This window comes from Paralichthys olivaceus, chromosome 8, assembly GCF_024713975.1.
Source record: "Paralichthys olivaceus isolate ysfri-2021 chromosome 8, ASM2471397v2, whole genome shotgun sequence".
Lineage (NCBI taxonomy): Eukaryota > Metazoa > Chordata > Actinopteri > Pleuronectiformes > Paralichthyidae > Paralichthys > Paralichthys olivaceus.
This window is the reverse complement of record NC_091100.1, coordinates 17,378,984-17,488,399: the sequence shown is the minus strand read 5'-3', so window position 1 is coordinate 17,488,399 and position 109,416 is coordinate 17,378,984. Positions and strand designations below refer to the sequence as shown.

The following is a 109,416-nucleotide window of genomic DNA, read 5'->3' as shown; positions in this document are numbered from 1 at the left end:
ATAATCCAGTGTTCATCAGTCCGAGAACCAAACATCTCCACTTTCATGCCACCAAATTACTTTATTAGCCCCCCTCATGCTTAACTGCGTCATTGGGTGAAACAATGAATAATTAACCTGTTAGAGTAGGAACCACAAGTAATTGGTCCTGTTTAACAGCCCTATCCAGCAGCATCTGACAACTAAGCACCTGAATTACTTAATTAAGCAGTTGTTTCCTAATAAAACATGAAATTGTTTGACTGACTTGAAACTAGTATTTATTGTGACCAGTGATGGTTGGCTTCTTGACAGCTCTCAGGTGCAAAGAACAGTTTACATCTCATCAAGTAAAGGCAAAACGTTTGGCTGATGATTCAGCTTGACTGAATCCTGATGTGGAGCCCGCTCCTTCATTTCCTATCCGACAAAGCCGGCCCTCACGCAGCGGGGGCCTCTCGTCACCCAGCTGGTTTGGGTTTAAATCCTAGTGATCGTGTACCCCTTCCCTCTAACTCATCTCCATAGTGTTGTGCAAAAGAAAGGGGAGATGAGAGTCAGCCCTGTGGAGTGCACTGACTCACGGACATTCATCTGATACAGGTACACGCACAGATAAATCTACACAAGTACATTTACCTCTCCTCCCCTGGTGTTTGGGCCAGTGTATTTAGCTTCGGACCCCTCACCCCTAACCCAAAAGACATTTCTGTAACAGCATGCAGGCGAGTGAACTGTGTCAGAAGGTGTTAGTGAGTTTGAAAGCAGATCTGTCCTTCAAGGTCAGCGCGAGTGAGCTGGGAAGTACATTCCCCTTAGCTGGCACCAGAAATGAAAACTTTTTCACATGCATGTGCAGGGGGGCAATACTCTCATGCATCAATGAAACCACTTAGACAGTTCATAAAGTGCACAGGCCAAGTGGCGGCAGGACAAGCTATGAGAGAAAACAATATCACGCTTTCTTATTAAGATGCGTGGTTCTTCTGTCACATTTGTTTCTCAGCTCCGATGATGATCCAGTCCATCTCTGAGCGAGTCCAGGCTCTGTGCTCTTCAGATGCGACGGCTGATGAATTCGGACTTTGTGGGAGTCCAGGGGTGAGCCGGTGTCCGCCTTCCATCAACAGTGTGTGAATTGCCCGCTGTAGCGAGGCCCTCTGACAAACAAACACATCATTTGGGGGAGGCAAGCGCGCTGTGGAACCCAATCCCTGTGAGATGTGTCGACAGCGGCACAAAGACCTGTGGCTATAGGCCTCAGTGAGATGGACACTTTGCTGACATGACATGAGCGCAGAGAAGGTAGGGACAAGTGTAGTATTCTCAGTAACATCCCCACATGTCGCTCTCACTTTGCTTTCCCTTAAATCAGCAAAGAGAGGCTTGAAACCTCTGGAAAAGTAGCTGAAGACTTCCACATTTCTGCAGGAAATTCTTGAATCAGTCAAATAACCAACTAAATATGTATTATTTAAATTTCCTACTTCTGTCAACACCTTTAGTCATTCACCTTTCCTCCCATAAGGTGACTGGCACTCTCCATTTAACAGCAGTTTAAATAGGAGCTCTTTGGGTCGCTGCAGCGCTGTGGAAAAATATCTTTGACCTTTCATTTGACTTAACAAGTTGATCCAATCCACATCAGACTGGCTTCAATCCTGCACTTAAACACTGGTTTGACATTTTCTGCCAAAGCCACTTCCTCTTGTGGCATCAGAGTGCTCAGTATTTGAACGCCGGGTAATGAGGGAAATATTCCTGCCACGCTGAAGTGAATTGCCTTCATCATGGCTTCTCCTTTGGATCGTGTAAAAAAGCAATCAGAGGACGGAGTGTCCTGCGGCCTTACAGCTGCTGTTTTTTTTATAGCTCAAACCTAAACACAACAAGAGTTATTTCATTTGTCTGTGGTGGTTGAATTTGCATTTCAGACTGAAATCAATGATTGCTAATACACTGGTGGCCACTAAAAAAAAAAAGAAGCATCTTCAACACTGTTGCCCTCTTAAAGCGTTTTCAAAAACAGATGTTCCTCCAGAACTCTGCTTGCCAACAGAAATCGTTCAGAGGAAAAAACCACGAGAGGTGACAATGCAATTGGCAATCCCGTCTGGCTCGCCGTCGGCCATAGAAATCCACATTCTTGAGGAAAGTCTAGAGACAATGCGAGTGGGCGAGTTAGGGTTGAGGGCTGGGGATGAGGAACTTTGTGTGGCTACTCTGTGGTCTCATTCACAAACCGAAGAATGTCGCCGCAATCTCATACGCTCTTTGCAGCCAAAGCCCTGATACAGTGTACTTGAGAAGAAAAAAAAGAAGAAAACCCAACACAGCAGCATCAATTTTCATTTTTTTTACTGCTGGCTTCAAATCCCAGCAATATAAATTACAACAATTTGCTAGGCATTATATGAAATCTGTGCTTTTTACACATCATAAAAATATATTAAGTGGTATTTAAACTATGTGAGGAAAAATAGAGAATTTCTTGCAGCCAGTATTCTTATTTTGTCTTTTTTAATCAACATCTTTAATTAGACAATAACTGAGATGATCATAGACTCTTTATCGTTAAATGCAGGCATATTTAAAGTACTCACATTATCGGATTCCACTGAGTGACTCATACACTATTGATTTTAAGATTTTTGAAAATACACAAAAACAATAATCATCAGCATGAAAATGACAAAAAAAACTAGTTCCACATGATAGACTTGTATTACAAGACTAAATCCTGATCTCACACGCACATTTAAATGAATGACAGTCAGAATAGTTTTCTTTTTCTTTCGAGAATTGGTTCCAGCTACAAAGGACGTCTGAAAAATCCAATCAAGTGATGTTATGTGTTACAGGACTCCCATTTCTGGAGTACATTTAGTTTAAATTTGCTCAGACCACAACTTCCTTTAATTATTTTTATGTCAACAAATATAAGTCATTAGTGTCAGGCCTCATTTCTTTGTCTAACTCATCACATACATCTCACAAGTGGATGAAAGCACTGTATTGACCCAAACTGGCAGTGCTTGTCCCATAGCAATAATGTTATTGCATGCACCAGAGGTCAGAACAAATGTGCGTGTTTGAATGTCCTGAGATTACAATTTCAAAGTTCTCCCCATGAAAGGTCGAACAATGGAAAGGGTGGGAAGTTAAAAAAGCGGGGTCTCTTTCAAATAAACAAGCATGGGTCGATCCTGAATAGGGCTGCGACCAAGCAGCCGGATTGGTTCTCAGAAGAGTGAGTGCAGGGACTGTGCAGGCTCTCCTCCTCCTCCACCTCCTCCTCCACCGGCTCCCAAACAAACTAATGTAGTAAACACAGACAACCTGATAGAGCCTCACAACTGTAATTTAGCACTTTGCTCCATTTCACTATCCCACCTTTTATCTCCTCTGGTGCTCGCCTTTCTCTCCCGCTGAACAGAGTGTGGACGGGAAAGTAGATGGGGGGTAAGAGCTCTCTTTTCTGTGCCATTGCTTAATGAGCCTGAAAATACAATTGCAGTGTTCTGACTGTGAAGGTAGCCTGCAGGCTATAGTGTAAATTAGCAGCGCAAGGAAGCCCAGAGGGTTGAGTCTTGCTGAGCGGCCAGAATGGAGGGATGCCGTGAGAGGGGGAAAATCCTGTTAGGGCAGTGCATGTGGAGGAAGCGCGGTGCGTTTTAGAGCCGACCGGAGCCGACAGGGCCACTTGTTGCGGCGGTGGACCTGCAGATCCATGGCAATCTCACTGCTGATGTGTCTGCACCACAGCCACGAGCATTGGCACCCATTATGTGACATGTCAGTTGTTTGTCACATTTCAAAGCCATAATTCCAGTTAGCTTCACACAATGGCCCTTTTGAGCCGCTACTACAATCATCATTCAATTTAATTTTCTATTCTTCTGTAGGTGGCGAGGCGAGGCTGCGGCGGCGTGAGTCTCCCACATTGCATATGTCCTCTCACGAGCTTGAGGTGCTCTTTTGACCGCTCCGCTAGGCATCTGCTGCCCATAGCCTGCCCATATCTGCATTCTAATGCACATATCCTGCTGGGATGTTAACTTTAGGCCCTCAGTAATTGATGGCTTCCACACTTCAGCCGAGTCCCCCCCTTCTCCCTTCTCCCTGCCGATTGTTGGTATATCTCTGTGGTTTGGGGGTCTTTCAGTCACCTATTGTTCTTTTATGGAGGAATTATAATAGACTAAAGGAGAAGGAGAAAAGAGAAAGAGAGGAGGGGGCACAAGAAGGGAGGGGGAAGAGTCGCTGCTGATATTTAGTGAACTCCGAAGGGGGAGTTTTCATTCTCATTCTGCAAGTTTGGCACATGCCTTCTGTTACTAAGTGGCAGTGCACTGAAAGAGCGCCTTGCATTTCCCATTCTGCTGCTCCACTAGGTGCCTAGACTTACAACCCTGGCAGCTGTTGGGCCTTCTATGCAGCTATAGACTCCTCTCCACAGGTGAGCTCCCCTACCAAACTCCCAGTCTCCACTTCACTCAATAGGGCCTTTTTCAAGTCTTTTATCAGTGGGGAGAGGCTGACTTAATGTGTGTGCCACTCACAGAAGTGCAATTCATGCTCCTCAAGATTGCAAATAACGTTATTCATTGTGTCACACACGCAGTTCAATTTGGCATCAGCGTGATTTATATCTTGTTTGGGCAACGTTGTCTCGAGCTCATTTGGATGCAAGATGTTCATATATTTAGTTTTTTTTAAATTTGTGTATACAGTTATTACAATATCCACAAACAAACACAAGCCTCACAGAAACAAACTATTTCTGTGGCAGGACAGACGGGACTTTTTCTGAGGCGTATCTCCAATAAACAAAAGCAAATTTGTTGAAAAACAGAAGCACAATTAAATACACACTTTTTGTAATTTCTTTGAAATTTGTCATGCTATATTGTTGTATACAGTTTGTGTTCATGTGATAGGCTTGTCAAACTAGCCAGTGGTTGAGTGTGTATTTCTATAAGGCCACAATTACTTTGAAAACTATGGGCTTGGATCGGTAAACCGCTCTGAATGCTGTTGTTGTTTTGGTTTGGGCATGTTTTAGCACCTTTCTTCCTCTGAAATCAGTGGCAGAATACTCTCTTGTTTATTTTCTTCTTCTCTCTTTTTTTCTCTCTGTGATGTGAGCTGTTACATATTACTCCTGAGGTGTGGTGCCTCTTCCCTCAAAGGCCTCCACTGTTTCCCCCAAACTGCTGCCAAGCTGGGCTATCTATTCATTTGGTTACTTAAGTGTAATTGCTCCCCTTTGAAGCCTCAGAGAGGCAAATCATTTGCTTTGGCCCCGGGGCAGTAATGGTCACCGAGCCAGCGACCCCCTCCCGGTCCGAGAGCGTCGGAGGGACCGCGAGAGGCCAGCTCCCATACGGAGAAGAAATAATATGGCCAGGGCCGCTCAATTTCACCTCCCTTTTCATCCCATTCTTTGAAAACTTTTTATTAACAACAGCTTTCTCTCTCATACCGGGGCGCCAGGAGAGGGGAGGAGAGGAGGCAGAGAGGTGGGGGAGGGAGGGTGTGATGGTGATGGTGGCATGAGAGGATATCGGCAGCAGGGGAGGGAAGGAGGGCGGAGGGGGTGGCTCTCCCCGTGTAGATGTCTGCTGGATTCTCACACACTCATGTGCACACACAGACACACACACACACACACACACACACACACACACACACACACACACACACACGTGCACACATACACACATCATCAATAGTGACAGGTCAAGGAGGCATAGAGAAAACAGCCTCCCCCTTCTCTCTCCCCCATGGTTCACACTGCTAAACAGGGACTCATGTTTCATATGCCACAGGCCTCAGTGCTATCTCTCTCTCTCTCTCACACACACACACGCAGGGATGATTCCTACTTCATTGCAGCATGTCATATGAAAACTCCACCTTGACATGTGCATATATATATATATATATATATACTGCTGTGTGTATACACAAGTACATATACCCGCTTATCCTGTCATACATATGAGAATGTATCTGACACGTTGCCAGGACGCCCTCTTTCAACCTATGACAGGCCACGGAAATAAACAGCAACATGGTACACAAAGAGCCCATTTAATGCCGAAAATTACTCCACCACTTACTGTAATTGTCACAATTCTGAGCACATTGACATAGTAATCTCATAATAAGGTAATGGAGGCTGAAACTGTGTAAAGGAGTGCGATTAGAAGAGTGAAGGAAAGTGAAAAAAGGGGGTTAAAATGTCAGGGGATAACATTTTCCTGTCAGACAGACGGATGTTGCACATTGTATGTTTGTGTTCTTGGAAGGTTGCACCGATGAAACCAACCAGATGTACTTAACACCAATACCAGACCTTTGCTTTCTACTTTATCTCTGTGACTGAAAGGCTGGAAGTCACTTTTTAGAGCAAGAATAGCACATTCCATAAAGAACGTATATATAAGATTGGATTTGGACTCATAGTGTGCAGAAAGAAAAAAGATTGCTCCTAAACGTTGTCTTCAAGACACCGTGGAGCCAAATCGATGTGGACAGGCGTCCATAAAAAGCCAACCTGCTTATGAATGCCGCGTTTTCCTTGTATCATTTTGACTTTGAGGTTTTTAAGAGAGTAGCATTCCCTGCAGTCAAACCAGATGGTAACAATTCTTAGACATATTACGAGCTGCTCTCTGCCAAAAAGCATACCTTTGGGCTATGTTTTCAGTGGGCTATAAAAGCCAATAATGTAATTTTGATCTATTTTATCAGATATCACCCCGGCCCTGCTACGTTTATATAAGACAAAGTTTAAAACAGGACAAGAATTCTCTCTGTTTTGCTTTTCACTCTGTAAGTGCACCGTTTTCAATATCTGACCCGCTGCGTGGCTTTGCTTGTTTGACTTCTGCATCGGACTGAAATGCGCAGCGGGCCAAAACTGTGAGGTTAGCCTCCATGTAGTCAGGCATATGGCACTGCGGCTTGTGTAAAAATACACTTTACTATAGGTGCGTGGTTGTCCACAAAATGACTCGTGCAGCCCAGCACAGAGAGAATAGGGGATTCTTTGTGCAGGCAGTTACAAAGCTGCAGCCTTGACATCGCTTAATGTAACGATGACACAGTAGCAAACTATCTGCACCACACTCCCCAGCAGTCTCCCATCAGCTGCATGACTCAACAATGACCTTGAAATAACTTTCCAGCACTCCTCCAGACCCATTTAGCAAATCTTAAGGGACTGTCACACGTTTCAGTGTTCCATATGAGCTCCTATAACGCTAAACACACCTGAAATTCTGCATGAGCCTACACACACACACACACACACACACACTCCACATAGCAACAGAGCCAAGGGATTATAACCCATCTGCGGGCATTTCTCTCCCATAATGTCTCAAGAATGTAATTGCCCCAGAAAACAACCACAACAAGGTGGGACAATCAAGGACATTAGCTCAGGTTTTCCATGGTGAAGCCTGTTGTTTTCCTCTCGTCCGATCACATGCACAACTGGAGGCCTGCTGTGGGGAATTATTCGCGCTAATGGCGCTACACACTTTTGTTGCAGGAAATCGGACAGCCGCACTGTAACTGCTAAAACGGTGATTAAAAAACCCAAATTGCATCATGATGTTGGGCAATTTAGCAGAGAGTGAGTAAAAAAAAAAAGCTTTCCAAATGAAGCGAAGGGGATTATTGACCAGTTATGGGGATGTGTAAACTTGTCTCATGTAGCTACAGCCCTGCCTATTGGATTTCTGTTGGAAAAATATAAGACTTTAAAATAACTTTTCCAAATCTAAGGGCAGGCAGTAAAGTCTAATTAAAGATCGCAGTATTAACTCTGTAATTTGCTCGTCTGTGGGGTCATTAAGTGTCTCCCTGGCTCATTTTAATTGGATACAAACTGCAGTTAATGAGACAAATAGTTAGCTGTAGTTACGCCTGGCTGGCTGTTGGCTGTCCACATATGCGAGACAACGCCGAGTCAATTTGAGATTTCTTTGTACTCTGAAGGTGAGAACCAGCGGCAGAATCATGTGTGTTATGAGTGTTTTATATTGCTGTATTTCATGATAATTGAAGATGGATTATGAATACCAAAGTGATGAGGTAAAAGAGATGACACGCTTGATAAAAAAAAGAGAGAATAGCCGATGTTGCATCAGTTAGGTGCCAGGGGTAAAAACAGAGGAAAACAGTTTGTGAGCTGCAGCAGCTTTTAATCATATCTGACCTTTTTGTGAAAACATGGCCTTAATTTAGAATCAGAGAGGGAAAAGTACAGCAGTTTTATCTCCTTACAGTCATATCCCCTTGTTGCTTGCGGTGCTTGTTAAAAGCCATTGTCGATAACAAATATAATTTTCCCGTGATAAACTGAGTAAGACGGGTGGGGGGGAGCCTTGTTGAGTAGACTGCACAGAACTGTCTTTGTCTCTCATCTTAAGCGGCCAGTTACAAAGCCAAGCTTTCCCCCCGACGGCTGAAGTCGGAGTTAACTAAACATTTTTTTCCTCTTTTATCCCCTTTTTCTCTCTCTGTGAATTTGTGGTTGTGTGCAATCCTTTAACGAGCTCCATCTTTGACCTGGGTTGTATGTTTCCAGAGATGTCATGTCTTGTAAGTCAGGGAAAGACTTTAATGTCCACATGATTTAACATTAAAGCGAGGGATTCCAAAAGCGGGGCACCGTGCCAGGGAGGTAATAATATCCCCATAAATGAGAAATTGCAAATGCTAAATACATCCTACAGATCATGGGAACCGACTGGGAGCAGGGATATGAATCCACATCCAGGAGGCTTCTGTGTTCTTTACATATAAAACCAGAATAACAGCATTGATTCCACATTTCTGAGTCTTTCTTTTCTTACTTTCCTTCTGTCACGTGATTTCTAAATGTGGATCTAAACAAGAAAAACATGATGTAATTGCCCAACAGGGATTTCAGTAACTTTATCCAAAATTAAAGCCACTATATTCAGCTTTTTTGTTTATATCAGGATTTTTCCTCCATGCAGCCCAGCTCTTTTTTTCTTTTACTGTAAATTTGTTCTGCGTGTTTCCTGTTAAAACACATGACTTAAGTCTTTATTCGTAACTTCAGATCATAAGGATGAAAAGAAATAGAAGAGAAAGAACGAAAGAAAAAAAAAGACTCTTAGAGACGGACTTTGGCTTGGGACCATAAGTGACATGCCTGCCACGGCATTGTTTGAGGTTTTTGTAGACCTGTAATCAAATTTGGGAAGGTTTGGAAACCTATCGTCATGGTGTGCTCTCCAAGACAAAATGATGTCCAGTAAAAAAAAAGAAGGGAGGAGAAGAAATTGTTTTGTATACATGTGCTTGTCCTGGAGAAAAGCTCCTTTTTAAAAAGAAATACGCTTCACAAAAAAGCAATTTCCATGCACCATGAAAAACGTTCCTATTACAAATACAGTTGTTATGTCCTTAAATCTGTTTGTTTTGTCGTAATGCTCCGGGGCTGTTTCTCTTTCAGGAACCCTGCTTCAATTAAGTGTGATGGAACACATGTGTCCCTTATCGGGGGCCAACATCTTCTACCGTTGGCCTTTGAAACGACACCGGCTCTGTGGGATAATTGGGTTTTAAAGGGGAGATTCTCCCGGGGTGCCGCTTCTCGTGCCTGTTGGCGAGGATCAGCTGACACCCGCAGTGTCTATAGATTTGTTATAAGTGATCATAAGTGGTTGTGCATGTAGTGGTATAGCTGCAGGGATGATAGCGTTCCCGCAGACCATGCAGCTCTCTTTTATTTGAGGCCCCTGGCACACAGTCAGACACAGGCGGGGCCCCTCGTAGGTGTGTGAGTCTGATCAAATTATACGGTTGTGACTAAGTGCAGGTTCATCGCTGAAGGTTTACACTTTGTGCAGAATGGATGTGTGTGATGGTTGTGACTGAGTTTTTATCAAAATGTTGTCCCTAATGTTAAAAAATGCACCGTAACATATAAGTGTTAATTTTTTAGTAAACTTTAATTTAGATTTGATTTTGATGATTAAATTAAAAAAATACAGAACAAGAACTCAATGCCTACTTGTACAATATACTCTTACACACACACACACACACACACATACACACACACACATATGACTCAGCTGCTGCCCTTCACAAAGACATCTCCAAACCTCTGTCGACATCCCACAATAGACCAGTGTTTACTGTTCTGCTCCGTTTGAGTCACGTCAGAAAAACAACAATTTGCAGCCGTACTTGAACAAAAGACTTCATAATAAAAGCTTGTGACAGCGGGCAAACTTTTTTTACTTTGGCTTGTCAGGAAAAAGATAAAATTTTATCCTCCTCAACGCAGAAGAGCCCATTGTGACAAGGCAGGCAGAGTAGAGTGGAAAACCGATTCCCTGCAATCATCTCCTGTCGTCTTTTGTCTGCGCTCGGCACCACCTTGGCCCACACCCCAATCATCTCTGCGTGGATTGCTCCTTTGAACAGACAAACTCATTTTAACCCTTTTTGATTTTGTTTATTTTCTTTCATATGCTGTGTTTATCTTTTTGCATATGCTTTACGGCAACTTAAAAGCTCTAAATTAGAAACCCAATCACTGCTCTGTACCGAATAACCCGTGTGCAAGCCACTCACAAATACACGTGTTTTGACTTTTTTTCAAAGTCATTTCAGCTAACTATGGAAACATCCTAAAGCGCTCTCATAATAGCACAAGACTTAGAATAAGGTTTTACACCAGCAGAGCGAGGAGCTGCCCGGGGCTCAGAATAACTGCGTGAGCCATCAACAGGAAGAGGCTGCTTCTTGACTACAGGCCCACAGCTTTAATTGGCCGTCTGCAGGAATTTCTGCTGTGGCAAAGTAATTGACCCACAGCTCCCTGGTGCTTTATCAACGCGGGATAATGCCACTGGGCCGATAACCAACCAGTCTTGTAAACCAATCTATAACCAATGGCCAATTTGAAACACGTGTTATTGGCTATTTTACAACAGGTCCCGTCATCGACCTGACTGAGACGTTTTGGTGTGTACAGACCTTCTCAGGTTCACACGGCAACACTCTCTGATTGACAGTCAGTACAAGTACAGACATGATGTAAGCCAGTGTAAGATAAAATGCAACAAATCATTAATGTGTGCATGTGGAGATAGTTTGTCTTTCCTGTGCCACTGGTGTTTGGTCTTGTGTTTGCTGATCCCAATAAAATAGAGATGGACACAACTATGACAAAATAATTCTCTTAAAGTTCTAAGTGTTTTTATTTCTTTCCAGAAACCGTCTCCTCATTTCACTGGATAATCCACAGAACTCACTGTCAACTATTTTCATGGGGACTATTCCTTTTATAGAGTAGCAGTAGTATTGTTGTTGGGGTTAGCAGTAATTAAAACACACAATTCAACGATAAAATAGGTTTTTTTTCTTTTTTGTAAAGGGTTTGGACCAAGACAAATTTCAAAGAGAATGATTATTGTGTCTATTATTAATGTGTTTTTGATACAGTCAACAAATATTTTGATAATGTCAATGTCAACAATGTGTCCGTCTCTTGAAACTTTGTCTACTGCTGAGAGGTCTTGAGTCTGTTTTATATTTGCCATTGGAGAGTGTTCGCCAGGTACATGGAACTATAAATGTATTGAGTATTTTAGGTTTTCATTATCGGATGTTGTGTTGTTGAGTGGAGCTAAAAAATACTGAGCAGCACGCAACATAAACAAACTGATTAACTTATCGGGTTCACTTGGCATGTGAATGATGGGATTTACTAGAGGAATAAGGTACATGTGTTGACATGTGGCAGTTAGTTAGAGCAGTTGATTGTTGTTGCTTTTTTTCTTGAATTTCTTACAATAAAATACATTTCACCAGACTTGTCACATGATATTCAATTGGTTGATTTCCCTTTTTACTTTTTATGTGAATAATTAAAGATAATACAAAAGTCAATTGAAAAAATATATTGACACACACATTAAGTCAACAGAAGCTGTAAATGACCTGAACCTGACTCACTGATCCGTGTCACCTTCGCGTCAACAGCAACACGTTGGGCCGACACGTGCTGCTAACACGACGCAATGAAAAGTCACGACTGAGATGTCCGGTCCGCTCTCACAGACCAGCTATTCACTGAGCTTTCCCAGTTTGACTGCAAAAAATGATGCCATAAAATCTCTCAGTGTGTGTGACAGGTCGAGATCAAAACCAGCTGCCAATTAACTTAATGACGGGATCTATCACATTCAATTAGAGGGAGTCTATGAGTTGTCAATCCAGCTCGTTAAACAAAAACACAGGCAGAGAATGATCACTTTAAGAGGCATGTCTCTGTCTCTGTGATCCTTATCTGACGGGCCCTGCATCCTATTTGAGGCAGTCGGCCCTGACAGGTCCCACGGATAAACTGCTGTATGAAAGGGGTCACCTCAACCTCTGGAATCCATCGTCAACTTTCTGTCTCGCGCAACTGACAAATGGCCTCAAACAGCTTTAGAAAGGTATTCCCTGACGTGCGTCTGCAGATAGAACAAGGGAGAGAAACAAAGAGATGGGGCGAGAGAGGGAGAGAGAGAAAAAATGAGATAGAAGAGAAAGATGTTTAAGTGAGATAAGTGAACCAAAACAAAAAAAAAGAATGGGAACCACTTTCCCTCAATTGGCTCCTTACTTTGGCAAAGGGCCTACTGTAATCCCCCAGAGGAGCTGCTATCTGGCAGGAGTTTGCTCCATGGTCAGTGTCTTTAACCCCAGATGATAACACTTAGCCCAGCCATAAAGAATAGGCCCTTTAACTGATCCATTAGCGTCCGATCCCCGAGAGTGAACCCACTGGTGTCTACTGAAACTTACCAGGAAGCCTTGAAGGAAAACAGCATGGCAGACATGCAGGGAGATCAAAGGCAAACCTCCCTCTTCTCCTCCCCCCGATCCAGCTCTCTCTCTCTCTCTCTGCCTACATCCTCCAAGAGTTTATCCACTTAAAAATGCATATTTTTCATCCCTCCATCCACTAACTGATGTTTTTCTAACTTAAGAATTAAGCATTTAATATAATTGTCTCGCCAATGTGCATGAATTAGGAAACACAAGCATCACATTTTAATGTGTGGACATGGGAAACAAGAGCCGGCTGCACCAGACGTATAATAGTTATAACATAAGTTATTGCTAAGTGGAGATTCATGCATCACAAGCTGCACTATACAAACTAGCTAATATGTAGAAATTAGCTGTTACAAAATAATGAAACACAGTATAAGCACCAGCACTAAAAGGTATGTAGATAATTCAGCTGAAATATTCTCAATACACAACCCATTTGAAGTGAAAGGGTAATATGGCAAATGTAAAATGACAATTAATCACATTTATTTATACACTGTGCCTCCAATTACAAGTCATTATGCCAATAACAATTAAAGTGAAATGGTGAAACAAACATTTTGTCTGTATGTGCAGTTACACATAATATAATAATTGTTTTCACTTCAACCCAAAAACTGTTACTATGAAACAATTTGTGATTCTGCAGTGACTTCCTGTTTACATAGTTGAGGGCTTTTGATTGGACGGTGCTACAGATGATTCAAGCGAGTTACACTGACCAAGGTTTTTTCAGGTGTTGTCACTAACCTGTATTCTTTTCTCCACTACTTTCACAATCAGAAAATATCGGTTGGATCAGTGTCTTGGCACAGGAAATATTGTTTGACAAGGTATCCCTTGGCCAGGTTTGACCAGTCATTTTTGACCCGAACCAAATCTAAGCATAGTGATCAGAAGTATATCATAAGTTGATCAAGGCAAGTAGGAGCCTTGGTCAACTAGACTTTTATCTTTTTTTACTCAAGGTTTATATCCTTTTTCATGTTCAGTTGTCCAATAACAGAAAAAAACCCTCCAAACTTACTCAATGAGGTAAAAAAAAAAGAGATGTAATTTTCAGTGTTTTGGGGATTCTTTGTTCACAGAAATCTAAAAAAAATGGAAAATTATAGTTCAATTGTAGTTTTCACACACTAATCTGACTCCCTTTCCCTCTCTATCACCTTCCTACTGCCCCTCCTCTCCTCCCTATTTTTCACTCTATCTCTGTGTTTCTCCTTGAAATTCCCCCTCAGCAGCCTTTCCTCCCTTTTCTCCCATCGGCATCCTCTTGACTCTGTCTTTTCCTCACCTCCTCCTCCTCCGTCTCCTCTCCTGCCTCTATCATCAAAACTTCTTCCTCTCCCTCCCTAGGCCTCCCCCTACAAACCCCCCTTGCTCTGTCTGTCTCCTCAAAGGGCTCTTTCCTCCCTCTCTTTACTACCAACATCCCCCTGTCTTCCTCCCCCGATGTTTTCAATTTAGCGCCACTATGAACCAGTTCAGATTGTAACGCTATCAATTAGTCAGCGACCCCAGCACGTTTATTTAATGGGGCCGGGAGTGAGCTTTGGTGATTTACTGGCTGCCAGGGAGATGTAAGGGAGAGATGTGCAGACAGGGGCCGATATGGGTTTTTTGGGGTCTGTGGGAACGGAGCCTGTGCACTGCGTACCTTGAGGATTTGGTCCTGCGGTTGAAGGTCCCTGTAGTAATGCGGTGAAACCTCAATAAGATGAAAAGGTTCAGAGTGGAGGAAAAGAAATGCAAATGAAAAAGAGAAAATGTTTGAGATTTTCTGGAAGGCTAAATGCCTCTTTTCATATGTATTGGATGTCAACCACAGCCTCCTCTGTGCAAACACTGCATTCTGCTGATACACTACGAAAAAGCATTAAGATAAAAAAGCAAACAAACATAAGATATAAATACTACAAGTTGCTTTTAAGAGAGAAGATGCAACTCAAATCAAATCTCTTACATTTCTGACTAATTGTGGATGATGTGATGAAAAGAGAAAATATTTCTAGTGCAGCTACAAAAGTTGAAGCAGAAACTTTTTTGTAAACCATTTTACTCCAACAATTGTAAAACCAGAAATTCATCATCCAAGATATTAATCTGATCATTTAATGATGCTACAAGACAAACTGTACATGCCAACTATTTTTCTTACTATGAGCAAAACTCCTTTTTTGTGCACAAATTCACAAGTATAATTGAGGATGGTGGTCCCCGTTGGTAGTCCCCTCCCTTAACATCAGACCATTACGTGTTCAGTGTGTTCACATCTCAACATATTTACATGTGTTGCATATTTATCATCTTGTTTGACACTGTCCAGTGAGCGTCCACTCACATCACTGTTACCTGGTCTGTTAAAAATATGGGTGTGTGTTTATCAGTAGTCTAAGGGTGCAGGTAGCAAATGGCCCCTCATCATTTAATATGTCCATCATTCAGCTTCATACAAAAGCCTCTGTTGTGGCCACTGTCCCACCTGCAGACAGAGACAGTGTCGAAAAAGTTAGTAAGTCGACAGTGATGTTTACAAAAAATGACTTTACTCTACTGTTTATTACTAACACACAATGATATTTGATTTTTTGTAAAGCTAATGCCACAAAGAAAAAATATTTCCAGGGTTTAATTTACATTTTTCTTGTTCTTGTTTCACACACAATTACTAGTTAATTAGGTAGAAACAGATGAAATGGGGAAGAAAAGAAACAGTCCTAAGTACAGGGCAAAAACTGTTTGAATAAAAACAGAATATTGGAAAATTTGCAGAGGTTAAAATTTATTGAAGGGCTGTAGAATAACAGAAGTCTGTTTGTTATGTTGACCAGAAAGAGTGACAGGTGAGTGTGTTTCATTTAATTCCAAATGCAAAAAAGACTCATTGACTGATTGGAGAGTAAATAAAATTGACTGATTGGAGAAAAAATACCTCCATCAAGGGGGTCATGATTTCACCCCGGTCATTTGTCTGTTGTTTTTTTTGCTGGTGCAGATCCAGATCAGCAGGTGGATTCAGGAACTTTTCCACTTTCTTTAACATTGTAAGATAGGGCAAGTGTTTCTATCATCAGTTCTATTGGTTGTATTAATATTGTGCTAAACAAGCTAAGAGCTCCCATCTCCCAGCTAAAAGAAACAGACCTCAAATGAGAAAAATAACATGTCAGACAATCAGATTCTTGATATTTGTTAAATCTATTAAGAATAGAAAATAATACTGAACTGTAGAAGTATTGCAATAACTGAAAATCAATCACAGACCACCATCCTTATTCAGCTTTGACCTTCTGTGTTTGCAGAAACGAGCAGATTTCTCTGTGCGTCGAGGGATTATTATTTACTTTTCATTTACATTCTGTAAATCAATGTTACAAAATATTGTCACCGTGGTGTAGGCTGTCCAATTTTATCAGAACTATTATAGCCAAAACTATGAACACAGGAAGTTGCAATAAACTATTAGTGTGTGTGTGTGTGTCTGTGTGTGTGTTTTTGAATGCAGCAGTGCGGGGGACCAGCCTGGAATGGGAGAACCAGAGAGGGGTTTGTTGGCTTGTCAGTACACACAGCCAATGACCTGTCGCCTGTCACCAAGTCCCCACCGTGTCTCTCAGTGTCTTCCTCTTAATTACCCATCATTCCTCTCGTGGCAAGGCCCCTCACAAATTACAGTGCATTGTCCCCCGGCGATCGGCCTGTCATCACGCGGCTCCACGTTTCAGAGCGAGGTTCATTGTGGATGGAGAGCAAAGCTGGGGGGCAGGGGAGGGACAACCACACACACACATGCACACGCTGCACAGGACCATTAATGTGTATCTGCATGCACACTCACCGATTAATTTGAAAAGATGTGCATGCAACAAAACCATTAGTGTGTTCACACACACACACACACACACACACACACACACACACACATACACACACACACACACACACAGAGGCCAGGCCCATTAACTCTGGTGCCAGCTGACTCTGTGACCCAGACAGTTTTCTGCCATGTCAGCACGACCAAATGACAGTGCGAGGGTCGTAATATGTCCTCCCTCTCTCTCTCTCTCTCTCTCTCTCTCACACACACACACACACACACACACACACATACATTAGATGTCTTCTCTGTCGATCAGCTACATGAGAACAGTGTCCATATTCAGTGCAATGAGAGAACACGTCAGCCAGTGTGACAGTAGCTCACTGATGTGTTTTCATGGTTCTTGGATGATTACACAGACAGAGACAGGCTTGTTAGCAGATTTATTCATCCTTGATATGAAAGTTCAATTTCTGATTTAACTGAGTAATTGTGTTTCCCGTTCAAGAGATGCAGGAAGTTACCTCACATAAAACTGTCTGATTATAAAACACCAACACCATGTAAAATATTCATACTTTAGTTTTTTTTAAATGTCAGACAGCGTGTTTTTTGTATGTCTGTTTGTTTAACTACTAAACTGAATAATTCTTATGTGTTTACATGTTGACCTCCTTATCCCAATTGAACATTTGTTTTTATTGTTATTGCCAGGAAGATTTTCCATCACTAAACTGACATTTCTTACACAATCTTTCCCTCCTCTTGCTCACCTTGACAGAGTGAGGAAGACATTTGTCGGGACACCGTCCTTCATGCGGCCTCGCTGCAGCTCTGTCTATCTGACACGAGGAACTTCAGCCGCTCTACGTCTGCCAAGCTGTGCATCAGTCCGACGTTAAAAAACCTTTTGAAAAACAAACACATAGTAAACTTTAATTGTAGGCATTTGCCTTGACTACGAGGGCTCACAGTTTTACTGGTTCTCTATTATTACCTAAAATGCAGGCAAAAACACTAATTAATAATCACAAGCATATGCTGGCTGAAGTGTGGAATTCTTTTACTGAGGCATTAGGTGCAAATGAGATTAAAAGTGCTGTAATGGCCGCGCAGACCCTGCATCCAACACGTTCCCTTCTCACTGCACCTCGGCCTGTTTCTCTTGGTATACAGTCCAACATCTTTCCTTCTTATCTCTGAGAAAACATAGAGCAAACAATGTTTTTGGTTGGTTTTTCACACAGGAGATTTTTGCCCTGCAGCGCTGCTAACATGACAAAGAAAAAGTGCCATGTGCATGAGGAGTTTAGCACCCCACAGCTCCCAAACAAATACCTCTTAATTAAAAGCAATTGGCCCTCCTTCCCCTCCGACCGCTGACTGGGACACATGAAAGCGTTGGTAATTGTAAGAGCTGCTGCGTTTACGGGGGGGTGGGGGGATGAGTGAATATGAGGTGGCCGTAAAAAATAAAAATGGAATGCTCTCATTGAATTCAATGACTTCCTTCCTCTCTCTCTCTCTAGCTGCTTATGACGCCTGAGCTGGGGAGGAGAGGAGAAAAAAATCTCTCCATTTGGCACTGATTAGGGAAGACGCAAATTTGAAGGAGGGAGTTTGGAGACCACAGGGGTTACACACATGTATCTGAAGCCACGACACTCCAGGCCCCCTCTAATTTAGATGTCTAAGAATTTGCCGTATGTGCTGCCTCATGCCAGTAAGTCTCAGCCTCACTGTAAATAAATGGCACAGGGCAGTGTGCAGTCACCCCCATTTGTAAGTCATTAAAATATTTTCTCTGTGACATATTAATTTGGGTGTTGCGTCTGTGTCTCCTCGCCTGCATGCTTGAAGGGAGCTGAAGCGCTGCATGCTTGCTAACAAACGTGTACGTTTTTAAGTTTTTGTTTGGCATAGTCCATGTAGACAGGACAGCGCTACACTTATTTTAACCATCTGCAACTGGCTCATCGGTGGCTACGGATGTTTATCTATATCTGTGATAAACTTCATTACTAAAAAAGACAGAGCAGTGTCAGGATTTTACAAACACTGGGGTCCCCAAAACATCTTCAGAAAATGTTGATCAGAAATAAAGGAAAAAGCAACAATCAAGAATTTTAAATACTAAATTAGGCCTCTTTCTGGAAATTCTGGTGCAGATCATGTAGCAGTTTTTGATTAAAATAGCTACTGGCTGCTCTCAACTGAAGCTGCTTCCAGACGTGAACACCAGAAAGAAATTGGGTCTAGACAATTCCCAATGTCCAGCACATTTAGGCGAGGGGCGGCGCCTGGTTAGAGCATGCGGAACAGGACATAAAGCAAACGTTCTGCTGCGGAAATCATGTTTTTATTTTCTTGTTGTCCTCCCATGATGACATCATGGTCTGTGTCGTCTACCTGTTTGCTTCCTCTTTTTCATCCTGATATATTTGTATTTTTCTAGTTTTGCTTCATTTGCTTTTGAAAGTCATCAACACGCTCATTAGCTAACTGCAAATTTTCCAGATATTTACCTGCTGTATTCTCACATGGGCAAACATTTTCTGGACATTTTAACAAGGGGATGGCAAGAAATGTTCTGAAAAAGGTCGGCAGCAACTGCTAAAATGCATTAATTCCTCAGTGGGTGCTTCAGTACTAGCAGCACCTCGCATGTTGAACATAATCGTTATTTTCATCATTATAAACATATTGAATTGTGCAGCATTGAGCACAATAAATATACCGGATGCAGCTCGTAAATATATTTTTAGTTTTTAGTGATTGATCGATTGATTTATTTTTTAATATTGTGTCATGCACATTATGTGCCCAGCCTAAGACATGTTTTGGAAAAACAAAAGTACAAAATGTAGGTTTTTAATTCCTGATTAAACACCAACATTTGCAATATAGTAGGAGAATATTTTACTCGTAAGAATTTTTTACGTTTTAGAAAGTTTTGATTTTCCTTTAGATGGTTGAATACTGGATGTCACAAAGGGACATTAAATACATTGTGTTATCAAGGCCCCTCTGCAGAAACATACTGCAAATATATATTTATTCTTTTCCTAATCCACCTTGTTGCAGGGAAGAAAATCGTGAGAGATTAAAGTGTGCCACAGTTGGCAAGCTACCCAGCAAAGCAAAAGCAAATCTATTTCAGCTTTACCTCTTTTAACTGGAACTAATTGAAATTGAATTTCTAGATCTCACAATCTCTTGCTGTCTGTGATACAAACACAGCGCCGATTTCCCTCCAGCATATCCCCTGTCTCTCTCTCTTCATGTCCATTATCTCTGTATCTCTTGGCCCCGCTGGGAGAATTATGGCTCTAATAACTTTCATTCGAGGCCCCTGTAGCATCAGTAAAATGTTTACTACGAGAACACAGCGAGGTCCTCTGGTGAAGCCATGCGTTCGTTACAGAGCCTTTGACTAAATTCAGTGTGTATAAATATATCCATTTCATTATGGAGGCCAAATATTTGTTTCAGCGGTTTTCCCCCCATATAATGTAAATTGCTGCAAGCTGTTGCATTTGGAAAATGTTTTCTCATAATGCTATTCTGCCTTCACATAAATCACAGCTAAATGTTGCATTCAAATGACTACAGACAGGCAATTTATTCTTGGCTTCCCCTCGTCCCCCCGAGAGAGGCTTGTGGCGAGCGGGTCGCTCCGGTTTTTAATAGTGACTGTCATTATTTGTTGACAGTTGCTCATCATCGTCTCCAAATTTATGGAGTTCTCCTGAAAGTATTCTTTTGTTTTCTCTGCCACTGTCAAATGAAGTGAGGGGTGAAAACATGTCAAGAATTAAACCACTGTGAGGCATCGAGCATATGACATCTCTTTTTATGGTGAGGTTAAGGGGGATTCTGATACCAACCGTCCTTGTGAGAATCTTCCTCAAGAGATATTCCTATACATTTCAATAACCTTTAAACAGAATGTATTTCCCTGTATTTTCTTTTCTCACCCTCGGCTTCAATGCTTAACCATTTAACCAGAACCACAGACGTGGAACCCCACCTCAAATCAACAGTGACAGTTTCATTAGCCTTTATAAAGCAGAGCAACATAAATGGTTTATCATGTAAGAGTGGGGAAGCTGTTGCCATCTAATAACAGAAAACCACGACTGTCCCGTGCAGTGTGAGTTATCGGTGCAGCTCTGTGTCAGGTTTAACTGAATCTCAGTGGGGTTTGCTGAGTATCGGCTCAGTGAGCGAGCGGCCCAGAGTCACCCCTCTAAGGGAATTCCGTGAATCTGTCAGCTGAGTTAACCCTGAAAAAATCTGCCTGTTAAGAGAAGTTCTACATGATAATGACAATGTGGAGCAGAGTTGCGACTGATGGTGTGATTTCCAAAGTGCAACCACTTCTGAACGTGGTGTAGTGAAGTGGACCCACCTGCTGATGTGGGAAAAGCTTTTAATACAAGCTGCAGGTGGGGGAAAGACCTTTAAGTCAGGCTCCTTGTAGCAATTACATGCAGGATCTGTGGGATTTAAACGCACATCCAATAAAGGTTGAAGACAGCGCGGGCTGCCTTTGAGGTCTTTATGGGAAGCAACTCTGGAAAAGTGAAAACACTATAGGACAACAAGTTCTCAGCGATACCGAAAAAGAAAATTTAAATGTTGTAAAAATGAATTTGCACACTTCCACGGAAACTAGATTAAAAAGTCTTACAATTTTGCAATTACTGGGCTCTAATCCAAATGTAGGGCAAACTAATTTAAAGACAATCTGCAAAAAAAGGCAACTAATACCTGTTTCTATTCTCTGTACACTGTTATGTGGGTATTATATGTATTTGACCTGCTACGATTAACAGCTGTTCTCCAGTTGGCTGAATTAAAGCATTGCAGAGGTTGAAGATAACATCATTATGAGGTCATTTCTCAAGACTTCAGAAAGCATTGTTGAAATGTGTTAGTTCTGTTTGTCGTATTAATCATGAGAGAAACATAGATACCATTGTTAGAGTCGTCTCATTGATCCTCACACAACAGATGTTTTCTTCAGCTGCTGCTTTCTACTCAGTTGACCTTTGTGTCACACCCTTTATGTAGGGTTCAGGATTTATTGTTAACCCCTGTTTCATTTTCACTTGCTTTTGACTTTTATGGATACACCAACTTTCACCGACCATCCAGCATTAAGTCCCCATGCAAAGTAAATTAAGTAAAGTTAACTGATAAACATTCACAAGAGGAAACTATATTCAATGTAGTGGCTAAACTGATTAGAATTAAAATTAGCACAGAAAAACTCAATTATACTAATTATATTTAAAAGGTAGAATTTGTTTGGCCCCACATGTCATAAAACTGTGAGTGCAACAATGTCAGCTACACAAAAGCTGCCATAGAAGCTTGAAACTGACATCTGAATATTTCTAACATTTCTGAGTTTTAGAGTGGAGATGCCACTTGGCGACATAAAAAATGTAAACAAATAAATGATCGTTGATGGTTTTCAGTCATTCATTTGATGGGTTATGATTTCTTTCTTTCTTTCTTTACTTTGGAAGCCCAGATCCTGGACTGGGTCCCTGGAACATGTCAAGGATTAGAAACTTGTTGGGGGTTGTGAGATGTTGTCAGAGGTCCCAGAATCTGCAGCTGCACCCCGCCCTGCTCATTGGACCTGGTAAACTTGTCATATCCCTCAAAACTGCTCTTAAAATTAACAGACAGGAAGAAAAAGCAGAAATTTGATATGATTCATTTTCATGATTCAATTTCAGTTTCAACACAAATGTTTAGCTGAATAGTTTAGCGTCAGTTTGTCAAGGACAACACCAGCAGAGACATGAAGAGGTGAGGACTTCCTGATATAAAGATGACAGCAGCTCAAATGAGTGGATTTGCTGCTTTTCTTTGTCTTAATAAAGACTTAATATATTACTGTTTATCCAAAAAAAGCTATTTTAAGGCTTGGAAATTGAAATTTACAGTCCTCACTACTATCTAATAATGTATAGATCAAAATAATAAGTTACAAATCACGTTGTCTCTAGGTGCTTTAAAATGTCTTGTGATGAGTGAATTGATTTCCATGTTTAAAATCACATGAAGTCATATAAAGCCAAATTGGGAAAAGAAAAGAATGTGAGCCGTCCAACAACTAAATAAAAATAAATAGCTCAAAGTAATAGAATTGATTTTTGCACTCACGTCACCATGATGTCAGCAATAAACAGCGATGATTAGCAGTGTGCTCACAGACAGTATATTCATCTTCATAAAAACACTGAACCACCACAGCTCTGGTGTTACATGACACACTAACCAGACCTCATGTCTGGATGCATACAGAAACCATATTGATTCACAAATAAATGTAAAAACTGTTTGGTGAATTAACTTTGGTTGAAGTCAAAGTTTGTTTTTTTATTCTCAGAGCTTCCATCACTCAAACTGCATTTCTGCTGCATCACCTTCTGCATTTTGCTTCACATGTGAATTAACTGATAATTCATCCCCTGCTACGTCTTCGACCGGCCGATTCATAGATTCAACCGATCACCATTAATCACCCTGTGACCTCCCACTCAACCAGGCCCATCTAAAGCTCATTCATCCCCATTTGCCATGCAGCTCTGCGGGTCGATAATTGCCAAAGCAAAACACAGATTAAACCCAATTTGGAGGGTTTCAACTTGAAGCATAGCAGAGACAACCGAGCTCTGGCTAGACTTGAGTTCACTGCGCTCTGGTCCTCTCTGCCTGTCGAGGCTGCTCCGGGAGGGGACCGCAAAACCTAAATCAAACCAGTCTGTTCTCTGTGTTTGTTTTTGCATGAGTGTGTGTGTTTGTGTGTGCGTAAAAGCATGCAACAGTGCACATCTTCTTGCAATGCCATCACTAATAGAAACCAACTTCCAGTGTTCAAACTCCATTTGTCTCATTAACCTATTAGCTTAAAGTTTAATTGCAGGATGTCGTAAAATGATTTGGTCTATGAGTAATGACAATATTTCGGCTCCGTAATGACCAGAACAAAGCAAACAAAAGCTAAGCTAAGCACAGACGCATTTTTTTCCTTCCCCACGGCACGTCTGGGCCGCAGCTCTGGGCCTTTACCTCGCCTTGTCTGTCAGATAATTGTTTACTGGCGTGGTTTTTGTTGCATGAGGGCAACATCAAGGCAGGATAACAAACTAATAACCAATTTCATGGCTTTTGAGTCATTTTAAAAACACCATTGCAAGGATCGACTTTAAGGAACAACTGAGGACTGTGTGAACCGAAAAGTACTGTTCCCTTGTGAAGCGAAAAAAGGATATGAAGACAACTCCACTCGAAAGGATTTTAAGAAAACATGATCCACTTAAACCCTGCTTATCAAACTGGTGGTTTAAAAAAGAAGCAGAGGGGACCACATTCCTCTCTGCAACCATGGGAGATGACCCCTAGGTGGCAGCGTAACTCATGAAACCTCCACCACTGTAACAACAACACAACATCACTTCAATTACAAACCCCATCAATTGTTCTTGCATTTATTTGCTGTGCACGGCAACTCGTCTGGATGTCAGTGCGTCCAGGCACTCGATAAGTTATGATCAGCCCCGGCTCTCGCTCCCCGCCCTTTAAGCAGCAGCTCGATAGGATCTGTGAGGCGCGCTGGGCATGTATAGTGTTACTGCCATCAAAGGGGACTGAATGGAGGATGATGTGTGTACTGCCTCTGCTTAGTGGAGGCATTTCCAGCTGGCGCCAGGGCAGAGGAAACCCACTGAGACACACAACAACACACACAGACACTGGGGTCAGCCTGGATTCACCCTCCTCCTCCTCCTCCTCCTCCTCCTCCATGCCTCTTGGCCTCCTCCTTTTCCTCTACTCAAGCCCTCACCCCCCACCTTCACTTCACAGGCCTGACCACCTCTCATCTGCTCTTTCTCCCCTGTACATCCTTTTACTTTTCTTTCTGATTCCATCTCTTTCTTATTTTCTCTCTTATCAAATGTCTAATAATTACCTAAAAAGTAATTTGCTGAGAATAAAAACTAAGACACATTTATTGTGTGGGTTAGTCTCAATAGCAGCTCTCAAGTAATCACCCGATTAATCACATCGATCATCTGAAGTCACATAAAGACACATAAAGACATTTTCATAGTAGTTCTGCAAAATCATTATCACTTTATTTGTGTGGGTTCTTGTATATTGCCACCAGCTATAAACATGTAGATTTTACAGCAAGATAATAATATATTTGTAATACATATTTATGACTGTATAAAAAGGGAGAAATAACAGAAAATTGGCTGGATCGAAACAAAGAAATAGTTCCTAGTGTTAGAAAATTCAGTTTGATTTCATTTTGCATCACAATTGTAGATATTGAATCTATTTTGAATGTGATTGCAGTACAAAAATCAATATACGTTTTATTCTTGTACATCGTGTGCACCTGATGAATGCCTGATGTCAACTTCTGAACTCTTGGGGCTCACATCATTAAGGTGTACACGATTGTTATATATATATATATATATATATATATATATATATATATAGGCTATAATTATTTTAAAATAACTTTTATTTTTACACACGAGTTTGACATTTTGGTGAAAGCTCTAACATCACCAAATTATTGATGTCACTCTCATCTGCCATCTACCAGTTAGCTTAGCTTAGCACAAAGCCTGGAAACAGAGGGTAAAAGCTAGCCTGGTTCTGTCCAAAGGTGTAAACATCTTCCTACATTACTCTAAATCTCACTGATTAACTCATATGAACTGTACTGTGTGAAAAATAAACACTGAAATTTGTCTTATGCTGAAAGTCATGACATACCTCTAGCTAGCTGTTCATCTGTGTCTCCGGCTTTTATGCTAAGCTAACTAGCTGCCGTGTAGACATCAAAGTGCTGTCAATTCTGTCTTTTAACTCGCCTCTATGCAGTGAGTATGTGTATTTCCAAGCTTTTTTTTTGAAGTTTGTTAGTAAAAGTTAAATATTGTATTTTTGCAGTTTTTCTTATTTTTACATTTTACTGTTTGATGACAGGCTTTACTCTCTAACCAACAATTACCATCTTTTTATTGTACTTTCCTTTAAATAAACATCTCATCATCTCCTTCAGTCAAACAGGTAGAAGGTGCTGACATCACCAGGACTCTTCCCTCCTTCTCTACAACTTCTGAGTGACATTGGGCTTCAAAAGAATCCGATTCCGGTGGCACGTTAGCGGCTAAATGATTCTTGGCTCGGGGAGTTCTGGGGAAGGGGGACAACCTGCTATTTTACTGTTCAGATCTATTGATGCCATAAAGTGGGAAAATGGGGCTCGGCGGCTTTTGCGTGACTACTTGAGTGATTTTACGTGATTTTCCCCCGGCCCTGAATCCAAGCCGCTTTGGCAGACCATGCTATGCCTTGACCAAGCATGGGATCTGTAAATGCTCTAATAAATATTTCTTAGCACTTTATTTAGTTCCATGCCCTGGGCCAACAGCGTCTAAAGTATGTCACCCAGTAACAGAGGAGAGAAGAAAAAAAAACATTGGCTACACAGGGCGTAATATAGATTTAATTAACAAGCCAAGCATGGGCACACACACACACACACACACACAAACGCACGCGCACACACACACTTCTAACAAGGCAACTCTCACTGGCACAAACCCTTCCAGCCACACATCCCTTGGTTTAGAGCAATGGTGTGAAAATATGTGAGTGTAAATGAGATGCAGACAGGCTCACAGCAGTGAACCCAGCAAACAGTGAGAGGATGTGGCTTGGCTTTGAATTGCTAAACTAAAGTCGGAGAAGACGGAAGGAATCATATTTTGAATTCTATGCATACTGATGATCTCCGAGCGACTAAGTGTAAAAGGAGCTGTACGTTTTTCTTTGGCTGGTCATTCAGGATAAGATCTAAACTTTCTAAATAGAAAATGTCCCACAAGAACGCATGAATTGCCATCTTTCTCTTGTGTGGATCTGAGCCCAGGAATCCACATCCTTAAACGAGTACAGCACACACCTCCACATCCATGGCAGCTCAAATTCAAAAAAGCCACATCAAATTGCACATGCTCACAGATATCAGTCCGCTAATTATGCTTAATTCTTTTGACAAATTCACCAAAGTGCTGAAAAACAATCCTATCTCACAATGTTTCAGGAGATGGAAAAAAATTCCTGTATCTTCATTACAGTAAAATCAATTCCTCACCTCACCCTTCCACCAAGTTTTGGTGAAATGGTTACGCTGGTTTTGGGTAATCCTGCTGAAAGACAGACAAATGTTAATGGTAACAGAATCTGCTTGAGGTAACAAAACTCCACTATAAGTTAAAGGCATGTTTTTAAAAAATTGACAAAGCAAATTTTTATTGAAAACATGTAGATTTTGTCACTATGCAGAACTGCCCCTGTCATTGTTATACAGGTACTACTCAACTATATTAAACACAGTACCTCAAGAACGAGTGAGGTGAAAAACAAGTCAGGAACTAACTGATAATGACTCCAGCTCTCTATTTTTTTTCTTTTAGTAAATATAAATAAAATAATAAATAAAGTAATGATGGCTTACTTATAACTTCTTAGAATAACGCATCACTTTATTGCCAAAGGCAGAAAAAAGTTCATTTGTGATTTATTAGTAGCTATTAGTTTCACCAACCTCCTTCACATATTGCACTGAGATAGTACTTCCCGTTGTTATCAACATAAAGTTCTCAATTTATTTCTGAAATACAGTAACATGTAGATACAGATTATATATTTTTACAACCTGCCTTTATGCTGTTGAATGAATTCACATATGACCTAGAGCTTCATTCAGCTACTGACGCTATGCTGATGTTAGTTGTCAGGTTCTCATGAATCATTTAAACACCAGTATTTCATCAGCCATTATTGAATCATTAAGTCATTACAGAGGCAGTGAATCTAAATCAAGAGGGCTGATAGTCAACGACAGAGCTCAACACTTCAGGCTTTTATTTGTGTTCAGTCGGTGACATCAGAGCAGATGGGTCTGATGTAAATGTTTGGCACTTGGACTCAGGGGACAGACTGTGCTGCGCTTCACATTCATCCCTTCTCACATGAAGAGTTTTGTTTTTTAAAACATTGTAAGACAAAGAGAAAAGGTCAAAATGTGAATCGAGACAAATGACAAGACTTGCCAGGTAACAGTGGGTTATTTCTGATTATTAAAAAACAACGTGTGTGTTTGTGTTTAAAAGAAGAACTTCACATTATTGTTTTTCCGCCCTCTGAAATGAATATGATGGCCTGGAACAGAATACTAACAACATTTGCAAACACTGGTTTTCCATTCAAAAGACACAAACAAAACACATGAATAGAAATAAATAGAAAATTGTACAGACTATAGGTCGTACATTATAAGCAATGATTATAGTAGATCTTGCATTATCAAAGAAGTTACTTCATACATTCAAGGATCACAGTAACCCTGTTATCATTACAGTTAAAAATACTTACATAGACAGAACTAGTAACTGAACGTGGGTGGAGCTTCATTTGCTAGTTTTACACATAAGTTTACACATAAACATATATTATTAAGACATTTTTTTAAACAATACATTAACGTCTCAAGTTTTATCCATAATTACAGTAGGCAGCACACACACTATGAAAAAGATGTTTCAAATGGAGACTTGTGCAGTGGCTATGGAAAGTATGCAGCTCTCTTTAATTGCTGCACACTTTATCATTTAGTAGATTTAATTAAAAATTGATTCGATTTACTAGCGGATACTTTCCAGAGTCACAGTGTAAGTCTGCTTTAAAGCACACAGACTGCTTGTGGTTGTGTAACTCGAGTCGCTTGGTATGTAAGAGTAATACTTTCACTTGACTTTCATTTTACAGAACTGTAATTTGCAGTCGTGGGCTGATAAGATGTAGAATCAAATATTAAAATCGACAATTATAGCTCCTTGTTTTAATGGCTGAAGTCTGAGCACATTCACTGCTGATCTCATACACTCCCCTCTAAGACTAAATGAACAGACGGTGAGATAACAAGATGGAGCGATGAGGAGAAACTCCAACAGATCTCATTAAAAACTTGTTATCTTCCCTTCTCGCTCAGAGCTCTCACCTCGCTTCTCTTCTCCCACTTCCAACTTTCTCCGACAAGTACACAATCATTCAGTGTATGCACACACACTCACACACTGCATATGAATGTAAATATGAGCTTTACAGTGTGTCTATGTGCACACACACAGAATGCAGATGGAGGCGTTTACTGGTGACTCAGTAACACTGCAAAAGTCAGCCACATTCCCCAACACTTTAATAACATGCCTGCCTCTAACCACAGTAACTCACACACACGCACGCACACATGCATGCACGCATGCACACACACACACACACACACACACACACACACACACACGTATTAGCTTTTAAATATCATTTACTAGCTATTAAATATCAACTTAACATAACTGGAATTAAGCTGCGTAAAGATGTGCTTTACGTTGTCGATTCAAAATATGTCGATTCAAGATATTGAAACACTTTTAAGGTGTAGGAGCCCATCACGTCCTCTTCTATAACCTACATCTCCATCAGACCTTTCACTCCTCTCACTCCAGCGCTCTTTTCAGTGGCTCGCTGCCTTGCTTAGCCACTTCGGCCTCCTTTAGAGAGCTGATGACTGGTAACCATGGTGATGGCAGCTCAGGTCCAGGCCTCTTGACCTGGTTGAGGTGGCTGAGAGCAGCGTACAGCCCAGTGTTGGTGCCACCGTGGATGCCTGGCTCCTCCTGCTGCTGCTGCTGCTGCTCTGTGAAGTACATCTCCAGAGCTGTCGGGGAGCAGTGCTTCTGCTGTTACAACAGAAAGACAAGAGTATCTTCATTTGTTTTCATCAAGGGGACACAGTGCTCTTATATTAACAACACATGTCTACCAGAGGATCAACAAAGAGTGCAGATCTGCTCCTGTTTTCAATCTATGAGCAATAATCATCATCAAATGTGGAGATTACATCAGAAAATCTGACATAGTTTATAAGGCTCTTGAGAAAAGAGGGACAAAATAGTCAAATAGTCAGTTTGTTGAAGATGCATATAAAAACTTATAGAGCTCTCAGTCTGCATAGAATATATTGTATTCTGTAAAGACTCTCACAGAGTTTGTTTATCTTACACTTTACAGAAAAAAGGTCCAGAAAATAATTTTCATGCTCAAGAGGTGATACAGAAGAGAGAGGAAAAAATCTTACGTCAAGGTTCACTAATGTTTTTCAAGAGCTTTCAATTGCGTCTCATCAGCAGATCAATTTTTCTCAGTTGCCTTGGGCTCAGCTCATTTTCAACGTCAAAGGTTAATGGTTGACTTCAGTTTATATGACTTTTCACACTCAAAGGAAGGAACGTCAACTGACTTGTATTTCCAAAATGCAGTACGTTTTTAAATGTCGAGGTTTTAAAATGTCAAGGTTTTAAAAGGTTTCACTTTGAAGTTCCTATAATGGAATACTGACTTCAACAGAAACCTGTGTCATAAAATCTTGATGACAGTGAAGTGAAAGATGCTCTGATGTAACACACATTTTTACACATATGGCTCATTAGAACACTACCAGTGGGAAACAAGTGAGAACAAATGCTGAGAGTGGTTTATCCTCATCTTCACACGCAGATAGGGCTAAAGCACAAACTCTGACAAACAAACACAATGTCCTGTCTGTTGATGTTGTGTTTTGGAAAGAGCCCACTGACTCTGAGAGTTTCCCCCGCAGAGGATCCACTACCTGACCTTCCCTCAGCAGCGAGCGGCCGGACCTATCAAAAGCACAGCAGTGACTGAACGCCACCCTGCGTCCTCCATCCTCACTTCTCTCTCTTTTTATGTCTCCAACAACACATTAACAGGGAAGGAAAAAATGCTGAAAGCAACTGTAACCGGCAAAAACTTCAAAAGCCTTTGCCGGAAGGCCCCCTCCGCTCCCTCCCCCTTCCCTTCCTTGCTTCCCCCTCACTGCTAGGCCTTTAATCACAGTTTAGTCACGCTCAGTCCTAATTAAAGACCCCTCCGATTCACAGGCAGGCATCCTAATCCCTGCCTGACCAGAAAGCGGGCTGTGTTGCTCCCTCTCTCTTCTCTCTCCTCCCGCCCTCCCTATGTCTCTCCCAATCTCTCATGTTCCTCCACGAAACAGACTCTTCAACTGAGATGCATGGCAGCATCGACTCCGTACACCATGTCGACAAGGTGTCATTTGGAGATGAGTGTGGGTCTTCCTGAATCCTCCTGTATGTGACTGTTGTGAGGGCGTGCTGAGAACCAAGCACCAGATGAGCTGCAATCTTTTAGAATGACTGTCTTTGCTTCAAAAGCCCCATATATTGTGTGTGTGTGTGTGTGTGTGTGTGTGTGTGTGTGTGTGTGTGTGTGTGTGTGTGTGTGTGTGTGTGTGTGTGTGTGTGTGTGTGTGTGTGTGTGTGTGTGTGTGTGTGTGTGTGTTGCCTACCTTGAGGATAAAACCCTCTGGGCAGGTAAGTTGGTCGTACCACATTGCTTTGTACATGAGCAGGAGGAGTAGGCTTGTCAAGAAGGCCAAAGTGATGAGGATCAGACCTGTGATCTGGAAGGAATATAATTTTAGATTTTGCAAATGTTATTCAAACAGAAACAAATATATATTTGTGGGGGACTATTTTCAGCTACAGATGAATTTGACTTTGGTGCTTCAGTGAGTATTTAAGGCTACGGTATGGTGTATGTCGCATTGACTCCATGCTGATTAAGAAGGAACTTGTCAAACAGTGCATTGCTGCAATGGCTAATTGACATGTGGAGCCTATGGCACAGAGGAGATCTGCATCGGAGTTTGGTTACACAGTAAATACTTGTCAGATCAGTTCATTTTTCAAGGTATTGACAATAAGAAAAAATAAGAAAAATGCCAGGATTATCCTTAGATAAGAGTTTATGTAGATTTCATATTGTTCGTTACCTTAACTTTCTCTGAAACATCACTGTAGAAGTTAATATTCAGTTTCTTGATATTTGGCACGTACAGCTTGTTTTTCTTCTTCTGCTGCAGCTGGTACTGTGTCGATGTCTTGACAATGATCTGAAGAAGAAACAATGTCCTGTCACTGACTTCTGGTAAAGAAACTCTGAACTCCTGATCAGGAGTTATTCATTTAACATTATAATTGATGGAAGATGTTGTCACACAGCGTTCAGCACAGCTCGTATCCACTGAAATCATTGTTCTGCATGTTGAAATGTTCATGTGCATCATTTGCAAAAGCAGAGATTTAATGAATGTCTTAAAAACATAAAAACAAAGTGTTTGTTATGTGTCAGCTTCAATCAGACTGTGCTGCAGAATAATCGAGAATGCTTTCTTAATGCAACACACATTCAAAGAGGAGCTCACATTGTGTGCGCTGATGCCACGGTTTTAACCTGGGACACTACATAAGGAAAAGGTGAGTGTGCCCACAGGCATTTTATTTTGTTAGTTATTTCTATAATGTAATGGATTATATTTCAGAGGAAAAAATGGCAGGCAGGCACATTTAACAACACACACCCAACAGGCTGTATTTACCTTGTCAGCGAACGACTGCTGGAGCTGGTTGACTTCCAGGGGCGTGATGAGGGGAATGTTATCAAAGCCGTCGTCCGCAGACGGCTGCTTCTCCAGCTTCTCGGACAGATTACTGCCCAGCTTCACCATGGCTGCCTGGAAACAGAAAGCAGGGATGAAACAGACTGATTGGGTCAGACTGACTCAGACTATGTTTAATGAAATGTGACAGCACTGTGTGTGGAGCTGAAGACGCTGCCAGGACATGAAGGAAGGAGGAGAATCGAAAAAAAGAAAAATCAAAGACAGAAATATATGTGAAAACAAAATTTTGTCCTGAGCCATTCTAGGAGAATTGTTCTCAAGATGTTGCCAATGTTGGTCAGTCCAACACTTGTCCAGACTGAAATATTTCAGTAACTGTTACATGGAATGGAATGTGTACGGGCATTTTTTTTTTACAGATTTCATGTGGATTAAACAAATAATATATATATCATTAGTGAGCTTTAGAGGTGAGAGGTGTATTTTAGTACAAGCTAGCAAAGCCAGGCTATTTCCCTGATTTTCCCAGTTTTCATGCTAAGCTAAGCTAACCACCATATCAACCATAAAGAGGTATAAAGCATATTTTGAACTATTCCTTTAATAAATGTTTCGTAAGTAATTCAATGAGGTTGTGTCGAGCAGAATTCCAATCATGCGACTTAAAATGATAAAAACTTTCCATTTGGAGCCATTCAGAGGCCCGTTGTCTCCTTGTTTATAAAGCCTATCAGTCTAAAGTAAACATCTTATAACTTCTGTGTATAATCCATCTTGTAACTAAGCCCCAGCCTGTTCTGCCAATGTCTTTAATGTTTTGATGCACTCCACCATGTCTGCTCTGAACGCCTCTCTCCTCTGACATTATTCTATTTTCTCTCCTCCATCAAATGACCATCTAAAGGTGGAGGGAAGAGGTGATGAGCCACTTATCTCATTCACACAGTGCAACACAACACCTTCCCCCAGCCAAGGACCCCACAGGCCCACTGACGCCAATGACTCACAATGATGACACACACACCAGCAGGCAGAGAGCTACAGTCTCTATGCAGCAGGAGAAATCCCTGGTGCACAGGAGATGTGCTTTTGATGAAAGAGATACAGGATCATTATCACAGGACACCGGACAGATACTGTACTAAATACTGTACGTGTGTGTGTGTGTGTGTGTGTGTGTGTGTGTGTGTGTGTGTGTGTGGGTGTGTGTGTGTGTGTGTGTGATAGGCTGTTTTTATGTTTTAATGGGTTATCTATTGGTGTAATCAATCAAGAACAATCACTTCTATCTTGTAAAACATGATTAATCTATTATACAATACTATTTTGCAAAAACCTGTATATTTATTTATTTTTCACAACTTAGAGAGCAGCTTGTGTCCGGTTAATTAAGTATGTTACTCAAGACAACACTGTCCTTGGCGAGTGGGCGTCTGATGTGGTCATCTGTGCTGACCACCATTCTCCCCCCCACACACATTTGTGGTGTGGGTACGATGAATCATCCTGAATCTGTGATGAACAAGCGAGGCGAGCACTGCTGCTGTCAAACACTCAGACAGGAAACAGGTCCGGCAGTGGAAAGAGCTGCACGATGACATCTTTCAAAGAGCTCAGCCACTGATTTTGCATCACATTACATCCACTGTAAAATACTGTTGATATCAGAATGACGCATGAATTTCAGAGTTGACACCTTCACATTTATTCCTACAGAGGCACAGCTTTCTGAACATGAATATATGAATAAGTATAAGAGCAGTTTGCATTCTGCACTTCTCAAGTTCCTCATGCTTCACTGCTCATGCATATCTGAACTTGCTGCATTGAGGACTGCTGCGACAACACACACAGGCTGTGTGAGCACACACACACACACACAGCAGATAAAACCACATCATTGTGCTTCTGAATAAAGTAAATACCCATTTTAGACCATTCAGTCCACACAAGGAGGTTTGTGTTTTAAGACTTGTGGAATCAATCACAGCAACTTACAGCTCGAAATTAAAAATGTTAATCAGTATATAACCTCTTAGTAAATGTGGAGGTTAATAAAAAATATATTTACATCCACTGACGTAAAGGTAATATGCATTTATTCTCTAAAGTGGATGAAAAAATAACGAGGCTGCATCAGATCACTTCATGACATCCTGCACAGAAACATCGCACATGCTCGGCCAAACGCTGCGCAGCTGTCCGCGCTCTTTTCACGTCTGCGGCACAATTCACGAATATAAAACCAGAGGAGACGAACTTACCGTGTGTTTGCTCTCTGCTTCCTCTCTGCTTCCTCTCTCCTTCCTCTCGCCTGTGGATGACGGGATCGCAGCGCACGGATGCTGCTGACGCGGGGACGCGCTGTGAAAGCCGGTTGCCGTGGTGATTTGAGATTCACGGCAGGACCGCGCATGTGATCGCGCCCGGAGCGGCTCCGTCCTGCGGCGGAGAAGCGGCAGCGCAGCGCGGATGGATGCGCGTCTCATCCACGGCTCCACCGCCGGGACCGCGTGGCCCCGCAGGAAAATTGCGTTTTGTCAGTGGGACACGTTCACGCGGGTGTTTCATCTGAGAGTTTGTCATCTGCAGTCAGGCAGGAGAGGACAGAGGAGGCTCGGCGGCGCGGTGTGTGTCTTTAAATGGAGACACACACCAGTACATTAAATACAATAAGTTATAAAACAAGTTATTTATCAGCTGCAAAGCCTTCAAGTGTTTTGAATTTATACTGGAGTGCAGAAACATACGGGGGATAGATTCAAAGTAAAGCAAGACAAAAGGTTAGGCCGTGTTAAAACTGTATAGAAGAGTAATGGTTGGCAATATTTTATACTGCACAGCTGAAAATCTGAAAAAGTCAAATTGTTGAATTAGTTTTGGAAATAAAGCCCACTGTTTCCTTATTGTTGAGTTCAAGGGAAAAAATCTGGAAGGTCAAAGTTTGATTTAAACTAATTCCACAGCATCCTGTGTATTCTTGAGTCTGCTCACCTGGAAAGTGTTGGAAAGCAACTTAACTCAGCTTTGAGGTACTTTTACTTGACATGACTTTACTTGTCCATTTACTCTCTACTTCTACTCCAATAATGTTCTACTTCATTTCTTGCTATTTTATAATTTTTTGGTTCCCCTAATCACCATAGATACATTTACAAATGCTATCGTGTAGTTGTGTGCAGAAAGGAAGGTTAGAACTGTGTTTCATACTGTCACTCACTATCTGTTTACAATATATATCAGCATCCAGTTATGGGTGCCCACCGGGATAAAAAAATGATTTCTTCTTCCAGCTACATTGTACATTGTATTGTATTTTTGTTAAATGCAGGATTTAAAGTAAAGTGTTTCCTTCATATTAATTTATGTATAATATTGTAGATAATCTCAATAATTACTCTTATTAATTATTAAAATTTACATTCAGAAAATATGATCTACTTACACATTTACTGAGTCAGTATATTACATTTTTTCAAATATCATTAACATTCAGCTAACATATAAGTGTGTAGGGTACATAACAACAATATAATAATATAATTCTGCTCAGGGGCCATTATGCACAATGAGAATTACTTTATTTATTTATATTTTTTACATTTTCCTGCTAATACCTCAGTTTTTTCCTAAAGTGCAGGTATGAATTATATTTTTACTTTGAGTAGTTATTACTTTGCTCAAGTAAAAGACACCAGATGCTTTGGTTGACTAAAATATTAATTCCCAAACTTATGGGATTTTTTTTAGAAAGTGATACCTTCAGGTACAAACAAAATTATCTAGATGTCTTTGAGTATTATTTTACACACATTTATCTGTAAGTCAGCATTTTCACGAGAATTTAAAATAAAGTTCTGAGGTTTCAAAACAAGAGTCTGTAATTATATAGCAGAGGTCAAAGGTCAGCAATAACAGATATCACATGACCTTGATGACCTGAGGATTTTTCAAGGATGTGTTAAAGCATCTGTGTATTTCTGGGTTATTCAGCCCTGAATGAAAGACCGTCTCGCTGGGAGGAAGAGTGAGGTGGAGCAGCTCATCGAGGGGGTTTTAAAGGCACGGTGAAGTGAGAGACATTTCTGAGCACGTATTCATGTGTATGTGAGTGTGAGACAATCCTGTGTTCGAGAGAGAAAGGATGTGTCGGAGAATGAGTGGGAAGACGGAGCCGGGCTCGTCTGCAGATTCAGATCAACCTTTTCATGGAAAGAGGAGTCACGCTGTTTTCCTCTTTGGCCGTGACTGACTGTATGAATTCATTATGCCTTTAGGGGAGCACTCGTCCAAAAATCAGCAGAGAAACCCCCGCGCCCCCTGCCAACCCATCAATTGGGCCTACATTTATTATTTTGACCTTTCCTTTGGAGGTCGGGGGGGACATCAAAGTAGATCCTTGTCTCGTTCCTCTGTGTGGAGACGGAGGTGTCATCCTCACAGTGTGAGAGGCAGACTGCTGGCCTGCACTCGTTTTGTTGTCAGTGAAGACTAGAGACAGAGTCTGGGTCAACATAATTAAAATGAGAATCAATTAGGCCGCAGTGTGTGGAAGAAAAAAAAAAAAACAGGATGAAACCAGGCGTGTTAATATGTGTGGGCATGTAAGTGTTTATAAAACTTTTCCTGATCATTCTTTCTGAAGATATGTCACAGTTTCATTTAGAAAAACATCCTGATAAAAAACGATCAGCTCACTTTGAGGATTCCACACTGTGAAATTTGTGTGATTATAAGATAAATACTTTTCATACTCCCTTCAACTGTTATCTTGTTTGCATGGTAAATAAAATGTCTCTTGTTTTATGATCAAAAACTGAAAAATGGACAAAATCCCAGATACCTTCACATTTGTTCTACAAAGTCAATGAGTAAATAAAGTTATAATCTGAAACAAACTGAAAACTACTTTCATTACTGGTAATTTAAGGAACTTATAGCAGCCTCGTTAGAGTTTAAGAATGATAAGAATGTTAAAATCTTCTGAGGAAGTTTCGGTTTGTCCAGTCCCCCACAAGCTCCCCATGTATTTAGCTTTAAAGTCTGGCAATGGGATTTTTTAACATTTGAAGTTCAAAATATAAAAATAAAGAAAAGGTTATATGTTTAAAACACAAACAATCTAATTGGCTCTAATTCAATCTGGTCCTATTTTAAAAATGTGTTCTTTTCATATATTTAAACATTTGTAGTGTCACAGATCATATAGTTATACAATTTTATGAAGTGAAATAAATTGCTTGTACTGCACGTTTCTTGTGCATGACAGGAAGAACTCGAGCAAACTGTGGATTCAAAGAGTTTGTGTAGTTTTATTTGAGGCAGAGCAGTGATGTTGTGTTTAAATGAAAAATAAGATCAGAGGTCGTTGTTCCACCATAAAATAATAAAGACAGAGTGCTTTCTTGTGTCTCCAGTGTTTTAATTATGGTCAATACACAGTGAAAGTCTGTTTTTATAGAAATATGAAAAGCACTTTATATTTTACCTCAGGTTGTGTGAGTAATTTTGGTTATGGTGAAGTTTGTGTATGAATATTTTGCTCAACGGTTAGCCTGGGGTCCTAGGACATATTAGATTATATTAATTTTCATACGAATCATTTTCTGTGAGAGGAGATGCATTGATTGGTTGATTGCAGCTTCTATGTTATCAAAATGCCCAGTGCTCATGACCTGCGAGAAAACTGTGTGACAGTTAAAGTAACAGGAAAATCTATAACACTACACAATAGAAAAAAGGTTGAGAAAACCCAATATTATAGATTAAACTTAGAGCCTCATTATCAGACCACATCTGTACATGTCAGTGAATTCACTTTAAGTGAAGTAAGATAATAAATATACCTATTTAGGAGTCTCTAAACTTTATTTCTGTAAATATAAGACACTGGAGCAGGATCTGCACAATGCATCAAGAGTAAGATATAGAGTCTTTTACACTGTGGCCCCTTCACTGTTTACATTTCTCCTCTGTCATCCACCCTTCAATCTTCTTCTCTCAGCCACAGCACTCATCATCCATGTCTTCCCTCCTGGACTGAAATCTTCTGAACAACATCGCCCTCTTCCCACAGAATGATTTCTCCTCTCTTAAAATATCCAATCTGTCTCTCTCCTCCGTGTCCCTCTCAGCGTTCACTTCTCTTCGTCTTCCTCACACCAGTACAAGGAAACCAAGGCTCAATGATTTCCCAATTTAAGGCTTAGATAAGTGAACTTGAGCTTAAACCGTAGCAGTGGCCAAGCACAGTAGTTATGAATGAGCTAAATGCCTGAAATATAAGACTCATGGAGACACAAACTGTTTTCCGGGTCTTCACTTGCTTTACGTGAAGTAACACATCATACTGGTAATGTTTCCAAACTGTCATCAAAATAAAATCAGATATTTCGACCTCTATCTTAGCCCGTTTCTCCGCTCATTAAATTATACTCAGTGTTTTGGATCAATACATTGTGGTGGAAAGTTTGACACACAAATGAATCTTGGGCAGAAATTTAATTTAAAAATAAAATAACAAGAAAGTATCCAAACTTAAATTGATGGAATTGGTTATGTACATGGAGCAGAAGTGCCTTAAAAACTTGATGTCTTTTTAAATAGAGGAGCAAATTTCAAGAAGTTGTCAAAGCTAATTAGATCAGTGTCAACAGCTTTACCAACTGCGCCATCTAGTGTCTGATTATTCAAATGGCAACTCCAGTAAAGGCCAAGCCCTTTTCTTTGTCAGACCCAGTTCAACCATGTGAGCAGGGCCAAAGTGTGATGTATTACTAAGTCAGTTGGTTTTCAGCATCAGCAGATGGCAACACAACATCAGTGAGAACAGTGTACCAGCACGTTACCGTAGTGTACAATTGGACAATGTGAAAATAATAGTATGTTATTTTTGCAACACTTGTCTTAAAGATAATGATATCAATATGATTCAGCAATTTATTATGAATTACAGTCACGACAAACTAATTCATTTCAAACTAGAATGTCCCTCAGTGGAGCATATCTTCACCATGGCCCATCAGTCCCCATATGAGACATTTAAATCTGCAGGATCTGGATTTTTGTTTGGATCCACACCAAATTACACAGACTCATAAATACCCGTCCCATAAATATGCCTGATTTTTTTCATCAGGATCCATGCACTATCCCTAATCCCTGGGAAATTCGTGAAAATGTGAAAAGCACCCACTCTTAAAAATGAATACAAGAAAGTGTAAAATAAATCCTTACCCAATTGTCTGGGTCCATGATTTGCTTAATCCTGCTGACAAACACAGGAACAAACACACAGACAGGGGCAAAAACGTTTTTTAGTTTGTCGATCCTTAAGACCCAAAGCTGCACACGAGAAATAATAAAAATGTGTAAAAGTAGTTAAAGTTAAAGTAATTGGCCAAACTAATAGCCACATTAATGTCTGGGATTGATGTTGTTTTGGACCGACAACCTCACACGTCAGTACCTCAGAGGATACATTCGTTTCAACAAAGAAAAACAAACATTAAGGCTGATGGCTGCGTTCTTTACCACAGGGGCATGTTCACACCTTGTAATAATGTTGATTGCACATTAAACCACAGGTGAATTCCAATCAAAGCTGTGAATAAACACAATTTAACATCAACACATGATGCAACCACTATCTCCTCTGCAGATGCGAGCCACGACCACAGACGGCTCCGAAAAACAACAATGTACTTTTTAGCTATTACTTATGTTTCTTTTTTATCCATTTCAAAAAATGTTGTATTTTTGTCCTTGATTTTGAATTCAAATGCTATTGTTGAGGAACAACTGTTTTGAAAGGTGCTATATAAATAAAGTTACCATTAATATTATTTCTCCTGCTGGTGAAAAAAAAGTCAAATCAAAATCAAAATGGGACAAAGGCAAAGACAGATTTGACAGAAAGACAAAAAAAAGAGAGAAAGTAAGAAGACATCAATTAATCAACTCTGTGACAAGTAGAGGATGTGTCACTATGACCAGATGTGCACTAAGGTACAAACGATAAAAGCTGATATAAATATATATATATATACATACATACATACAGATGATGTGAGACCATTGTGACACTGACAGGAGTACGTAAGTATTTTAATATTCCAACTCAATCAAATCAACTCATTGTGCTCTGCTGAAAAGACACAAAGCTGATGCCAACATACTCAAATATAGGCTGATGTGACGCATGTTAGTAGAACCATATACAGGTCCCAGTTCGTTAGGGGCCAGAAATTGTCTATATGTCTCAAACTCAATAAAAGCCACCAAAGCTGAAGTCCACATCTGAACCAAACTGTGTCGAGACAGATAAACGTCCTGGTTACTAATTAGATGGCAACTGGAATGAATTTATACCACACTTTTCTGGTTGTGTAAACCACTCAAGCTACGTCCAACAATTCACCTTCATTCCTCCACTGTTACTTTATGCTGAGCTTTTCCTTTCACAGACACCACTCACACACACAAGGAAACTTGTAGATTGGACAAACTGGTAATCGAACCAGTGACCTTCTGGTTAGTGGACAACCTTTTGAGCCACAACTGCAAAAGCTTGGAAATGATTACATATGAACACAGACCAAGAGTCTGCAGCCACACTTCAGAGTTCTCTGTTGTGTGCAGTTGTGACCGGGCAGGTTCTCTGTATCGTCTCCTGACCCAGACAACACATACAACCACTGCCTTGCTGACTGCTCATGCCTTCTCTTTGTCCCTGGCCTGTCGGGTCGTCTCGAAGCCTGAGACCTTTCCTAAAGCACCCAAGCTGCCATTCAATAGGCATCTGTAACACCTACGTATATGCGCAGTAAACTCACCAACTGCTCAGGACAAAATGTCTCCCTGTGTCCACTGTGGCCATTGCAGCTGCCTTATTTGAGACACAAGGGAGAGAAAGTCAAGAGTAATGAAATCCCCTCCTGCCTGTTACATTGGGACACCTGGACCTTTTTTAGGTGAAACATCTCGTGTTGGTAGAGAGCAACCAACCAGAAGTACGCAACTTTTCCAGGCTGGCCCTGAATGTTGACTGATACAATGTGACAACATACACAGATTGGATAGTTTGGCATTATCTGAATCGGCCTTGTTACCTCTGTTAAGGACGTGTACGCTATCCTACTTGATGGATTTCCATGGAACTTGGCAGTATGGGTCATGGAAGAACCGATTAAATTTTGGTGTGGATCTAAATCATTGCGATATCGTTTGATTGATTGTAAGATCGGGAATTTTTCAACATTAATGTGGTAAACTGCTATTGCTACCTAAATAAAATAATCAAATATTTGGTTTATAAAATGAATACATGAATGAAAATTATGAAAAATAACCATTTCTAAGAACAAATGTTGAGATGATCAAATTGGTAGTTTTGTCTGACCAGCAGAATCCAAATGTTTGAGGTACATTAATTTAAAATACAAAAAAGCTGCAAATTATATTTTATAGGCTGGAACCAGAAAATATTTGGTGATTCAACTTAAAATGTATTTATTAAATCAAATAATATCAAATCCACAGATTTGCAGAGTTGCATTGTTGATGTTATTGAGATTAATGGAGGTATTTTCTGCAGCTGAACTGAACTCCTAGCTTTGCTTTATCCGTTCTCTCGTGGGTACGAACGTCAATGATTCATCAAGATTGTTTACAAAGAACTGTTAAATAAAAACTTGTATGGATCTTAAAACAAAAACAAAAGTTTTAAGAAAAACACTGCAGGTTGCATCAAGAGACCGGGTGGTCAGAGGGGAGCAGGAATAGGAAGGAGGGAGGGAGGGCGGAAAAAAACAGGAGATGAAGAAGAGGATAGATGAGGAGGAATGTAAGAAACAAATAAGCTGACAGTGGAGGGAGGAGAGATAAGCAGGAGGGGGGAAGGAAAGTTGACAGATTTGAGTGAGCAGAGGCAGAAAAAGAGTGAAGCGGAAAGTGATGAAGAGGATGAAAGGGGAGGTGAGGAGGAGCAGGAAGTGTTGTCACAGATAAATGCGCTGCACTAGGGTGCTCGAGCTCAGCAGCTTCAGGTCACCACCTCTCCCCAGCGCTGGATGATGGACGGTCTGGAGGCTGCAGAGCTCTGCTACCCTCAGCTCCTCAACTCGTCCTGCAGGGGTTTGCCTCGTCCTCCCACGGAGGCCCTCCTCCTCTACGCTCTGCTCTCCTTCATCACCGTGCTCACAGTAACCCTCAACCTGCTGGTCGTCATCTCCATCTCTCACTTCCGCCAGCTCCACACCCCCACCAACCTGCTCCTGCTCTCCCTGGCCATCTCAGACCTCCTCGTCGGGCTCCTGGTGATGCCGGTGGAGATGGTGAGATTCATAGAAAGCTGCTGGCTGCTGGGCGACGTCATGTGCGCCCTGTCCTACATCATAGGCTTCACTCTCACATCGGCCTCAGTGGGGAACATGGTGCTCATATCCATCGACCGTTACGTGGCCATTTGTTACCCTCTGCACTACCCCAACAAAATCACTCGCAGCAGGATCGAGGTGTGTGTGTGTCTGTGCTGGGCCTGCTCTCTCCTCTACAGCGGGCTGATCCTGAAGGACCATCTCAGGCAGCCGGACAGACACACGTCCTGCTACGGGGAGTGTGTGGTGGTGATCGACTTTGTCTCCGGTGCGGTAGACCTGGTGTTCACTTTCATCGGCCCCTGCTCGAGCATTGTCGTGCTGTACATGAGAGTGTTTGTTGTGGCGGTGTCTCAGGCTCGTGTTCTGCGGTCTCACATTACAGCTGTTGCAGGCGGTTCAGTGACGGTCACTGCAAAGAGGTCAGAGAGGAAAGCAGCCAGGACTCTGGGTGTGGTCATACTGGTGTTTTTGATGACCTTCTGTCCGTACTATTACCCGTCTCTTGCGGGACAGGACACCTCAAACAGTGCAATAGCTTGGCCCATCGTGTCCTGGCTCTTGTATTTTAATTCCTGTTTGAATCCACTCATTTATGCCTTTTTCTATCCGTGGTTTAGAAAATCAATCAAGATAATTGTCACCCTAAAGATATTGAAACAGCAATCCTCCCATGCAAGTGTACTTTAAAGTCACTGCCCGAGTCAACATGTTTCATTTGAGCTGTACAAAAATAAACTGATGTTGGTTGGATGTAGATTTGCTTTGCATTGATATAATTTGTTCTTTCATTTATGGTACTTTCTTTTGAGTGTCTCAGTGTAAGAATAAGAACTACATCGTTACTGTATTCCAGAAAAAGAATCAGCAGCCACAAGTTTACATCATTTATAAAATAACAATGCCAAACGTTTGGTGATTCAGGTTTCTCTATAGGGGAGAAGTTGCTTTTTTTCTTCTTCTTACATCATAGTAAAGTGAATATATCTGTGTTTTGAGCCGTCAGATTAAATTATAATAATTGTTTTTGCTTGTTTCTGACATTTTATGAACAAAACTTGAGATTTGAATGAAAACAGTCATTGTATTGTTGAGAAATAGCATAAAGTGCATTATAGCCAACAGTAATTTGTATCAGTCGATGTTGATGATTATCACAATAAATGTCATATTATTTATAAAAAGTTAAAAAACTGAATTTGGTCCTGAGTGAAGGTTGTGGTTTTAAATTCTTCTTTATGAGCTGATGAAATGATTTTACAAATCTGATGTATAACATTTAAGTGTGTATATGTTTGTGAGTATATGTAATACAGCCACTATTTCCTTTGCATAATATTTAAAACACTCACAATAATCATTATCTTCAGTGGCAAATAGTTATTTTTTCTTAGTGGTTGAGTTGTATAAAAATTAAATCTCAGTTTAAAACATGCCTCACCTCACATTGGTGTGAGGTGTTCAGGGCAAAGAACATGTTACATGTCAAGGTAACAAGTGAATCATCATAATTCAACAGCAATACAAACTAATGTCAAAACAATTTTTAGCTTTTTTTCCTTTAAGCTGGATTTCAAAATCAAGTTTAACAGCAGATTTTCTGTTGCATCTCCTCTTTTTATAATAAGACCAGATTTTTTGTCTGATCAAGGGTCTAGTAAGAAGGTGAAATAACATTTAGGTGAGATCAAATTTACAAAAGTACAGGAAACTAACAGCTGTGTGTGAATATATAATAAAGATATTTTAAAGAAACACTTTGCTACTTATTTTTGTTAAAAAAAGGAAAAACCTCTATGTTATCAGTCTGGTTTATTAGAAACTTATTATAAAAATAAATACAATTTAACAAACAAAAATCCCATTAGATGTTTGAGTCCTTATCTCTTGGACTGAGACCTGGGTCGTCTGATTTCTGTAAATAACAGAAAAAATTGTGAATTTAAATTATATCTTTCTTCAAATTCAAATAAATGAAAATGTGAAATCTCCTGGAACATGTAACAACATTCACAAATAAATGTAAATTAAATTACCAGGGATTTCATGAGGCCAGAAGTCATCACAAGCTGGACACCGCGGCTCGGCTCTTCCTTTAAAGTATCTGGCCACACACGGGGTGTGAATCTTTATGCCACATACAGGATTTTCACAAATTTGGCTCTGAAAAATAAACAAATCAGATTATATTAATACAGTGAGAAAACCCATGACGAATAAGATGAGCTTTTACAAATGGAAGTAAAAAAAAACAAATCCATTATAAATTATAACATTTTACTTTCTTTTTAATAATTCTTGGATATTTCTGTTTATGTAGTTACTGCTACTCTTTATTAAGGTTAACCTCTAAAGTAATTCCCTTCTTTACAATATAATCATAATTATGTTTACCCTTCAGATGCTTATATTCAAATCAACAACTTCAAATCATACAATAACTAAATTCAATATGTTCAGTTAATACAAACATGTATGTAAAGTAAAATCAGGCTTGATATGAAGAGGTTTTTCTGTTTCTTGAGATGTGTACCGAGTTAGAGTTATCCATTTATCATCACAACCAAAAAGAGGTTATTAATGTCACTCCCTAATATTCCAAGAATATCAATTGTGAATATAATCATGTAACTATAGTAGAAAAAATAGTAGAGGAAAAGACTTTCTCAGCAATTAGGAATAGCTGAATAACAAGCATACTTCTCAACTTGATTCAGGTCACATAGGGTGATAAAGTTGATACACAACAGAGAAACAGAGGAGAACTTTACCTGGAGAGCGATGTTGTGACAGATATGACACACTTTGACCTGGTCTAGGTACATTGTGCGGATGTATGGCTCCATCTCTATGATGCATCTGGTGGACAACGTGTACTCACCCCGTTTCTAAATTAATAAACAGTAATTGAAAGAAGTTAAATAAACCAACATCAAGTTGGAGCGAAAACGGTTAGGTCATACAGACTGGTTACATTTGATCGGATAAATGGAGGATTTATTAGTAGATCAAATTAATTTAGAACACAAATGTATTATGGTTGTTTGTGTTGACCCATTCCATATTTTGGATAGGAACTCAGTTTTATCCTCCAATAACTAGACTTTCCCTGAACTGTAACTACTGTTGCATATGAATGAAATTTCACCTTAAATTGTAAACGAACAAAATGTCTATAGTTCTTCTCTACTATGATCAACTGCTCAGAGTGCTTTACATTACAGGCTACATTCACCTATTGTTCTATCACACACACACACACACACACACACACACACACACACACACACACCATTCACAGAGGCAAATTCAGTATCCTGCCCGAGGACTGGAGGAGACAAGGATCGAACCACCAACCTTTACAGAGCTAATATGGTTAACATAGCTAGCTGAATACCAATGTTTACGTTCATCTTAGAGAGACTGGATAACTAAAAGATAGCTTGAATAAGATAAACTTGATTTACAATTACAAATGTGGCTGATTTGAAACACCATGAAAAAAAAACCTTGTGAACCATAACACGCTGTCCACACAAAAAGTGTGAAAGGTTGGTAGAGAATGTAACAGAGAGAATATGACATTCAGTGTTGTACCTCATTGAGCCATCGGTCATGCACCAGTCGGTTCAACAGGTGCTCTGTCTCGCTCTTCTTCAGCTTCTTGGTGGACAGGCTGTCTGAACTGTTCAGGATGTCGGTGGAGGAGGCCTTGCCATCCTCAGAGCCCACGATCAGGTCCATCTGAGTCAGAACAGCTCAGGTGATAAATGACACACTCTCGTGGAGTAAACTGGTTTTAAAGCAGCTCAAAGCTGATCACGTGTGTTTTAGAACTAACAACGCGACAGAAAATAGCTACACTTTTGCTCTCAACAGATGAATTTCTGGTAACGTCAGCTGCCACCAAGCTCTGCCTCGTTCTTCCTTTTCCTTAATGCATTGAGGACTGATAACTTGTGCAATGTGTCGTCCGATTTCATTACAAAGGATTTAAATCATTATGGAACTGTGGCACTGGATTACATAACAGTGTGCAATGGTTTCCATCCTTTCAGGTGTGACAGTCTGCCTTGGCAAATTCCTTTGGTGAACTCACCGTTTTCCTGAACAGCTCCAGCTCATTGTCGGCATAATCTGATGACATCCTGGTGACGTCAGTGTCAGCCATGTTCACCTGGACCGGATTAGAGTAAAACTGTGGTTAATAACACCTCAGGTAGCTCAGCTTAGTTTGAATGCAGACAACTGTCTTTTCACATGAGGGCTTTGTAAAATTAGTTTATAGATTTGTAAAAGTTGTTGTCCATTTGTTGTCCTTCTTAATGAGCACACGCAGTAAAATACATTTATTTTGTGATCCACTGTATTTACACTTTACATCCCTGAAGCTGGACACTGTGACACACATGTTCTTGTCCTGTGATGGTCACTGTATTTTCAAAACAATCCAAAATTCTTAAAACATTAATTAATTAATGAATTAATAAGCAGGCCCTCAAATAAAAGCCCAGTACAGGAATTAAATGAGACAAACCAGGGCATAGTATTGTTGGCCATTGTCTTCAGACATCCCTTTTCTAATCTGCATGAACATGGGCTGCAGCTTTGAGTTGATGGTATCGATGAAACTGTCCAGTTTGTCAGCAACGTACTGAGCTGCAAAAAAATAAAAAGGTCTTAAAACCACAAAACAAAACAACCTCAAAACAGTCACGCAAACAAAGTAACTTCAGTTTAAAGAAAATGCAAATGTTGCTTCTCATTTAACAAATTACAGTAATAAATAAAATACACAGGAAACTTCCTGTATCCACTGCCCTCGACTTTTCTCCACATGGTTTAAGATTCTTTAGTAAGGATGTTTTAATTTCTGGCAGATTCTAGATTTATATATTTACATAGATTTAGATCAAACTGAAGGCAAATTATTGGCCAGCAATGTGTTCATGAAAATGCAGATAAATCATTTTACATAAGAGGCAAAGGAAACAGTCTATTTATCTATTCTTTTCATTCAGGAAACTGTACAGACCTTGATCTGCTCCTTAAACACAGGAGCACTTTGAAATATTCTCGATTAAAGATACATCTCTCAATAACTCACTGTTGTGTGTCTCACAGCAATGCTTGTGAAGTGTCTGTGCTCCTTGTTCATCCACAATGCCATTGGCCATCATGGATTGTAGAAACCTTCGGTGGCTGTCTCCCATCTGTTGTGACATGTCTCTGGACTGAAGTGGAGAGAGTAATGGCAGTTACACAGCCTTAAATTCTCAATATATAGGGTATTTATTGTAAAAGTAAAACCAGCTCAGTGAACCAAACAGTCACATGGTTTCACAAAGAGGCTTCACACAAACACATTTGAAGGCAAAATAGGAAAAGCACGTTGAAGGTACAAGCTCAACATTTACTGTTTCCTGCTTCTGCATAGTGTGACAATTTTGAACTTTTCTTTATTTTGTACTTTTCTTTATATACTGCATACTGTTGAGTAATTTAATGCTTGTTGCCACTTTTCCACAGAGAAGTTTTCTTCTTTAGATTTCATGTCTTGTCCTACAACCAGCAGTCCAAACCATAAGATATTCAACTATTGTACAGTATATGAAGGAACATAAACCTGATCATGTTTCCCAGCTTGGCTTATAAAATTACTAAAACAATTTAGCTGTGCAGATTCATTTTCTAAGATATATGAAGAACTATGACCGGGAGGAACTCCAATAACAGAAATGACATTTCTCTGATATGTTGCTGAATTACCTGTTGTGTTAAAATGTCAATCATTGCAATAATCGAGTCTCACGAATGAAAACAATCACAGAACTGAAATGAACAGAAAAGATGGACTGACCCAGAGAGAAGTGTTGAACTGTGTAGCTTCTCTGGAACCGTTTTAAAGCAAACTGAACAACCCTCACATTTAAATGAAGACTGCTCCACCACTCTGCGTTAGTTTCAGGGTTAGCGAGGCTATTGCACTGACAACAGACCAGCTCCACGGGCTGACTCAAGTAAAGAGAGACACGATGACAACTGTTGTTAAACCCATGAACCACGCGACCAGGTTCCATGAGGCTTCTTTCACCTCAGGCTCCAACAACCTGCAGTTAGCTAACAGTTAGCTAACAGTTAGCAAACAGTTAGCTAACCTGCATCACAGAATGGACCACGCCACTAAACAACTGCTCAGTTTAAATTACGGTGATTTGCATGTTCAACATTTGACTGAACTAATTAAATGGTTTTTATTCGTGAGCAAGTTTACCATCAACAGAGAGCGTCTTCCTGTTGGTGTCCCGCCTCCCACTTCTTCTCCTCTTAGCAGAGTTCACATCGAACGAGCGGTGAATTACCGCCACCTGGTGTTGTGGAAGTATATGAACATTTGTAGCACACTGTAGGGTATGTAATCGTGTGAAGAGTATATATATAATCATGCGTAGGGTATATCATATAGAGGGTATATAATTGTGTAAAAAGAATATAATCATCAGGTTATATAATCACATTGAGGGTATATAATCACAAGAAGGGTATCATGGGGGTATGTCATCATGACGTTATACAATCATATGGAGGTTATATAATCACATTGAGGGTATATAATCATGTAGGGGATATATAGTCATTTGAACAGTATATCATATAAATGATATGGAATTGTTTTGAGGGTATATAATCATGTGGATGGTATACTGGTGTGGGTATGTATATTTGTGGAGGATATATGATCATGTTGTGTGTACATAAATGTGTAAAGGGTATACTATCATGGGTTTGTTATAACATGTGGTGGGTATATAATCATATGGTGGTTACATCAGAGAAATGATATACAATTTTGTAAAGGGTATAAAACCATGTGAATTATATAACATGTGGCAGGTACATAATTATGTGGTTATATAATGATATGGCAGGGTATACAATTGTGTTTATGATCATATGGAGGCAGCTATTTGTCATATATCATGTATGTCAGTACTCTCAGGAGTCTTTAAATCTGTAATGCATCTGAGGTTTGACTTGTTATGAATCTGTGAACCTGCTCCTCTGTCAGAAGAAAGAACAACTGGAATTTCAACTGGAATGACTGGTTTTAAATGTGAAATCAAATTCATGAATATTATGTAAGGTTTATGAAACCTTTTTAGCGAAAAACAAAGCACATCTGGAGGTAACCATAAGACACACTGAAGTTATTAGCAGATACTTTATACGTATAAATCAGCCCACAATGTAGGATCTTTGTATGAATCAATATGAACAATTACATGTGCCTATTTTCCCATCGGTACTGTAGGTAGATAATACTGGGTTGTTGTCTCCATTTCTACCATAAATACAGGCAGACAACTGCTTAGAGAACCATTATTCTCCACAATGTGACACTGTAGAGATATATTACAGTGTCATTCTGTGAGATACGGTCAAAGTATTGATAATCCTCTGAGATTTTTTAATAATCACATAAAACCATATTTATTCTAAATGCTTTATTACTTTAACAAATTAAATAAGAACATATGATACAAGGTGTCTGAGTCTTTGATTACAATATAGCCTATTATTAACATTATTTAAATACAGTATCCAATGTGAGCAAGTTTTACTGCAGCATTTCACCTAATATTCCTCAACATTGTCCCAAATCTCTTCAAAAACATTTCAAGTTCAAAGGGCGTGACAAAAAAATATAATGATGCTAATCAGTGAAAAATCATCAGTGTGTTATACAAATACAAAATAATTTGATTATTGTCAAAAGTGTGGAATTTAGCTAATAGTGTTATTAACCGTTTATATGGCTTACAGTACTCTGACTCCCCTCTTAAGCTGATTTAAATACACTTTATATAATGTTAAACTGGTCACTGTGTTGTTTCAGCACATATTTAAAATTAAAATAAGCCATAAGTCCTGACAGTAACTGAAGAAAAACATGATTGTTCTGTTATTTACGTTGAAACTAATTTCTAACAACGTACAATAGATTAATCAACACGGGTCAAATCAGATTATTTATGTTCGTGCAAACACACTGATGTTTAAGATGTTTTCAAGAAATTCCTCGAAGGGAAACCGCACAGTCTAAATGTCCACAGCCCAAGTTAAAAACACTGCTTCTTTTTTCGTTGGTGAATCACAAATTTGTTTTGCTAAATTACAAACAAGTTTGACAATGACACCAATGATGCGATTTATGAAAATGGCTGGAACAACCTTCCCAGTGTAAACAGAAGATTGAAATGCAAAAAAAGAAAAAGAAAAAAAAAAAAAAACCCTAACGACTTGACAAAGATCTCAGAGACTGAAACAACGTCAGTGTTTCAACAGTTCATCTATAAATGACATGTACTCAGTCACTGCATGGAAAGATGTAAGACTCAGAATACTGTCCTAAGAAATACTTTCTGTCAAAAGTGTTCATATCATCAACCACTCTGATCAGGTGCCCCAAACGTGACTCGAATCCTGAACAGAAACTAAACTCTTTGTCAAACTGGACAAACAGAGACAGAATGTGTCATAACAAATTATCCACAATGTGATCAATCCTTAGTAATGTGGTGGAACAGCTAGGCATGTGTCCACCACGTTTCCAGTCTTGGCCTCCCTGTGGTGACTCCACAGCTTCTCCATCTCTGCTCTCACACAGTCAAACATTAACTAACAAGCTCAACAGGCAGCTTCTTTTTTTTAGCCCAACATTTTCATCAACATCTTGCTATTTCTTCAAAGTGCCTGTTGTTGACTCTGTGTGCTTTCCTCCTCCCTAGTGTCTTTATCCTTTTAGTTGGCAGCAGAAGAGACCAAACCTGAGGAACGTAAGACGTAGAATGAACAGATGACAATGACACATGGTGGTAAGTTGAGTTATAAATTAAAACCACGAGGTATGCTTGTTGTGCAACAGTCAGCTTTGACCGACCAGTTCCCCTTATATTCTGTCTATCAGTTGATTTTGTAGATTGTGCGCATGATTGTTTGCTCATAAGTTTGTTGTACCTTGTGCTCTAGTGGCTGGTAGGAAACTGTCCATGTGTGTTGATGGACTGTTGCAACTTCTCCTCTTTGGCCCTTCTGCTGTGGCAAAGCTGTTGAAAAACAAGAGCAATCAAAAAAGATATCTTCAGACCAACAGTATGACACATCTATCTTCACACAAGAACTACAGTTCGGGCCTCTCACCGTTCTCTTCTCCATGAAGCTGGCCAGGAATTCATCTATGTCGGTGCGTCCCTCCAGGAAGTTTTCAGCCGTCTCCTCTGACTCCTCCTCAGCCTGGTGGGCTGCAACTTTTAACCGAGCCTGTAAAGTACTAAGACTGCAACTCTAGCAAGGGATAAAGAAGTAAGAAACAAAGCAATAAGATTCAGTTTCAGGTTAAAGACATGTTCAAGCATATTTGGTTTGGTCTTTTCAAAGTTTTAAATACTTCCTCCTCTGGTTTCCTCAATTTACAAAGTAACAACAATGCTGTCTTAGATTTCTCATAACAGATAACAGCTTCATTTGGGCTTTTACAATTCAAGTAACAAACCATATTTTCCCCAAATTAAAAGTCTAAGCCAAATGGCTCACAAAAACATCTGGCCAAAGCACTAAAGTTGAAAATGAGTCAGCTAGCTAGCACTGACACCTTTTCCTAATAAAGAAAACATTTTATGAAACATCAAACTGGAAGCAGGTGAATCATGCAATAATGTCCTGTCTAAAAACCCGTTGTCAATCATAGTGAGATGAGTGAAGCCTCTCACCTCACTGAGTTCATGCTGTCTCTGCATCTTTGTCTCAAAGTCCGACTTCATCTGAGTTAGCTGTTCATACTGTGAACACAACAGACAAAACCAGCCCAATGTTAAGCTCACAGATAATTGCCTGAGTGGGTTTGATGAGTATTTGTGTGCATTTAAAATGAGCTGATATAAGAAGAAACCTTGTAAAGCATTTCTTGCCGTTTTCCTTCCAATTGTGGCTCCATCTGAAGGTTTTTCTCTATGAATGACAAAAACAAATGTTGAGTTGAGAAGAGCTCAACTTTACTTTCATGAGAGGCCTATAAGGCAGGAGATGAACTTACTGGCCATGCCTACTATGCTGGTAACCAGCTCTTCTTTGTCGCTTGTGATCTGCTTGAGCTGTGGCAAACTCACAAAGAACTCCAGGAGCAGGTCTTCATTTTCAGACAGGTCTGACAGCTGAGTCAGACTGAGAATGCAGGGAACACAGAATTATCAGTGCAAAGAACCACCCATTATAGACTGTTTTAACAAACTGTGTCACAATATTAAAATATTGACAATATTTTAGAAAACTTTACTTCATGTCACAGAGTTCAGGGAAAGACTCTGGAATTTCAGGCATCTTGTACATATGTCCATTCAGTCCAGCCTGAGAAAGAAAAGAGGGCTAGTGGTGTAAGCACATCATATTCTTGAACATGCTTCTATGTCATAACTTGATTTGTCTGAACTTGACTGACAGATTGCAAGGAAAATATGAACTGAAAGGCAGCATCTGCCCTTGAATGAGCTAAACCATAGGTGTTTTAAAGCTCACATGATGGTCCCTGTGTGTTTGTGCCAACGTGTTTGTGTGTAGGATTGATGTTACAATCAAACTTATGAACATCATCCAGCATCAGTGTACCTGTGAGTCTCCTGTAGGAACGGGAAGTGGCAGATCAGAAATCAGTCCATATGGAGCTGGAGCACGAGGCGGCCCATGAGCACTATCACCACCTGGGTGAGGCATGGGAGCTGCACCCGGAGCCTGACTGGGACCCACATGTCTAGGACCATAGTGGAAAGCCTGATTGGGGTAAGGATGAATTGATGGCTTGTACAAATTGCTGTGATTCATGGAAGAGAAAACAGAAAGATTAAACAGATTAATGTATGAAAGAATAAGACAGGTGATCAAATGCCTTTTTTGAGAACATCAGATCCATAAATATTCATTTTTACAAACTGGGACTTTAGCTGGGACTATATTTTTTATAACCTGATTTTAATTGTTAGTTAAATAAAAAGACCCAGGTTGCAGAACACGTGTGTTTGCTGTTATTAAAATAAAATATTGAGATTGAACTCACTATGGAAAGCCACCAGCACCAGTGGACATCAAGGCAGGAGGACTTTTCCAGAACTCGTCCAACAGACTCTGAATCACCTTACCCAGATCTGAGTGCATCCCAAACTACAACATGCACAACAAAATAAATAACAAGAGGAGGGTGAGAATAACATTACATAAAAAGCTCAAGTATGAACTAACAAAAACTTGAAATAACTGATGTTTTTTGAGGGAGAAGAATGTTTTTCTCTTACATTCAAAATTATGTCAGTCCACCTTCACCACTATTTTAAAATCATAGTACTACTACTGACAAAATCTGTTTTAGTATACACATTACCATACACCATGATTATCTACCCAGCCAACAAAAAGGCCAATAGTGAACTATAGGGTTTAGATAAAGCAACTAAGCAGTTCTTTGCAGCACCTAAACCAAATGGAGGAAAAAACTGTGCTGGATTTTCTTCTGACTTGAGAGAAAATAGACTCGACTAGTCCTAATATAAGGCTTATGTAAAACGTTATAGATCAAAAAATTATGAAGAGTGAAAATGAGTTCTGAGTTCTTAGCGTCTCCCAAAATCTTTACTGCACAAATAAATCTGGGCGAAAAATGTGTCAAAAAATCAAGAATTTCATCAAACACAGAGATTTCATAATCTCTCATAGACTTAACTGTGTAACATGTTAACAGTCCGGGAAAAAATATGTGAAGAATGAGAGGGAGAGAGGCATCAACTCAATACAGTCACTCAGTCAGCTGACTAATGGTGTCTGGGAAAGTGAGCTGACGTGCAACCAAACAAACATTTTAGTATGTGGTCAAGTGTTAATGTTTCATGGTCAGATGGATATGAGAGGAAAAGAAAATTGCAAGTTCAAATCAATTCCCAATAAGTCTTGTCTTAACAAAGATATTCTGTATTGAGCAGAGGTTGAAAAATGTGAAGGATTTGTGTTTAGTTCAGGACTTCATCTTCAGTAACCGTATTGGTTTCACTTTTCTTCTTGCTAGGGTCTGAAAGTACTGTGAAAAACAGCATCCTGTCTTGTGTTTTTATACATATGCATATGTCCTCCAGCCAGAAACCCTGTATCAAAGACCTGAGTAGATATACAGCCAATGATCTCCTTTCCTTCAACATTCCAGCAAACGCCTGAAGAAACCATTGGGAAGAACCACCAGCTTAACCAAGTCAATCAAAATCAAATGTTTGGACAACTACTTACATTAGTGATGAGGGGACTCTTGATCATGGTGCCATTATTACTGTCAACTAAATGATGACCAACAGGGGGATAGACACTGACCACCGGTTTCTCCTGAGGGAACTGAGGAGGTAGCAGACTGAAAGAAAGAAGAGAAAACTGTGTAATTATGCCACATAATCTTGAAGAATTAACCAAAAGGATGTGTGTGTGTGTGTGTGTGTGTGTGTGTGTGTGTGTGTGTGTGTGTGTGTGTATATACAAGATGTCATAATACTTTGTACTCTTCTATGCTCTTATTTGTAATAATGTATGTCATGTAAAGTTTGTTTGAAAACAGAAAAAACAAGTAAAAGGGAAAAAACCCTTCAACAATAGTCAATAGACTTATGTTAAATTACCATTTCATATTTTTCATAATTCATGAGCCTTTAATAAATAACGAATGATGATGATCTTTGTGTTGTGTGATTAATTCGTTGTCAGAATTCTAAACAAATCGGTGATGCTTTCACACTGTGAATATAAAAATTGACTCACATGTTGACACTAATGGTGGAGTTGTTGACTGTGAATGGTATTCTGTACTCCACATCTTTCTGGATCTCTGCAAGGCTGTTGAAAAAGAGAACACAACAATGTCAAGATGTGTAATGTTGAAAATGTGGTCATGACTTGCAAAACTTGTTTTGTGTTTTCCATAAACGTTTGGGTATTCTGCTAGTTTGAAGAGACATTCAACAAAGGAAGTCTTTCAAGTGTGTACCATAACCCGGGACAATTTACCAAAGTGCGATGGCACATGTAATGCAATTCTGATAATTGCATTAATATATTTATTGAAACTTCCAATACATGTGTCAATAATAGGGGACAGTAATATACTGTATTTTATCACAGTGTAACTATTTCCATATCAGAACTTGTAAGAAAACTTTACATTTCCTGATTTAAAAACTTGTTTTCATGCAGATTGGTCTTTTTCTAACCAAAAAATCGAAAAACCTACTATTGCACACATTTCCTATGTTCAATGCTGATTGAAATATTTAAATGCCTCATTGCATTAGCTTTGCATGGCTGTCTTTCAACAGCAACTATAATCATGCAAGCATACATGATGCAGGAACTGTAAAGCCGTACTGTTTACTGCTGTCATTACTGCAAAGAGTTTATGTCAAGTGCAAAAAAAATCAGTGGCTAGTAGAGTTGATATGGTCCCAAAAGTAAATACAATTTAAAAAACAATCTACCTTTCAAAATAAGCCGAACAATAAATTCATTTCACTTATAATATTAAGTCATGATCTGTCCTTGCACCCTGTCCTGTACAGTCCAGTCTTTTAGGGACTTTGAGCTCTCAAACACATGCACTTGTTCCTGAAGATCGTTGGTCAATATCTGTATTCCCCACATCACATAAGCCTTGAGGTCTCTACTTCCAGAGGAACAGCTGTTTCTTCACATTCGTTTCTAAACTTGCTAACATGTCCATATGGTGAGTTTCTTTGACACACTCTCTTCATACTTTACATCAGGAAGGACATGATTGTGATTTAACACGTCTGAGAACAGGTCGTTCACGTAGATGTCTAACTGAGTAGAAATATTTAAAAATAACAATAACAACACTGTCACTGTGATGACAGGAGCTTATTGGTAAACAAAGGCTAATACTTTAATCCCCACATCTAGTTAGCTAGCACTTTGTAAAAGTACATGCGTGACAAGTTGGCTTGACGAGCACTGGAGTGATCACAGGACACGGTGTAGCCACAACTTGTGAGACCGGCTCTAAAAATAGGCACCGTCACTGTCTGTGTGACTTGATTAGCTAGTTAGCTAACACAGCCCCGACTCACCACGTCCGGATAGTTTGCTAGAAGAAGGGTTTACTGTCCCAAGTCAGTCAACTCATACACCCACACGGAGAGGGTGCAAGGTTCACGCAAAAACTAAGTGACTAATGTTGCAGTTAACACATGTTCGGAATATTAAATGTCTGTCAGATGTTTATTAGCCTAGCGTGTTTATTGTGACTTATCTGAAAGCCAGGTAACTAGCTAAGCTAAGTAAACAGATGATGTGAATGCAAACCAATACAACATGTTCTGCTAACTGACATCATTTAAGTGATCGGGAAACACTATGGTGGCCATATTCCACGTTTGTAGGAAATAACGTTCAAGCTAACCAGCAGCACCGGGGTCTGGTTCATGTAGCCGCCGCTGGCTGCGCACGTTACCTGGGGTGAGCGGCTTTCAGCGACTCGACCTGCCGCTGTCTTTGTTGTTGTAGGCTGCTGAGAGGAGGGAGAGGTCCGGAGCCTTTGGACAAGGGGAAGAGCCAGTTCATCCTCTCCTGGCGACCAACCGAGCACTGGACCCGGTGAGAGAAGCTACAGGCCGACGACAACACCCGGAGACGAGATGGAAGAAAGAGTGAGCATGGAGAGCGCACGATGTGGAGTCAAGCGATGCTAACTCACAGTTAGCTCGTTGGATAAACACCCTGGTTTGTTGTCCACACGAGCTTTTCTCTGTAGTTACGTTACGAAGTCAGATGGCATGTCCTCGCTTGTCGCATAAAACGTCAAATCAGCTGTATCTCCGCGAGATTGACCGTTAATGTTGTACTGTCATCCGGCGACAGATGATTAAAGCGACAGGAAGACAACAAGCTTGCGAGTACAAGCTTGATCAACTTATTTACGTATTACGTCACGCAGCGAGTTTACGTCACGCGTGGCTTCCTGTTTTTTTTTAGCATTATAGTAGATACCACTGTTCAATCAATGACTGCCTCGCTGTGTGTAGGACACTGGGATCATTCATTCATGTGTAAGGAAACATTGGGTTTAACTTACACATCTTTTCCTAAATGTTCCTACAGAGCTGCAGGTTTATCCCCTGCATTCCCTTCAATACAAGTCGGATTATGTACTAAACTAAATGTCAAAAACATTGTGCTGCAGTGGCTCTGCAGAACATATTGTTGAACTGAAAAGTTAAATATTGTGCATGAAACAGATGCTGTAAACATGAATTTATATTAATGCAAGTATTGTGTATTGTTTAGATAAAGTTGCATAACTGCCTTTCTTTATGATCGTACACTGAGCCTATAACTGAAATTGCAAAAATAATAAATATGACTCTCCTAAGTAGGTTTTTTGGAAGATATCAGGGTGATAGATCTTGGAATGGATCTTGTGCTTTAAAAGGTTGGTGACCACTGCTCTAGAGGATTGACACATAAAAGTTACAGACCAAGATGTCAAGAGAGTTAGTGGTTATAAAAACCAACGTCTGTGATGATGTGCTGTAAACACAAAAAGCTCTGCAGCAGAATGTATGTGTTACGTTCTGCGTCTGCCTGGTTCACTACACCTATCCTGTATCCTGCAGAAAATGTGTTGCAGTGTGAACGCGTCTAAAGCAGAGAATGTCTGGACCTTAGATCCTCCACAGAACATGTCTGAAAACATCTTAAAGTAGTAGGGGAGTCCAATTATCAATCCTATATAGATTTGGCTACATCCATCTGATTTTAAATGAATCTATGAAAATAAACTCAATAACTTGAAGGACTGCTCCATTATTATAGGACTGAATTATATCAGCTAAGTACATAGACACCCTTATTGAGTGTTAAGTATAGTACATTTCTTATATCAAGGTTAATTTTTATTACCTCCGCCAAGGAGGTTGTTTGTATGGTCCAAAAAGCATTACGCAAAAAAACATGAACATGTAATCTTTCAAGTAGAAATACATTATGCCCTATCGTTGCATGCTGCACCAACCCTCACCTGAATCTTCCAGAAGATTTGTTGCTGTTGTGAACATGTCTGAGCAGAGATTCTTCCAGCTCAGACCAGGACAATCATTCTCACTCAGAGTTCAGAGGTAGAGAAGTTAATCATTATTTTCCTGGACTGTGCAGCTGTAATACACAGAGATACAGAGAAAAGCCTTACTTAGAATTGATAAAGTGAGAAATGATGAATATTTGTGGTCCACTGGTACACTGAATGAATTTAGTCAACCTGAAAATTAATGGCAAGTCAGACAGCTTATTTCTCTGACTGGTAACCTTAAGACAGGCTATGTCCAAATATAGTGTGTAATCATTATAAAGGTCCATTTCACACTTTATTTAAACAGTTCATTTCAAGGAAACTTATGTTTTAGACACCAATTAGTCCTCGTAATTCATTGTTTCAGAAAACCTCATTTTGAATCCCACTCAAATTGTAACTACAGAAATGACTAAAGCTCAGACCTGAAACTGAACATTTCTCAGCAGCATGTTCTGTGGCTCTTTCTGGTAAAATAATCTGGTATAGTTTTTTATTAATGGCCTCAAACAAATGTTTCCCCATAATCCCTTTTTTTCATGGGCTAAATGTCACAACTGGACAGAGGAAGTGCAGGGTTTCCCGCAGCTCTTTATAGTTAAGGCGGCCGCCTTGACAACAACGGCCCCCCGCCTTGACTACGTCCCCCCGGCACACTTCAGTGTGCTCTGAGCAAGGTGAGGAATCGAGGTTAGCTCACATATTGCTATATTAACAGCACTAAACATGGGTTGATAAAAGCAGAAGTTGATAAATTACATTAGAAGTGAATGTTGTTGAATTTGAAAGATGTAAGTTAAACAAAGCTGCCATACTTGTAGATTCTTTGATTTAAACTTTCATTTTTATGTGGCAAAACATGTATTGTCATTAAATTTGATAAAATCTCCAAGTTAAAATTTCATAAAGCAGCTGCTTTGGAGGAGGAGGATTTGCATGTGAATAAACAGTGTGACCCCCACTGCTCTAACACCTTTGACACCCTGTGTATTGTGTGAGAGGAGCCAAAGGGGGCTGAGCAAATCAAGGTGCTGCATTTAGCTTCACAATGGGATAAGAATAAACCCATTTCAACAAAGTAAAGACAATAGAAAATCAATCAGTTGTGTGCTTAGTAATGATATTGTGTTGGCCACAATATCAACCAGCCAGAATTGTGAAACACTGAAAAGTGTAAAAAAAAAAATGGCAAAGATTTGTTCTCAAAGGTGACTGTGATGCATCTTGGGCTCATCCTCAACTCACAGCTGTTCACACATGATTGAACTGCCCAATGGCGATAGCAAATCTCAACAGATATATATTATACACAAGGTTGCAATATTTAACTCACATTGCAATTTGTATTGGCATTGCTCATACTAAAATATTAAAAAGGATGTATAATCCACACACGACTCAAAGTAATATTGAACACTGAAACATAACCACTCTGATCATATTCTCTCCCTCTCAGTCCCACAAGGGAACTAGGAACGTTCATCAAAAACAAAAGACATATGAACTTAATCATTATCCAATGTCCGCTTCACGCTCAGGAAAGAATATAATAGCTCTTCATCGTGGTTAGTGAGACCAATCACTTTAGAAACACATTTCTCAAGTTAAGTACTATAGAAATGATCCCTGAAAGTATAGTCTTAGTTACACTGAGGGTGAGAGCAGGATCAGACTCACAGGACAGCCTCTCTAAGTCAGGGTTCAGAGGTAGGCTCCACGTGCTCCTCCAGCCATGTGGCTTTATGTAAATAACATGACACAGAGCAGAACAGAACAACCAATCACTGCATGACTCTGACGAGCAGGGCTGTCACCAGTCGGCCCACACACAGGAGAGAAGCGCAGCTCTGAAATAATGAGAAAGCTTATCTGATGAAAGTTATTAAACAAAGAAGAAAAAAAGTTAAACTGACATGTTGTCATGTGACAACAACATTTATTCAGAGTTGAAAATAGAGGCAAGACTAAAAGGCTACTTACGCTTAATGAATGTAAGAAGTAACACAGGCTATGTTTTACTTCCAGTGAACACTAATGTACATGTAGGTCTTTTTCTCACTTACTGCAACTGATTTATTTTGTTATTTTCACTTAAAGAGTGACCTATATATTTTCAATCAGCAACTATGACTCAATTAACCTAATTTTGTGAGATTATAATGCTTTCTTTTACATCCTCACTTGCCAAAGATGCCTTCATGATATTCAAGAGATAATGCTATTTATTATTATAAGAATTAATATCAACAATTATTAGAAAACCACTCTGATCATATTCTCCCCCTCTATGGCCCACATGGAGACAAAGAACGTTCATCAATGACAAAAGACATATGAACTTAATCATTATCTAATGTCCAGTTCACGCTCAGGAGAGAATATAACAGCTCATCATCATGGTTAGCGAGACCAATCACTTTAGAAACACATTTCTCAAGTTAAGTACTATAGAAATGATCCCTGAAAGTATAGTCTTAGTTAAACTGAGGGTGAGAGCAGGATCAGACTCACAGGACAGCCTCTCTAAGTCAGGGTTCAGAGGTAGGCTCCACGTGCTCCTCCAGCCATGTGGCTTTATGTAAATAACATGACACAGAGCAGAACAGAACAACCAATCACTGCATGACTCTGACGAGCAGGGCTGTCACCAGTCGGCCCACACACAGGAGAGAAGCGCAGCTCTGAAATAAAGAGAAAGCTTATCTGATGAAAGTTATTAAACAAAGAAGAAAAAAAGTTAATCTGACATGTTGTCATGTGACAACAACATTTATTCAGAGTTGAAAATAGAGGCAAGACTAAAAGGCTACTTACACTCAATGAATGTAAGAAGTAACACAGGCTATGTTTTACTTCCAGTGAACACTAATGTACATGTAGGTCTTTTTCTCACTTACTGCAACTGATTTTTTAAATTATTTTCACTTAAAAGAGTGACCTATAGTTTCAATGAACAACTATGTCTCAATTACATTTATTTCATCAGAACATAATTCTTACATTTAAATCCTCACTTGCCAAAGATGCATTTGAAACATTCAAGAGGGTATACTATGTTCTATAATACAACTTAATATCAACACTGAGTAGAAAACCACTCTGATCATATTCTCCCCCTCTATGTCCCACAAGGAGACAAAGAACGTTCATCAAAAACAGAAGACATATGAACTGAATCATTATCCAATGTCCACTTCACGCTCAGGAGAGAATATAACAGCTCATCATCATGGTTAGCGAGACCAATCACTTTAGAAACACATTTCTCAAGTTAAGTACTATAGAAATGATCCCTGAAAGTATAGTCTTAGTTAAACTGAGGGCGAGAGAGGGAAGCCATCTACAGCACAGTCACTTTAACTCAGAGTTTCCATTTATCATATATGACCAAAACAACCAGTTGGTGGTCCTGAAACAAAGCTTCCCCTTCACAGAACCATGTTTTAACAGTTTAAATCTAAAGTGTGGTTATAACCAAAGATTTAATGTTAGCATGCAGTGGCTGAATACCCACAATGCATTGCTGATTGAGTCATAAAAGTGCTTGTCTTTTGTTGATTGTTTACAGGGCTGTAATAGTAATAGACACGCCTGTTTTCCCCCCCATCAAGCTCCATTAATTATAATTGGAGAAATCAATGAAAATATCTCACAATGTAAAAGGAAGTGAAAAAAAGCCTGGATATGCCAACCTATAAAGTATTTGCACAGCTCAATCTATTTTGCACTATTCTGGTTCACACTGCACTGACTGTCGTTCATATCCTATCTACCACGCCTTGTTTTAATTGTACACAATGTTGTGTACTGATATATCACTTGAGCAGGTAATATGTTGAGTGTTTTTCTTTTACGTTAAGTACGTAATTGTTTTACACTGGGGAGCAGAGGGAAAACTGCATTCCAATCCTGTCTTTGTCTTGTACACATGGCAGAGTTGACATTGAAGTTGGCTTACCCAAGGAATTTGATGGTTCCTGTTATGCAGGAAATTAAAATGTTTCCCCACACAACTATATGACTCCCTCCATAATAAATTCACTCCAATGTATCTCATAGCCAGGAAATAACACTAAAACTTCGCATTAAAGAGGAAATGACATCAGACTCAAAGTTTGACCTATTATAATATATAAAAGTAACTTTGACTAAAAAAATCAATAAATATAATTGGGACTTATCCCTTGAAATAAGTTAACCACTTGACCAGCACACTCTTAAGGGACATTAAATTGCAATACTAATCAATTAATTTATTATTATACATGGTATTTAGAGAACCACTCTGATCATATTCTCCCCCTCTATGTCCCACGAGGAGACAAAGAACGTTCATCAATGACAGAGGACATATGAACTGAATCATTATCCAATGTCCACTTCACGCTCAGGAGAGAATATAACAGCTCATCATCATGGTTAGCGAGACCAATCACTTTAGAAACACATTTCTCAAGTTAAGTACTATAGAAATGATCCCTGAAAGTATAGTCTTAGTTAAACTGAGGGCGAGAGAGGGACGCCATCTACAGCGCAGTCACTTTAACTCAGAGTTTCCATTTATCATATATGACCAAAACAACCAGTTGGTGGTCCCGAAACAAAGCTTCCCCTTCACAGAACCATGTTTTAACAGTTTAAATCTAAAGTGTGGTTATAACCAAAGATTTAATGTTAGCGTGCAGTGGCTGAATGCCCACAATGCATTGCGGGTTGAGTCATAAAAGCGCTTTGAGTTTTTGTGATTTTGTTGATTGTTCACAGGGCTGTAACAGTCCACGACTCCAGCAGTGATCGGATTGTCTGGAGTCATCGAAACAAGAGGAGAAGAACCGTGCTTTAAGCGTTGAAAGTTTTAAAGTTTGGCTTTAAAGAGTTAGACATAGAGCGGTCCGTCGCTTATAAAGTTCCGGGCAGAAAGCACACGAAGAAGGAATGTTCCGGGCACAACTTTCGACGCCTTTCAGATACACTTCAAACCAACATGCCTGTATGAGTGATATCAACACGTTTAGTTTCTTATATACACAAAGGAATTGGTCTAATATGAATTGAACTGAATACCTTTTAGTTCATTCATTTTGCCATGGATTTTTGTGAAGCACTTTGTTATCTTGTTTAGATAAGTGTTAAAGTTGTTATCACTATTATCATTATTGGATTAATATCACTACATGACATCGAAAACGGCCCAACATGTATATTAACACAAGGTTTCACCAGAGGTTAGTCTGGGTCGGCTTCGTCTACTCCGACACAAGATGGCAGCATTTCTTCAGCTAGCAGTTGCACAGGTCAACAGTCGAGCTCGGTGAATTCATGCAAATGTTTAAGTCCATTAAGTTCCATAAACTAAACACGAACATACACAGAAACACAAAACAAACAACAAAGCCAACACAACTACTACGACTTAAATGTGAAGAACAGGTCAAGACAACAATGCTAATTCATTTAGCACTGGTTAGCATTTAGTGCTACTGATGCTCCTCTTTCTCCAGTGTTAACTAACTTTCTTTGAAACGCCATTACTTCCGACACGAACACAAACAACTTACCCACAAAGCAGATGTGAACCTGCTGCACACGTGTTGCTTTTGTCGCAGTTAGATTCCGTTTGAACGCATTAGCTCAGGTGTGTCATCTCCACCACGCACCCGCGCTAGTCAAGTGGTTACGTATAAAAAAACAAACATGCGCAGTGAATAGCACGGATCTCACACGTGTTCCCAAAATAGTTTATTCATGCACGATGTGACAAATACACAGACAAAAAGACAAACCATTTACAGTTTGTCTGAAAACTTGACACTGGACAACTTTCTTTACACATTTCAACCTTCAGCTTTTCTTCTTATCTTTGGTCAAGACATTCAAAATTGATGATCCGGAAGTAATTCATATATAACAACAATAAAGGTTTGATTTAAATCACACAGTATTTATAACAGATTTATTGCACCTGCTCTGCTGTTTTTCTTTTAAATATACAGTGATGACATAATTGCAGTGAGAGTCTGGTTTGTTGTTGACAAAGACAAATTAAAGGAAAAACCTATGTAAGTTATTTGGTAAGGCTAAGGTTGCCATAACAAGTTCAACAGATACTTCCTCATTTGGTGTTATGATGATAGTCGTGGAGCCGCTGTCTAACATGTCCATAATCTCCCATAGGTGTTTCATTGGTTTGAGATGTGGTGACTGTCAAGGTCAAAGCATATGATTTGCATCATTTCTATTCATGACACCTCGTGCTCTATGAATGGATTCATGTCATACCGCCACTATTTCTTCAGTTTTTTCCTTCATTTTATCACATCTGTATGTTATTCATGCACCAAGGTCTCTGAAACACAAATCAAGTGAAGACAATAAGGTTTGAGTCTTGAGAGAATTTAGAAATTACTAAAAAAATATCTCTTTCCTCATCTTCCATGTTTTGTAGCCTACTGTTGCATTCAGGTCAAAGACATCCCAAGTTCTGTAGTATTATAAGTATAATATATATTTCCAGTAGTGGAGCAGTAGTGATTATTTACTCTCATTGCAAATCAAAGAAAAACTATACTGGCAACTTCAGATTACACAAAATAAAAAAGTAAAAAAGACTGAGATGATTAAAAATGAATTTAAGACAAAACATTAAAAAAATATGATAATTTACATCAAATTTAGTGTCAAGCAATTTGTTAATATATTATTTTATATTAATTTCATATGGATAACATCAGTATGACACTGATTTTATAATCATTGTTGTGCTCTCTTGGTTGTTAGATTGTAGTGCAGCAGTTTAACAAATTAAAAGGAAAGAGTATAGCTTCGACTATAACTGGTCACATACATACACAATCATAACGTAAGGATTCCTTTCAGTTGGTAGAACTATAAAAAGCTACAACCTGCTGAATCATAACTATATAATAAATGACTAAACATCTTATGCTGGTCAGATTATTTCTCTAAAATAAAAAGAATCATTAGTTGCAGTTTCACTAACTATTGTGGAGGCGCCATGCTTGAGAAATGAAGCTGAATTCTATTTCTACTTTGTGAGTTAGCTCTGTAAATCATACTTGGAATGAGGAAGAGGGAAAACAGGAAACATGTCATGTTGCTTATCATTAGCATACAGAGCATCAGCCCCTGTGTGCAGTCATGCTTGAAGAGTTATTTTTGCTTTGGAGATGTGTCCTTGTTTGCTAACTCAGACTTTATTAGTCAGACCTCAGTCATCTTGCTTTTTAAAAATTATTTTCCTTCATGTTTTCCTCTGCAGTCTGTCTGCGTCCTCCTCTACGACTTCTCCTTGTACCTCCTCCAGAGCTTGTGAACTTGTTTCCTGGCCTCAGAGCGAACGCAGCTGGAGAAGGAGGTGTAGTGTTTACCCTTCACCTGGTGAACACAGAACAAAGGGAGACAAAGTCATGTTTGAAGGCAGAAGTCAGATTTTAAAATGTGATTTCAATGAAATTTCGGCAATCATGTTTCCTTATGTCACCCTGTTCCTGGATGAAATTGTTGAAGTGAGGAAGAAGGGTTTCAAGAGCTCTAGGGGTACTCTATAGTTTTGAACATGCTGGATTCTCCATAATGAAAATATCCGGGAAACTCTATATGCCTACAGGTACAAATTATTACTAAATGCAAAAAATGCAAAAACACAAACTTAGCAAACAAAGTGGAATACTCATTTTACTGAAATAATGTGGCTTCCACATGACCAAAGTCACATTTACACATTATGTTAATGCTCTGCAGTAGGACCAGGCATTGACTCTAGACTAATGAGTGAGAGAGAGTTGGAGAAGTTTGACGTCATATTGCCCTTTGAATTTACATATTTACAGAAGCCAATGCAGTGTTGTAAGTAGGCTGTACATTAGCGGACTTGTTGTACTTTCCTAATATAATAAGATAAAAAGCCAACACGGAGTATTAATGTGACTGCTGATGTAATTACTTTCTCATTATCAAACTGTAGATAGAATGAAAATCTAACTGTTTCTGTTGTTGGTTGTTGTTAGTGATACTTATCTGCTGGCCAGCTCCTTCTTCAGACAGGATTTAAAAGAGGTGGCTCGTGCAACAGCTTTATAGCCCTGAGAGGTCACGAGGTAGACATCATGACAGAGGAAAACAGCGACAGAGGAAGAATGCAGGGAAAATGCAGGAGAGAGAAAAGAGACAGAGGAGGGGGGTGAAAAGGATGGAGAAGAGGGTGCGCATGTTAGGATGATGTTGGAAAAACAGAGAGGAGATAAAAGTGCAGCAAAGACAAAGGGAGATAAAGAGAACTTTGTTAAGAAGCCAAGACTGTGAGGCCAAGACAGCATCAGAAATACAACTAACACCTTTAATTCTCTGCAGTGATGTTTGCTGAATATAAGAAGATTGATTGCATGTGTCAGGTATTTGTTTCACCTGTGCTGAAATGAAGGCTTTGAATTGCAGCATTGCATAAAATACCCCACTAGAGGGCAGTATTCCCTATTGGGGAACTGTTGGTAACAACTCCATGATAGTTGAAACGATGAAAAGCTCCAAACCTTTTCAAATCTGTGCAGGTTAGGATTTTAAATATCAATGCCATTTCAGTACAAGTAAATGCATTTAGTACTTGTAGTTCAAACTCATATTATTCTAATCAGTCGAGTTTGGTTCCATTCAGGCTACATATTCCATTTCCTGTTCTGTTTGCAGTGGCACAAGGTCAATTATAGCATTTATTATTTAAAATAGATGGAATAAAACATTTAACTGCAAAGGCTATTAGATGCAACCTCAACTAGATCACTGGAGTTTGAACCAAAAGAACCCCTTTTATGATAAAAGCTTGTTGTTTCAATGCTGGTGGTTTGTCCTGCTCAGATTATTTGCTTCTTTTCAAATAATGTTTTCTGAAAATGTCCAGCACAGGTAAACAAGGCTCTCTGTGGAGTGGAGGTCTGTTATTTGTACATTTTCCTCCTCATTCACTCTCCTAATATTTTAAATCTAAATTAAACAGTTCAAAGATTAATAGCACTTTTGTGAAACTGGCAAAAAAGGTCCAGTGGGAAGGATTTAGGGGATCTATCAGCAGAAATGGGATTTTAATTAGTGTAAAATCACCCAAAACAAAGTATTTTTCGTTACAGTAGAATGAGGCCTGTATATCTACATCAGGAGTAAGTCCTGTTCAACAGAGTCGGCCATGTTCTACCATCATGTTTCTATAGTAGCACAGGACAGACAAACCCAACAATGGCCCTGGAAGGGGGTTTTCTAATAGTTAAATTATTATTATTATAGGTTCTCCACACCTTGAAAGGGGATTGAGGGGTATTCAGTTTGTTGCAATATGCAACATCACAGCTAGATGTCACTACATCCTACCCACTAATCTCAATCTCTATATTTCTCTAGAGCACGGCCCCTCACCCTGGCTCCTCTGTGCAGCCGGTCTTTCATGATGCCGATGAACTCCTTGTAGGAGAGCTGATCGTCGTGATCTACATCAAAAATCTTGAAGATGGTGTTAACAAGGTGACGTGTCAGCTTCAGCCCAGTGGCTACATACACTGCTCTTGCAAATTCATCTGGTGGAAAGGAAAGAAAAATATATTTTGAGGATTTCGGCATTAAAAAACATTAAATCTGTGTTTGTGACCCTCATTGCCTGCAACACTATTTCCCACTGCTTTCTTCCTACCTTGTCCAATTGAGCGAGAAGCAAAGTTATACATCTGCATGGCAATGGCGAAGTCCTCAAGGTTGTTGAGAAACTGGAAGAAGGATCTGAACTCATCGAAGGTGATTCCCTGAAATGCCAGAGGCAAAAAGTAAAATAAGACTCTCACCAGCCCAGAAAATGAATAAAGGAAGAAGACTGACAAAATATCGACGGCCATCCGGCAGACATGCATACATCATTCCTTCAGCTCTCATCTGAATAGTTAACTCAACAAAATAATAACAAAAACAACTCAGCATCAAGAGATTCCATGAAATTAATGACACAATAAGCCATTAGTGAAGGGTTGTATGTGCATGATATGGAAATATAAACAGCAGCCTTCTTGCAGTGTGTCATAACCCGGAAGTAGTGCATACAGTGATAAGATGAAGCCACACTTGGCTGGCAGGTCAGACGACATGTGACTGTAAAGCCAGATGACTTCCTTTATGTAAAGATACAGTGCTTTCAGTGTCATGGCCGCCACATGCTGTTTGCTATGAATCATGATCCAACCTATTACATTGACGGCTAGATTAGTAACATATTACTGATTTTAGAACAGTAAAGACATTCAGTTTTCATAGGTTTACAGGAAAAGATGCAGATTCCAAACTAAGTAACGAGCAGTCAAGCCATCCCTTATAAGGTGACACAAACAAGATGGCGGCCTAAGGTAGCAGGAGAGACTGACAGAACGTATCCGCAGGCTGCATGTCGTACGATGCAGAGACCAACCTCCTGCTTCTTCCACAGCATGTAGAGGAAATATGGGAGGGACAGAAATATAGAGTTGGTTTGCATAAAGACTACAGACAGACAGACAGACAGACAGACAGATAGATAGATAGAAAGACAGACACAGATATTGCTGAAAGTGCTGTAAGTGTTTGTGGTAGTGTTTTGTCAAGTGAGGCAGTGGAGCATTAAAGTGTGGAGAACAGCCTCAGGCAGAGACAGCGGTGGGAAATTACGGACGCACTAGATGGCTGGAAGGCAGGGACACACAGAGAGGAGGAAGAAGAGATTGGACAGATGGATAAAAGACGAGGAAATGTATCTGGTGTTATCTTTAGTAAAGCGTATGACTCTTAAGTATCACGTGTCAGAGTAAAATATCAAATAAGGGTCTGAGTGTGAGTGTATGTACCGCACCTTCTCATCAGGTATACACTGGCGGACATTCTCCAGGTAGGCGCTGATGTTCTCCACATTGGTGAAGCGCAGAAGGATTTTTGCAAAGTCTTCTTCACTGATGGTTGTCATTCCTTTGGAGTAAGTCAGAAACTCAATTTCTAACACTTCTGTCTGCAGGTTGTCCATAAACCTGAAGAGGAAAAGATGGAACATTTTATTTTTGAAATATAGAGAGAAATATATAGACTCATTTTTCTAACATGAGTGATTTGGTTGAGTTGTTTTTATCTCTCATGTTATGATGTCCAGTGAGTATTGTTACATCCACCGAGGAGAGTATGTTTTCACCATCTTGTTTGTAAGCAAGATTACACGAGAGGCTGAATGGATTCCCAGGAAATTTGGTGAAATTTTGCAGGATGAGTCATGAGTCATCCCATTATATTTTAGTGCAGAGGAATTTACCTAACTTTCTTTAATACTGTGAGCTGCTTTTTTCAACATTTTCATAATTTTCCTAGGGAATAATTAATGGACGGAGAACACATTTCAGGAACTGATGTCTATCAGTGTATGAAATTTGGTGCAGCATGATTGAATGTAAGGGGACTGTTGGGCCTTGGCGGAGGTATTCGCTCTACTTGGCTCATACCTGTAGAAGTCATCAAACGTCAGCTCTGCCTTCCCTTTCTTCCCAAAGAAATGGACCAGCAGGGTGGTGTCGATCGTGATAGTCTCATCCGCTCGCTATGAATCATCACAGAGGGAGGAATAACAGAGAGGATCAATTGGTGGCTACTGATCAACAAATCAGTGTGATTGGAGGAGAAATGGAGGGCAGGATAAGTCCATAATCAATCCAACATAGCGACTGTGGTGCCAGGCGAGCAGGAAGCGGGTTTCTGCTGCACATGTGCAGGACGTGCACCAGATGAGCAATGACAAGTTAAAATCAATCAGACAAACATTGTGACATCAACATGCCAGTCTAGGCAGCAATACGTTTCAAGTTCAACCTCTTTAACAGTATTAGTTTCAGTTAAATTGAGTATGAGCAAAAAATTGACAGGTTAAATGGTTAAAATGTTTCTGTCGATAGTCAAGATCACCTGCAATAAGTAATTTTATCAAAGCAATGACACAAAGTGAAAGGTACTGAGCAAAACTTTCTCCCTGCAGCCTAGACTGGCGAGGAGTGTTGCTGTGGCAGCATGACTCAGACAAAAAGACAGGAGGAGAACTCAGGTTGCAGCACAGCAAAGTCAAACAGACAGGGACAGACAGAGGTCAGCAAGTGTGTAGACGAGAGGGAAAGAAGACGTATGGAAGAACTAACGGCGAGAAAGACACATACAAAACACCAAGCTGGCATAGAGACATAGAGTACACAGGCACACTGAAGCCACCACATCTCATGCATTTGTCTGCAAATGCCATATCGCCACACCCGAACGTCAAATCACAAACAGCAGACGTTTAAAAAGAAAACAAACCCACATAAGCACAAATGCAGAGAATGTGAGCCAATTCCACCTTTTTCCATCAAACGATGACAATCATGGGTGCAGCTTTACAACATTCGTGCTGTTTAAACGTGTTTAAGTGTTTCTCGGTCTTAAGTCCTGGTCATTTGAAACCCTTTCAACAGGCTTTGTCCTGTTTGTGCTATGATTTAACACGGAGTAAGAGTACGATGAGAAAATGTTTTGAGCCTCACAGTAAAAGACTGTATTTCTCAATGTCTATCTCAGAAAAAGGTGACAGACAAAAAAAGTTCAGCCAGCGTTGGGGTAGACAGAGACGACTTCAACAGCTCATCTTTTTTTCTCTCTCCTTGCCATGCCCCCACCCAGCCAACCTCCCCCACCCTCTGTCCAATCCAGGGCCATGCTGAGGAATATGCAGACATCAGATCGGGAGAAATCTCATGTCCCTCTGTAAGGAGGGAGAGCATTTTGTGCCATTTCCATCAGCATCATCATAATAATCATCATCATCGCCACAATGCCGTTCGTGGTTCTACCTCCAGGGTAAAATCCTAAAATCCGATGTGGGACGAGAAGAAAATGTCAAACAAGATAACAGAGGTTTACAAAAAGAAAAAAAGAAGATGTGTTTTACAATCAAGATGTTTCTGTTGTAATTGATTGGTGTAATATTTATATCAGAAATGTGCAAAGCTGCAGGATAACGACAGAGAGAAGACTGTGCATAGCGACCTGGGTGACATTGTTAAGTTACAAAGATAGTTCCAGTTTTACAAGATATAAAGATTTAAAAAAAATTTATGGGACAGGAAAATAAATTTTGTGCTTCTTTCCTAATTTGTTCATCACATCTTCTCAGGTTGTGAGAGATGATTGATGAACTAAAATTCCACTGGAAAAAGTCCATTGTGTAGGTAAGCATTAAGAAGGGTAAGCTAAATCAGGTTATGGGTCTCAGTTTTAGGTACTTGCATGTTCACTGGTAATATTCTCTATTGTGAGATTACAGCACAAAACAAGTAGATGTTGCTATAATAGATGCAGACTGGTAACTCTGAGACACAAACATTAAAAGTCAACTCTGTTTTAGGACCAAGACCGTCAGAGTGACTCCCAGTCTGTTTCTGATTCACGCTGTGGTCTGGTCTTTCAGTCTTTGATTAGTGACAACGGAGGATTTCCTTCATATAAACACAGACTTATCATTTCTGTGTCTTGTTTTCTGTGTCTCACATACTCAAGGGTCTTATAATTAACCCTTTTGATTACGGACAAACAAGACAAAGCACTTTGCCCTTTTATCTTAAAACTGACTCATAAGGGTTGCCTATATGACACATGAGCTGTTCATAGCATCTAGACAGCATCCAGGTGGTGTTCTTCTTGAAGTTTTATGCTTTGTCCTAATTATACTTCTAATGGGATTGGTCGACAAGTAGAAAAAATGAACTGAGTGAAGCCTGGAGTTGGTACTGAGTGGAAAACACTTGATGTTGATTCAACTGAATCAACAAACCTAAAAGTACATTGAAACTGACTGATAAAGCAGCAGTATGCTGAAGGTCACAGAAACTGTTTATTCAAAACTAATTTATTTTGACTTTATTTAGTTGTTACAGTACACAAGTTAAATTTTAAGTTTGTTTTCTGGCCTACTGGTAAATAAAAGTCCAATATTCACAATATTCTAGCTCAGTTTTGGTCTCTACCAACTCCTGAGGTTTATATCTGGCTCTGTAGCTGTTAAATGCTTCATGCTATCTCACGCTGAACAGCAGCAGCCTGCAGCAGCTGGAAAGAAGGTTGATGAGACCAAAAAGTAAAACTTTGGTCCATAAAACCAAAACAATGAGCTCAAAGGTGCTAAAATACTTTGTAACGCTGAGGGGAAACTGCTGAGTCATAATTTTAATAGGGCTAATAGAAAATATTTCATTATATACAAAATAATTTGAGCTATTGTTAATATAATACATATCAATTAGTACAGCATTAAGAAGTAGTTATTTCATAACTGATTTAAGTAATAAGCATACTGTAGGTATGATAATATATATTATCTTTTATAAAGGTTTTTATCAATATATCAATTACTCATTTTAAATTAGGATGACTAACTAGAGAAAAGTTCTGAATCTTTCCTTTGTTAATACATTATCAGCCTTTATTTTCCCTTAACTAGATGATAGTCAATCTATCAAGCTATTAGTATTAATATTGGCCCTTCATGAACCCATGTCAGTCTAACCATGTTTTTGACATAATCTCGACCTGATCATAACAAGCTTATCATTCCTGGAAGTGTGTGAGCAGCGGTGTGAGCTCATCATTCCAGTGAAGACGTAATGGTTACCACGCCTACAAGGCACGGGCCAACACCTGGTGTATGCATGTGCGTATTTGTCTATCTACGTGTGTGTGTGTGTGTGTGTGTGTGTGTGTGTGTGAGAGCTTTGATCACAGAGTCAAAGGTAAAAACAGTCATTACTGATGTAAACACTAAACAGTCTTCCTCACCTGTGAGTAACACCTCAGAGGAAGAGCTCGTCGTCAGTCTTAAGTCAAGTCAGTCAGACTATCGGTCAGTCCCACCTTCCAGGGTAAAAACACCTCACCCTCCTTTCCCTCCCCATGACCTGTTCTTCTCTCCCCTCTCCGCCTCCTTCCACTCTTTACCTCCCACCCTCTCTCTGTCTCTTTCTTGTATCACTTCTTTTCCTCTTACCTGGCCCCCGATCTGATTAGCCTGATCTCCCTTCTCCTCATAACCGTCAATGCCTCTTCACCTGACAAACATGGAGGTGATTTGCTCTTCCCCTCCCTCCCTCTCTGCCTGTCAGTCAGTCCCTCCTTCCCCAGACAAAAGCAAAGAGGTATAATGGTGACTAATCTGTTGAGTAAACACATCCATCTCTAAATACAACCTGCTTCTTTCTTTTCCCCTAAATGTGCTTCCCAAACCCCCCCACCCCCACACTCCCACTTTGCTCCTGAACATTTGTTCTCTCCGCTGACCTGTGTCATCTCCTTTAGGCCTCTCTCACCTGTTTGTTGTCTCTGTGATTTGATCTCTTCCTTTTTTCTCCACCCAGAGGTTTTCCTACTTACTGGATCTGACAGATTTTATTTCTCTTTTTGCTTCTACTATCACCACTGTCTCACTTCTTCTGTTTGTTTAATAATTGCAGTAAGTATTTCATAGTCCCGCACACTTTCAATGGCTCTGTTTTTCTTCCTTTTCATTTTCCTCACCCCTGCCTCCCCCTCTTTGTCTGATTCGTCCCCTTTGTCCGTCTGACATCCCGGTAGATGAAAGGGTGTGCGGTGTAAATACAAGGTCAGCCCCATTACGCACCACTGTCATTACCGCCACCTCAGCTTCCGCAGCCACCACCGTGCACGGCCTGTCATTAGTCAGCTAGCCTGCTAGTGCTGTGCTAACTGTTATTAATCATTACCTGCACCATCACCTTATGTGAGACATATCAGTGGTGCACATGAACAAAGCAACGAAAAGGTAAAAATGTATGTAAGTTCTCTAAATATTGGCAAGATAAGATTATCATGTTTGTTTCTTTCATTGCTTGTAACAGATCTTTATACATTCTAGTGGAGTGGCTCTATGCCTGTCTATTGGTTGAAAAGTCCAACAGACAGAAAAATCTTAATATGTAAAAGGTTATTTTATAGAGATATATGTGGCCCATACATAGACTGTATATAAAGATGGACAAATCATCTCCACTTTCTCCCACTATCCAGAAATGAAGCCAAAATATCCCAGATAAGAATGCTGCTATCTTGTGCCGATGACAGAGTCTATGCAGTGACAATCATGGGATGGAGCCGTGAGATTGAGGTCCCACTGATACACATGCTCAATCAATCATCATGAAGCCTTGGTTTTAAATCATCAAATATCTCAAACAGAATTCACTGGAAAAATGAAACCTGGAAAGAAATTACACATATCAGTGTGACAGAAACCATCATTTGGAAAAAATTATTACATGTATTTTGACTTTTTAGTTTAGTGAAAGTTCCATCCACTAACAAAGAGGAGGCAGGGTTTATGATCTAGACTTGCAGCCAGCCACCAGGGGGTGATCAAGATGCTTTGGCTTCACTTTTGAGGAGCTGTCATGTCATCCATCTTCATATAAAGTCTATGGATCCACAGAGAGTAACCTGTAGGCCTAATAAGTGTAGTGATTGCTTGACTTTTATCACAAGGAGGACATTTTTAGTTTTCTTTTGGTGACAGGTCAGTTAAGATCTATTAAGGATTGCTATCCACGAAACTTGATGTCCTCTTCTGACTGAACTGTAATAACTTTGGTGAACCCTTTCCTCAGCATGAATTGCCTCGATCGGGTAAAAGATTCAATTCATGCAAAACCTGGTTTTTGAATACAGTCTTGCTGACACACCCATCAGGCTCAACTGTTCTCTGTGTTTAGTGTTGATTAGCAAGTGTTAGCGAAGATGGTGAACACGGGAAACATTAGCCCTGGTAAACATTGGCATGTTAGTATTGTTGTTGTGAGCATGTTAGTATGCTAACATTAGCGTTTGGCAGCACAAGGCCTACACGCAGCCTCACAGAGCTGCTAACATGACTCTTTGTCTTGTTTTTCTATTAATTATGTACTAGATGATGATAACAATAAATAATAAATAACACTTTAGCTGTATTATCTTTGAAGTGGAAGCTTTCAAGGGTTAATTGAATGTATCAATTGCCTACTAACGACATGTCATTCAGGTCACCATTTAGAGTGTATTGCTCAAGCCAGTGATAAATTATGTGTAAATATTTTTAAATTAAAAGTATAAAAGCAACAGATAACTGTATGTAAATGTACTCAAACTCATGTATTCTACATGATTCAGAGTAAGTGAGGGGTGCAAATGATTAGTGTTTTTGTATGTGCTCTGCAGTCAGCCTTCTTATTATCATATACTAGCGTCATTAAACATGTTGTGGAGTAAAGTGAATGTGATCTGACAACAAAGCTACAACACTGGCCACAACACGGCACAGATACACATACAAAAGCAGAATAACAGAAGGCAGGTGAGAAACAGAACAGGTTATTACTGTATGGACATTACAATGTCTTTCTTCTAACTTATGTTTATGGATCAGTGCTGGTGCAACAGCAAACTACACCAAACACAAAGAGTTCATTTCTTAAAATACATAAATTATCAGTTAGAACAAATATAAAGAAAAGTTATATTTGTTCATCAGAAATGAAATGGGTTAGGGAGGAGGAAGCTGAGATTATTGCAGATCTCATGCAAATGTTATAAATCAATCAAACAAAGAAAACAATGGTTTTCCCATAAATTTCTCTCAATATTAGAAAAAGATCAATGTGATGGATGCGCTAAACAAGGATTTTAGCTCATCCACATCAAATTAATGTGTGAGTAACTTTAATTGATAGAGATTAGTATAAAACAGAATGTGGTGGGACAAAATAGAGGGATGCTGGAAAAGATAAGCATGTAGCCTATATCTTAACTAAAATTTTAAAAAGGAAGAAAACAAGATGACAGATGAGTTTACAAACACCATCAGCATCAAGCCAAACCAGAATGAAAGAGTTAAGATGAACATAACGTTCAACAATAGGCCCACATTGACAAAAACTTCTTATTCTTTCTCTTTTAGCCATGAATATATGAACACTGAGGCACATTAAGATACAATTTCTGCCTTATTTCTGCCTTCCATGCTTACATGTCAAGTAAAGCTTTTATTTTATTGGTTTTATTTCATTTCATAACTTTTCCTTCCTTATTCTGGCCAAGCTTGATGCAGCTACATTACTCTGAGCCTACAGGGATATTTGGACGGTCTACTATATATAGAGGGATCTGAAAGATGAAGAGTGAAGGGTGAAGGGTGAAGGGATAAAGGGACAGAGGACAGTTGGGTCTGTGTACCTCCGCCAGGTCAGAAAACAGGACTTGACTGGCACTTCGCCTCAGAACGTCCCAGTAACTCCGCGCCATAAACTCCTGACTGTCTTTTTTTAGCACCTGTGGGAGCGGTCAAGCAGGGCCAGGGTCAACTCCAGCTTCCAATATTCATTCTTTAAGTTTCTTATAAAATATACACAGATTCTGGAAGTTGACTTTTCATCTTATTTTAAAATAAAAACAGATAAATATAAAGCATATATGTATGAATAGTGTCAAATACAGTATCAATCATGGGTAAAAAATACTTAATTCAGATCTATCAGATATGAGAAACCCATTCTGCTAAACAAGGCAGAACATATAGTGAACAATAGTAATATGACTGGGGAAAGAGAAATGAGGCTAAAATGTTTTATAATGATCTGTATCAATGATGAATGCAGCAAAAATATTTGATTCCATTGTAAAGTTAGACCATTCGTTTTAATCCGAAAAATATGTTCATATATGCAAATATTATTTAGCATAACGTGGATTATTGATGAGGACTCTGCTGTAATGTTTCTATAATGAAATCACTGACTCTACCATGTCATTACTTTGCCTTTGTGCTGAGTCGGCAGTGAATACAAGAAACAACTGCGTATTTAATTAAACTCTGCAGCAAATGCGCAATTTTTACACCCTAAAAGGTTTCCCTCCACTGAGCCCATTAGACTTTAGCTCCCCACATTGAAAACAGCTGACAAACCAACCAACCACAGTGTCGAGCTCCCTGACCACCCACCTCGCCTTTCTCTCCAGGGAGGAGGCAGCAGCAGCCATTTTAACATGACCCTGCACCGCTCTTAACTTCACAGTGACAATGCAGCCATCCATCACAACACTGACAGGACCAGGAGCATGTGTGTGTGTGTGTGTGTGTGTGTGAGAGAGAGAGTCCATAGTCCAAATACAGACTAATGGTTGATAGTGTGCAGTTTGTGGACAGTAGCCTATAAGTCTGCATAATGGATTTTCCACACTGTCCTCTATCTCCATCAGGAAATCTTCATCACTACTCAGGGTGGGCAGATTTCAACAGTGGTTATCTTGTGTCTCAAAGGAAAATTTGTTTAAAAAAAAGCTACTTTTTGAACATAAAGTGTCCAAATTTCTCAGATTCCATAATTGATTTGCTCATTTAAATTTGACAGATATTTCCAGCCTTTTTTTGGTATATGATCATTGTATAGAATATGTATGTGTATTGGGTATTCTTCAATGGGAAAAAGCCTTTCTATTATCGTGAATTATTAGAAAACCAAGTCTCACAAATAGACAAATGTAACTTGTTTGCTTTCTTTACAGTGGAAATCTGAATGTCTGGAAGATAGTTTCTGTCTGTAGGCAAAACCTTCCTCAAAATGTTTTCCCACAAAATCTCCACACACACACACACACACACACACACACACATTCATTCTAAATTACATCACTCTCTTATTCGTAAGAGTCCATTTCTCCTGACCCCTTAAATCTGTTATCCTTTTTTATGCCATCTCTCTCTCCATTCATCCCACCCTCGATCAATCACTGTTCAGCTGACCTGACAGATGGACGCCCTGTCTTGAATTGAATCCATCCTCTAAAGGGGCCTATGAGCAAATTTTACTTCGAAAACAGAGACATGGACTGGAGCAGGGTTAAGGCTTTGAGATATGTGCATTACAAAGTCCTATTGGTATCCACATGTAATTGTTATTTACATCTGCAATGGCTACCAGATTTCATTATAGCTAGGTGCCCTTGAGGTTGTGAAACTGGTCATAACATCCATGAGTTGAAGAATCACTTGTTACATGAATCTGTTTTATGTCAAATAATTACAGTTACCATATCTCCCTGCATTATTTGCTTTATCTCTATGTCTCTACTGTACTCTGCTGCCATAATTTGTGAAGAAAGGGACAGCAATTTACCTTTAGTGTAAACAGACCAATTGGCATCGCATTTTTTGCTTTCTTGACCAGTCTGACAACCAGTAGGGTCAAGTTCCAATACTTTAATTAGTGAGCTTTATCAGTGCCTATAAACTGACTGAGCCAGGTAAGATGTTTTCACCTGTTTCCAGTATGTATGCTAAGCTAAGCTAACTAGCGGTGGCTTCATAATCAGCAGATACTGTATATATGAGAGTCCTATCATATTTCTCACCTAATTTGAAAGCAATAAGAGTAAAATGTTCTGCTATTGATTTTAATAATACTTAAGTAGAGAACTGAGGAAAAAAGGGTAAAAGAATACCAAAAGATATTACATCGATTTTTAATCAGTCAAATACAGATTTGAAAAGAGTTTGCTGAAATTGTATATTTGAAATGCTAAATATATATGTATATATACACTATATATTATATATATGCCTCACCTTTCACCAACACATTAGAATTTTTTTAGATTAAATTGACAAGTAAACTTCCTCTTCCTTTTACATGAAAACAGACATCTAAAGAAAAGCAGAGAGAACACTAAGGGGATATGATTTTAGATACATACGCTGTTCATGGGGGCAACCTGATATCCATACAGCTGCATACTCTAACACACAGAGAGAGACATGAGGAAGAGAAGGTCAGAGCATGCAGCCAGAGAGGAGGAGGAGTAGAGAGGAGGAGGAGAGAAGGTAAAAGACATGTTAGTACATGCAAGGAAATAGGCTGTGGATACACTTTGCAGAGAGATGTTTCCTTTTCAACACATCTGTGGTTACATTTCAGAACAACACACACACTACAACACTACACTGCACTTCCCAGAGGTCATTGGTGTCAAACTATGAGTTTGGTGGACACCTAACTTTTTTCTTAGTAATTTCTGTTTCTCTTCAGCAGCAGTGGATTTCACTGGTCTGTAAACAGGATTACACAAAAACCACTGGACAGATTACCTCAAAATTTATGGGGATCAGGAAAGAACCCAATAATATTTTTGTGAAGATCCAGATCAGGGGACAGATCCAGGATTTTAGTTCCATTTCATTCTTATCATTGTGACATAAGGAATGTTGATTTTTCAGAGAATAACTCATGGGGCATGTCTGAATCTAGTGTATTTAAATATGGTTTCACAAGGAGACAGTTGGGCCATGATGGAGGTATGCACTCTCCTGATTGTAGATTGATCGTAAAAAACGTATTCCTGGAAAAAGATGAGGAAAAAGACAAACTTAGAACACCTAATGCATAGTTGTAATCGTGAGGTTACCTCTAGATCAGCCGATTGATCAAAGGTCAACAAAAATATGGTCAGGAAAAAAAAACCTTTTCCAAAATATCCCTGCAAATAATAGTTACCGAGACTTATATTGATAGGATATAATCATCAAGTGTTGTCATGAAGAGGTCACAAAGGAGTCATATGGTCGTCATGACATCACTATGAAGTCAAAGAATTACGCCATTTATTGTAGGAATGCATTAACCTTTGCAAACAATAAGATCACATGATCCACACCTTGTTTATATTAAACAATCCTTTGTCATCATATGAAATAATGATGTCATGATGACATTATAGAATGACATTGTGACAATATTAAAAATGTAATATTGCCTGGCATGGGTATATATACAGCGCAAGTGTGTAGGATATGCATTGCCCCTTGAATGCTTTTCATTGATAAGGGTTGTTCCTAAATGTTGACCACAGCTGCGCTGAGAAAAACACATTGATCTGAGAGTGTATCCGATATAAATTTAGAGACAATTGTCAGTACACATTAAAATCACAAGCGATAACAGTGTCAGAAACAGCTTCTGTAAGGCAGCATGCGATCCAACATGGTCACATGAAGGGTTTAACTGTGACTAACACCTGCTTCAATACAGACGACAACTAACTTGGTTGATGACGTGTCATTTTCAATACATCCAGTTTGACGCAGCACTCACCTTGAAGAGGTGACATGAGAGGAGCCGTGCCACAATATATACATGGATGTATTCAAATGCCATTTGAAGAGGCAAGTAACAGAAACAGTCATGTTAACTTTTCACTGTTAAATGAAAAATAAAATCTTAATAAAACCAGAGCATTTTGAATTTCAACGAAATCATTTTAGATCCAAAAGTATCCATCACACACACACACAAACACACACTCTGGTCCCATGTTACCATGGTTCTTACCAACTGTGCTGACTTTTCAGCATCTCCCTTCCTTCCCTTCTTCTCGTTTTTCTTCCGGAAGATCTCCTGAAGCTGTAACGAGAGTAAGAATCAGGATCTCTTTGACAAGTCAAAGTCAGATCTAAAGCTCCGTTTGAAGCTTAAATGCTCATGTGTAAAACATCCACCGGGTTCACAGGGTCAGTCACGCGTTCAGACTGGTCTGTGGTGTGATTCCAGCACCGCTCTTCTGACTTAATGACTAAGAGAGTGTTGGTTTTCTTGTTTGGCTTTGGATGTGACTTATGTTCACAGATATATAAGTAGCCTATTGATCAATACTAAATCATGCGGCAGGAAACAATTTAGCTGCACAGAAATCACTCTTAGGTGGGTGGTCCTTGATTTTATTTTACTTTCAGTGCACATTGAGCTTTTCCATTTTTAAACACTTCCTTATATATTTTTCATTATAAAATTATATTTATTTGCTTAAATCAACACATGATTTAATTTTTTATTATAAACGGATGTGTCTGTGTGATCCATAGATTGTATATAAATATGGACAAAATGACACCACATCAAAAGTGAAGCCAATGCATCTTAATCGCCACCTGGTGGCTGGCTGCAGTATAGGTCATAAAACCAGCCTCCTCCATGTTAGTGTGGTTCTTGTCACACTGTTGTAAATACCAGTGCAGTGGTAAAATTGTCCTGTAAGTTTGACTGTAATTACTAATTTTAAGCTATAAAAAAAGCGTGAAATGTCCTGACAGCTAAGACTGACTCGAGATTGGTCGTGTTAACAGGACCTATTGTGCAGAATCTGGCTCTAAATGCATAAAAAGCAGCATTTCTGGATAATGGGAGGAAGAGCAGATGCATCATCCATCTTTATTCACAGTGTGATCTGCATGTAGTGTCTGATCTGCATTTAAGTCAAATACCCTCCTTCTTTGACCACGTGTTACTAGCTGGCAAAAATCTAAGCATACTGCTGAAGCCACAACGTGGGAATTTTTTGGTTTCCCACACCTGTCTGCTCCCACAGGGTTTTCCACCACTACCACCCACTCCCCCGCTGATGCACTATCCTACTCCCACCAGCCTCCACAGAGACACTGAAAAACAGACATTTGCATGCATTTAAATGCTTTAAAGTTGAAAACAATAGCTACAGCTTAAGGTGGTTTGGAATACAAAACAGGTAAAAACATAGATAAAGTCTCTGTTTTTATTTTGTTCATGTTCTCCCCATAAAACCATTTACAAAAAAGATGATAGGAATATTCTCCACCTCTCGTCCAAAGTCTGCTGGGATTGGCTTCAGTCCCACACCCAACAACCCTTAGAGGATAAGTGGTATCGATAATAGGTAGATGGAGGCTGAGACTAATTATTAACACTGATTATCAGTATTTATATTAAAACCTTCACAACACTTCTCTGTTGTGATGGGAGCAAAGAGTCATGTGAATATTATAACATGGAAATTGAGCAGAGGGAGGATTTTCTCGCAGTATCAGCGACTCACCACCAAGAACTCCCTCTTGTCCACCATCTGGTTGCCGTCTGCATCAAACATATTGAAAGCAATCTTAAAACCAGCGTGGGGCTCTAGAAAACAGAGAGGAGAGCACATAGGGTGAGTGTGAGCATGTGTTAAAGGTAATTTTGAATACAGAAATAGAAGAAGCGGCATATAGGACAAGACAGGGGGGAGATAAACCTACAATTTACAGGACTGGGAGCAACATTTTTACACCACATGAAACTGGTCATACATTTATTTTAGATTAGCTTTCTATCTTTCTTACTCCCCTTCAGAATTTAAATGAACATCAATGAAATTGATCAGACAGCAATAATAAAATCCCTCAGTAGTTTCCTGATTAATGTGGTCATGATTAATGGCTGTTCTCTCATTTAATGTGAATACATACTGAGCTACAGCAGATGCCAAAAGTGTGCTGTTTGCTGAGACAAAAGACTTAAATGTCCTGAAATTCTGAAGGCAAGGAGAACAACACATTCCAAAATTAGAAGTAAGAATTGAGAACACAAAAAAAAAGGTTATGTGATGAGTGCACGACAAGCAGCTTTTATGAGTAACAAGCTTCACATTCCTGCCTACATTTAAGTTTTGAAAGAATTAAGTCGAGCATTACTACTTTTCTTTTCTTTTTTCTGTGACTCTTAATTTCTCTTGTAGCCCAAGGGCAAGGGGAAATCCACCCGTGCTGCGTCATAATTGGGTCTTGTTAAGTCCTGGGTGGGCCTGATCATAGTTCAGACCATGCACCGTAGCTCCGCTAACTTTGTTCTCTTTAAAATAGGGATAGTTTATACTGCTAAGGGAAAGAGAGACAATGATAGAAGAGGGATGTGTAAAGAGAAACTTATAGACATACAGTACACTGTCGCATTTAGCAGGTTTACTCAGGTTTAAAAAAAACCTGCATATACCTGCTCATTTTGGTTTAATGAGGTATAAAGCTGCTTTCAGACATGCACATTTTCCTGAAATCATTCAGAAGAGCTGTAAGTGTAAACACAAATGTCTGAGTCATTTGCTCAAGACATTTTCTAAAGCTGCTCCTGATACCGCAGGAACATTTCCGGAGGATTCATCGTGAGCTCCAGGGGCAAAATGAAAAAACTATACAAAAAGAATGCAAATATCTTAAAAGAAGTGCAATACACGTGGAAGATACCAACGAAGCTGTCAACTTGGAAAAACGAGATTAGAGAGCTTTTGGTGATAAGAAACGATGTGCTGGAAACAAAAACATGTGATTTCATCAGCGTAATTTATATGTCGCTGCCCTAAGGTCCTGCCTCCAGCACGCTATATCCAGACATCCTGAACGTGTCTAATCCGGATAATCTCCTGCTGTGTTCTTCACATGTGAAAGGCACAGTCACGATAGCGTCTGGATAATTGGGTTTGCATATTATCTGGACTTTGTTCATGTCTTAAAAAACGTGTTGAACGGACTCACTTGTCAGGATGCAGAGCAGGAACAGATACTCCGTGTAAGAGATGATGCCTAGAAACGAGACCAAGATAGAGACAGTTAAAGAAAAGGTCAAACGCACACAATGTTTACAGATGTTCAAAGACCATGGGCCTCCTGACACTGACACACACACACACACACACACACACACACACACACACACACACACACACACACACACACACACACACACACACACACACACACACACACACACACACACATAATCCTCCCTTTCATGAAGATAGCATCTTTAAATGTGTCTTCTTCAAGCTGAGCTGCCAACAGCTATTAGGCCACACACCGTTTCTTTTCCTACACCCAAAGTGTCCAGAGTAAAGACACTGGTTGGCAGGGGTGTGATGTGTGTGTGTGTGTGTGTGTGTGTGTGTGTGTGTGTGTCTGTGTTTGGATAAGCAAGTGAAAAATGTTTTAGGAGGTGATCCTTCCTTGCCTCAGGCCCATTTAGAAATCTCTATAGCTCCATCTCATCTCTCTCCCTCTTTGTCGCTCTCTGTCTGATCGTTCAGATAGTTCAGGGTGACTCGCTTGAGTGTTACGGGAGACTGCTTTCCCATGTGTGTGTTTATGTGTGTGTATGTGTGTGTGTCGGTGAACAGGACACTATTCGAAGCCATGTGAGCCTTGTGTTTTCCTGATGCATGACTGCTTTGAGTAGAAGAGAGAGCTGGTTTGGGATTGAATTCTCTTTTCTCTGTGTAGACTGAACTGTGCAAAGACTCAGGTTTCGACAACACATTCTGCATGTTTTCACTCTCACACGATCAGTAAAATATCACTGAATTACAGTGAATGGTTGATTATCTTTGATGTAATTAAGGAGAAACAATTAACAGTACAAACAGAAGAAGTGTTGGTTGTCTTGAAAACACGCTTATTTAACAGCATTTGATTCCAAAAAAAATGGTTTAAATTACCCATTTTATTATCTTTATACAGTATATTTATTTAAACATTTTAATCCTTTTCTATTTACTTATTATTCATATTATTAAGTTCATACATTGCAACATTTAAGGGAAGCCTAAAATGTGCTAATTGCTGGCATGAAACTGTATTTTTTGCAGCACATCAGCTCACCCAGTTCACTCAAGTTACCAGTCAACTACCCACATGAAAAGTAACATGAATGGCACTCACAGAGCACATATTATCACATAAACCCCATAAACAGATCACAGTGTTAAACACATCCAGTCATTCTTTAGCAAAGTGAAACCATTACTGTTACATTCCTCAGTTTGACAGACAGCTCTGTTAATCTCAGCAATCCAAGGCAATTCCAAGGAACTCAACTGTCCTCGCTCATCTTGGCATGAATAGGAGAGCATGTTCGAACATGAGCGCACACACACACGCATTTGCATGTTTTTCACACAATTTATATCAGAGACCAGATTGGAGGAAAGCTGACACCGACACTGAATAAATATGAGAATAAGCACAAGCACTGAACACAACAACACACTGTCCATTTCCAATGATTCCAGGCCACGTTCTGTTTGTGCTGCAGTAACAGTGTTTGTGGACTTGACAATATGCGCAAAGCATTTACAGTAATATGCCTCAAGCAAATACTTACTGTAATAGACATGCACTGTCTATAAATTCAAACAAACCTTCTCTTTTACTTTACATAAAAGGAATTTCTTTACATCCCTCCACTTCTCCTTTTTCCTTTCATCCATTCCACTCCCTCACTCCTCGGATCTCGGCCTTTTCCGTTTCCTCAGTCATGATAGAGGGAGAGAGGGGATGCATCACACAGGGTGTGATATATTTAGCATCTCCTAGTGTGTGTCTGTGTGTGCGTGTGTGATTATCACCATGGGGACTTACTCTCAAACTGTTTGAAACCTGTGTTACACACTAGAAACAAATGGTTTATAAGGAGAGAGGAAGGGAGGAGGGGAGGGGAGAGGAGAGGAGAGGAGAGGAGAGGAGAGGAGAGGAGGGGAGGGGAGAGGAGAGGAGAGGAGAGGAGAGGAGAGGAGAGGAGAGGAGAGGAGAGGAGAGGAGAGGAGAGGAGAGGAGAGGAGGGGAGGGGAGGGGAAGGGAGGGGAGGGGAGGGGAGGGGAGAGGAGAGGAGAGGAGAGGAGAGGAGAGGAGAGGAGAGGAGAGGAGAGGTGAAGAGAGGAGTGTTTTTCAGCAGGTTGTTTGGCCAAACCTCGGATTAGAGCCACCTACAGTGACACACCCACACACACACACACACACACACACACACAAACACACACACACGTTCACAGGTACTATTTAGTCACACCTCAGCAGGTAAGCACTGGTGCACATGAACACATGAAACCGAACTGAAAAACTATAACATTTATAGAACTGTAATAAATGTAGTTCTTGTATTTCTCACTTATTCATACTTATTAAAACACTACACAAATTATAAATATAATAACTTTAAACTGTAGTGGTAAAAACCTAATCCACTGACATTCACCGACCTTGTTATTATCTGACTGCTGCTTATTTACTCTGATAACAATTAAAGCAGGGTTTAAGAGTCTTGAAGTGTGAGTGCATGTATGTGCATTATTATATTAGTGAAGGTGTTTAAGGTGCCTTTGCACCTTTGAGTGTGTGTGTGTGTGTGTGTGTGTGTGTGTGTGTGTGTGTGTGTGTGTGCTCTCTCTGACCTCGTTCTCTCAGGTTGCGGAACAGTTTAGACGATCCTCTCCATACTGGGGGAGTGTCTGACAGGATCTTCTCCAGCTCCTGACAAACACACACGAAACACAGATTCACAAGTAGATACACTGTGAAAACAGCAAATTCCCACCTTCAAACTTCATATTTCAACTTTAACATGGACAGAAACAGACAGAGACATGACCCAAAATATCCATCTTGATGTGTCGTCTACTCAAAATATAAATATTTGTTGAAAAATATGCCATGGAGGTTGTTTCCATATTTCCATCTGTTTGAAGATATATGTCAAAACAAGTGAAAAGGTGTATTGAAAATACAGTGCGTCAAGTTATATGTGAATGTCAATTTCTACTGTGTGAAAAGAAACGATACGAATCAGATGGATGATCAATTAAGAGACATCCATTGCATATAGTTTGAACACATTTAGTATACTACTGCCTTTATTTTTTTATGATATTTGTAAAAACTGAAATGTGTAACATCCTCCCAGTGACAAACTAACAAACTGAAAATAGATATCCTTCCAACAGTACTGTCTATCATTGCTAATCAGTGGTTGTGCTGCTGGCACTGTTAAATGCTATCGTCCTGTAATTCCACACATGCACTGATGCTAAATGTAGGACGTTCACATTAAAATAACAAGCTCTTCGTGGAAAATTCTGGATTTAACCTGCATCCTATACAAAGCCTGCAACAGATGAAACATGCTGCCGATGCCTGCAACATGGAGGAGCGGGGGAAAGCAGCATTGAGCGTGTGTCTCCCACCTGTTTGGTCAGGGACCTCCAGGGCCTCTTGTCTGCCAGGGAACAAGACAAAAGAGAGGAGAAAAAGGAGAGAAAGAGGAGAAGAGTTTGGGTGGGCTCGGTCAGATAGCATCTGTATGATCTAGAAATGGGTCTAAATGTGCCGGGGTACAGTCACAACACACACACACACACACCAACACACACAGACACACTCGCTGTATATACAGTGTCATCATCACAGACCCATTTGTACTGTCTAAAGTGCCCCGTGCTTGTCTTTGTAGTTTGTGGAATGTCCCCGTAAAAGCACGCAGTACTTTTGCTCTGTTTTATACAACAATGTTCATCTAATTCAACTTCAAAGGGCACATTAGAGGATGCCGGCTGCTGAGAGGGTTTGTGCGGCTGTATCGTGTGTCAGCGAGCCGCGGTTGATGTAAACACACACATACAGGTGCACAGTTTGCACGCAATACAATCACATGCCTGCCGAAGAAAGGAATGGTAGCCTTTTTGGACGGGTGTTTGAGATAATCTCAACCTGTGAGGACATTTTTAAACACACACTAGTGTATGTGTGTATGTGTGCATGTGTGTGTGTGTGTGTGTGTGTGTGTGTGTGTGTGTGTGTGTGTGTGTGACTAACATTAACCTCAGACTAAACAATAGCGGTAAAGCCATCTGCTTTGAGGCTAGCTGGCGGGGACTAATCTGTTTCGACTGGCAGAAGGCTGACAGAAAAAGCAAAGACCTTTATAAACCCTGGATTTTAAAGAGTTTTACATCTTCACTGTCAAACAAAAAGATCTATTTTTAATCTTGGCACTGACATCCACACTGGGAAATCAAATTTAGATCAGAGATGGAGATCTACAAACTCAAACACATCAAAGGTACATAAAGCAGATTTACAAAAAGAAATGCCAGTCTCTAAATGTGGAAACTAAAGAAATGTAACTTAACTTGAATATTTGGAACATATCAGTAAACAAATGTCACATGATTTTTCAGGGATGAGGTTACTTTTGTCAGGGAAATAGAATTTTTCTGTATGATGATGCCAAAATAACAATCTAGATAGAGTCCAGCAGAGTGGATTCAAGAGGTAATAAAAAATACCTGTCTGTCTTTGTCAGATTGAAAGCACTTTGAGAATTTATGCTAACGAGTGCACTGTTCTAAACCTGCCTTTAGAAAATGTGCTGTTTGTTTGGCCTGTGGTCATGCTGGTTGGCTTTTCTTTCTAAAACTGTAAAAGTGACCTGCACTAACTAAGCGGCTACAAGTAAAGACCGATTGAAGGACTCCAGAACTCCGGAACGCGCCTGTCATCATGAATTCACTGGTGTCACGAACATGCTGTTGTCGACTCGTCATTGATGTCGCTTCCATTGAAGAGTCCCAGCAGTCACTGCTACAGAGCGATGGTGGCCTACTTATTTCGAATTGTATTAATATTAAATGTATCACGTGTCCAAATCGCACCAAATGCGAGACTGCACTTTCATGGGTCCTTAGTTATGCACACCAGCAGCCACTAAGATAAAGGTTCTTGAGATATGCTTTCCACAGACAGAAAAACAAATATTTGTGGAATTCGTCTGTAGGTGGACACTGTAATTTTCTAACAGTTAGAAAATGTATAAAGACTGACATTCAAATGATTTGTCCCTACACAACACTGTAAAATCACAGCATGTTCTCTAATCTCACAATGAATATAAATACCATTCATTTTATTATTGGTGTTTCAGGTCAAGAGTTTTGAACACAAAAGGGAAAGGTGATTTGTGCGTCTGTGATACGTACTTCTTGGTTCACTCATGGTGACTGACTCGATGAAGTTCTGCGGGGTCATGTACAGCTGCCCTTCATACTCCACCGAGCTGAACATGCGGAAACGATGCTCGTGGGAGGACATGTACACGTCTCCGTCTTCAAAGTCAAACGGACGTCCCTGCAGACATCAGTAAGAGTCAAAGCAAACACATACACCACATTCTGGTTGTTGCAATATTAATACACGACTGGCATTCATTTAATCACATTGAGTGCGACTTCTCCAGCTGTGAGAGCTGTCTGTGAAGAGAGAGCTGAGCCACACATGCAGACGGCACAGTTTAAACACTATGTGCCTCTCCACTGCTTTTGAACCTCCGTAATGAGGAGATCCATCTATTCTTGGCACCAACTCTCTCGATTTAGCTCTGTTAGATTATAAATAGAGTCAGCACCTCTGGCACAGTGCAATCACAGAACAGGGACACACACTCATGCATGCATACACACTTTCTACTTGATTAGCATCTTTCTCTCAGAAGCCAGAGCTTCAACTTGATTAGCTGCAGTGTAGGAGAAGTGCTACGCCAACAGATTGTGCTGCATGGAGCTGTGTAATTAGCAGAGAGGTTTCCAAATTTAACCCTGTCTAGCTGCAGGGCCCGGTGCACCGAGGTTCCTCCTCAGCTCAGCTAACATGCTAATGAGCACACGCATTCATTCATAAAGCTTTGAAGCTACCTCCACCGAGGGGGCTTTTGAATGCAGGAATAGGAGATGAGTGTTAGGCTTCATAGGAATGCAGTGTAATCAAGAGGAAGAGCACAGAGACTCTCACTAATGAATGAAGTTTACAGAGTTCTGCAAAAAGGCAACTCGGTTCACAGGCCGTGTGCTGCACAATGTGATGCAAGAGGTAATGTAATCTCCTTTGGAAAAAAATATCTGAACGCAAGTTAGTACTCACACTTCGGCACCATGTTTTTGTATAGTTATAATGTCATGTACCCACAACTCAACCTGTTCCTGTTGCCTCGTCTTGTTTTCCTGGCTGCCCGGCAGATGCTCCAGGTGTTTTCCCCTCAGGCAACCTAGTATTCTGCACAGCTGCTGCTCTTTCATCCATCTCCTGGGTTTTCTCACAGCTACACTCTAACCCTCACAAGTTCCCCCTGACATCAGGTCACCCTAATTTCGTTTAACCTCACCAGGTAAAACCTTCACAAAGTCATCTTCTATCTGAGGTGTCATAAGTTGCTAACACTGTTCGTAAAAAACTTTTTTTTAATTGCTCAGCATGATTTACTTGCAAATAGAAAGAAGCAGTTTACAACAGGTTTGATGCTGAACCATGGTCTTCCTCACTGTGCTATTAAAGGGGAACTTCACCAATTTTACACATCAAATCTATTTAGTGTCAGAGAGTGCTGCAATGTTTGTGACAAAAGTTTTGTAAAGCCACATTCTGGCTCTAGAGGGAGCTGTGCGAACATCAGATAATTGCCTCCAGTGACGTCACTTGAGGCTAATGGTGGAACTATTCTGAAACTGCGATCAAACATCCACAAACTCAGACAGTTACAAATGTTACTGTAATACCCTAACACCAACCTGCTATCACCACTGTAGCCCCTCTCACTATTTTACTAATGTAGCGAAACTCATTTTGCAGCTCACACTTAAAACTAAATATTGGTCAAAGTCAGGGAAAGCCATATATTTGATAAATATTTGGCCCATCCATGATTGAGTGGTTGCACCTGCAGTAAACGTTAGGCTTATTTAGCTGTGGATGGATATTAACCAAAAGATTGCTTCAGGGCACATTTTAAGTCAGCAGTGTGGTATAATTTTGGTTAAAAGAAATTAAAAATAACAAAAATGATAAAGTAAACCATGAATTTGGAAAATCCTTAGTCTCTTCTTAAGTCTTGACTAACCTATGCAAAGTTTGGCCCAGTCCATGTCCTTTAGGCCTTGTCCCCAGAGCCAATGGTTGTTGTAAGTATAGTAAGTATATGACATCCAGGTATCTATCTCAACTGACCCTTTTTTGTTTCCTGACAGCACGGTTTTCTTGTTCTTCATTTACAATCACTCTCTTCTTAAATCACATTTCCCTGCAGGTGGTTTCTGGCAATTTTCTTTAAACTTCGACTATTTTGAATCCTTATAGACTTCCTTCTAATGGGTCACACAAGACTGTTTTTCATTTTCCCTCACTGGAGCAATGTTGAGTTGCTGACTTGTCAACATGTTCACCTGTCAGGTACCCTGACTCTCTATCTTCTACTCTGCCTACCCCTCCCTCATCCTGGTTTCCCTGCAGGCAGCTCTTCTATCCCAGGCAGTTTAGAAGATTCAGCTGAACATATACAACCTGTATATACCTCACATCATTAGCTACCATTTTTATAATGGCTTTTAGATTGATTTGCTACCTTACAATAAGCAATTGCTCCCAGGTCAATTCAGTCGGTTAAAATGTATATGCCAGATCACTTCAAGTCTCCAAGAGCATACCCATTGCCAAATGGTAGACCTTGGTACCGTTTTACACATGGTACATACAGCTAAAAAATACATTACAGTGTAAGCACATAAAAACTGAATCTTATAGTCCAGCTGTGGACCTAGGTTGCATGGCAGTTAATTTGAAAAAGAGTGACCAAATAGATGAAGGATGAAACTGTCCCCTCTATGTTTCTGAACAATTAAAGATCCTTATTTTCTTGCATTTTTTATTCTCCTTTGCTAATCACTAATTGACTCTTCTGACTCTGACTTTATCGCTTTGATTGTGAAGCACTGTGTGACTAATGTCTGTGAAAGGTGTTATATAAATAAACTTTACTTACTCCATCTTGTTTTCATGCTTTAACAATACTCATCTGTCTGATCTAATTCAACTGAGGGACAGGAGAATGTATGGGATTACAATTTACTCAACACCTACTTTAAGAAACTGTGTGCAAGTGCCACCAGGAGAACTGGGGACTTTTTCTCTTTACTACACATGGCATGAAGTGATAAATAAAAACTGAAAAGGTGTGACATAATATTTGAAAGTATGATCAGTTTGCTTTCAGTGCCTAAAACTTGTACGCTATTTTATATTGTTCCAAACATGGATTTTGCACTTTTACTTTAGGTACTTTAAAGGTCCAGTGTGTAAGATTTAGGTGAAAGGGAACTATAGGCAGAAATTTAATGTAGAATAATCCTCATGATGTTTTCACTAGTTTGTTTCATCTAAATTGTATGAATTGTAGTTTTCTTTGCCCCTTTATATTTAAATACTTTATATTTACATCGAGGGGACCCTCTCTACGGAGGCCGCCATGGTTTTTACAGTAGTCCAGACTGGACAAACTAAACAACCTTGAGTTTTTATGACACCACAGGATCTTTTTCATGTGTGGAAGAGGAGGGTGAAATTCTACACACTGTACCTTTAAGTAAATTTTTCTGCTTATACTTTGAACTTATGTCAAAATATTGAATGCACAACTTTGACTTGTATCGGAGGTATTCCTACATTATGGTACTCCAATGTCTCACCACTGTCACCCTGCTCACACACACATCTGCACTCAGCTGCTCAGACGGTGACACCCTGGTCTTGTTGTCATTTCAGCACCAGCTCGAGCGGAGAGCGCCAGGCATGGGTGTGCGCGCGCACGTGGTTTAGCAGCCAAGCAGTGAGCCACAGTTTCCAGTGGGTGATGTGGGGATGAATGACACAGTGTGTCCGCTCAGAGGAAAACACAGACACACTGCCAGCCACAGCAGAGGTGGGCCCGTGTAGCTGGGCCTAGAGGAGGGACATACTGTATGTGTTTTGCCTTCCACACTGAGGCCCTCATGTCAACACTGGAGACTTTTAAATGAGTCCACAGACTCAGCATCAGTACAGCCCTGCAGCCTCAGTGTTAAACACTGTGGGCCTCCTACCTTCTCCTTGGCCTGGACTCTGGGGAAGGTCGGCAGTAAATCGTTGATGCTGTGTCTCTCCATCCTCCTCTTCCTGCCTCTGCCGCTCGCCATGTCGCTGTAGAAGTAAAGAGCCACGGCGCCTCCCGCCGCGACACACATCCCGACCGCAGCACAGCCCCGGACCCTCCCTCCACCGACCCTCTGACCGCCGACCAGCTCTGTTCTTGCCGCCGACCAGAGGTTCATCTTCCCGGCCAGAGCAGCCACTCTGCGGAAAGCGGCCATCGCTGCTGCTGCTGGTTGTGGTGGTGGAGCCGCTGCTGCTGCTGCTGCTGTGATTATTGTAACTTTAGGGGCAGGACTCAAATATCGCGTTCACACGCTTTCATCGCGAGATGTGCAGCCTCCGTGTTGATGCTGAGGCAGTTAATGATAAACTTTCCAGTTTTGTTTCCATGTTGTTTTTTATTATATAAATAGAAACGATATATGGCTCAACCTAAGATATGTAATATAAACCCAATGATAAATATTAATATTAGAAACTTTTTGATTGGAGATCAAATTCATAACCCATTAACAACCATTGGTGGTATAGAAGTAACCAAGTCATTTATTTAATTTAACATAGGAAATTATCAAGGTCATTTATTCAAAATCTTAATTAAAGTACATTAAAATATCGTAAACAGTCACTAAGTAGCTGCAATGTAGGCTATGCCAAATTGTTCAGAGGGACTTACATGAAGGAATATTCTGTAGTATGTCCTGACACCAGCTGCTCTGACACATGCTCAAGTTGCAAAATAATATCTCACAACAAACATATCCATAGTCCTCACACCAGAATCAACACGAAAGTAATCTCAGTTTACATGGGGAAAAATTGTAAGTGACCAACTACATCAATATTTGTCAATCTTCACTTTATATGGAGGGTCAGCGTGGTATCGAGTTTCCAGTGGGAAGCTCAGAATCAAAGCAGGCGGTGCCGAGCAGATATCAAACGAATATCAAAGATCAACTCTTCATTTAAGTCTTTACATGTAGGACTAATGTTTACCTGATGGGGCTTTTCTCCACACTTTGATGCTGGGAGAATAAAGGAGAGGAGTCTAATAGATGGGGCTGTCACCTGTTCACACATGAAGCGCAGTGGATCACTCTAACCTATTTAACCAAAAGTTGAAAACAGATCAAACAAAGAAAGAAAACCCCTTTTAAGGGGTCAAGTACGATTATTAAGCCCTTAATTTGTTTTTTTTGATTACTATTTTCTTCAAATAAGATTATCTTATTGAGGTGATAACACAAAGATAACACAAGGTTCCCTAATTGACTGAAGATGGATAAATAATTAAAACTGACCTCTAAAAAAATAGAAAATGTTGATTAACTTTTAATTCTAAACAGCTTTGACAAATATTCTGTCCATTTATATATCTTCATATATCTAATGATGTTTTTTTTTTTAAATAACAGAGCTCCAAGCAGATACATGAGCACTTTCATCTATTTGCAGTTTGTCCAATGAGGAACAAAAGACTGTGCATAAAAGTGATAAGAATGAAACCTCATATATTTTCCAACTGGTGTACAGCACTTTGAATAGTGATTAAATAGAATATGTCTACATTTTGATGTGGGTCTTATGAATCCTGCTTTCAAGGACCCCCGGAGTTCCCCACACCTCAGTTTGGAAACCACTTGCATTAAAAACCTCTAGGCTACTTATTCAGTTATTCCATTATCCGGGCATTCGATTAGGTTGTAATTTCTTTTTGTGTGTGTGTTTGTGTGTATATATGTGTGGGTGGTTGCAGGGTGGGGGGGTGTAACCCTGGGGGGGCCCTCCTCCTCCTCATTCTCCTCCTCCACTGACTGCTATAGTGGCTGCATGGTTGGCTTCACCCAACCAGTGCAGTAAACCAATATGGAAATGTATATTTTAAAAGCAAACCATGTGACCATGGGAAATGTTCCCTCACCTCCTCCTATAAATGTACCGTTGCAGTTGACGTCTTCATTGTGGCTGGGGATCGATATCCAATACATCAGGACCTGATCAGGCCGGAGGCGATTCCGATCGATCCTGTCTCCTTTGAAAAAAAAAATTTTTTTTGGTCATAAATACTAATGAACCGAGGGAAAAGGAGCCACGCCAATCACACAGGGGCCCTAAGTCTGACTGTCACACGCACGTACACATGACACTGTGATATATAGCCTATAGATCAAACCAGTAAAGGATACAATAGATTACATATATACACACTGTATGGATGTATACGCTGAGCAAATCCACACATATAACATACTGACCATGCGTATAGCGACCACACGCATGCACGCACACCCCAACACCTCTGCACCTTCACCTCATTTATCAACGCGACTCCCAAGGGAGGGGGCAGCTGTGTGCGCGCGCGCGTTGTTGCGCACGAGCGCAAGTCTGTATGGATGCCAAAATCAATGCCATATAGGTCGGAGCATATGCCCCCTGCGCCCCTGAAGAACAAACCAGCCCGAGTCCGAAAGCTGACATCTCTGACAATAATAATTGAAAATCTTTGTTCTGTTACATTTTCAATTCTGTGTTATTTGTATCTATAGCGCCAAATCACAACAAAGCCTATACGTTATCCCAGGGTACAGGCGAAGGAAGGTCAAAACCTTCCAAGATTATAGAGAAATCCAGCAGTTCCCTCAACGAGCAAGCATGTTCTGCAATGAGATTAAATATATTGTCTTGCCTCGCAGGGTCTCTTCAGTGTAGACTGGGTGACCTGTACAATAAGTTGCTGCACAAGCATCAGTGCAGTGCACATGGTCAAAGTGTCAATGCAAAGATGCACAGTATCGCCTATAAATGCACTCGTTTACACAACGATTTAACAGATGTGTGTGTTTTTTAGCTGATGCTCTTCAAGTGTCAAGTGTCGGGGTATTTTCTTTTCTCAGATTGCAGTTCAAACAGGTATATTCCCACTTTGAAGCCTCTGTGTCTTGATTCGTCTTTTAAGACGGCAATTAAGGATATATGGGCTCCTGTGCTGTTCAAAGCATCGTGGAAAGATCAATGAAGGGATTGACAGTCAAGTGATGTCGTTTGCACAGGTGTGTGTGGGTGCTCGTGTGTGTAGGCTTCATGTGTGTGTTTGTGTCTATGCGGGAGCTGTAAACGTGCGGCTGGGTTACATAAAACGAGGGGTAATAAATCAACCTAGTGCGAAAATTACGCAAATGGGGGCTTTCCTATCCCTGCCGCCGCACCTGAGTAATTTCGAAATGGGGGCGTGGGGTTGTAAAGCGTTTAAGGTAATGGCAATTTCACTTTCATTGCATGGGACAGACAGTGCACACGTACACACTCTCTTTCTATCCAGTTATCGCAAACAAGTTGCTGAGTTGGAGTTCCAAAAACTGGCAGGTGTCCTACACTGCTGATGTGCCTGTGAGCAACATGACACTGCGTCAATATGAAATTCAGGAAAGCTGCTGCGTATAGCTGGAAGGCACGAGTTGGGGAACAAGCATGTCAGGCTAATTTTTATTAGTAGTTTTCCATATCTTCTCCAAGTCCCTATGCGCTCTCACTGCGTAAAACCACTGCGAACCCAGAAATATTATGACCTGCATATTCCAATATGTGATCCAAATGTGATTATATACATAGTGGATATACTCTTCGATCTCTAGAGTTACAGGTTCCATGCTCGGAGCCTGTCTACCTCTAGGGATGTGTATACCATTAGAATCCTTAGTTCTGATATTTCAAAAATAATATTAAAGTCATTTCAATCTGATGATCTATATCTGATAATGATATCAGCCATGCCCCATGTCAAGATATTTTATGTCCGAACTTGAGTCATTTCTTCTGTCCAGATATTTCACAAATATTACCAAAGTGATTTAAAGTGATGTCCAATAAAGACACGAGTCGTGTGCCACATTAAGATATTGTATAGATATGACCAGAAGTCCGAACATAACTAGTTTCTGCTTTCCGGGTGTTTCAACATATTAGATTTTAAGTCATATCTCATGGTATCTGAAAAGAATATACCGGCTATACCATATACCATGTCCGGATGTAAAGATATATGACCACTAGGCTAAGTTTCAAGTCCAAACACGAAATATGGGACCGCTATCTTTGCGCTAGCACAGATCAAAGGCACATCACAGATGAGGCAGGACGAAGACAAGCAGTGGGATGAAGGAGCTCTGTTTCAAACGGGAACATAAATGGGCCATAAGGGGAAGATATGTGGGCATTTGCATAAAGAGGCAACTTAAGGTGAATTTTTATACGGAGTTGTGCTCTACATAGCTGAATGTGGAGTGCGGTGCGTTGGTGCCACTGCGTTAAATCATCCTGCTGGTGCTGCTACTGGAGGAGCTGAGAGAGCAGAGGGGAGGCTGCTGCAGGAATAAAAGACTGGCGTGATAAAGGAGGTTACGAGAGAGAAGGAGGGAGGGAGAGAGAGAGGAAAACCCTGACGTGCATCGGAGCAAAGGGGAGTATCCCGAGGTGAAGAGGAGAGATAGGGAGCAGAGAGAGGACGGGAGAGGCGGATAAATAGCAGAAGAGAGGAGGAGGAGAAGGGACTCGGGCAGATGCAGTCAGGAGGACACCTGCATTCACCACACCAGGGACTTTAATCTCACTTACATGACCTTTTAATTGAGACTCTGCTGACTGCGCCAAAACGCGCACTCATTGAGGATTTTCTCCGCCTGCACGTCCAACTTTTATTTCTCTCACCCTCTATCTCTCGGGCTGACCCTCGTTCGCACGGAGGCTCCCTGCCCATCACTTGGACCTCCACTCGGATCTTCCCTGTAGTGCGAAACCGGCTCGGGTGCAGTCATCGCATGTGATGGGGGCAGCGGCCGAGGTTGGGAGTTTCGCCAACGGATTTCTGGACAGCTTTGGACACGCGGGTGCCGCTCCTGCTCCCGTGGGCTCACACTTCGTGCTCACCCCAGCCGGGGCGGTGGACTACAACTCAGTGACGGGACTGATGATGGGGGGACATGGGCAGGAGCACCTCGTGTCCGCGGAGAGGCTGTCCCGGAGCCTGGCGGACCTTAGCCACCTGAAGGGGATCCTGAGGCGGCGGCAGCTCTACTGCAGGACCGGCTTTCACCTGGAGATCCGTCCCGATGGAACCGTGCAGGGCACCAGGAAGGACCACAGCAGATTCGGTACAGACCTTTTTTAACATTAACCATTAAAGTATGATTATTAGTAGTAGGTAATTGTGAAATGTGTGATAAGGTTTTGTAAGGTGTAGTCAACTGACAGGTATCCTTATAGTGGAGACATTGGAGAGAACACACACACACACACACACACACACACACACACACACACACACACACACACACACACACACAAAGCGAGAGAGAGATTAAAGAATTAAGGGTAATATTTAAAATTGCATGTATTATATTCTCTGTGCTCTTTGCCATATAACAAAAAGTGGATCAAAATAGGATTTAAAATTAGAAATAACCCACAGTATAGGGAGATTAAGCCTCAACACCCACTGGAGCACCCTAACATCCATGGTACTACAGCCTCACAGGTTACAATAATCAAATGTCAATTGTATCTGTGATGGCAGCAGTTGCTGCATTGACGCTATCATCTATGGTGCATTGTGATCTTAGACTGCATCCGGTTAAACATCATTTATTTCTATGCAAATAAATGCTCCAGGTGGAACAATAGTTGGAATATTTTATGTTTGCGCATTTCTGCTACATTTCCCCTTAGATTAGATTGTGGAGGTTTTTCTTTACTTTGACCAGCTTATCTTCAGTTATCTACATAAACAGCTGCTACCTGCGGCAGATCAAAAGTAGACCTCTTAGAGAGGTTTTGTTTGTGCTGCAAGGCTTCAGCACTTCTGGCACTTGATTTATTCCATTTGAGGCTTGGATGTAGCTTGCCAGAGGCCATTCCAGACACCCAGCCTTGCTTGTCAAAGTCAGCTGGTGCACACATACCATATGGAGAACATGTACTTTACTTTTTGACTGTACTGAGTGCAGGTAAAAGTTAGTCCGACCGGTCTTTAGAAATGTTGCATTTGGGTGGTACATACTGATATATGATGTTGTAGGATATTATATTATGTTCAAAATTAGCCTTAAATGTTTTCAGATATCTTTATGAGGTTGAAGGTACTCATTGTTAGTTGCTTTGGACAAAAGTATCTGCCAGTGAATGTAAAGTAATATAATGTGTGTATTCTTGCAGGTATTCTAGAGTTCATCAGCCTCGCTGTAGGACTGGTCAGCATCAGAGGGGTGGACAGTGGCCTCTACCTCGCCATGAACAGCAAGGGGGAACTGTACGGATCGGTGAGTACACACACTATTGAACGCTCACTAAAACATTCACTTGCACCTGTATTTCAGGTGACACATTTTGAACCATAAAATTCATGTCTCCTTTCTCTGCTTGTTGCTCTTCCTGTAGGAGAAGCTCTCAGCAGAATGTGTTTTTAGGGAGCAATTTGAAGAAAACTGGTACAACACCTACTCCTCCAATATCTACCGGCATGGAGAAAGAGGTGCATTTTACTTTGTCGCTCTGAACAAAGATGGAACGTCTCGGGATGGAACAAGGTCGAGACGACATCAGAGGTTCACTCACTTCTTACCGAGGCCCGTGGACCCGGATAGAGTACCGGACCTGTACAGGGACATACTGGGCCAGAGCTGAGACTGATGAGGGTGTTAGTCAGAGCCAGTCTGAGCTGAAAAGCAAACCCAAGTGCACGCAATCCCGACCCCTGCACGAGGACGATGGGAGATCTTGTTGATCTAGACTGAGCTAGATCATGAAGAGTGCACCAAATCAACACTCCCCCTCACTGGAACGGAAGAAGGAATCTGACCCTCTTTGAACAAGAGTGAAGGTGGAGTTTGACTAAACAGCACCAAGAACCTTCTGTGGAGGATGTGAAGGCCCCATGACAGACAGACAGGCTACCTTGCTGCTTTATTGGCCTATGCAGAAGCCCTGGTGGTCTAACAGATATACTATGGATTTCCACTGAGTTTCCTTAAGACTACCTGTACAGTCTGCATGTTCAAGAGGAAAAAAGTGTGGAGTTCTTAGTTGAGATCAAAAACTGGCTGCTAAAATCTTTCTACTGCTGTGGCTACTGAGTCTTATCATTTTCATTGTTTTCAGTAGGGCTTCCTATTTCATTCTAAACACTACTTTGGCTGCTATGTAAACGATTTATTGAAATGCATAATTCACTATACAGAGTGGCTGGTTTACACTAAAAGGTAGTTTCATGCACTGGAAAGTAGCCATTTGTTCTGGGTAAAAATAGATCTGTATCAGGCTGACGACATGGATGGACTTCACCAAAGACAGAATGTGACTTTTATATAAAGTGCATGAGGAACAAGAGAAGAACAGGTCCAATGGCGTTTCATGAGGACTTCTTTTGTGTCCTGTAATACTGTGTGTTCTGGTGGAACTCTAGAGACCCATTCTTGAACCCAGTGAAGGAATTGTGTTGTTCTCCGACTGACCGCATGGAACTGACACCTTTATGAACATGTTGACAGATTTTATTCTTATTTATGAAATTTTGTTACCTAGGACATACAGTATATTTATTTCATATATTTATTTATTTTTGAGAATATATTTTTACAGGTATGAGAGAAAATAAAATAAAAAAATATCCCAAACGAGCCAAGAGAGATTATTCTTGTTTGTTGCATCATCACAGCATCTTTTTACTCTGAATTCACTGACCATGAGTGTTCTGAATTTTACTGTAAAATGCTTAGTATTGCAGAAAATCATTTACAAGGATAATAGATGAGGAGATCTCTTCTTAGTTAAAAACAACAACGTTTAATTTACTGCCATGAGTCCATTTGGTTAATTTGATCTGCTTGTTCACCAATGTAGATAAAAATTGTGATTATCTCTGCAGAGGAGCTTATGTTTTCATAGCTGTCGGTCTGTCTGTGGCCAGAATTACTCAGAAACTATCAATTTTAATGAAATGTTTTGGAGGCACGACGAAAGAAAATAATCCATTGAATTTTGAAGTGGATCTGGTTATTTGGGCAGATCCAGGGATGTTCTTTCATTCTCTATAACATGGCATTAGCCTTGACAGTGGTATTTTCTTTTTCCAAGCACCCATTTATATTACTCATTATTTTTGTCGAGCCAAAGTCTCAAACTTCATTACTGCTGTCCAAAACTGTTACAAAGTCGACAATATGCTCTATGGACTTGCAAGAGACGTATGATATAAATCAACATTGATTTTGTTAGAACCTCCTTGTTTGGTAAAGGGCACAAGTTTTAATCTACACAACAAACTATAAACCTTTATATTAAAGGTCCAGTGTGTAAGATTTAGGTGAAAGGGAACTATTAGCAGAAATTTAATGTAAAATAATCATCATGATGTTTTCACTAGTTCGTTTCATCTAAATTGTATGAATGTAGTTTTCTTTAGCCCAGAAAAGACCTTTTATATTTAAATACTTTATATTTACATTGAGGGGACCCTCTCTACGGCGGCCGCCATGTTTTTTTACATTAGTCCAGACTGGAAAACTAAACACCTTTTGAGTTTTTATGACAATTAAAGGCTACCATAGGTTCTTTTTCATGTTTGGAAGGAGAGAGTGAGGTGAGGGGTGTTCAGCTGCAACATGCAATTTCAACACTAAATATCACAAAATTCTACACACTCTCAAAGCTAGTATAGATTACTAAATTGATGTCACTTAGCTTTTATCAGCCTTGAAAAGCCTCTACTAGAGCCACAGAAGACATTATACAATTGTACAGGTGTCGTGATACTAGTTAATTGTCTTTGAAATTAATAATCACTGAAGTGCCTCTTTAATATACATTATCTAACCCATATAGTGAATTATAAACAAAACAAATGTGTAAAATGCAGAATATCTATATCTTGTCTTTGAGAAATGTGTTTAGGGGATTGTCGTCCCTGCCCTTGAAGTCTTTTTAAACTGAACTACTAATACAAAGCATTTCACATCTTGTTTGTACTTATATACGTCAAAGTCAGGCATGCACTGGGTGGAGTAGTATCACTAGCTGATTCATAACCTAAGATGCACAATGAGAACCCAAGTTGGAAAGATGGAAGAAGTAGATCCAGTAGATGGTGGCAATGCACCTTGACGTTGGTTGCCACCCGCCAATAACCGGGACAAAGAGGAAGAAGAAGACAAAGAGGAAGAAGAGGACAAAGAGGAAGAAGAAGATGCACAGTGGCTGATTTGCTGAAGTAGTGGGTACAATCTGCAGAAGTACAATGGATCCTTATTCAAACCTATGCATCATTTTATTTTTGCTCCTGCAGATACAGAGGGCAACATGCAGCAACACTAGGTGATAGTTCAGGACATGTGCTACACAGGTTTATCCATACTGCAAAAGCAACAACAACAACAACAACAATGTTACGGTATTCTTGTATCAAAATCCCTGTCTTTTGTCACACTGGTTTCAGTTTTAACTGTTTGATAAGACATCCTACAATAAGTGGGATTTACTCATTTTGCATCCAATGCTTACCCGACTTTTTAACTACCTCCCCATGACCATGGCACACAGGGATCCTTGCATTCCAAGCTATCTATTGTCATGACTTTCCATGATGAGCTGCTATCAACTCTCCACATTCAGTGCCACTGGCTACTTTAACTGACCGTCAATATTCGCAACTATTAGCTTTGTGTTTTAACAGGATACAAATTAAAAATGTAGAATCAACTATGACATCTGATCTATCAGAAGACTAAAACCTGGATTAGTCAAGAAAATAAAAAAGACTGGTTGCATGTCTGTCAAATTCTGCCAATACATGGCCTATGTTTTAGAACTGGTATGGCTGCATTGTTTAAGGTTAGATGTACCTCTCCCACGACAATAGCACCATTATCTACCTAAGAGCCATTCTGTTGTGCTACCATGAAATGATCCTTGTAGTAAAGTTTACTTCTGATTGCTGGCCTTCAAGTACGAAGAGGCCAGGGTCACTTCCAGTAACAGGTAACTGCTTGACTATACTGACAAAATTAAATACATATTTGAGGTTTACTTTTATGCAACATTAAAGAATTCTATGTCAAATATTTTCAAGCTTTTTCAAACAATTCTTCCATATTGAAGTCTTATTCTTCAACCCCACAATTCAGGAACAGAAGGAGAGATTTTCAGGAGTTTAACATGCGTTCAGGCAACTGGACTTGCTTGTCTGAAACAACTCCTGAAGATATCTTGCCCTATTTTTATACTTAGAACAATCAATTTAGTTATAAAAGGGTAAGCGCTGAAGGTGAGGAGGACAATCTAGTATGATCAATATCTAAAGAGTTGATCCTAAATGGATCTTTAAGTGAATTTTTTTTTTGGTGAATCTGTGTGTCTGTGTTTATCTGTAATTCACGTGCAGTTAGATCAGGATAATATTCTGAAAGTGGAGGGAAAATGGAGTGAATATTATTCAGTTACGAAAGGTCGGTATCTTTTGAATTACTCTGGCCTTCTTAATGTGTTGTAGCCTTTGTTCTATAGGCTAAGCGCTCTAACGGGCTCAAAAGGGTTTTGTGAGTGAATTGCTATGCTTGAACCCTCATCCTCGGCATCCCAAGACTGACCTTGAACAATACTGAAGCATTGCTCGGTGCTGCCTTTTAATCTGTATCCTTCAACATCTGGCTGATGTCCACCTGACACTGAAGAAACACCATCTCTGTCTTATTTGTCCTGAAATAGCTTTTTCTTCAGCTGCATTTCACAATATAACAGCCAGCATGCAGGCCCATTGGCTCAGCAACAGTTTTCAGATAAGATTACAAAATGGTGCGCTTCACATCTGCCCAGCTGTACAGACCGGAGCATGGTTACATTGTGTCTATAGAGAAGACATGGTTCAGTGTATGTGTGTGTACAAACCTCTGATAGGGGTGTACAGTGCAGGATGAGAAGGAGAGAACATCAGAAAGACAGTGCCTGAGTACCAGCATACATACACAGACTGAGAGTGTAAATCAGATGGAGAGAGAGATGGAGAGAGAGATGGAGAGAGGGGGAGACAGAGACACAGAGAGAGAGAGAGAGACAGAGAGAGGGAGGGAGAGAAAGAGAGAGGTATGACTTGAAAGTTTGTAAGAAGCAGGTGGGTTTCTGTGAGGAACAATTAGAAAAAAAGACCGTATGAGGGTTCTTGGGTTCTTCGTGTTGCCGGCCTGTCAAGCTGCAATCTTTGAAGTGTGTGTGTGTGTGTGTGTGTGTGTGTGTGTGTGTGTGTGTGTGTGTGTGTGTGTTGCAGGAAGGAGGGGGCATGTTTATGTGAGTCAAAGTGACTGCATGGATTCATGTCAGTACAACGTCTGTGAGTGTGTGTTTGTGTGTGTGATCTGTGAATCTGAATCTGTGTGAAGGTGAGCCAGGGGTTCTCCTGACTTGAGGGCTGTCTGACTGATGTGTGAAGGCCTGTGTGTGTGTGTGTGTGTGTGTATGTGTGTGAGCAGTATGCACTGCCTCCACCCCTCTCTTCACTCTCTGTCTGTCCTCTGTGGGGTTTTCCATTGACTGGTTAGATCTCCAGTGTTGGATCCAGTAGGTAATAGTCCATGCAGAGATAAAACCAGAGCAAAACAAGTTGAAAAGCTGAAATTCCTTTCAAAACACTTATTTCTTGTATCTTTCCCATGAGTCTCCTCAGCATGCTGTCTAAAAAGCTCCATTAAAATTGCATGTTGCCTATTGCAGACTGTATGTTGTAACCAGCCGGTGTGCATGGTAACATATTTATGCTTTTACTCCAAAAACATCAAAACCTTTCAAGCCCAGTTCACTTCAAATGTATAGCTTCTTGTGCTGTCATGAAAGTGTGTGTGTGCAGGGAAGTACGTGCATGTGGTTTGTTTTGTTTTTCCCAACAGGCAGGTGTAGAAGTCAGTGATCTCTGCTGGTACGTATCTACGACTTTGTCCACACAGGTGTTCCTCCTGCAGTCCTCAACACACACACACACAAATACACACACACGCTTATGATATGCGCACACCATCTGTCATCACTTTTCTGTGCATGAGATTAATGGTGCTGTGGGAGTGACTCATCTCTGCTGAATTGCGACATGAAAAAAAAACAACTATGTGTCCTTCCTGAATTCTTAGAGCTACGAGACAGCTATGAACAAATCACACAAATGACTAACAAATGACTTCAGTTCAGATGCAGTTATCTGTGGCAAACATTCTACAAACTTGGGTTGCACCCACTACTATTCAAGCCCACACAATTTGAACTCAACTTTTGAAAACCCCAACATTTTTATCAATGATTTTCATGAATGGTTTTCTAATGTGCAACATGCAGATGAGCTCAATGGTTGTTTGTTTCTAAAACAGGTCATCTGTGATCCAGTTTTCATGTGACCCTCAAAGGAAAAGCTAAGATATATAACTGACAGAGTGTTTTAGCATCTTTCAGCACATTTTTTTGGTTTGAGATTCTGCTGTTACTTTTAGCTAAAAGGTCTAATACCCCATTATACGCTAACAGCACAGCACCAAATGAAATAACTTACAGATAACGTTAGCAAACAAGTGGTGGTGGTAGTCAATATGAAGACGGCTGGATACTAGCAGTGTCAGGGGCGGCATTCTTTGGGGGACCGAGTAGACTGCAAGGGCCAAACCGAAATGAGATGGTCTGGTCTATGAAGGACTTACTATTTGCTTCACTAACTTGTCTGAGCATTACCATTGCATTGTTAGCTACAGTAACACTACATTTACGGCAGCTCAGCCACCTGTATAGCAAGCATGTTAGCTTCGTCATCGGTGTGCAATGAATCCTGGTTTAGTTTAGCTGAGAAGGATGCAACTGTTTCACCCTTCATTGCTGATGAATGGAGGGATGCATTTGTTGACCATATGCAAAATTTGTAGTTTTTTTTATTATGTACATACTAAATTAACATGTTGCAGTATTTTTTTAAACTAAAATATACTTGAGTTGCAAAGGCATAATAATTAAGGAAAGGGAATCGATATAATAAGCACTGTTAAAGCAGTTTAAGGGTTTTACCCAATTATCTCTGAAGAAACCATACACAGGGAAACCACAGCACAAGCTAAAGTAAACCGAGTGTACCTGACGTGCACCTCCACACCCTCCTGCCGTTTTCCTTCAGCCTGCTCCAATGAAAGAGTGCTCGCTGACATATTGCAGATGAAAGATTAACACCAGTGCACATATTTTCAACCCTGTTATCATAGATGGTTCCAAAGCAGTTGTTGAAAATGTTACTGAGCAGACTGCAGATTCCATGTCAAATACCCATCTAACCACTGTGTTCAGCTCATATTCACAAACCTGAAAACCACAAATTACACACAACATGGGAAGAGCATGAAACCGGGCAAAGAATGCACACTAGTCCTGTCAGATCGAACTATCTAAGTTTGTTTCATACAAACATGACAATTACATTTGTCTTTTGCCATAAAGACTTAGATTCACCCTGAGGTCCAAAAATTATTAAAGACCATAATTGTTGGTGTGGGGGTTTCTACATGATGTCAATAGTATTTCTTTGACTACAAACTGTTTGTACCTTCTAACTTTAATTCATTTATCAGGCTGAATAATCTTAGAAGGGGCTCCACAGCACATGCTTGCTAGTTGATATAGAAAGGAAATTCAAACTCAGTTGAACTCGTAGGTGTGTGTATTTCTATGAAACACTGTTGGGGTGAAATGAAGTATAATAACCATCCAAACTGGCAGAGCTGCACATCCTCTATAGGACAGCGTAGTGAAATTGAAAAGAGATATTGGGAATAGAACTGATAGGAGGGAAAGAAAGGGATTAGAGATGAGACAGCAGACACTTATTCCCCTGTGGTTCTCCACCCCTGTGGTGTAAAATCATTTATGTGGCTTACGGAGGACATGTTCGCTCAATGCTATGGATTCACAGACAAAGTCACTACTAAATTCTTAATAGGAGAGGAAACATCCATTAACTTGCCAGACAAGGAGGGGTAAAGGGAGGGAGACGATGACAGGGGGAGACACAAAATAATGTGTTGTAAACTCAAAGAAATAAGGGAAAGAAAAGAAGAAGTATTTTAAATGTGGCACAGGTGATCTTATATACAGTTTAGCTTTAGCGCAAATGGTGTCAAATTTGAGCCTCAATTTACAGAAAGCTGAGATTCTCCTGAAAAAAAAAAAGATATAAAGAACTGGGTATCATGCACCATGCAAGTACATGTAAAAGGCTCATTTAAGAAAGCATGTAAAAATTTAGAAAATGCCCTTAGATAGTATGGACTGCACATTATGTACTATAAATATTTATTTATGTACCAATGGTCATAATATAGCAGTTCATAGACATGAGATTGGTGTGTGTATGCCCTTCTTGGATCAGTGCAAAAGAACAGGCTGGCTTTAACCTAAAAAGTTAACTAAAATCAAAATGTGTTATCGCTCCACTATGTCCATTCCATTAGATGATATGACATTGACACAATTATTTAAAATGTTCTATAGTCTTTAAATTATTTACTCTCCATCCTACACCTTAAGGGGCCACAGCCCCCAGACTCTTCTAAATACTCAGCAGACCCTGAATTCAATAATGGCAGCTGTTTTTTTATTATCGGGCCAAACACCACAGCCTCTGGGGTTTATATACACACACACACACACACACACACACACACACACACACAAAGATAGAGAGAGAAAGGGAAAGAGAGAGAGCAAGAGGGTGGAAGTAATTAAAGCAAGTGGAGCTAAATTGAAGTATATTGAACTCATCTCTCACACACTCCCGCTCCGTCGATAGATCACTCACCAAGCGCTATCGATCGCTGCAAAGACTTCCCTCTGCAAAACACTCCTCTCTGCAGTGACTGTGTGTGTGTGGGATGTAAGTTGGTGAACAAGATAAAGGGAAAGATGCAATGAGGGACAGAAGAATTTTAAAAAAAGACAGAAAGACAATGCAGATGAATTTGCAAAATATTTTTACTCTCCATCTTTCTCTATCTCTTCATCCCTCATTTCGCCTCTCTCCCTCTCCTTCTCGTCCTCACCTCTCTCCTCTATGCATCCTTTTCTCTTCAGATCCCTTTATCTCCATCTATCTATTGGGAGGGATAATGATTTTAACTAAATGAGAGTCTTACACTTCCCTGCCCCACTAGATTAGCGGATCAATGGAACAGCATTTGTGTGTTGGGGGGAGGAGGGGCAGGAGGTGGAGGGGTATGTGGGGCAAAATGCAAGGACAAAGCCGCTGCTACTGAGAACCAACAAGAACAAAAATGACTGATTTTCCAGATATGGGAATGCGTATTGGACGCAATGGATTTTTATTGACTACTCAGTGGGATTTCTCCGCAAGGTCTCAGCACGTCAAATGTCTGTCAAACACAGCACCATCAATGGCAGAGCAGAAGCATACCTTGGCTACTCTGTTAGGACGCCCTTTCCCCCCTCTGCTTGATGTGAATTCAATTGGAGTTTAATTGATTATCTCTTATTTGTGATCAATCCTAAGTGGGTTTGCATCCACTGCAGGCCAAGTCCTTTCACTATGTAGGACGTGGCTTCTCAGCTAAACCTTTTTCTCCTTCACTTTCTCCATCCATTCCCCTGTAAGTGTTTTGATTTTATCGTTTGACATGATGGAAAATACTAAGCTATGCTTCAACAGTGAGCTAACCAAGATGGAGGGCTAAATCGAGCTGAGTCAGCTATAGTGAGTCTAGCATTAATCAGAAAATGACCATTAAACACACTACAACAAAATGCAACAACTACAAGATAGAAAGTATATACCGCCCCAGAGATATCAGTCATTAATTTTTCCCCCCAGTTTGTGAGGTCACCTTTACCTTCGACCAC

At 40.2% G+C, this 109,416-nt stretch overlaps 6 protein-coding genes and 4 non-coding genes across 22 annotated transcripts; 2 read left to right on the top strand and 8 right to left on the bottom strand.

Annotated features, from left to right (window-relative positions):
- Positions 1-27,649: 27,649 nt before the first annotated feature.
- caly (calcyon neuron-specific vesicular protein) lies at positions 27,650-34,815 on the bottom strand. 2 transcript variants are annotated; one of them, XM_020083788.2, is made up of 5 exons: positions 34,568-34,815; positions 32,280-32,414; positions 31,674-31,793; positions 31,188-31,301; positions 27,650-29,535 (listed from the first exon to the last, which is right to left on the bottom strand). In XM_020083788.2, exons 1-5 carry the CDS (start codon positions 34,790-34,792, stop codon positions 29,296-29,298), a joined length of 834 nt encoding a protein of 277 aa, XP_019939347.2. In that variant the 5' UTR covers positions 34,793-34,815; the 3' UTR covers positions 27,650-29,295. The 2 variants fall into 2 exon arrangements, with proteins under 2 accessions (XP_019939347.2, XP_019939346.1); XM_020083787.2 differs by having other exon boundaries at positions 27,650-29,538; positions 34,568-34,770.
- Positions 34,816-41,537: 6,722 nt separating this feature from the next.
- Positions 41,538-43,869, top strand: LOC109627478 (trace amine-associated receptor 8b-like). Its single transcript, XM_020084008.2, has one exon. It carries the CDS (start codon positions 42,374-42,376, stop codon positions 43,367-43,369), a length of 996 nt encoding a protein of 331 aa, XP_019939567.1. The 5' UTR covers positions 41,538-42,373; the 3' UTR covers positions 43,370-43,869.
- A 605-nt stretch (positions 43,870-44,474) lies between these two features.
- Positions 44,475-49,112, bottom strand: nsmce1 (NSE1 homolog, SMC5-SMC6 complex component). 2 transcript variants are annotated; one of them, XM_020083944.2, is made up of 8 exons: positions 48,954-49,112; positions 47,787-47,913; positions 47,217-47,338; positions 46,779-46,856; positions 46,277-46,423; positions 45,451-45,567; positions 44,716-44,842; positions 44,475-44,594 (listed from the first exon to the last, which is right to left on the bottom strand). In XM_020083944.2, the coding sequence occupies exons 1-8, from the start codon at positions 48,954-48,956 to the stop codon at positions 44,560-44,562; spliced, it is 756 nt and encodes a 251-aa protein (XP_019939503.1). In that variant the 5' UTR covers positions 48,957-49,112; the 3' UTR covers positions 44,475-44,559. The 2 variants fall into 2 exon arrangements, with proteins under 2 accessions (XP_019939503.1, XP_019939504.1); XM_020083945.2 differs by having other exon boundaries at positions 48,540-48,981.
- Positions 49,113-50,169: 1,057 nt separating this feature from the next.
- On the bottom strand, positions 50,170-60,684 carry vps37a (VPS37A subunit of ESCRT-I). 2 transcript variants are annotated; one of them, XM_069529393.1, is made up of 14 exons: positions 60,516-60,684; positions 58,791-58,924; positions 57,225-57,377; positions 55,520-55,594; positions 55,001-55,118; positions 53,787-53,890; positions 53,342-53,543; positions 53,013-53,083; positions 52,773-52,900; positions 52,629-52,687; positions 52,450-52,518; positions 51,881-52,024; positions 51,698-51,786; positions 50,170-51,507 (listed from the first exon to the last, which is right to left on the bottom strand). In XM_069529393.1, exons 3-13 carry the CDS (start codon positions 57,332-57,334, stop codon positions 51,706-51,708), a joined length of 1,161 nt encoding a protein of 386 aa, XP_069385494.1. In that variant the 5' UTR covers positions 57,335-57,377; positions 58,791-58,924; positions 60,516-60,684; the 3' UTR covers positions 50,170-51,507; positions 51,698-51,705. The 2 variants fall into 2 exon arrangements, with proteins under 2 accessions (XP_069385494.1, XP_019940075.1); XM_020084516.2 differs by lacking the exons at positions 58,791-58,924; positions 60,516-60,684 and having other exon boundaries at positions 57,225-58,563.
- Positions 60,265-60,480, bottom strand: LOC138411324 (small nucleolar RNA U3). Its single transcript, XR_011243965.1, has one exon. It is a non-coding gene; the product is annotated as a small nucleolar RNA U3 (small nucleolar RNA).
- Positions 60,685-61,098: 414 nt separating the features above from the next.
- Positions 61,099-61,314, bottom strand: LOC138411326 (small nucleolar RNA U3). Its single transcript, XR_011243967.1, has one exon. It is a non-coding gene; the product is annotated as a small nucleolar RNA U3 (small nucleolar RNA).
- Positions 61,315-61,931: 617 nt separating this feature from the next.
- On the bottom strand, positions 61,932-62,147 carry LOC138411325 (small nucleolar RNA U3). The gene has a single exon (XR_011243966.1). It is a non-coding gene; the product is annotated as a small nucleolar RNA U3 (small nucleolar RNA).
- Positions 62,148-63,117: 970 nt separating this feature from the next.
- On the bottom strand, positions 63,118-63,333 carry LOC138411323 (small nucleolar RNA U3). The gene has a single exon (XR_011243964.1). It is a non-coding gene; the product is annotated as a small nucleolar RNA U3 (small nucleolar RNA).
- Positions 63,334-64,564: 1,231 nt separating this feature from the next.
- micu3a (mitochondrial calcium uptake family, member 3a) lies at positions 64,565-93,810 on the bottom strand. Of its 10 annotated transcripts, XM_020083735.2 has the most exons (16): positions 93,459-93,807; positions 89,535-89,682; positions 87,744-87,775; positions 86,955-87,033; positions 84,268-84,315; positions 82,800-82,882; positions 81,284-81,355; positions 79,653-79,694; positions 77,136-77,231; positions 71,717-71,731; positions 70,346-70,440; positions 69,712-69,883; positions 68,533-68,641; positions 68,262-68,419; positions 66,876-66,940; positions 64,565-66,236 (listed from the first exon to the last, which is right to left on the bottom strand). In XM_020083735.2, the coding sequence occupies exons 1-16, from the start codon at positions 93,723-93,725 to the stop codon at positions 66,230-66,232; spliced, it is 1,488 nt and encodes a 495-aa protein (XP_019939294.2). In that variant the 5' UTR covers positions 93,726-93,807; the 3' UTR covers positions 64,565-66,229. The 10 variants fall into 10 exon arrangements, with proteins under 10 accessions (XP_019939294.2, XP_069385486.1, XP_019939296.2 ...); XM_069529385.1 differs by lacking the exon at positions 79,653-79,694 and having other exon boundaries at positions 68,533-68,643; positions 69,711-69,883; positions 93,459-93,810; XM_020083737.2 differs by lacking the exon at positions 71,717-71,731 and having other exon boundaries at positions 93,459-93,806.
- A 4,458-nt stretch (positions 93,811-98,268) lies between these two features.
- Positions 98,269-101,174, top strand: LOC109627261 (fibroblast growth factor 20-like). The gene is made up of 3 exons (XM_020083739.2): positions 98,269-98,654; positions 99,715-99,818; positions 99,937-101,174. The coding sequence occupies exons 1-3, from the start codon at positions 98,327-98,329 to the stop codon at positions 100,180-100,182; spliced, it is 678 nt and encodes a 225-aa protein (XP_019939298.1). The 5' UTR covers positions 98,269-98,326; the 3' UTR covers positions 100,183-101,174.
- The last annotated feature ends 8,242 nt before the right edge of the window (positions 101,175-109,416 follow it).

Bases quoted from the DNA above. Each gene is read 5' to 3' on its own strand.
- caly (XM_020083788.2), bottom strand. From the start codon at position 34,792: ATGAGACGCGCATCCATCCGCGCTGCGCTGCCGCTTCTCCGCCGCAGG. The intron at 32,415-34,567 runs GTAAGTTCGTCT...TTCTGTTTCCAG, and splicing joins AAGCAGAGAGCAAACACACG to GCAGCCATGGTGAAGCTGGG. The intron at 31,794-32,279 runs GTAAATACAGCC...TTTCTTCTTCAG, and splicing joins AGCAGTCGTTCGCTGACAAG to ATCATTGTCAAGACATCGAC.
- LOC109627478 (XM_020084008.2), top strand. From the start codon at position 42,374: ATGATGGACGGTCTGGAGGCTGCAGAGCTCTGCTACCCTCAGCTCCTC.
- nsmce1 (XM_020083944.2), bottom strand. The intron at 46,424-46,778 runs GTGAGTTCACCA...GTTCTGACTCAG, and splicing joins TGGAGCTGTTCAGGAAAACG to ATGGACCTGATCGTGGGCTC. The intron at 45,568-46,276 runs GTACAACACTGA...TTATTAATTTAG, and splicing joins ATGACCGATGGCTCAATGAG to AAACGGGGTGAGTACACGTT.
- vps37a (XM_069529393.1), bottom strand. From the start codon at position 57,334: ATGAACTGGCTCTTCCCCTTGTCCAAAGGCTCCGGACCTCTCCCTCCT. The intron at 55,119-55,519 runs GTGAGTCAATTT...TCTTTCTTTCAG, and splicing joins TCCACCATTAGTGTCAACAT to TCTGCTACCTCCTCAGTTCC. The intron at 53,544-53,786 runs GTGAGTTCAATC...CATGAATCACAG, and splicing joins GGTGCTGGTGGCTTTCCATA to CAATTTGTACAAGCCATCAA.
- micu3a (XM_020083735.2), bottom strand. From the start codon at position 93,725: ATGGCCGCTTTCCGCAGAGTGGCTGCTCTGGCCGGGAAGATGAACCTC. The intron at 87,776-89,534 runs GTACGTATCACA...GTTCCCTGGCAG, and splicing joins CACCATGAGTGAACCAAGAA to ACAAGAGGCCCTGGAGGTCC. The intron at 66,941-68,261 runs GTGAGGGGCCGT...GTGACCTCTCAG, and splicing joins GGCTGCACAGAGGAGCCAGG to GGCTATAAAGCTGTTGCACG.
- LOC109627261 (XM_020083739.2), top strand. From the start codon at position 98,327: ATGGGGGCAGCGGCCGAGGTTGGGAGTTTCGCCAACGGATTTCTGGAC. The intron at 98,655-99,714 runs GTACAGACCTTT...GTATTCTTGCAG, and splicing joins GAAGGACCACAGCAGATTCG to GTATTCTAGAGTTCATCAGC. The intron at 99,819-99,936 runs GTGAGTACACAC...CTCTTCCTGTAG, and splicing joins AGGGGGAACTGTACGGATCG to GAGAAGCTCTCAGCAGAATG.